This window comes from Trifolium pratense, linkage group LG5 (genome assembly GCF_020283565.1).
Source record: "Trifolium pratense cultivar HEN17-A07 linkage group LG5, ARS_RC_1.1, whole genome shotgun sequence".
Taxonomy (NCBI): Eukaryota; Viridiplantae; Streptophyta; class Magnoliopsida; order Fabales; family Fabaceae; genus Trifolium; species Trifolium pratense.
The window spans coordinates 7,826,849-7,971,027 of NC_060063.1; the positions used below are offsets into that span (position 1 = coordinate 7,826,849).

The following is a 144,179-nucleotide window of genomic DNA, read 5'->3' on the forward strand; positions in this document are numbered from 1 at the left end:
TATGTTCCCAATTTGCTCTACTTATCTTGAGACGGTGGACACCAGTTCCCAACCTGATGTGTTAGGATCTTTCGGGGTGCTTATGTTCGATGATCTGTTGGTTATTGTTTTGATTCTTGATCTGAAATGTGCAAGTCCTTGTTTGTATGTTCACTAGGTTTCATGAAGAAAAACTTTATTGCGTTGTCACTTGTGTCAATAATGTGTTATATTCCATTAAGCCAATTCCCTTGTCTTTGCATCAAGGGTAAAGATCTTGCGATCTCTATGCCTGCAGATGATTACCTTGCTGGACTTCAGAAGTGTAAACATGATCTCCATGGAAGAGTCATATGGCCAAATGGTTTGACTCTTCTAAAAGTGGACACATTGCGTTCCAAGTTATTGATTATGTGGAAGTCCTTGAATAGACGGGACTTAATTTCGTTCGGAAGACATTATTATGAGTTTTCTTTCTCTTCTCTTGAGGATATGAGAATTTTTCGATCAGTGACCTCATGGAATCTCAACCTTGGATTCTTAAATTGTTTGCTTGGACGAATGACTTCAACCCCTAGCTTGCAGCAACAAACGACTTCTCAGGTTTTGATTTGCATCAATGGGTTATCCCAATAATATTGGATGCACAGTACCCATTTTTGCTATTGCTAGTAGTATTTGAACTCCCATATGTCTTAGGCTACTACTAATAAATCTATGTTTGAGTAAGGCCTTTGATTTCTTTGTTAGCATTGACTATGCAAAGATACTCTAATGCCAAGGTATAAGGTGGGGTGAAGAAAATAATTTAAGTGAGAAAATGAATAAAGTGAGTTATATCTAGGGAAGTAAAAGCCAAACCAATCCAAACTAAATAAATTGGTTTGGATTTTCTCATGCATAAATCAAAACCGAACCGAATCGACCTGAACCTAACATGAATGGATCCAATGCAGTTAAACTCTATGTGGTCAGTACATACAGACCGTTCGATCAAAATCAAACAATTCAAATTTTAGTTAATATTTAAAATATAAAATTGAGTTTTAAATTGAACCACCAAATCTTACATTAGATAGATAACTCAAATGTAGCTGAATACAGTGCAGTTAGGAAGAATCGACTGCACTCAATCCCGGTCCAAACCAAATCAATTGTTAGTTGGTCCAGTGGTGATTGGCATAAATCAAAACCGAACCGAATCGACCTGAACCTAACATGAATGGATCCAATGCAGTTAAACTCTATGTGGTCAGTACATACAGACCGTTCGATCAAAATCAAACAATTCAAATTTTAGTTAATATTTAAAATATAAAATTGAGTTTTAAATTGAACCACCCAATCTTACATTAGATAGATAACTCAAATGTAGCTAAATACACTGCAGTTAGGAAGAATCGACTGCACTCAAACCCGGTCCAAACCAAATCAATCGTTAGTTGGTCCAGTGGTGATTGACATAAAACTTTGTAGGGAGGACCACAGTTCGACCCCCGCAACTGCGATCGGAAGAGGTTGAAACCACTTAATGCCAAAACTAACCTTGAACTAATATGTGGTCCAGTATGCCGGATACCGGTGATGAAAAAAATTTAAAGAAATGTGATGGGAGGGTATTTTACATTTATCTATACTATATATATAAAGAGGATACATGAGTTTTTGGGTAGATTTTTCATAAGAGTTTAATTGTTGTGCACTGTCCGTATAAAAATTATTTACACATACATCCAATAATGCATTGCCATATTATTTAATGAACATGACACATCATGTATTTTTAAAGGGTCTTGCTAACGAGTGCCCCCGGGGCACTCTTTAAGCATTCCATTTATAGAAACTTTTTATTCAAAAAGTTAAACATTACAATTTCCAATGCGTTGACTTTACGCATTCCGATAAAAATTCTATAAAAAGCTTACTATTTAAGGGCTTAAAGAGTGCCCCGGGGGCACTATTTAGCATTTGCCATTTTTAAATACCATACATGTTGTGTCAATATATTATTATTGGATAAAATAACTTTATTTATTTATTGCACCACATCGACATGAGTTTCCAAATAAATAAATAAATCCATATAAGACAAGAAACAAATGCAAGTCTTATATAAAACGGTAACCTTGATTCGCCATTGTTCTTTGCCTGCGAATTATAGGCCAAAATTAAATTAAACTAACTAACTCTATTCAAACAAAACCTAACCATCTTCATTTTAATTACATGGATTCATCACATTCATCTTCACGCCATAGCTTCATCATCACCGTGTATGTTTGCATTTATTTTTTTTATTATAATAATTATTATTATTATATTATTATTCATTTCAACAAATCAATCATTTTCGCGCGTTTTTCTGCAATAGGTTATATTTCTGAATCGGAATCGGAATCGGTTCGTGAAACGATGAACTCGCCGTCATCATCATCGTCGTCATCGACGACGGGAAACGATGCGAACAAGTTTGCGATAAGGTCATCGATTGTGGAATCGATAAGAGGATGCGGCATTTCAGGTCAGCGAATCGACAAAGAGGATTTAAAACGGAATCTCACAATGCCTCTATATCTACGGATGGCAATGCGCGATGCAATCCGATTAAAGGATTCCGCCGCCGGCGAGAGTTTCTTCCTTCGTGAAGCTGACGATGATAATGCTGCCGTTGCTCCACTTACGCCAATTGTTGTTTTCATTAATCCCCGTAGTGGCGGCCGTCATGGTCCCGTCCTCATGGAGAGGCTTCAGGATCTCATGAGTGAAGAACAGGTCACCGGTTAATTTCTCTTCTTTACTTTTTCTTAATATAATTAAACATACTGTGATAAAAAATGTTATGTTTGTTATTAATTTTTATGATTCTGTTATTAAGTAAGATATAGTAAATAATGACAATGGATATGATTTGTTGTTATGCATGTGCATCAAATATGAACTATTAGTACCCAAGATCACTTATATGCGATGGCGCAGGTCTCTTCCAGCTTAACCAAGGTCCTGGGTTCGATCCCTGATTTGGACATGCAGCAATGTTAAACCTCTTAGGGAGAGTTTGCCATCCAAATATTTGGGTTCCACAAGGCTCGAGAGATTAGTCTCTGCAGTTACGCACAAAGTATACCTGGTTCATGCAACAACAAAAAAAAAATATGAACTATTAGTTACCGTAACAGTTACTTTATTTTCTAACTCGAATCTTACTTTAGAGGAGATAAATTCAAAAAAATCGTGTGACATTATGTTGTTTAATCTTGAATCTTGACCATTGCTAGTTTGATTTTGATCCTGTTTGGATAAACAACTTATTTGCAGCTTATAGCACAAGCGCTTATCATAATAAGCACTTATGTATAAGATTACATAAGCTATTTCTATAGCAAAATATAAATTAAAATATAATTGTTTTTTATATGCTATAAGTTGTTTTTATAAACTCTCTTGGAGAACTTATGAAAGTAAGCTGGAAAAACATATGAAAAATGTCGTAAGCTGTTTTTATAAGTTCTCCCAAACAGACTCATAAAACTTATGCGAGTAGATAAGCTCAAATAAGCCAATCCAAATAGGCTCCTAATGTATCAATTGCTTTTACTTCATAAGTTTCTATTTTGCTAACTTTGATAGTTGGTTTGTTATTGATATTATTGTTTTTGTTTATTTTATTTTTTTCTTTTTAAATTTTATGTGTATTCATGTTGTGATTGATTTCAAGTTGCTCTGCAGGTTTTTGATTTATTAGATGTGAAGCCTCCTGAATTTATCAAGTATGGGTTAGGTTGCTTGGAGACATTAACCGCTTTTGGCGATATTTGTGCCAAAGAAACACGTGAAAGAATAAGGATAATGGTATGTTTACCATGCTGATAGTGGGGGCAATAAAACATGTTCAAGTAGTTTACATCACATGCAAGTCAAAATATATATTAAGCAAATATATATTAAGCAAATACACTCACAAAGTCGGCAAGAGTTTAGATACATAAGGAGATCCTAAACTTCGAGAGCTCAACCCAAAACCCGACACTCTAATCTAACAATCCACATGATCTACAAACCATTTAAAAAAGAGACAAGGACTAAACTTACATCTTCAACCATTAAGGTGTATGCAGATTATGCAGTAACCTTATTGTAGTCACTGAGAACTTGAATGTGTTTATTATTCTTTCTTTTTTATAATAAATTGTGAAAATAGTTGGATGACAATTGAGCTTGGCAAAATGCTAGATAGAAATAATGTAGATAATGCTATTTTTGATGAATGATAATCGGCTTTATAGGTTGCGGGAGGTGATGGTTCAGTTGGCTGGGTATTAGGATGTCTCACTGAACTTAACACACAAGGCCGGGAACCAGTTCCTCCTGTAGGAATCATACCACTTGGTACTGGCAATGACCTATCTAGGTGTTTTGGTTGGGTAAGAATTCACAACTATGGAAACTGTGTTGAATGAATGTTTGTCTACGATGCTAATTTTTTTTACTGATATTTTATTATAAGGGTGGTTCATTTCCATTTTCATGGAAAGCGGCTATTAAGAGAACTCTCCAAAAGGCTAGTACTGGTCCAATTTGTCGTTTGGATAGGTATATATAGTATAATTTTGCTAATCCAATTGTGGTAGATTTGATGTCTCTGCTGTAGATTTCGAAAATATTATTCGAGTACACTGTCTGTTTGACAAAGGAATGAAGATTGCTATGTGGCTATTGTAAACATAATTTATTTCATGTATCCAGTTTTACACCGTGTTTAATTTTATGATCTTTCATTCTGTTATAGATGTTGAATTAACCTGATTATTATGTTCCTGAATTTAGCGATAAAAGCTAACATTCTTAGTTTCCGTTTACTTCTTCAATAATTTTTTAAAGCCTCCAGCATAGGAAGAATCGATGAATCAATCCTTTTATTGATCAATAGATTTAGAAACTTATGTTCTTAGCTAACTATTGTGTTTTCTAATTGGTGGATAGAGGATTATTAATATATCTCATAATATTCCTATTTGTAATGGTAATTATTATAAATGCAATACAACAATATATACTTCGACAATTCCCCTCGGTTCAAATACATAGCTTACCGGATCTGATGGTAGCAAATTAAACTAGTTTTGAGATTTTTTTTCCTTCAAATTTTGATACTTCATGTCTAGTTTAAATGTTTTCATTTCGTTGGTGGATATATGAAGACAATAATATAAATGAGTTCGGGTTATATATTTTAATTCAGATCTGTTTGCTCTATCTAATGTTGTAACAATAGGTATAAATTTTAGTGCTACTTCTTCATAATTGCAGTATATCCACAATAATTTCCTGCTATTTGTTATAATTTTTTTTATTTGCCACACAATTTTAACCATGACAGCAACCTCAATTCAAAACAATGCTTATAATTAATGCATCAACCAGTTCAGTATAACATTTGTGCTGTAAATGTTTTATGCAGTTGGCGAGTTTCACTTTCAATGCCAGAAGGCACAACTGTGGAACCACCCTATTCTCTAAAGCAGACAGAAGAGTTCAGTCTTGACGAGGTTACGGTCTAATTTTGTATGCCATGTATTATTTTTAGCTAGCTACACTGTTAATTGAATAGGTTTCTTTGTAATTACATCATAAAGGTAATGTTGCCACGAGCATATGACTTTGGCAATGCACACCTAAAGTCAGATGTCATCTTTGTTAGTGAGTAGACCCATAGAATCCTTAGGTGCGATACGTGAAAGAGATTAATCTTCAGCCAACACTTCTTAGATGTGCTTCTTGCAATATTAAATATATATTTATTATAATGTTTTGCAGCTCGGTTTGGTTGTAGAGATTGTGGAACTGTGAAACTAATAGTATTTTTTCATTAATGAGTTATGTTTCTGATAGAAACTGTTATCAAATTGGATTTGTAAGTTGTAACTACAAACAACTGTTTTATTGAATAATTCCCCGGGGAAGAGTTCCCAAATCAGAGATAGTACTTTGATACACACACACACCCCATTGAAATTACATAGAACAATGGCAACGTGATCACGGTTTCACAAGGGGTTTGAGAGCCTTGTGTCTCTCCTTTTCCAAATAACCACACAATAATTCTAGGATAAACCTTCTAACCTGCGGTTTCCTTTTTTATTCACATGTAACTAATTAATAACTGCTACTCTTATAAATATTCTTTATAAGAGGCCTAACAGTTTCCAGTTCTTTAATTGCATTCTGATTTCAGAATTGTGCTGACAAAAATAATCATTGGAATTGGAAACATTCTTAAATAATAGGTGACATAATTGCACAGACTAGAAATATCAATTCTTAACTTCCTATCATGAGTCATCATACTACTTCACTACTATAAAAAGTTGAAATAACCACGAAAATTAGAGACGGTAAAAATAAAGTTGGTCACGATATTTAGCGTCTCTAACAGTTAGTGGCAAACTTATGGACAAACTTTTCCGTCTCTAAATTTTCGTTGCTATTTTAACGTTTTCTTGCAGTGTTTGTATATTATTGATGCAGAATCTTGATGTTTTTGGTATTGATGTTTTTGAGATTCAAGTTTTCTTTATATAATTTTGTAGAATTGTGTAAATATATGAAGTTCCTTATGTTTGCAGGACTTAGAAGTTGAGGGAGAACTGCCTGAGAAAGTTATATGTTATGAAGGCGTGTTCTACAATTACTTTAGCATAGGTACTTCAACTTTCTACATTAGTAGTGTTATATATTGCAACTGCAGTTGAATCTTTACTAATCATTCATGACTATATTGTGTGTCAATTATATAGAACAATACCTCAAAGTTTATGGCAAAATACACCTTGCGGCCCTTTAAGATTTTTAATTATACCGGACTAGTTCTTTAAGTTTTTTTATTAAATCATAAAACATGTAAAGCATTGCCTTTTTCTTAGTTTTCTGCCCAACTCTGTTAAAAAGTGCTTACTTACATGATGGTTTTGATGCTGATGTGGCAAGTCCACTGTCCACACAGGATTATAGATAAAAACTATATTTTATAAATTTTAAACCAAGAAATTTAGATAAAGATGATGGACTTGGCCACCTGTTTTGAATTTGGACTTGTTCACTGTCGTTTTTCACGAAATGGGGTCTTCTTCTGCGGACAGTGACAATTTTGGAAATGCAAGGATGTTCAAATTCAACTTGAACTGGCATCCTTTTTATGAAGATGTTGAAGACCAGGTAAAGACGATGGACTTGGTCACCTGATTTGGATTTGGTTTCTGAGTTTGAACTTGAAGATGATGAACCTTAAATCTAATTTTTGTTATTTTATTTTATTTTGGGGTTTAAAATCTAGAAAATATAGTTTTTTTTTTTACTATCATATGTGGACTTGCCACATCAACATCAAAACAACCACATAATTCTTTTTTAACAGGAGTTGGATGGAAAACTAAAAAAAAGGGTTGTGGTGCATAGGTTTTATGACGTAATTGATTAATTTGGTACTAAAAAAACTGGAAGGACTAATATGGTACAATTGAATAACTTAACGTTAAGTTTGGATGGAGCGTTTTAGAGGAGAAGGGAGCACATACTTTTTCTTTCTTAAATACCCTGAAAGACCGCATATTGTATTTTGCCAAAGTTTAAAGTCAAATTGCATGCTTGTTGTTATTGATTTAAGTTAGGGTAATTTTAAAATATAATTTTGGACTAGTTATCCATGTTTCCTGTATTTTTCATCTCGAAAAATTTCATTTTAAGTTTATAATTGTCTAAAGTAATGGCTTCAAAAACTTAACCATGTTGTGTTTCTGCTATTGGGATCGCTTTCCTTTATGCCTAACATTTCATCATTTTTTCTCTAAATACGTTTACACATAAATGAATCAAAAAGAGGAAATAAACCTTTGCCCTGTCAAATGAAAAAAAATACGTTAAGAAACTACAAATATTATGGATCACACTTAGATTAATGTTAAAAGAATTTAATATTTTGTACATGTTTTCCATCTTCATTAATATTAATGTAGGAGTTGTCCCACATTTTATTTTGCTACCCTGCCTCATCAGTCATCGTAGCTCCTCTAAGATGATATAATACAATTTCTTTTAAAACATAACTTCATTCTTGCCATTGAGATTGCATCATTAAAAATTATAACCTTTTCATCTCAAATTGTCCTTTTTTCTTCTTCTAATTGTGCTCATGTTCATCTATGTGCGTTTAATAAAGATATTGAAAGCGATTATCCTTCCTTTTGTCCTCCTTCCCCGGCTCATTACCATCAATCTAATGATTCACTTGTTTTGTGATCATCCCGCATTTTTTCATCGCATTCCTTCTCATCACTGCTGACGAGACAGATCTAAAGCATGCTAAAGACTAGGAGGGAAATGTAAGCCTCCTATACAAAGGAAAATATTAAATTTTAATTATTCTAAAATTATCCTAAAGTCATTTGACTTGTAATTTTCCTTGCTCTTCTTATTCTCCATGCTTTGTCCTCATCAACTATCTGATCTTGCTGTCCTTGGTTATAGATTTGAGATATGGTTTTGAAGGGCATGTGTTGGATGATGTTATAAAACATAGCTCATAAGAGGGGGTGAAGCGAAAGTTAGAAAAAAAATTAAATTTTTTTTTTATAGAAGAAAGAAAATAGGTGGCAGCAGCTTTGTATAGGTGGCTGCAGGTTCTCTTTTAAGGATGTATCACCTCTTTTCAACAATTTTATGGATTTTTATTTCTATTTGTGTCGGTCTGTATCTGTTTTGTTGGACTGTCCTTGTTGTTTTGCTCATTTGATAGCACAGGATCAGTTTTAGTTGTTAGGAGGTCCTATATTGCTGAGGTATTGGTGTTTGTATTATTGTTTTTTGTGTTCTAGCACTCCTTGTGCTTTGATCACTTCAATGAATGAATTTTTGCTGTTCCAAAAAAAAAAAAAAATATCTGACTAGTAACTAACTACCAACAAACTATTAACTAATTACTAACTTACTGATACCAACAAACTATTAACTAATTACTAACTGATACCAACAAACTATAGAAATCATCTGTTTTAACATAGATGATAAACTGATATTTAATTTATTTTCATCATGCTTCCAAAAAAACTCTTGAATGCTTGACTTAGGTGTTAATTTTTTATGGAAACGTTTTGTGATATCTTTTAAAAAACACCAAGTTATATATTTCAGCATTTTTAGATTTAAATATTTACAGGAATGGATGCCCAAGTGGCTTATGGCTTTCATCATCTGCGTAATGAAAAACCTTACCTTGCTCAAGGACCAATTGCAAATAAGGTATTGACTATTAAACTTGTTGAGTTGTTCAATGCATTTTTACATACTAAGTTCCTTACTATGTGGTTTCTTTTGTTAAAAGATGAGAACAAAGAGACATGCTACAGATTTAATATGCATGGTAGCTTAGGCTTGGTATTCTCAAATTGGTGCTCTTATCCTTTGGCCTATTTGCAAACAACATAGTAGCTTAGGCTTTATCTTACAAAGTTAATGTAATAATTATGAGAATAACAAGTATCCAAATTATTATACCCCAACATTATGTTGGTCTGAGTAAAACTGAATTCAGATTCCTTTAAAATCTCATGTTCATATCTTGTGGAGAATAACATTATGTTGGAAGCCATTTGATAGTTGGAGAGGATGTAGAAATTGGTGTTATTCGCATAAGTCACTTTTCTCACTATGATATGCCAAAAAACACAAAAAGTTGTTCCATGCTAGCCAATCCTTTAGAAAAAAGAAAAAAAAAGAAGTGTTGTTTTATCAAACAGCATAAATGCATACTTTTTTTTCCGACTCAAGCATAAATGCATGCTTAAACCAAGCTAAACTTGAACACAAACTAGATTACAAAGAGGCCACACAAACAATAATAACAATACTACCACTTGCGCGTGACTGTGCTCAGGACTGTTCATGGTTCTTTTCTGCTTAGGACTGTGCTTATTGACACAATATTGTGCTGCACTGTGCAGAGCCATTGAACCTAAGAGATAAATTCAAACAGCTTTGTAACATGCTGTACAGTGTAGCCGCTGGAAAGGACCCAAATCCATCCTGACACATGAAATTGGAAGGGTGGTGTGGGGGGTGAGTGATGGATTACCCAAATATCACATCTTGGATCATTGAGGAAGTTACAATAAAACAAGGCATTGTGTGATCCAAATGAGAAGAGCCTGTTGGTGAGGTTCTCGGCTAGAATATTCACAATATAGAAATAGAATAACAGTATATATTGAAAGGAAAACAATATTAAGTTATTGGAAGAACAACGTAATGGAGATCTACAATCAGAGTTTAAACATTGTTTTCATGGGAAATATGAAAATATCTAAGTAAAGGAGTCCACTAGACATGAATAGATTAAATTTGATTCTCTCTATGCTTCATAGAACAGTAGAAGAAAGAGAAAAGATGCACATGATGAAATTAGTGTTAAAATCACAAAATAAATGCTCCAATAAAGGATTTGTGTAAAAATTACAATAACCACAAATATTTAATGACTTCCATTACAAGATTTGGCTATCTTGTTTGAGAAATATTCATATTTGTTAGTTTTCTTAATGCTTTATTTGTATTCAAACTTTTTTCATTTATGTTTTCATTCAACAAAAACTATATATATTATTTGTGCCACATGATCATGATGTCATAAATTTTAATCCTACCAATAAAATATTTGTGATCAAATTTGCTTTTCATTTTGGTTGCAGATTATATACTCTGGTTATACTTGCACCCAGGGTTGGTTCTTCACACCTTGCTCGAGTGAGCCAGGTTTAAGGTATAAACTATTTCAACTAAAGGAGTTCATCTTTATGGTATAAATTAGTACAAACTAAAAGTTCTTGCATGTTATATTGCCTTTTGATTTTTCTATAAGGTCATGATTCTTGGTTAGTATTTTGTATGAGAAGTATTAATAGAGAGAAATATTCATCATTCTTGATGAAACTGTAACTGAATTTCTATATATGGAAAAGTGATTGCAATGTGCAGACTTCAACTTATATAGATGCTGAATGCTTGACCTGTTATAGAAGGTCACTCCTATCGTTTGCCTGGCAGCTGTCAACTATAACTAACTAAGTGAGTTTGTTATTCCTAATTAGCACGGGGGCAAAAGCAACAAGGCTAACTTTGAGAGCAATTGCAAGGAATATTGAAATACAGAAAACTTTAATGTCTAATAAGTATGTTCATAACTTCACCCGATCATATAATATAACATAACATATGGAGAATGATAATGAACGTGTAGTTTCCACTCCTGGAGAGCAGCAAGTGTCAGCCGACCTCAAAACTGAGAAATTGGGATGACTTCTATTTGAATTATTAAGATATATACCAAATATTTTTATACTAAATATATATAAATAGTTATTTGTAGGCAAAACTATACCATGATTTAAAGTTTAAGTTTCAAGAAGGTCCTTCATATTTTTTCTTGTCATGTTAGTCCTGCATTTAAAAATGTCAACAATGTTAGACCAAACTTCATTTTTCATTTATGCATGTTACCAAATATCATAAGCATAAAAAAAAGTAAATTATATCTTCAATTCATTTCCTCTAGAAATCCTTTTGCTAAACGGGATAATTCTTCTGTTTTCAATAGTAAGTTTCACTGTTACAGGCCTGATAACTGCTAGTCTAATGATCAAGTTTTTGGAAAAAATTTCTGATATTAGGGGACTTAAGAACATTTTGCGGATGCATGTCAAAAAGATCAATTGCTCTGAATGGGAGCTAGTTCCAGTTCCTACAAGGTATATTTCTTATCATATACTTTTTAATGGTGTGTATTAGTAATTGGTATCAAGAGATGTGTGTACCATATTAATGTTTTTGTGTTTCTTCCGTAATCAAAATTCTGTCTTGATTTTTTTACCGACTTCTCTAGTTTACAAGTGTCGTAACAATTCTTCTTGTGCTTCCGTTAATTTTTCTACATTTCAAATGAGGTTGTCAATTGCTTTCAGTGTAAGGGCTGTAGTTGCTCTTAATCTACATAGTTATGGAAGTGGAAGAAATCCATGGGGTAATCTGAAACCAGAATATTTGGATAAGGTATGGGACTCTTGCTTCCTTTAGTAACCCTTCATGATTTTTTTCATGTTTATACCAATCATTATGTTTTTGATGCAGCTTCTCTGAAATTATTTTTTTCAAGTGTAAAATATAACAATTATAACTACTAGTTTTCTTTGATTCAAAACAAAAGAGAAAAACTATTTGTTTTATTATCAACTTAAGCTATTTGATTAATTTATATTTATTACTTGTTTTATAAAAAATCAAGAATCTTTACAAAGAAACACTTTTGAATGTAATTTTAGAGAGGCTTTGTTGAAGCACAAGTTGATGATGGACTTTTAGAAATATTTGGTCTAAAGCAAGGATGGCATGCATCATTTGTGATGGTTGAACTGATCTCTGCAAAGCACATAGCTCAGGTACCACATGTTAATCCGACAGTACTGTTTATTCTTTTTTATTTGTGGTGAGCTTTTTACATCTCAAATCAATTGTCAAATTAATGAGATCAGTATTCCCTTATAGCATCTCCCAATCCCATGGTTATTTATTTTTAATGAAATTCACTTTGAGTTTCATACAGTACTACCCAGTAGGCCTCACAACGCTATGTCATGTCTATGCTGTTAGCAGCCCACACTCGGTGGGATTTAGTCCCACATCGGATAGATAGGATTCTGGAGATGAGTTTATAAAGGTGAGGCAATCCTCACCGGTTTTGTAAGGATGAGTTAGGCCTCGATATTCATGACATGGTATCAGAGCCTATCGGGTCTATCGTTGGGCTTCTACGTCGTTCACGCTCCTGGCCCATTGGGCCGGGCTGAAGCTTGAGGGGGTGTGTTAGCAGCCAACACTCGGTGGGATTTAGTCCCAGATAGATAGGATTCTTGAGAAGAGTTTATAAAGGTGAGACAATTCTCACCTTACAAGCCGGTTTTGTAAGGAGGATAAGTTAGGCCTCGATATTTTGACATATGCAACTCATACATATTGTGTCTCACATTCGATGAGAGATAGTTTGAATATATGTTTATAACTGGAGACAATTCTCACATTACAAGTCAGTTTTCACGCACCATTGGAGATGCATTGTTGTTGATCACTCTTAGTTTCTAGTAGTATCGACTTATAATACCAAACTCTACGAAGGTATAATACTCCCTCCAGTCTTTTATATAAGAGACACTTGACCTTTATAGATTCATTGAGATTATAGACCAAATACATTAATTATTCAATGAATCTAGAAAGGTGAAGTTTCTCTTATATAAAAGACCGGATGGAGTAGCATTTAGTTGATTATTAGGACATTTGTCTCCCTTGATTGGACAATTGAATTTAAAATAAATACTTATTGACATCCAAAAACCATAAAAACGAATACAAACACTAAAATTGCCTAAAAACCATAAAAAACGACTACAAACACTAAAATAGGCCAAAAACCATAAAAACGACTACAAACACTAAAATTGGCAAAAAAAAACACAAAAACGACTATAAACATTAAAATTGGCCAAAAACCCAAATAACTACCCTAAAATAGAACTTCTTGTCCTATTTTGTCACATTGATTCCATAGGTTAACTCCCCGTCCTCGATATCCGATTTTAGGCCCATCTATCTTCTTGGGTGTCTTTATAAGCTTATTGCCAAGGTGTTGGCTAAGCGACTTGCTAAGGTGATTGACTCGATTATAGCTTCAAACCAATCGGCTTTTATTAAAGGTCGTAATTTGGTGGATGGTGTCCTAGTGGTTAATGAGGTGGTGGAATTGGCGAAAAAATCCAAAAAAGAATGTCTTATATTCAAAGTGGATTTTGAGAAGGCGTACGACTCGGTTGATTGGGGGTTTCTTGAATATATGCTTCAAAGATGTGGTTTTTGTGAGAAGTGGATAGGTTGGATCCGAGTGTGTGTCTTTGCCGGAAACTTATCGGTCCTTGTTAATGGCTCCCCTACGGCGGAGATTAATATTCAAAGGGGCCTCAAGCAAGGGGATCCTTTGGCTCCTTTTTTATTCTTGATAGTGGTGGAAGGTTTAAGTGGAGTAATGAGGAAGGCGGTAGAGTTGAATGCTTTCAAAGGTTTTTCTATTGGAGGGGACTCGGTGGCAATATCTCATCTCCAATACGCGGACGACACCTTGTGTATAGGGGAGGCGTCGATTGAAAATCTATGGACCTTAAAAGCTATTCTTAGAGGCTTTGAAATGACTTCCGGGCTTAAAGTCAATTTTTGGAAGAGTGGTCTTAGTGGTGTAAATGTAGAATCGACTTTTTTGGAGATGGCATGTAACTTCCTCAATTGTAGACGTGGTACGGTGCCTTTTAAATACCTTGGGCTCCCGATCGGGGCGAATGCAAAAATCTTGGCTACTTGGGATCCCCTTATTCAACATCTTCGTAAAAAGTTGTTTACGTGGAGAAATAAACATATAAGCCTAGGAGGTAGAATAATTTTGATTAATGCGGTGTTGAATGCGATCCCAATTTTTTATCTCTCTTTTATGAAAATGCCGGTTAAAGTGTGGAAGAAAGTGGTGCGGATTCAAAGGGAGTTTCTTTGGGGGGGGGGGGGGGGGGGTGAAAGGTGGCAATAAGGTTAGTTGGGTGAAATGGGCGATGGTGTGTAAAGAAAAAAGCAAAGGAGGCCTAGGGGTGCGAGATGTTACAATTGTAAATTTAAGTCTTTTAACTAAATGGCGTTGGCGCCTTCTTCTCCCGGGGAGGGCGCTTTGGAAGGATGTTTTAGTGGCGAAGTATGGGAGACACATTCTTACTAATGTGGATTGGAGTGGTGTTAGAATTCCTACCATGGCGTCAAAATTGTGGAGGGATATTTGCTCTTTGGATAAGGTGGTGGAGTCTAAAAATTGGTTATTAGAGTCCATGGTTCGCCGTTTGGGAAATGGTAATTCTACTTACTTTTGGACTTCTATTTGGACCGGTGATGTATCTATTTCGGCGCGTTTTCCCCGTTTGTTTTCTCTCTCTAATCAAAAGGAGAGTATGATAAATGAACTTTGTGAGTATGACGGGGAGCGTTGGAATTGGACTTTCTCATGGCGGAGGGCTTTATTCCTTTAGGAGGAAGAACTTGTAGTGCGTTTGAGAGATCTCTTGGCAACGGTAAATTTATTAATGGAGGATGATGGTTGGAAATGGGTTCCGGATCCGGAAGGGGTGTTTTCGGTAAAATCTACCTATCTTCACCTTGTTGATGAACTTCGGTCCGGGGAGGTGTTGGAAGATGGTAAGGCGATGATTTTTTATCATATTTGGGATAGTCCGGCTCCGTCTAAGGTTATTGCCTTCTCTTGGCAACTTCTTCATGATCGGATTCCAACTAGAAGTAATCTTGCGGTTCGGGGAATTTTAGTTGCGGATGTTCCTTGGGAGTGTGTGGGGTGTGTGGGAAGTGTCGAATCATCCATTCATCTCTTTTTGTTGATTTGGTATGCTACAATTTGGTCCCTTTGGAAGGCGCGGAATGGCTCTATTTTCGCGAACGAATCTTTTGCCCCTAATGATATTGTGGAGGAGATAAAGGTCACAAGCTGGAAATGGAGTTTAGCGAGATTAAAAGTGCCTCCATGTATGTATTATGAATGGACATGGGATCCCGGAGATTGCATACTGCGCTAGTTTTCCTTTTGGTGGTTTTTTGGTGCTGTTTTTTGTTGTTGTGTTGTGCTGCTGCAGCAAGGCTTTTTGGCTTCGGCAGGTGTTGCCTTTGTGTTTTTTAGGCTGCCTGCCCTTTTTGTTTTGTTTAGGGTGTAGTTTTTGTAAGCCTTTATATGTTTGTCCTTTTTGTTGTAGTGGGGGCAGACTTTACCTTGTTGGTTTCAGATCTTGTAATGTTCCTTTTCTTTTGCTGCTTCTAGTACTCCTTGTTCTAGAGTATGCTTTAATAATATTTGCTGATTAAAAAAAAAAAACTGTTATTAGTTAGCATAAGTTGAGATTGCAAAATTAATTTTTTTTCAGGCGACAGCTATCAGGTTGGAAGTAAGAGGAGGGGAGTGGAAAGATGCTTATATGCAAATGGATGGTGAACCTTGGAAACAACCAATGAGTAAGGATTTCTCGACATTCGTGGAAATAAGGAGGGAACCATTCCAGTCACTCATGATTAATGGAGAATGATTCATTTTCCATATATGATATGATATTCATAATGTGTATACCATCCAATCCATATCTTATGTAAATTTCTATATGGGCTTTGATTAATAGAAAAAGAAAATACCATTTTCAAATATCATAGAGGAAAGGATCTAAATTCCTTGTTACTCCAATTTTTTTTTTCTACATTTTTTTTAGGATAAATAGGTTATTGCCCCAAAGTAGACTAGTTTTGGTTTATCCCCTGCAAAAAAAATAATTTTGGATTACCCCCTGTAATGTGAAGATTCTCTAGTTTACCCCCGTCATGGAAAATGTTGACCTAAAATTCCACAAAAATGTTGACGTAGCATGGTCAGTCGAGGGTAAACCAAAACTTGCTAACATCGTAGGGGGCAAAAAGACGGAATCTTAAGTCAACATTTTTCATGAGGGGGTAAACCAGAGAATCTTCACATTACATGGGATAATCCAAAAAATAAAATTTGTAGCAATAAACCAAAACTCGTCTATTTTGCAGTGGAGTAAAAACCTATTTACTCTTTTTTTTTATGCAAATATAAGTGAACCATGTGAGATCCATTATCATCTTTTCATAATACTTCCTCCGTCCCATTTTATAAGACATCGTTTGACTAAATGTACTATTCATATTGTTGTTTTGACTGTATTTTTCTAAAAATATATAAATGTAAATATTATCATATTAGATCTTATGTGATTTGTTTCGATGAATATTTTTAAAATATCAAATTTCTATAATTTTTATCAATAGAAAATTAAAGATATTCGTAATCAAAATTATGCATTGACATATATGCAGTGGTGAATGAACTTTTATATTTTGGGACGGAGAGGGTAAAAAATATGGAAAAGAAGAGGAGATGTGATGATTATGATGAATAATTTAATGAATTTAACTTATAAAATATGAGTCCCCACTCTATTTAAAGAGTTTAATTGATATGCACCGAAGGTGTAAAATAATTTTACACAATCTTTCAATAAATAATCATTATTTCGCCATGTCATGTCAAGAAAGTGAGGTGAAGTGAGATGATGTGGCGGAAAACATGGTTGGTATTGGTTGACAGTGTAAAATTATTTTACACCGTAAGTGCATATCAATTAAATCACTATTTAAAACACCCTCTATAACATTCACTTTGTAATTGGTAAAAAAATATGAGTCCCCCACTTTGCAAATAGGTCCCACATAAAATGATGAAACTCACGTCATTTTCATCCAATTAGAGAGCAAGTGTTAAAAGAGAATGTGTTTCTAACACTTCTCTCAAATAAATTGAATTAATTGACTTATTATTCACACGAATTAATAATAATATATAAGTAAAAGAGATAATAATATTTTTTAAAAGTACTCTTATGATGTATTTGTATAAAAACCTTTAGCAAAAATGTAAAATGAAAGATGTTGAATTGAAAGTGATACAAGTTCTAAGTAAATCGGTTATTGCATCGATGTATTCCATCATTTTGAATGAATGAATGAACATTGTTTATTTAGTAAAAAAAAAGTAAATCGGTTATTTTAAGGCAAAGTAATTTTTAATTCCAAAATGAATAAAGAAAAGGAAATGGTAAAGCAAAAAAAAAAGTTTATTATAATTAAAACTCTAAAAATAAATAAAAATAAGAATTTATGGAAGAAAAAAGGGAAATCTTAGAAAATAAGGGCATCCAGACAGATACAGCGGTATATATAATTGTAATTATTTGTACAAAATCGTGTGTGACTAGTGACTACCTTATCTTGGAATTTGAAATTTGTGCAGTGCATGTTTCAAAAAAAATAAATAATTTGTGCAGTGCAAGAAAACATTACATTTCTTCACTTAGCATAGAGAGAGGGAGGGATGGAGAGAGATATATAAAACATTTCAATAACCATAAACTTGTGTACATTCAAATCTCATCATCAAAGTCTGATTGAGGTAAAACACAATTATATTTGATCTATAAATTTCTAATATTTTTATTTCATCTTCTGTGATATAATCTCGTTAATTCTTCACATGATTTTTTTTTTTTATCGTCAATTTGATAATTGATTCATTGAGTCAGAGTTAAAGGGAGATTACACTTTCTTTTCGGTGAAAATATTTTCTTTTTCAATTGATTCAATGAAAATTGTTATTATTATTATTATTATTATAGATCTGAAACATTGTCTATCCACCATACTTAGGATTGAGATTTACAACTCTCGGTCATCTAATTTATATTGCAGGCTAAGATTATTTTATTGTGTGAAATTAACTGTGTGAGCTTAGATCGTTTGATCTCAAATTAACAACTGAAATTTACTACTTTATTAAATTGTGTGAAATTTTGACCGCAGGTGGTGATCTTGATACCCCTTATTAAAGTTTGATGTCTAGTAAGCGCCTCAAACTTTAATAAGGGGTATCGAGATCACCAACTGCGGTCAAACTTTCACACACATTCATAAAGTAGTAAACCAGTTGTTAATTTGAGATCAAACGGTCTAGCTCACATAGGCAATTTCATACAATTAAATAATCTCAGCCTTCAATATAAATTAGATGACTGGAGTTGTAAATCTTATTACTAATTATGGTGGGTAGACAATGTTTCAGATCTATAATAATAATAATAATAATAATAATAAAATAATAATAATAATAATAATAATAATAATAACAACAACAACAATTTTTAAACCCACTCCGGTGCCAATTTGGGTGGGTTAATTTATCTTCTTCAAAAACAAAAAAAAAATCATTGAATCAATCTTTTTACCGAAAAGAAAGTTTAGTCTCCTTTTAACTCTAACTCGGTTACTCAATTATCAAATTGATGATAAAAAAAACATTTCCATGTGAAGGAATTTATGAGAGTATATCATAGAAGATTGAAATAAAAACTTTAGATTTATAATAGATCAAATATAATTGTGTTTTACCTCGATCGGACTCTGATGACGAGATTTGAACTTACACAAGTTTATGGTTATTGAAATGTTTCCTTTGTTCATCTCGCTTGTTAATTTAAGATCAAATGGTCCAGGTCACAGAGTCAATTTTAAATAATAAAATAATTTGAAAGTCTCACCGCAGATCTGGAAAACGGAACTGAGAGATTGAAGACACTCAAACCCTAATTAAAAAAATAATAATAATAGTCAAATAATAACATGAAAAACCAACTAGAATAGGAATCTAGAATAACAAATATAAAAACCCTATCTTATTGTTATTCTATATAGAGTGAGAGTGTGTAGAAGATGAAAAAGATGAAATATAAAAAAGATAAACCAAAAGTAACACAGTGAAAGAAAACATAAGAGATGGATGAGAATGATACCTTGAGTTGTTCGACAATAGTGGATGGGTTTGAGCCGACGGTGGATGGTGTGGCGATGATGATTTGAGTTCTTCACTCTTACTTTCTCTTTGTGTGGCTGCGCTAGGGTTTCTTTGTGGAAATAGAATGAGTGTGAAATTGTATATAAAAGTGTGAGGAAGTTTTGTAAAACGGCGTCGTATTATTATGCCAACGTAATAGGTAAATAATTAAAAAATAGGCAAGTAACACGGGCCAGTTCGGGTATCCATTAATCAAATTTTATAAATCGGACCCCCTGCCTCTCTCCAAATAAAACCTCTATTTGGACCGGTCAATCTGCAGATCAGCTTAAAACCGACCCTGTTCAATTTTTGGCACTGTTTTTTTTTTTTTTTGCAATTTGAGCCGGGTTTCGGTTCCATGTCCACCCCTATTCTAAATAAGAGTTACACTACTACTGATCATGTTAAGAAAATTCTGAGAAGCTAGCCTATAAAGTGGAGACCCAAAGTGACACCTATTAAAGAAGCTAGAGACTTGAATAACCTAGTGAAGGTGTGAAAACACAAGAAGGGGGGGGTTGAATTGTGTTTTAGCTAAGTTAAGACTTTTTCAAGTTCTTAACTCAGCTACGTTCGCAGCGGATAAATAACACAAATAATAACAAGAGAGAGAGAGAGAAAAACACACAAGCAGTTTATACTGGTTCCTCTCACAAAACGAGAGTAGTCCAGTCCCCTTGCACTTCCAAGGGAGTTCACTATAATCACACAAGATTACACCTGCTCAAGCACACAAGCAAGAGACTTCTCAACAATGCTCAAGCACACAAGCTTAAGACTTCACACTTAAGCACACAAGCTTAAGTTTCACACTTAAGCACACAAGCTTAAGTTTCCTCAAGTAAATAGTAAAGTATATAAAAATATACAAATGCTCTTAGATGAACCTAAAGAGAGCAAATACAAATAGTACAGAGTATTTGGCTAAAGTGCAAAAACACTTGACAGAGGTTCAGAGCTTGTATATCACAGAGTTCAGAGTTTTTTTCAGCGCACGTTCAATTCTTGATAATTGTATATATTGTAGCTGAATCTTCTAGTATATATATACCACTAGAAAATAGTCGTTGCAAAAGAACCGTTGGAGTTGATAACCTTTTGTCTTCAAGCAGTCTGTCTTGATGCAGTTTGGTTGTATCCAAAACTAAGAAAGAGTTTCAGGTACTTTGACTACTGCAGAGTGGACTTTCCTTATTCAGCTAACAAAACTGAAGACCCACGTTCTCAAGTTAGGACAGACAAAACAGAGGTAGCTGAACTGATCAGGCTTGAAGGGTCCTTTTCTTCATTGGTAGAAGAGTTGACTGGTAAAGAGAATCTTCACAGCTTTCAAAGAGATCTTCAGAGGTTGATGAAGCTTGTAGACAGACAAGAAGTTCTGAAGTCTTCATCCTCTGAATGTTGTATCTTCTGAAGACCAACATCTTCTGAGTGCTTGTGAACTTCTGAATTCACATCCTCTGAACTCCACTCAGAGCTTATATGATGCTTATATCTGCGCACTTAAAATAAATTTTTAGTCCTTCCAATTGTTTATTAATACTTTGTTATCATCAAAACCTTTATAGATTTAGGGGCAAACATTTTTAAATCAATTTTGTTCCAACAATCTCCCCCTTTTTGATGATGACAAACATAAGTATTAATTGACAATTGTTGTTAAATTAACTTATCATGTTTCTCTTAGGTTTATGAGGTTTGCAAGCTCCCCCTAAGATTGATACTCCATAAAGTCTGAACTTTATGTTTTATCCATGATATTTTAATTTAGTATAAGAGTAAGATAATTTGAAATAAAACAAGTTTCATATCTTTCTTCAGAGTGAGAGGTTTGCAAGCTCTCCCCCTAAGTCTCATAAGGCTAAGTTAAAATTGCACTCTTAACTTATCCTTACTTATGAAATTTATTTTAGTTTCAACTAACTTAGTCTCCACCTTGAAATACGTAAAACAACTTAAACGTAACAACTTTTAACATAACAGATAAAAGCGAGATAACAGGCGTGGTTTCAGTTTTGGAACTTATCAATATCAATTAATGCGTAACTACTCCCCCTTTTGTCATTATCAAAAAGTAAAAAAAAATTTATATAACCAAGACAGTCAAAGAAGGAAGAGTGGTTGTTACAAAGGTGAATTAATTTTCAAAAACGAAAACCAACGCGCTCAAAGGTTTATAAAAGGTGAGCGAATTAATATGACTTCTTCACGTAAAAACAAGAGTAAACGAGTCAAGCAAGAGAAATCAGGAATAATGAAAAGATTTAGTTTACGCATCGCAGAGTTTAAGAGAAAGAAAGAAGACGAAAAACGCGAAGACGAGGAGAAGAAGAAAGAAGACAACAAGAAACCACAAGATGCTGAGATAATAATCATCTCATCAGATTCTGAAGCTGAGGAGAATGAAGATGATGCTGACTATGTTGAGTTCTTGGCTAGCTATGTTCCAGAAGAGGAACAAGAAGAAGAAGAACAAGAGCAGAACCCAGATCCCATTGAAATTTCATCAGAGGAGGCTGAGGAGAAATCAGAGATTTCTTCTGAGTTTTATCCATCTGATTAGGATTAGGTTGTCTTTTTCTTTTTCTTTTTACCAATGTACTCAACATGGTTAGAGCATTAATAAAAATTTTCGTTTTAAAAAGCATCTTGTTTTCTTATGGTCTTATTTAACAAAAAAATAGCACAAGCAAAACAAACAAAACATAAACCAAACCACATAACAAATAGCTTAAAAAGAAAATTGTTCAGAGGATAAACAGAGAATAAAAAGAAAGCATAAAACATGTGCATAGAATCCTAGGGTTTCTTAAGAAAGGCTAAGAGTTGGTCGAATTTATCATTCAAGGATCCCACATTGGAAACTAAACCATCCACCTTGGTTTCCAATGTCTCTTGAGCAGCTCTTTGACGCTCTAAACCTTCTTGCTGTTCCCTCAGGGCTTCTTGAAATATTTGCAACTGATCCGCCATAACAGGAGCTTGATCTTCAATCACAGGCGCTTGCTCTTCAACCAAAGGTGCCTTTCCTTTATCAGAGGGTTCACCTTCCTCTGGGTAATCAATCATCAGGACATCATCTTGATTCTGAGAAGCCAGCACATCATCCTCTGAGAAGTCTTCGGGTTGCAACTCATTTGCCAACTGGGCAACTCTTGCAGCAGCTTCTTCTAACCTTTCAGACTCAGACCTCTGAGTTTCAAGACTTTGAAACAACTTGGAGTCTATCCAGATGACTTTGAAAGCGTTCAGACGTTGTTCAGCAGCAGCAAGTGCATCCAGCTTAGCACGTTCAGACTTAGCATGATTAAAAATGGTTAACCTTTTCAATTCAGCCCTAGCCAGACTGTCCCTCATGAAGCTTATCACATCCAAGTCTCTTCTTCCAACCACAGCCTTAATTTCCTCAGCAGCACCATCCAAAGCATTGCAAATCCTTGCCTTAATGCTTGAAACTTCCAAATCCACATCAGAAGGACAAACTAGAAACCTGTCCTTTAGCAAAGATAATCTAACCAAGTCATCATGAAATTGAGTGGATAGATTACTAAAAGGGTTGGATGATGAGGGTGAAGGATTGGGAATGGTAGAGAGAGTAGGTGTTTCAGTAGCAGGGTTGTTAATAACCACAACTTCTGCCTCTGAAGGCTTGGGAGCACAAGTGTGAATACGCTCAGGAGAAGCATGTTCAGCACTTGGGTTAGGATGGGGTTCAGGGGTTGGTTCAGATGATGAGATGTCAGAAGTTGATTCAGGGTAAATATGTTCAGGAGATGGTTCAGGAGATTTAGGTTCAGGGATTGATTCAGGAGCAATTTGTTCAGGATTTGGAGATTTTTGTGGAGAAGGTTGTTGTGTGGGAGAGGTTGGTTTAGTGACAGGAATATCTGGTTGAGGTTCAGATGGTGGAATGTCAGGTTGAGGTTGAGGTTGAGGTGATGTAGGTTTAGGAGGTGATGAAGGTTTCTGGGTGAAGGTTTGGTTATTCAGAGGGTCTGGACTCAGATGTTTTTCGAGTTCAGAAAGAGGATTATCAGAGGTTGGAATATCAGAGGTTGGTAAAATAGTTCTGAGAGGTTTGGTGTAACCTATTCCAATCTCATTTTCATTGAAGACATACTTAGTAGATTTACCTTTATCTTTGGAAATAGGAGCAGGTCTTTTCCTCAAACGAACAGCAAGAGTCTCCTCATCAGATTCAGTCTCATCTTCTGACGTAGATCCTTCAGATGAACTGTCTGAACTATCTTCCTCAATAACAATAGGCTCTTTTGAAGCTCCTTCAGCAGCCTTGGTAGCAGATTCTTCATGCTTCCTCTTAGTCCTTTGCTCAACCATAGCTTTTTCTACCTTAATCTTCTTCTGAACCAGAAGATCTGGCTTAGGAAGATCAGCTTGAGCTTCAGCCTTTCTCTTTGGTTTCCTCTTAGGGTTATACAGATTTACAGGAGCAGGAGGAACCATACTCCTATCAACAACAAAACCTTCTTGTCTGAGCACTTCCAAGTAATCCTGAATTACATGCTCAGCATCAGCTTCAGATATAACTGGGTAGCCTGCGACATACAGACGATCCTCAAGCCTAACAGTGAACTCTTGTGGGGGAGCAACAGGCTTAGATGCAATTAAACGCATCTTGGACAGAAAGTTAGCGTTCAGAATTTCTGGATAGAACCTCTTCTCAACCAATTCAGGGTGGAATTTCCTCAAGTTCTGAACAACATGACCTTGATGCAGAAGGTCTGACAACAGCCTAGGATAAACTATAGTAGTTTTCCTCTGAGACTTACTTGCAAAAATTGCTTCACAAATACGTTCAAAAAAGTAATCTCCAAGATTAACCTTCTTTCCAGTCAGAAGGAAATACAGCAGATGACGATGAGTCCAGGAGATTGTATCAGTCCCACCAACCCTTGGACTGATAGCTGCTAGGATGATCTTGAAAAGAACTCTACATTCATCAGTCAAACCCTTTACTTTCCCTTTTAAGGAGAAATCTGTGCAAATGAGATGCAGAAGATCATCCCTGTATCTTGTATCCTTTTCAAACACATCTAACTCTATCCCAGAGTTAGGTAGACCAAGAAGAGCATTGAAATGAATAGGCGAGAGTGCCATGTTCATCCCACAGATATTAGACCTAATCTGTACACCTGTATAATCCAGCAAACCCATTTCCTTCCTAGTTTTACCCTTCAGACTAGGATTCCTTTCTATTGCTGCAAGCTCTTCCTTCTTAGCTTCATGCTTATCAAATACCTTTGCTTTCATCCAAAATTTCTTCAACAAATCTGGATAAATGGGACCATTAAGCATGTCGAAGTACTTATCCCATCCCTGAGTGATAAAGTACTTTTTAACATCAAACCCATTAGCTTGTAGACCATCGAAATCAACCATCTTCTCTGAAAGAAAAGTAAGTTCAGATTCTGGAAACTCCATCTCGTTCCCAACGATCTGAAGATTTTTGAAAATAAACGGTGGAATCCTTTTTGACGAAGAAGATGAAGTACCAGCCATTGTTGGAGATTAGGGTAAGGTTTGGAAAGACTAACGAGAGAGAAAGAAATTGTGTTGGAGGTTTAGAGAGAATATGAAAGTGTAGGTTGTGAAAGTGAATAGTGTGCAAGTGTATTGTGTAAGTTTATTTAAATGCACACAGTTAACACGAAAATAGCAAATTTGGGAAGTTACGCTAATTGACAGAAAGTTGAATACCAAAAATCATCATTAACCACCCACTACCTGACACACGTAGACCACGTGCAAAAGTTTACTCGGTAACTGCTATTTTAATGGACAACTGTTCAGCAGAGAATACTAAACGTTTCCCATTTAAATAGTTCAGAGCCTCTGAGTTATTTAAAATTCTCTATCAGAGTTAAGTACTTCAGAGCTTGTGTTTCAGATGTTCTGAATCATAAGTTCTGATATACATAACCTCTTACACTTTAAATGCCAAAAAAAAATTTTATTCAGAGATTGAAAACATGTTCAGATGTTTCTTTATAAAATCAAATCTTTCAACAGATAAGGCTTTAGTAAATATGTCAGCCCATTGATTTTCAGTATCAACAAACTTAATATCTATAATGCCTCTCTGAACATAATCTCTGATAAAATGGTGTTTAATTTCAATATGTTTGGCTCTAGAGTGTAGAATAGGATTTTTAGATAAATGAATGGCTGCAGTATTATCACAATATAAAGGAATATTGTTACTGCTTACCTGGTAATCTTCTAACTGATATTTTAACCAGAGTAGTTGTGTGCAACACTTAGCTGCTGAAATGTATTCTGCTTCTGCTGTAGACAAAGCTATAGTAGTTTGTCTCTTACTAGCCCAGGAGATAAGGTTTTCACCAACAAATTGACAATTGCCACTTGTGGATTTTCTTTCAATTTTATCTCCAGCATAGTCAGCATCACAGAATCCATTTAGCACATAATCATTGGATTTCTTATAGAGAAGTCCAAGATTAGTTGTTCCTTTCAGATACCTAAAGATTCTCTTTACAGCAGTAAGATGAGATTCTCTAGGGTCTGACTGGAATCTTGCACATAAACAAACACTGAATAAAATATCTGGTCTAGAGGCTGTCAGATAGAGTAAGGAACCAATCATACCTCTGTAGACCTTTTGATCTACTTTTCCTTCATCATCTGACTTGCCCATGTTGGTAGTTGGATGCATAGGAGTATTCATTATCTTGCAGTCATCTAGATTGAATTTCTTCAGAAGTTCTTTAGTGTATTTTGATTGATGAACATAAGTTCCTTCCTTCTTCTGATTGATTTGAATTCCAAGAAAGAACTTCAATTCTCCCATCATGCTCATTTCAAATTCATCCTGCATTATCTTAGAAAAATTCTTGCACAAAGCAGCATTAGTTGAACCAAAAATAATATCATCAACATAAATTTGAATGATTAAGATGTCTTCTTTGGTTGTTTTTCTAAAGAGTGTGCAGTCAACCTTTCCTTTTTCAAAACCTTTTTCAAGAAGGAAATTACTGAGTCTATCATACCAAGCTCTTGGAGCTTGTTTCAGACCATACAGTGATTTCTTCAATTTAAAAACATGTTCTGGGTTTGAGACATCTTCAAAACCAGGAGGTTGCTTAACATACACTTCTTCAGAAATAAAACCATTTAAGAAGGCACTTTTAACATCCATCTGATACAAGGTTATTCCATGATTAACAGCATAAGATAGAAGTAACCTGATTGCTTCAAGTCTAGCAACTGGTGCAAAGGTTTCAGTATAGTCAATCCCCTCTTGTTGACTATAACCTTGTGCAACCAATCTAGCCTTGTTTCTTACCACTTCACCTTGTTCATTCAGCTTGTTTCTGAATACCCATTTTGTTCCAATAATGTTCTTGTGTGAAGGTTTGGGCACTAGAGTCCATACATCATTCCTTTGGAATTGATTCAGCTCTTCTTGCATTGCTACAATCCAAGCATCATCCTTCAGAGCTTCATCAATCTTTGAAGGTTCCATCATTGAGATAAGACCAACTAATGATTCCTCATTTCTCAGTTGAGATCTTGTCTTCCTTGGACTATCCTTGTTGCCTAAAATCAGTTCCTCTGGATGTGATGATTTGTATTTGAAAGTATTTCTTGGGGGCTCATCATCTTCAGACTCATCAACATCAGGTTCAGCAGATGCTTCAGTTCTTGGTTGTTCAGAGTCTGTAGGAACTATTGTGTTCAGAGGTACTTCAGAGAATGGATGTTCTGAGTAGTTTGGAATATCTGAATATTGATCCTCTGATACCTGAAATCTAGACAAACCTTCCACAAGCTCTGACACTTGGTCAGGCTCTTTGTCATCAAATTTGACATGCATACTTTCTTCCACAGTGTGTGTTTCAGAAATATACAGTCTGTATGCTTTTGAGCGTTCAGAGTATCCTATAAAGATACCCTTATAACCTCTAGCATCAAATTTCTTTAGATGGACTTTGTTGTTTAGAATATAACATGTACATCCAAACTGATGAAAATAAGAAATGTCAGGTTTTCTTCCTTTGAACAATTCATAAGCAGTTTTGTTCAACTTAGATCTGATATAGATTCTATTTTGAACATAACATGCTGTGTTTACAGCTTCTGCCCATAAAAACTTTGCTACTTTAGTTTCATGCATCATGGTTCTGGCCATTTCTTGCAGAGTTCTATTCTTCCTTTCTACAACCCCATTTTGTTGAGGAGTTCTAGGAGAAGAGAATTCATGCAAAATGCCATATTTTTCACAAAAGTTTTCAAAAGGTTCATTTTCAAATTCTCCACCATGATCACTTCTAACTTTTAAAATAGTGTAGCCTTTTTCATTTTGAATTTGTTTGCAGAAGATGCTAAACTCATCATAAGCTTCATCTTTTGTTCTTAGGAATTTTACCCAAGTCCATCTACTGTAATCATCAACAATTACTAATCCATACTTCTTTCCATTGATTGAAGCAGTGTTAACTGGCCCAAAAAGATCAATGTGAAGAAGTTCCAATGGTCTTGAGGTAGAGACAATGTTCTTAGGTTTAAAAGATGATTTTGTAATCTTTCCTTTTTGACATGAACCACAAAGTGTGTTTGAGTGATATTTAATTTTAGGTAAACCTCTGACAAGGTCAAGCTTACTAAGCTTAGAGATTAACCTCCAGTTAGCATGGCCTAACCTCTTATGCCAGATCCATTTTTCTTCACTCAAGGTCAAAAGACACATCACTTTTTGTTCATTCAAATCAGAAAGATTAATTTTATAAACATTGTTCTTTCTCAGACCTTTGAATATCATGGTGTTATCAGATTGTTTAGACACAGTACATGATTCCTTATTAAAGACAACTACATAACCATTGTCGCAAAATTGACTTATGCTCAATAGATTATGCTTAAGTCCATCAACTAACCAAACATCATTAATAGATAGGGAGGAATTACCTACTGTACCTGTACCTATTATCTTTCCTTTCTGATTTCCTCCAAAACCAACAGAACCTCCTTCTTTCATAGTCAGCTTAGAAAATAGTTGTTTATCACCAGTCATGTGCCTAGAACACCCACTATCCAGATACCATGAATGATTCATGATACTTCTTTGAGTGACAGGCTGTATGAGAAACAACTTTAATCACTACGGTGGAACTCTTTATCACAGTTAATGATAAGGTCATCCCAATATTCTTCCTCTTCATTTATCAAGTTCTGATTGTTATCTTGAGAACTTGTCAGCCATTGGTCAAGGACATAAGCCCTTCTTCCTTTGCATAGGACTTGTTTCCATACTTTAGGTAGGACATATCCTTTCCTAGTTGGTAAATCTGAATGATACATAATTTCAGCTTTTGGTACCCATCTTCTGGGTCCACGCTTGTTAGTCCAAACATGCTTATATGTTGTCTAGTGTTAGAGAGAGATCTTGGTTTGGAATAATGACCTTTTTGAAATCTTTTCTTTTGAAATTTGTTATTATTCCAGGATTTGGATTGTTTATGATTCCAGGGTTTGTATTTATCATCAATCCCAAGTTCTGATTGATTATATCTACTGACTCTAGAATCATAAATAATCTGAGTCCTGTACTTCATCTGAGATTTGAAGTTAGAATTTTTTCTTTTAAAAACTTCTGATCTTTTAGATTGACTAGCTTCAGGTACTGAAGTTCCTTTGAATCCAGAATTTGAAGTCTCAGATGTTGAGGCTTTCAGAACTTCTGAACTAATGTTCTCAGGTTCTGAACAACTTCTATCTTCTGAACTTTTCTTTCCAGATCCTGAGGAACTAGGTTCCTCTGAGCCATCAGCTTCTAAATCACTCAGATCATCATTGTCATTTTCACACATGCCAGGATTCTTTCCCTCTTCACTTGGTGGAACAACATAATAAACCCAAGATTTTCCAACCTTTTTGGCAAAGGTCTTCAGCTTTGAATATGTTCTACCATATTCATAGCCAAGTCCTTCTCCTCTATGTCTTAAAACATTATAAATTCTATTAGCAGCTTTGCTCTTCCCAAGGTTGAGATGCACAAACTGTTGAAGAGCTATTTCCTGCTCATCAATAGGTTTGTGACAAACAGCACAACCCTTTTCAAAGTCATCTACTCTATTCAGAGTTTCTTGATATAGACCTTGAAAATGTTCTGCTTGCTCAGTCAGAGTGTTAAGCTTTTCTTGTAAAACTTTTTGTTTACTTAACACTCTGAGATGTTTCTCAATGACCTTGTTAAGTGCAATTATAAGTTGAGATTTAGAGCAGTCAGAAAATACCTCATCAGTTACTTCTGAATCTGATTCTGATTCATCGTCTGAGTCTACATCTGAGTCAGCTGAAGCCATCAGGGCTAGATTTGCCTCTTCTTCTTCCTCAACTTCTTCCTCAGATGATAGCTCTTCAAAAGTAGCCATCAGACTCTTTCTCAATTTACTCTTGAATTGTTGCTTCTTTGAGCTGTATCTTTTGCTTTTGTCTTTAGCAGACATTTCTGGACAATCAGCAATAAAGTGTCCTGGCTTCTTACAGTTGAAGCAGTTCTTCTGATCATCCTTTTTGCTGACAAAATTTCTGGAGCTGTTACCTCTGAAATTTCTTTTGTTAAATCTGTTCCATTGCTGAAACTTGGTGAATAAAGCAAACTCATCCTCATTCATCTCATCCTCTTGACCATCAGCAGAAGATTCTTCTTCAATATCAAGAAGCTGAGTCTTAAGAGCCTTAGAAGTAGTCTTAGTTGACTGTAAAGCCACTGACTTAGACTTCTTCTTAGTTTCTGAGTCAGCATCCAGAACCATCTCATGGCTTCTGAGATTGCTTATCAGAGCTTCAAGACTCAGAGTCTTGAGATTTTGAGCTTCCTCTATTGCAGTGACCTTGGGTCTCCAAGCAATAGGAAGACTTCTCAGAATCTTCTGAACATGGTCATAGGTGGAATAACTTCTCTTAAGAGCTTTAAGACCAGATACAAGGATTTGAAACCTTGTAAACATAGTCTCAATGTTTTCATCTTGTTGCATAGTGAATAGTTCATATTGTCTTATCAAAAGACTAGCTTTAGCCTCTTGAACCTTTTCATTACCATCATAGGTAGCACACATGGAATCAAAGATAGATTTAGCAGTAGACTTGTTCTCTATTCTGACATAATCCTCATGTCTAATAGCGCCAACAACAATGTCCTTTACTCTATGATGCTTAGTGTAGGTTTTTAGGTTAGCTGGTGTGAGTAACTTTCTATGCTCAATGGACAACCTTCCATGTTCATTTAGGTTTTCAAAAGTTACTCCCAACTCAACCAAATCCCACAACTCATGATCAATAGCAGTAATATTGCTATACAGTCTCTCTTTCCACCACTCAAATAATGAGGCATCACCATTGAATATAGGGGCTTTTCTGTTGCCACTATGTTCATGTGATTCATTACTTAAGTAGTCAAAACCAAAAGCATTTCTAGGACCACCACCAGCACCACTGGCCTCACCTTCACCAGTAGTTCTAGTACTACTATCATCTCCTCCAGACATAGTGTTCTCACAAGATCTTTACTGTCTCACTGTTAAGTGAAAGTAACAGACCAGGTGCTCTGATGCCAATTGAAGGTGTGAAAACACAAGAAGGGGGGGGTTGAATTGTGTTTTAGCTAAGTTAAGACTTTTTCAAGTTCTTAACTCAGCTACGTTCGCAGCGGATAAATAACACAAATAATAACAAGAGAGAGAGAGAGAAAAACACACAAGCAGTTTATACTGGTTCCTCTCACAAAACGAGAGTAGTCCAGTCCCCTTGCACTTCCAAGGGAGTTCACTATAATCACACAAGATTACACCTGCTCAAGCACACAAGCAAGAGACTTCTCAACAATGCTCAAGCACACAAGCTTAAGACTTCACACTTAAGCACACAAGCTTAAGTTTCACACTTAAGCACACAAGCTTAAGTTTCCTCAAGTAAATAGTAAAGTATATAAAAATATACAAATGCTCTTAGATGAACCTAAAGAGAGCAAATACAAATAGTACAGAGTATTTGGCTAAAGTGCAAAAACACTTGACAGAGGTTCAGAGCTTGTATATCACAGAGTTCAGAGTTTTTTTCAGCGCACGTTCAATTCTTGATAATTGTATATATTGTAGCTGAATCTTCTAGTATATATATACCACTAGAAAATAGTCGTTGCAAAAGAACCGTTGGAGTTGATAACCTTTTGTCTTCAAGCAGTCTGTCTTGATGCAGTTTGGTTGTATCCAAAACTAAGAAAGAGTTTCAGGTACTTTGACTACTGCAGAGTGGACTTTCCTTATTCAGCTAACAAAACTGAAGACCCACGTTCTCAAGTTAGGACAGACAAAACAGAGGTAGCTGAACTGATCAGGCTTGAAGGGTCCTTTTCTTCATTGGTAGAAGAGTTGACTGGTAAAGAGAATCTTCACAGCTTTCAAAGAGATCTTCAGAGGTTGATGAAGCTTGTAGACAGACAAGAAGTTCTGAAGTCTTCATCCTCTGAATGTTGTATCTTCTGAAGACCAACATCTTCTGAGCGCTTGTGAACTTCTGAATTCACATCCTCTGAACTCCACTCAGAGCTTATATGATGCTTATATCTGCGCACTTAAAATAAATTTTTAGTCCTTCCAATTGTTTATTAATACTTTGTTATCATCAAAACCTTTATAGATTTAGGGGCAAACATTTTTAAATCAATTTTGTTCCAACACCTAGAACTTGAGCAACTTATAAACTCTCCACGAGCTAGAAATTTTACCCTTTTATTATTCAGGATACTATTAAAAAATATGCATATTTGCATTCTATCAGGATCCCAAATATCGAAATGAAATAACTCATAGCATTTATTAGCTTTATTTGAACCCAGGGGAAATGTCAATTTTCTTTATCTTGCATAATGACATATATCACACGCAGAGTTTTGACCAAAATTTACAAAAGAGAAATTCTTATGTAAATCTAACAACCTAGTGTTGGATAAATGCCCTAGCCAAAAATTCTTAAGAACTTCTTTAGGAATGAAAGTGGATGAAGTAGCTAGAGATGTGGCTATGGTGACCGGTGCATCTTGTAAGGTTTGGTAAAATAATCCCTCAAGGAACTCTATCAAACCAATCATCTTCAAGGTCTTTCTTTCATGCATCAAATGCTTATCATTCCAATTGAAACATTTGAATGTGACTATATTTGTTATCAAGGAAAAGCGATGTAGGAGGGTTTCTTTAGCATTTTATTATTTCAACTCAATTTTAGTAATTTTCTGTTGTGTTTCAGATTATTATTTTCGGCCCATTAGGGTTTTGTTATTTCCCTATTTAAGCTTAACAGTTGTAGCCTAAGAGGCAACTTTTATTCGTTCAATAATATTTTTAGAGAGTTTTCTCAATTTCTGGTGGATTCTGGAAACCTATTTTCACAAGTTTGTCGCTTGCTAACTTCTAGGTTTAGCGCTTGCTAGACTACACTTCCGACTGCGTCAGTTGGTTTCACAACAGGTTTCCCCTGTTCTTTGCGCAACTTGAACAGCCATGGGAGATAAACCAGCGACCAGGGCAGACCTTGAAAGGTTTACCGCGGGCGTTAGCGCGACCCTAACTGCTTCGAGTGCACAGATAACAATGTTATCAAATTGTTTGAACAACAACAATTACATCAACAACAATAATTTCCAACCACGTCACATAGCTACCTTACCAGAACCTGAACCCAAATCGGAACTCCCAGTCACTAACGAAAAAGAACAACAACACCAAGAGAATACACCTTTACAACAGATTGAATCAGAAACTGATACCAAAGGTAATTTATCACAAGATGTAGTCGCGGTTGAACCCTCACTGAACTAGAACAATGAAATCTCTAACAAGAGAAAATATTTTCACGTGAACAACGAAACTGTTGGTGTAAGCCCTAGAGGCCAATACTTTTGATGCTTGTATCAATCTATTATTAATAAATAAAAGGCATTTCTTTATTATGTTTGTATGTCCAAAATGATAAAGTCGCTAGAATAGTTGAATCCATTTAACTATTCTTAAAGTATCCGTAGTCGAGTTTTATTATGAATTGGGATAATAATAAAACATAGAGACTATTATGAAGATAGACTGATGATCACATCTCATGGATCATAGGATAAGGAGTTATCAAGTCTTGACATAGGTATAAATATTAGGAGTAATATTTATACTGGATTGACCCGCTATGAGAGTACTACATATAATGTTATGCAAGATGTCATAAGTTGCTCTCATGGTGATAGTGGTGTATACCACCCTCCAACCTGAAACCACTATGGACCCTAAATGTAGAGTCAGATACTTTGTTGTTGATCAAACGTTGTCCGTAACAAGATAACCATAAAGACATTTAATGGGTACTTCACAAAGCATGCTGAGGGACATGAGTGACCTAGATGCAATTTGCCCGTCCTCCATAACAGGATAAATGTCTAAGGGCCCAATATTGAATCGAACAAGGGTGACACAGTGTATGCCTTGTGTTCAATATAGACATAGGGGCAAAAGGGTAATTATGCACATAAGCATTATCACGGATAAGGTTTGTCAGATCACAAGACAATTTCGTGACTTGGGTAGCAGTGATGTGTTGCTAGATACCGCTCACTGTTTGTTATAATTAAATGTATAACTGCCAACGTTACGGAAACCTACAAGGGTCACACACATAATGACAGCCTAGTGTGAGATAAGAAACACCGTAAGGTACGGTGTACCTCAGAGGAATATGGAGATGTGATAAGGGTATCACGGTAATTAAATAAGCGGTACACCATATGGTATGGTGAGGGAGCGTCCATGTGTACATGACACATGGGGCAAGCGCCCCTTTGGTTATTTAATGAAAAAGGGCTTTAGTGTAATTTGGGCCCAATGACAAGTGTTTTTGTCTTGGTGCACAAGACAAGGAATTCTATAAATAGAACCCTTGTGATAGTGAGAAAATCACTTGAAGCAAATTCTCTTGCTAAACCCTAAATCCTAATTCCTCCCACCTCTCACTAAAAACCTTCATCCTTGGAGCTAGCACTCTTCTTGAAGGTTGTTGTTCGTGTGGACTAGCTAGAGGCGTTGCCGTTCATCTTCAACGCTCGTGATCAATTTTGATTGTGAATCAAATCTCATCCTTCACAAGAGGTAAAAGTTCTTAACATGAATCATGCTCATTCGTAAGGATCAACAAAGGAAAATTTTAAATTCCGCTGCCCTTTTTAATCACTATTTTCCTTCAGAAACCTCCAACAAGAGAAAAGGTTTCCACATAACCTAATCTCATTCAAAGAAGAAAAAAAAACAGCAAAAGCGATCTCTCCGATTCCGAACGAACTTCCCATTGTTTTTCAAGAGAGGGACATTCTGTTTGTTATAATGTTTGTGGTGAGGCTTTTGGTAGTGAAGAGAGAAGGAATAGGTTTTTGGGTTAGAGGATTCACTTTTTGGAAAAGAGTATTAGGAAACTTTATTTTAATCCTGGTGGTGTTAATACTATTTTTCAAGTTAATGATCTTAGAAATTCTCCTGGTCCTGCTCAAAAGGAGCTTAGGGTTGCTACTAAACTTGCTTTGCAGGTGCTTCAGGACCATGTAAGACTAAAGATGGTGGCTCTCTTGATTCACTTCACTCAATTGGATCCAGGAGGGTGGCCACTTGTTCATTTGAGTTCTTTATCAAGATGAGAACTCGGGCTCGAGTTCTTTTGATGTAGATGAGACTGATGTAGGAGGGTTTCTTTAATATTTTATTATTTCAACTCAATTTTCGTAATTTTCTGTTTTATTGCAGTTTATTATTTTCGGCCCATTAGGGTTTTGTTATTTCCCTATTTAAGCTTAACAATTGTAGCCTAAGAGACAACTTTTATTCATTCAATAATATTTTTAGAGATTTTTCTCAATTTTTGGTGGATTCTGGAACCCTATTTTCACAAGTTTGTCGCTTGCAAACTTGTTTCTTTTCAATCTAGGTTTAGCGCTTGCTAGCCTACGCTTACGACTGCGTCACAAAGTTAAGGCATTGAGGTCAAATTGAAGTCAAGTACAAACAATATATTAGATATGGTCATGCCAGGAGAAAATTGAATTGTGCCAACATATTTTTCTATAGACACATGACCATTAGGCATTCTAACATATATAGGGGTTATGCGGTGACATGAATTGAAGCATTTCAAAGATGAACATATATATGATCACTTGCACCAGAATCCACAATCCATGATTTTAATGTAGAATTGTCTAAAGAATATACTTGTATAGTGATACCTGAGGTAATATGACCGTTGAGGTGATTAGCCACATTAACCTTACTTGACGAAGCACTTTGATTGTCTTTAGTATATTTTCTAAGTTTAATTTAATTTTTATTTTATTTTATTTTCGTTACTTATTTTCTGAATAAACAACAATTTGACACACTCTCGCTCCGCATGTCATAACTTGCGCTACGAGTATCCGATTGAGGCGCAAGAATATGCGTTGGAAATCTAAGACAAAAAGCTATGGGGTTCATGTTGATATCAGAAGCCAATTCGGAGTGCAAAGTATTCAAATAATTACGTTTTCATTCCAGACATAATAATAATAATAAATTAGTTTTATGTCAAACTTATGTTTTTCGGTCCGGTGCTTTAGAGCCCAATTTTCCCTATAGTATTTAAAGCAAAAACACATCCTAGGGTTGAATTATTCATAGTTCACGAAATTACAAAGAAAAGGTTGCTGCTTCTTTTGTCATGGAGAACTTCGTTTATTATTTCATTTATGAATTCTTAAGGTTCAAATTATTTATACTAAATTCATTTATATGTCAATTGCTTTCTTTATCAATTTCGAGTCACATTTTTCATATTTTGTTTAAAATTCGATTCTATTGATGCTTATTCAATCTGTTTCGATTTTGTATCTTTGAGATTATTCGAATTGATTCATCGCTTGTTTAAATTAGTTTGAATATAAATTCATATAGGCTATGGTGCTTAGCAATAGGGTTGATTGAATTCTGTTATGATACTAAATGTGTTCTTAGTGATGCTTGTTAACTGCCCATGGTTAGTTGAACATATTCTGATGCTTAATCCGTAAATGCATGTGTTCTCTTCTTGTTTTGAGTAATGTCAAAAATAGATACAAAGTAACTTGATTGGAAGTAGCTAAAAGTTTTTCTAAAAGGTTTATTGCAAAAGATACATCAAACTTGTTATTTTCTAAAATTTGGTTTTTGAATCGGTGCATGTACAGGTTGAACTGGTGCATGATTTGTAGAAATCATGAACCGGTGCATTCGGGGCATGAACCAGTGCACAAGAAATCTAGAAATTCCAGAGTATTTTGCACCGGTGCATAACCTTGTTGAACTGGTGCACAACCCTTTTGGGAAACTTGAACCAGTGCAACTCTGGCATGAACCAGGGCACAAACTTGACTCAAAAATCCGAAAGAATTTTCAGCCGGTGCAAAAGTATCTTGCACCGGTGCAAAACTGTATGCATCCTAGGAGTTTTGAATCGGTGCATCCACGTGATGAACCGGTGCAAACGGTTAAATGTATTTTTTGTTTGCTTTTTATTGGATGAACTGGTGCATCCTTTTAGTATGAACCGGTGCATTGCGCAATTTAGACTCAATTTTTGCCTACGTGTCACTTCATTTAACTTTTTCTAAAAATAGCACTTTGCAAAATTTAGTGATCAACTTTTTCACAATTTTGTAATCTTGTGAGAGAGAGCTTATTGTATTAATATTCCGAGAGAGTCATTGTGTGTTCTTGAGATAAATACAACAAACCTTCATCACTCTTCTTCTCTAATGTTCATCATCATGGTTGGGTGATTAAAGAGTTGGGGATAACGTTCAAGGAGGTCAATTGCGATTGACGATTGAGTTTGATCAAGGTTTGGGAATTTGTCAAGGGTGAACTAAGTGGAAACTTCAATTTGGTGATTGAAGTGACTGTGGCAAGCGCGGTTCGAGGTAATCGTTCAAGATCCGGGTTGGTGATAGATTCTTGCGGGCAATTGGTACGTACTCACAACAAGAGATTGTTGAAGATAGAAGAATGCGGTTGTGATTGATCTTGGTGAAAATCAAGGTTATGTTGAATTCTCATTGGCTGAGGTTATGTTATACAGAGAACGTGATTGTCCTTCCATTGAGTAGTTATCTCATGCTTGGTAACATGTATTGGAGCTTTTACGCCTTTGGGCCTTAAGTGTATTGAGCTTTAGCCAAGTCTGAAACACATCTCATTTGTGTGGTGAGCGGTGGCAATCTTAATATTCCTTGTTATCAAGGTTTTGGCGAAATTGAGTGGTTGCGTCAACATGACGGAGATTTTGATGGTTTCTCGCAAGGATCAAAATCTCCAAGATTATGCCATGCAAATCATTCCAATTGAAAATGGTCGCCAAGTTGTTATGCCTCTCTAGTTATGTGGTGGTCGTCGTTGGAAGTGGTTGTTGATTGTTCTCAACACGAAAAAAACATGTTGGTTCTACTCATCAATCATCTCTCATTGTTTCTGCACTCTTAAATTTTGGTATTGGGCCTAACTCAACCCTGCAAAACCGGCTTGTAAAGTGAGGATGTTCAGGTCATCTCGCAACTGATGTGAGACTGCTTAACACACCTCATCGCGCCCAGCGCTATTGGGCTTGGGGCGCGGATATAACTAGTGGATGGCCCGATCAGAACTTGATAGAAGGCGGCCCAGTGGATCGTTCAGAGGCTCTGATATCATGTTAAGAAAAGAGGAATACAATGAGAGGAGACAAAAGGAGGCTACAAGGATTTCATTAGAGTACAATGACTTAACTTGCTAAAATAATGGTTACAAGAGAATATATAGAAAACTTTAATGGGCTGGACTATACTAACTTGAAAAGCTCAATAACATAAGCCTAATAATTTAACACGCACCAAAATGATCAAGGATTCATGATGACGATGATGGATCCTCCAACATGAAGAGTTGATGATCATCAATGGACGACTGGAGAGAGAACTGGTGATGGTGTTTGGGTCATTCTGTCCAACGCTTGTTGAGGAGAACGAACAATTGTGCCCGTCATTTTCTTCTTTGGAGTCGTGGTGTGCTTTTATTCGAAAATCTCAAATCGACTACAAGCATTTGTCGGTTAAAATTATAAGAACAATTTCCCACGGACGACGTCAATGATCCACGAACCCTATTTAGTCTCACAATTAACAACCACTACTCCACATTGTACCATGTCATTAGTGGATTCTTTGGGAATACAAATTGACTTATTGAAACTACGTGGGTATTAATTCACGCGGCGGTAAAAAGAGAATAGAATTTCTTTACAAAAAGCTTGTCCAATTGAATTTTGTTGATTCCTTTTGTGCTCAAGTTGTATTATTCTTTCCCTTCATTCTTATCATACACAAATACATATTCTTTTTTACTTGGTTCTAAATTTGTCTTCCTTATTCTATATAAGTGGTTCATTACACAAAGTTTTCTTCATAGATTGTGTTAAGGTAAAGCACACGAAAAAAGAGGAGCTGATCAGAAGGATAAAAGCTGCTTTTAATTTTAATTTGCAGATTTGTTGAAAATGCCTTTCAAAAAGCCTCATCAAACAGCAGACCAGGCTAGTATTGTTAAGAAGGTAAGTATACATATTCTTTTATGGATAGAATTATTTTTCTTGCAAAAATAAAAAGCATATGTTTATGAAAAGTATGTCCCAACTAAAAGGAAAGTTGTGATTTATTGCGCATCCCTAGGAAGAATTTTTCTGCAAAATCTGAAGTTCCATTTTTTTTATGGAAGAAATTATTGATCAGATTTTACACGCAGTCTAACTTTAGATTACCGGGAGCCCCTTCTTCTAATAACCAAAGAGTTAATAAAAAAAACAAATATAGAGTTTTATTACTCTAAAATATATCCTTTTTTTTTACCATATCGCACAAGTTAAGAAATGTAATTAATGTTATATGAAAATACGAAATTATGAGGTAGTTTACAAAATTTTATTTCATTAATGGTATGAGAAAAATAAATTGAAGAATTAAAATAAAAGATAAAGTAATAAATATTTAAGTGTATAACGACTTATAATTTAGTACAATTTTTTTTTCAAAACGACTTATAATTTGGTACGGAAGGAGCACGTATTTATGCAACTTATATACACATTTTGCTTCGATGGTAAAATAATAAGATACCTTATATAAATGACGATATGATACTTAGAGCATCTCCAATGGTGATATCACTTTGGGTATCGTACATTAGTAACAAATGGTCCCTACAATGTCATGTAATACTTACGCAGCTGATACATATTTTGCTACAATGGTGATATCATTTTGGGTATCATACATTATTAATAAGTGATCTCTATTATATTTATTTTTTTAACTTAAATTGATGTTATTAAATTGATGATACAGTATCTTATCTTATTTAAGGTATTGTATCATCAATTTTGATACCTCTATGTCACGTCATACAACTCCAATAATAAAAATAATTAAGGTACGAATTATTAATCTATGAAACTCTCTATTGGAGATGCTCTTATTATGCAATCTAACATTAATGATGATATTGTACTTTATTTAAGTTATTTTTACTATTGCTATGCAATCCAATTTGCCATGTAAGATTCCGCTAATAGAAAGAAAAAATAAGAAATGGGTTTATCCTTCTATAAAATTTTCTTAAATACTTTTATTGAAGATGCTCTTATATATCTCTTTTTGTTTTTAAATTATTATAAGTCAGAGATTTTTAAATCGAGATTTTTCTTTACTTTTATCTTTATTTCTCTAAATTAAAGAAATTAATATTTAATTTTTATCATTTTAAAAAATTATATAGTTTTGTAAAGAAATATATTTTATAATAATAATATGAACTAGGCTTCATCCATCCGGAGATCGATCAGAAACTTTCTCAAGTATTGTTAGTTACTACCACTTTTGGCTTTCACCGCCAGTTGAATATAATCTGGTTTGGGGGTCAGTTTTGGTATCAAGTGGTTTCAGCACCTTCCAATCACAGTTGCAGGGAATCGAACCGCGGTCCTCCCTACTAAGTTCAGCGTCAATCACAACTAAATCAACTAACTATCGCTTAATTACTACCACTTTTGAATCACATGCAACTCTATTTTGTCATAACTCCGCCACATAGTCGCTACAAACTCCGTGTGATCCTCTCAGAAATATTTAGTAATATTTTAGGGAACAAAAAATTTATTTGACCCTTCTTTATATAATTAATTAACAACTACAATACATATATGCAGAATGATGGGTCGTTCGAGATAAAGCCAAAAGGACTCAACATTATCTGGGGAAATGATCTTCGCTACTGGAAAACTATAACTGAGTGAGTTGGTTGCATTCTAGCTTATTTTGTTTTTTATTTTTTTATAACTCAAAGTTAATAATTAGTTATTATATTAGTTTTTTTTTTTACAGAGTTTACTTTGGACCTCAATCTTTTTTAACTTTTTGGTGTGTTTGATTTGTTAAAAAATAAGGGAAAAAAAATAAGAAATTGGATAGAATAACTTTAGTTGCACTGTGTTTGATTGGACAAACTGCGGCCAAGGACTAGACAAAAACTAACATTGTTGTCCTTGTCCCCAGGGAATCACTGAACAATTCTTTGTCCTCTACACAAGTTGTCTAAAATGTCAAATAACATTTTTTCTACTAAATATCGTACGAGATAAAATTTGATAAATACCTTGAACTTTGTCTTATGTTGTTCTGTATTTTGTAGATTAAATGGACCCTTTAACTCATTTAACTCAAATAAATTGAATTAAGTTTATTTTGTTTAATTTAAGAATGAAAATGATAACTTATAATTTTGATTAGTTATAGTTAATTAATGTTTATATATATATATTAATAAATTATTTCAGCAACGGCGCGGAGCTGATACAAGTTTCATGGTTGGAGGTATCTGGTAAAGTAGGACCTGTAAAAGTGGGTGAAACATATGTTGTGAAATTTGATATTGAAGTTAAGGATACTGGTTTTGGTTGGGGAAACACAGAAGTACTTATTATGGCTAAAATTGGTAAAAAAGGATCATATAAATATAAGCCAGTTAAACTTGCTTGTGGTGACAATGGATACATTCCAAAAGCAAATGAAGAACAGCTTGAAATTACTGTTACTGTGGGTGAAAAGGATCTTGACCTTCATTTTGGATTGTATGAAGTTTGGAGTGGAAAATGGAAGGGTGGATTGATAATCAAGAAAGCTGAGGTTACTAAGAAGTCTTAAAATTAATTACTACTTTTTTATTATTATATATATATATATATATATATATATATTGTTATTGTTACTTGTTCAGTTTTTATTGAAAATAATAGCTAGCATAATATATGCTGCGACTATATATGATATGGTATTGTATGATATGAGTGAATGAGTTCCTCTGAAAAGGGAACAAAATAAATGGGGTTTATGACATTATTGCTATTTGTAATAAGTTAAAGGTCTTGTGTTGTATGTTTATTGTGTAAAAAAAAAAAATTATTGTATGTTTATGTTTTATTTGTAAAACTGTGTAATTATGTCCTCGTTAGATAAGTTTGCTTGAATTTCAACTAACCAGATGGTAGAAGGAAGCTCCAATTTTGCTTGAATTTCAACTCCAATTTTTAATAGAAAGAAGTTCTGATAATTCTGAGTTCAATAAAATATAAGTTAAATCTAATCAAAAATTTGAACTTAAATTCTTTCAAATAATTTATTCTTGATAAAATTCATGAATTTTTTGAGTTTACTCACGTGTTTTACAAGATACATTCTAAAAATATAGACAAACATTGAAAAAAATAAATAAAAAATAAAAATAAAAAAAAGCATAAAGCATAACCATAATCACATAAACATGTGGTATTAGATAAAGTAGTGGTCGACTTAAGCCATGCTTTACTTTGCAAAAAAAAAAAAAAAGTTGGCCCTACCAATTATCATAGTGTATTTAATATTTCCTCAAGTCCTTTTTATAAGGAACAATTTATTTTTTAAAATTTATTTAATAATTGATATATTTAATCTATATTATCCATCAAATAACTTAATTATTCAATAAAATTAAAAAATCAATTGTCTTTTATAAGAGAGACCAGATGTACTAATATAAAAAGATGAGACAAACACAAATCCCTTTGCATGTTTTTGAATTTTGGGTTGGGATGTAACTCAAATTTACAAAATTGACCTGTAAAATGAGAATTGCACTCACTTATAAAGTTATATTCAGGCAATTTCTCATCTAATGTTGGACTTTTAACACACTCACGCTCGACAGTATTGAGTTTAGGGCGTGAATATAAATGGTGCATTAAGTTAAAAACTTAAGGACTTATTTTTTACCTAAAAAACTTAAAGGATCTAATCGTCACAAACGTGAAACTTAAAAGACTTTTTGAATGCATTTAGCCTATTTTATAAGAGAACTCATTTTGCCACCCTACTGATTCTGGCGTGCACCATACAAAATTACCAAAATACCCATGTCCGCTACTTAGGTGATGCATACGCATACATTACCCCATAAAAAATGACGTATATACCCAACAAACAATAAAAATAAACCATGTGAGTAGATTTGTATGTTGTTAACACAAACTAACATTTAGTTTACTTAGAAATTTGGTTATATGGGTATTTCCATTGGTTGTGCGGTATAAACTATTCACTATTCTTTCAAGGTATTCTAGAAAAAAGAAAAAGAAAAAACCTTTAAATATGGTCTAAAAGTAAACTCTTGTTATTTCTAGTAAAAAAAAAATTATAATAAGAAAATAATAAGAAAACTCTCACTATACCCCTTGCTTGAAGCTTACACTTTCTCAAATGTTTTGGTTGAAATTGGGTCTTAGTCTAAGTTTACTCATGTCAAATTCTATCCTTTCGCTCTCAAAAAACTAAACCTTATTAGAAAGCCTCTCATGTGTTGAAGAAAGCCTCTTCCTTAGCTTACAGGCACAACATGATTACATGATCTTCTTCCAAGCCTATCACACAGGCAAGTTCAATATTACCGGTTTTGTTTTAATTTGATTTACCACACGAATAACCGTTGAAGATGGAGTAATCTTTACCAAAACCAATCCTTTTACTAAGTGAGAGGGGTACCATCTAATTTAACCGCATCTATCTCACAAGGGATGAAGATGCTGCCCAGATCACCGAATTTTATAGGTAAGTAGGTAAAATTACAAAGGCTTTCAGATGACTGTCTCATTGCCTCGAATCACTTCATTTTTGTCATATTTACCTCAATAACAAAAGCAAAAACAAAGTACTAAATCTGCTCATAGCCTGTTAAAGTGTAAAAATACAACAATGAGAAGAAAAAAATAGCTGGGACAATTTTCAGAACCTCATTTGTTTGCTAAACTCAACAGTTGACAGCAGTATTTCCAAATGAAAACGACAGCCTTGCCTTATCAGTTGAACCAAAGTTATACTTTATGACTCCATCGTCATTATGAACTATATTGCTTGTGGATGGAAAGGAAAATACTACTGCTGGATTCGACTTTTTAATACCAAAACTGTATGACAATTGAGTAGGTATTTCTTGTGGTTGGTGCTTATTACCAGTAGAGACTAATAATGGCATGATGGATGGTGTTGGCGGTTCAGAGAATACAGAAGACGGTGCTGTAACAGGAAAGGTAAATCCCGAGGTGTTATCAGATGCTAAAGTCCAGTTTGATTCAGGCTTCTTGACGGAAATAGGAGCTAAAACTGGTTTACTAGCGGCATTATTGGCCGCAGTCTTCTTTTCTTGATTTACTAATGAAGGATACCGACCGCCACTTGACAGAGCCATCAGACCATCCTGCACAGTCAGTAGTACATCAGAAACATTCCGTTCATGAAATAGCAGGCCAATAATAATAATAATAAGTAATAAAATTCATTGCTACAAAGCAATCTGTGTAATATATATAAACTTCTGTTTGTTTTGGTAATTTTTAATATATTTTAGTCCTTGCAAATTTATTTTTCGTTTCAATCCTAGTCATATTTGGTTTATGTTCAAAAAAGTCGACTCAAACTAAAAGAAGGGTAGATTAGAGATTAAAACCAAAAAAGTGCATTACATGTATTTAATACAAAAAAGGCTTAATTGCATATTTAGTCCTTTATGTTTATTTTAGGTTTCAATTTGGTCCTTATGTTTAAAAAGTTTCAAGGTGGTCCCTTATGTTTAAAAAGTTTCAAGTTGGTTCCTTATGTTATTGATCTCAACATAAGTTGGTCCTTTTCGTTAAATTTTGAGTTAATTTTTTTTAACTTTTTGTTAAATTTTGAATTAATTTCTTCTAAAACTTTCATATAGTACTCGTACGCAAATTCATTAGACAAGTCGACGATTTAAACAAAAATTTGACGAAAAAGACCAAATTGAAACTCTTTAAACATAAGGGACCAAATTGAAACCTAAAATAAACATAAGGGACCAAATATGCAATTAAGCCAACAAAAAAATATGAAAAAAATAAATTATAGGGATAACTTCATAGCAAAATTTTAAAGATATTGAAGTTAAAATTTGATATTTTACAAGGACCAAAAATATTTAAATCTATAAAAAAAAATTAGTAAATTGACTACTAGAAAATATCTTTGCCGCCTTGCCTATGCAGCCTGATATTATTGAGATAGAGACAACGTAATTTGGCCCCTTACAATAAAGATAGAAACTACGAGCTATCTATGAGGGTCTGCCAAGCCCAAGCCCAACCCCAAAACTTTTATTTTTGCATACCTTCCAACTACCTTTCCCACCATATTGCCATTCTCTCCATGTAGGCAAGGATGTTACAACTCAATTCCTTCTTCTGCAATCGGTAATCTAAACTATCCGATTTTGGCTACTTCCTTGTGATACAAATTTATGACAAAACTACATGTAAAAACTTTAATGGCCATAAAATAAACAGAGTACCTCGTAAGTCGACTTCATTGGAAACATTTGAGAACTACCAAAATTTTGTGTAGTCCCGTCAATGGTGAGTCTGGGGATGCTGTTGTGAACATTCAGGTCAGATGCCAAAGTCCCTTCTTTTGTGATGTCAATAGATTTATCAGCACTCTCCCTAGGTTGAATATCAACATTGCGGCTCCCTTCATTTTCATTTCTTAGAGTAGAATTCATTCCACCAAGCTCGTCATATTTACAAGGACTAACGTCTTTTAGTTTAACCAAGCCATTATATTCATTTGAAAAGATAGTACTTGTATTAACAGAAGATTCAGGATTCTTCCATTTAGTTGCTAGCTTCAGCTCAGCAGATTTCTCCTTAGGAGTGGGAACGCTTCTATCAATATGCTCTAATATCTTCTTAGCCATCAAACTAGTATGCATGTGTACTGTTGGAACACTGTGCTCAAAGCCCAGTGGCTTACGAGTACTGCTCATCCTACCAGGACCCGTGCTTGTAGCAACAGTAGAATTTGAATATTCAATAAAACTGGAATTTTGTCTTTGTGAAGAATTCATAGATGAATATGCTGGTCTCTGTGGAGTAGATGAATATGCTGGTCTCTGTGGAGTCGATCGTAGAGCAACCTTATGCCTAGTTCGACGAATAGGTCCAACAGATCCATATCCACTTTCTGATGCACCAACTTCAGATTTGTCCTTTGTTTATTACAATCATGTTAGTAACCAATTACCAGCAGAAGGGAAGTTATCAACTAATTTAAAGAGTAAAATAAAACATTGAAACTAAAGGAATAAACCAAATTCAAATACAGGATAGTTAAATAAATAAAAAATCTCAGATGATCATAATGACAAAAAAAGTCAAGATAATCTTGGTTAAAAAAGTTCAATTATTTTGACAAAACTTGCCTGAATAAGAAAAAAGCACAGCTGATAAAAAAAAAGGCACAGAATCCTTTACTTGAGATGTGAAATAGTTTCAATTTTCAGTATCAGAATATATCTTAAAATCCTTTAATTTAAAGCTCTTAGGCAAAAACCAAATAATTACTGAAGAACCCATGGTCTTTAGAAAGTGTCTCCATTTTCCCACACAACTCTAAATGTTAAAGTCAAAGCATGAAATTTTAGATATTTGACTCGTTCAATCAAAAGTTCAGTAGTAAGTTATGATGTGATCAGCAATTTACAGGTTTTTAAAGGAATCAAGTCAATCAACATACAATATGCCAAATACAATCACATAAGAACAGAACATTAAAAGATACCTTCAGATACAGACTTGTCTGTGATTGACGGAGGGGAGTTGATGAAATGTGGCTGTAATTTCCTTGAGGGGGATGGATCAACTGGAGAAAAAGAAAACAAATAACAATACGATTTTAGATACAACTTGAGAATAGGAGTACAAGATATGCTACCTAAAAAAACAAACCTTGGACTTGGACTTCATTAATAGAGTTCTGGAATAAGGAGTCCGTGCATGATTAAGAAGTCCATATTTGCTTCCCTGAGTTTGTGGTGTTGTGTAAGCATCGTGCACAACAGCACCTGGCCAGCATGTTGGTGACTTTTTTGATGGTGATGGATCACATAATTTCATTGCAGCTTCACCATTACAGAGCATTGTGCTTTCGACAGTTTGAATCATGTTCTTAGAACTGGGACCTGCTTCAGATGCTCGAGAATCCATATATGCTCTAGCAATCTCTACTGGTGAAGCACCAAATTCATCTCGACCCTGGAGAGTTGTTAATTTGACTATTACACAACAAAGTTAACGCTAAAATGACCGCATGTTTTCAAAGAAGCCATAAATAGGGTTCAATATTAAGCTCTTTGTACCATATTGGAATTTAGATAGAAACTGAACAATTTAATTTTGAATTTTCATTAATCTGGAAAACGAAATCTAACTACAACAGAATTCTTCATAGCTATATATAGCAGTGCGATAATTGTGACAGTGATCAGAATGATGACATTAACTAACTGATGGAATTCAATTAGTTACTGTTACAGAACTTCTAGAGCTCATTTAACTACATAACCGAGTAATTATAATCTAATAGTACCCAAAGTACATAACCAGTGTGTTTGCACCTTTAATTTTGAAGTACCAATGCCACACAGATTAACGTAGTAAATTAAACACAATAGAGTATTAATATTAACTAGGATTCAGATCATTTTCTATCATCTCTCCATTCTCTTATTCAACCCTACATATATATCTAATAGATTCTAGGCATGATTGATCCCTAAGCAGATAATACATATTGGCAAAGAATTTATCGTAACTATTAGTAAATGTGAATAGTTCAAACAAGTACATGCAAAGCTCACACACTTTTGACACGCAAGGTGTTGAGCTTTCCCGTATGACGCCATTTGATTCTTCATGCCTTCGTTCATTGAAAACCTTTGGAAGCTTGTCTGCCACTACAAGCCCCCCATCATCTTGCCTAGAAGTCAAATTTGTATTTTCCTTTCTTTGTTCACCATTAGAAACGTCGATTGCTCTTGAATTCAAAAGCCCCACTATATGATCGAATTCATCTCTACATAAGAAGATTAAAAATATTTAGATATGGTTTAACTGTAGAAAGATAACAAATGGTTTTCTTCATGAGATTACTTTTGAAAGGGAGAATAGTTTTTTCATTTTTAAGCAAATATTCTCCTATTTGGATTTTTTTTTAAATGAAAGATTGACATTAAGTGTAACCCTCCAATTGACCCTCATTTATTTTTATACACTTTAATAACAATCAGAAATTAAAAAATTAATCCTTATTACCCTCTATCCAAAGCCCTCCGCCTAAACATACCCTAAAGAAAACAGTAAATGGTAAGAGGTTTTCTAACATCATGAGCACAGCTTCAGCAAGGGACAGAACTTCACCGACCCATATCTTGTTCCTGCTCACAGCTTGATTCATTAAATCTTTAAGAAACAAGAATTTTGGCTTCATAGTTAAATGTGCCAAGATGGACATGTGTGACTGCTAGTGCATGAGTGTTGGTGAGTAATGTTTGTAATTAATATGTAATATATATATATATATATATATATATATATATATATATATATATATATATATATATATATATAGGGGAGCTTTCAAGTGAGAGGAGTTTTAAAATAAGAGGGTGAGAGCATTAAATAATAACCATTTGATCACAATTAACGATTTAGATCTTATTTTCATTAAGGTGCACATTCAGCCATTTGTACTTTTCATAGGGTCTTTGCACCTATTCATCTTCTCTCCCCCACACGACCACTGATTCTATCCCTTTCTTCTTTGCACCTATGAAGGTTTAGAAAAGATAAGTTTTTTCCTCACCTTTAAACTGAAAGTAGATTAATTTTGGGTTCATTATCTATGGATAAATCATACTAATTCATCGCCACAACTCCTTTTCAAGTTTTACTTTCTTGTGAATCCAGGTCTCAAATTGGATTTGACGATTCATGTTTAATTGATTTATAGCTAAAAAATGAAAATTATCCCAACTATTCTTTCATGTGTGATCTTATTTCATTTTAAATTGGACTCGATGCATCAAAAATTGCCTCGCCCAAGATCTGAAAAAAAATATTATCTTTCAAAGAAAAGAAGACAAGTGAGACGGGACGGCAAGAAGAGAGAACACAGGGATCGAAATGAATATGTACTAATTTCTTCAATATGTTTCTTTGTCATAAAGGATTTCAATGTTTTTTTTTTTAAATCCAGAAAGTCTTTTCTTTTTGGGTAGAGATGCAGAGAAAGCGGGGTAGAAGACAAGATGCAGGGACGAGGCAGAGAGAGAAGGGAATGAAAAAATTACGCACAGATTGAAAAATGAAAAGTCACCATAAAGATTAATCTAATGGCTAAAATTAAACCCTCTCACCCTCTCATCCTAAAATATCTCTCATTTGAAAGTTCCCCTATATATATATTATTACCCTTTTGATTTTAAAAAAAAAAAAAATATATATATATATATATACCCTTTTGATTTTAAAAATAAAATCATAAACTTTTTTTTGGTAAATTAAAAATCATTAACTTGTGATACATATATCTATAAACAAAAATTAGTTACAAATTTCAAACTCAGATCACTGGGACTCAAAGGCTCAATATTAGTTTTTATTTTATTAAAGCCAAACCCAGCTAGGTGTGGCCCAAATATTTCAATCATCAAATAAGAGACATGCTTGAAAATATCATAAACTATGCAAGTAATATCCAAATGAGACGTTTTTGTGCTCAAAGACATCCAAATCCACATGAGGAGAAAAAGAAGACTGACAATGATAAAAAAAAACTTTTGAGTTAGAACCCAATGCAACCAACGTTGGCAAGAAACATAAGGATAACAAACAGGGTTAATCTCAATTAAACTTGGATTTCAAATTACAGGACTCTTGGTAAGCTCTAACCTTAGGGATGAATAATCTGATCTACAAAATGACCAACTTAAATAACAAATTAGCAACTGAGTCACTCAACAAGGTGGACAAAAAAAACTACTACAGTTAATTAACATACCTAGTGAATTTTTTCCCTTTCAACAGTTGCTCAATATCTGAAAACTTATTATTCTCATGTTGCTCTTCTTTTTGAACGTGGCTGGGCATATCAAAGTCAAAACTGTTGTTTAGCTTACTGCTACCACCATCACCAGTATTTGCCATTTTAGATAATTCAGATGGCAGGATCTACAAAGAAATAAGCATATATTCAATGATAGGAAAATAATCAAATTCAACACCAAGAATTGAGACATGTTATACAGAAAGTGTGAGATAGATTTTTTTTTTTAAAAAAAAGTTATTCATTGTAATAGGAAGATATTCAAACAAACAAATAAAAACTTTAGGATGAAGTAATAGAGCAACACAGCTGAAAGACTAGTCGAATGACATTAATGGATAAAGCCATAATATCACAAAAGTGAAAATGGAGAGTTAAATAAGTAACTGTTTAGAAGAATAATTTATGAATATAATTATTCGTATGTTGTATAAAAAAAATTACTTGTATGTGTACTGAGCCAATTAACATTGAATAGAATAGTTATTATTATTAATCCTGAATAGCAGCACCAGTGGCCAACCATAAAAATGCTGTTAGAAATAACATGAATAGGGTAATTCTAGGCTGATTCTATGCTGTAAGTAATCACAACTGCAGCATATTAAGCCCTAAAACTATACATTAATACAGAAGAAGAAAAAACATCTCTTACATGTAAATTGCTTTTTAGCAGATTATCTTCATTGTGCTGTTCACCAGTTCTCCATTTACCTGCTTCTGTTCAATAAAATAAATGGGAATATGAGTGGGAATGAGTGTATCGCCAGTTTCAATATTAATCAGTAAAGTATGTTATACAGAGGTAACAAGTATAGATAATGAGCTACATGTTTAATTCCACGATTAAAAGACTCATTGTGTCTATAATCTGAAAGCACAAGAAGCACAAATAAATATCCGTATCAAGCACCAGATGGTTTTACACTGACTGCATGATAACAGACAAATTTAGACATAATACAGGACGAAATGTAAATGGGAGAATACTGTCTCTTTTAAGATACATATCACTTATTGAAAGCTTCTGTGATACAAAAGATGTCGGTGCATTGAAACTTGAAGAAAGCCACAAACTTCATACCACCTTATCATTACACCCATTTTTAAAACATTGGTCAAAGAGCAGTCATACCTAAAACTATTACTAGTAGTTCACATTGGCTAATATGATTGTCATTAAGTTTGCCCATCTATTAAACATTAATTAGCAAAATGCAGGCCTCTTTTTGGTATTAACCCTATGGACTATGGTTCCCATCAGAATGGGACCGTGGTAATCCAGAGTTCGGCCGCGAGGTAAGTAAAGTTTGGCCAAGAATTCCCATCAGTAATCGAACATTTTAATTATCCCATTAAATACATAGTTAAAATCAAATACCAATTTTACAAGTACTTTAAGTAGGCTTCATATATACGTCAAAAATAAATAAAGTACTGCTTCATATACTTTTTTATTACAATCTATGAAGCACGTGCACGGACACTCGTCAGATTAAGCATATCCGAGTGTCGGACGTGCATAGGTGTCAGACACCGACACTTGTGATTATATTAATTATGTCATTTTCTCTAATCATTATCGATGTCCACATGTAAGTGGTGTCCGGTGTTGTGTCTTCATAGATAGATTACAATTTATATAAAATAATTGTATATTTTGTACAAGGTCTCTACAAAACAAAGTTTCAAGTTTCAACTACATAACTCTCTACTTCACATAAGCTACACATGTTAGGAAACCTAATTATGTCATTAATTTGAAGTTTGATCACTCACTCATTCACATTATTTAATTATTTTGTCTAATCACTATAATAAGCATGAACAAACCACGCTCACAATCGCAACAATGAAAATTCATTGATCTAGGTTATTAGACAGTTACAATCTTCACCATAAATTCATAATCAAGAAAACTAACCTTGAACTTCTTCGTTGGAAGAGGAAGGATTAACAGGAGTAGAAGCGGAATCGGAAGTGGAGAAAAACGAAGGAAGAAAACGAGTGGCTCCACCAGCGATGATGCGATAGGCAGGATCGACGAGCTTTGAAATCCATCGGCGGTTAGTTGTTGTTGATGATGATGAAGGACGAGCGTAAGGACTAGCAGGTGGTTTTCTCGGCGGTGGTTTTCTAAGTTTACCGCCGGCGCCTCTTTCTGTTGACGGATACGGTGTGATTTGATCGGTGTTGTCCATGAATCGGAATCGGAGTTGAGAGTAAAGTTATTAACTGATCGGAAAAGTTAAAAAAGAAAAAATAAATAAATAAGGTAAAGACGAAAACGATGGAACTAGCGGCGGCACTGACCCACTTCCTTCCAAGGTCGAGTAGCCGCGGATTTTTTTTATTTTTTTTTGGTAAGGAGAAATCACGGATGTTATATATAGTGGCCGAATAGGTGTGATGAATCGGTCTAGTTTAAGTTTAGGCACTCTTTGGTAAGTTCAATAAGCTAGCTTATAGTTTATTAGACTAGCTTATAAGCTTGTTTGATAAAAATGTGAAGTGTTTGGTAACAAGCTTCTCTAACTAGCTGATAGCTTTTTTTGAGATGTTATTTCAAGTAGCGTATGAGCTTATAGTTTTTTCATTTTATTTCATATTTACCTTTATTAGTTTTATAGTTTTATTTATTTATTTAACTAGCTTATAGCTTATAGCCTTTTTTTTTATGTCATCTTCTTAAGGGGAAACTGAGAGATGAACTCAGACCCTCTACATGCTCAACCAAAAGCCACACCGCTGCGCCAACGAGCGCCTATTAATATAAAAACAGCTTAAGTAATGTATTAAAACAATCTTATCGTCATCAACCTCGTGCTCACCAAAACCTCAAAGATTGATTTTTTCATTCTTGCACCAAATTGGACATGTAAATATACCATTTTGCTCAGAATTTCATGAGAATTATGAATATACACTTAAATTTTATTAATTCTTACTCAAACATTCGAATTTTCAGATTAAAGTAAGAACCCTGGAAAAAAAGGGTTGGACCGAGCCCGGGCACGTGCCCAGGCATGCTGGGCGGCAATTTCGCCCCTGATGATATGAAATAAGTTTGTTTTGTTAAAAAAAATGCATTTAGGAGTTTTTTAAGTTCTGTGTTGAAATTAGTTAGGTTATAAGTTTTTCAGTAACATATATAGGTCATTTAAGTTGCTAAGATGCTGCAATGTTACCCTTCCAATATCCTACGTTTACAAAAATACTTACATGACCGTTAATTCTGATGTTGATCATGATGAATTTGAGGTTCAATCTGATGTGTACCACAAGGCTTAGACAGTTGAGGCCTAACTGGAAGGAATGATAACTGGAAGAAGGGTAACGGTGCAACAAGTTAGAAACTTAAAGAACTTCTAGATGCATTTGGCATATATATATATATATATATATATATATATATATATATATATATATATATATATATATATATATATATATATATATATATATATATATATATATATATATATACGTGCACGAGTTAATTTTTTATTTTATTTATTTGTAATATAATAAATGGTTTGATACAAGGACATGTGTAAAGGGTTTGAAACTTGTCATTAAACCAGATTTTCTAAGCTGGTTAAAGCCCAATATATTAAAGGTCCAACATAGCAGATTAAGCAAGGGAAACTTAAGACCGAAGATTCAAATTCAAATCTAAAACTCACACTTAAACCAGATCAAATTGACAGGGAAAAACAAGGAAGAACATAATGCTAAAATTACACATTTTTAAAAAGCAGGTAATTAATTGCTTTTAAGGCTAACCTCTGAGTCCTTACATTAGATATTACATTATTTAAGCCTAACTACTCCTGATCAAGGGATACTATACTGTATATTATCATATGTAAAATCCATCCAATACCACATTAGTTGAAACATGAAAAGCACGCCGTACTTGCAGAGCCCAGGTAGAAGGGAAGTTAACATCCTTCGGACACCGAACCAAATACCGGTCGGCCAGCATCATACTCGAAAAAGTGTATGCCATTGTCATCCAGGCTTCACACCTTTGTTCCAAGAATCCAGTGCTACTCTATTTGCACACTTGTTGCATTGGCAACCCACTGCTTTCTCTCATAAGCGCCATTTGTGCGAGTTAGCTGTAGGAATTAGAAAATGTGAGAGAATAATAAATTAGAAAATGACACCTTTATGGACGAACCTCAGTAACGAAACATACGAGATTTGTACAGCCACGTTCGTAGCATGCATGGTTAATGAAAAAATCTCTTGCGACATCTAGCAGAACCCAGCTCCTCATACTCAGCTTTGGTCACACACATTGCATCAAAATCTGGACTCGATGCCAGGAGTGAACCTCCACGCCAAACACCTAGTAGGGGACTATAAAATAACAATTATTAATTCTTGTAAAGAAATTACAAGCTTACAAGAAACTAAACAGTCTAAGAAAGGTGTTTACTCTTCTTGTGTAGTTATCTTCACATGATAGTCATCCGGAACTAGAGGCCGAAGCTCCTTCTCTCTACAAAATTCAGAATCAATTAGATAAATTTGTGAACCACTCTATACAGCCCACAAAAAACATAGGACACCAAAGTGGCAAAAAAAAAAAAGGATTCTGCCGAGAAGGCAATATAGCCAAACTAAACTTGAAAATGAAGTAAATCACAGTTAAAATAACCAAACTATACAAATTAATAAATCAAATCTGTTTGTTTATTATTCAGTTTTGGATTTCCTAAGTAATCCAAAACATTTTTACTCTCAAATTTCAAATCCCGAAATTGTGATCTAGAAATGTTATCTCTCAAATCATGGACTACGTTACACCAGCCTGGCTCAAGTTCCGAAACCAGTAGTCTAGTAAATCTCATTTCCCTCCCCTATGTCTTGTTTGGTTTCAAAATATATCCATGTAAAGAAAAAAGAATAATTCCATTATTAATTTCTCGAATAGTTAGTTTTCCGATTTTTCCTTTGATAATGAAAAGCTTCTAGGCTCAACTATGTAACAAGGCGCATTAAGATGTCACAGTGGAACAAAGATCTGTAGTATCGGTAATTGTTTGGGGAGCTTACTACAGATTCCAAATCAATCGATAAACAAGTTTTCTCACCGAGGTGATGTGATGGGAGCTTGTATTTGGAGCGGTGAGCTTTCACAGTGGGGATACCAGTGGCGTAGATAAAGGAGGAACCGATATCCAATAGGGAGTTGTGTGAAGTAGCACGTCAGAAAAGGACGGTGGTGATGGCCTCTCTCAAGGTGAGGCTTGATTCGCTTGGGAAAACTTCAGTGATCATTGTGTGAGGTTCAAAATAAGTTATGAAACCGATTCTATACTAAAACAAGTTTAAAATCGGTTCACCATAAACCAAATCAGTTTGACAAGTTTAAAAGCTTATCCATAAACATAGGTACGTACAATATATTTGGTTTGGTTTAAAAAAAAAAAAAAAGAAACAATCTATGCCCACCACAACCAAAACAAAATTATTGAACTATCACACTACTTTGGTACCAAGTGTCGTAGTCCAAACAAAAAACTTACAGTCGCTCAGCGAAGTGAGGAAACAAGGTGCTTCCACCAGTCAAAATGATGCTGCCAGAAAACATAAACAGAACATCGAAAGACGAGAGTGAGAAGTAAGAAAAGGCAACAATCTACAAACAGGATCATGAAAATCAAATGCTTGGAAATCAAATAGAAGTTACCTTTCATAGAGTACGGGGTGAAGATGTGGATGGCAGGCATTAACAGCTCGTACTATACATTCTGGTAACCCAGCTTGGTTCATTCCTGCAAATCATTTTGTCCAGCATTTTGCAGATAAGAAAAACCTAATATTATGGGGTAAATAATGAAATTAAACTAAGACCCTCATTTGCAGTCACTAAAGAAACTCATCAACCAAAGATTTAACTAAATTCCAAAGTTTTATACCGCATTCTACAAATATGATTGCAACTATAATGTTAAGGTTTTTTAGGTACTTTCTGATCCTCTCCGGACCTAAGGTCTGGATGGTATGGCTATTATGGGTCGTTGATTTTGGACCATTGGTGGTTGAACCCGGTCCACTCAAGTAGGTGTGGATCGGATGACCATTTCAGTTCACGAATGGGCCTAGCCCAGTTTGGAACACTTTCCATATATACATCACAACCCTACACATTTTCCCCGTTTGAATACAAATTTTTGCAATTTAAAAAAAAAAAAAAAAATTACAAAACCTTGTTGAAATCATGTTGTGCATCTAATCTAATTTATTTGAAAATAGCACTACAATGAAACTACTATTATGGGGTAAATAATGAAACTAAACTAAGACCCTCATTTGCAGTCACTAAAGAAACTCATCAACCAAAGAATTAACTAAGTTCCAAAGTTCTATACCGCATTCTACAAATATGATTGCAACTATAATGTAAACGTTTTTTAGGTCTTTCTGATCCTATCCGGACATGAGATTTGGATGGTAATGTTGTTATGGGTCGTTGATTCCATACAGTTGGTGGTTGAACCCAGTCCACTCAGTCCAGTTCCCTGGCCCAGTCTGGAACACTTTCCATATATACATCACAATCGCTACACATTTCCCCATTTGAATACAAATTTTTGCAATTTCAAGAATAAAAAAAAGACAAAACCTTGTTGAAATCATGTTGTGCATCTAATCTAATTTGAAAATAGAACTACAATGAAACTACTAAAGAACATACCCAAATCAGCTGGACGGAAGATCATCTCGGGGACAAGAAACCGTTCATTCGTCAAATCAAATTCCTACAAAACACAAAGCAAGACAAAGTTAATAACATTGATAGACACAAATGAATTTAAACTTAAAAACATCAAAATTCGAACAAAACAAAACAAAACAAATACATTTTTTGTCAAATCAACTAGTTTCTGTCTGTTCTCCTGAGGTTGTTGTTGAGCAATCATTTCACGATCACCACCACCATCATCACCATCAACAAGATACCTAGTTGCTTGTTCCGGATATTTAACAAAACCCTTTGTATAATTAACACCATCAGGAAGCACATATGTACACTTCAAAACATTCTCATTTCCAATCTTTCTAGCAACATTAAGATGGCGAGCAACATCAACCGAAACGAAGCATAAATTCTCCTTAACATCATCAATAATAAAAGTTTCATCCATAACATTAACAGAACGAAAAGAAATAAGTTCCTTAAGATAATTAGTTAAAGCTTTACCACCTAAATCGATTCGCTTAACACCGTAATTAAGAGTAAAGTTTTGAAAAACAGGCGAAGCATGTGTGAATGAGAAACCAGAATCAACAACGAGACTACATTGGGCTTTAGATAGAAGCCCATCGGGCCTACGGCTAGTTTCGTAGAGATGAACAAGGGAAGGTGAATCAGCGATGTAGAGAGAAGTGAAATTGAAATCTTCGAAGACGATTTCGTCGATTGAGTGTTGAATTGATGGGAGAGTGAAGAGAGGTTCAGTGAGAAGAAGAGAGGATTGGGAAGGGTTTATGTGAAGGATTGAAGTGAAGAGATGAGACCAGATATCACGTTGGAGGTCGGGGTTGATTAGGTAGCCGCGATCGATTGGACGGCGGACTGAGGCGGAGGTGAGGTCTTGTTCGGTGGTGGTTGTGGTGTTTAGAGGATTTGGATGGAGCCATTTTTTGGAGGTGAGAGGTTTGTAGAGACAATTTGGGAGAATGACGGATGGGTCACGTTCGCCGCCGAAACCTGCTTTGATTAGACCTCCGCCGTTGTCGAGAACAACTACGGTGGTGGTTGACATGAAGTTTGTTGTGAATGAATGTGAGAAGAAGAATGAAGTGTTGTTGCTTGGAATGGGTTTTGTGTTCAGTTTCAAAACCCTGCTGTATTTTTTTTTTTTTGACAAAACTATTTAAAATGACTTGGTTTAAGCCACTAGGTCAATATAGTGTTGGCGTTCGATTCACAGCTCCATTGAAAAAATAGAAAAAAGATAAAATGATTTGGTTCAAGAGAGAAATAGATTTTATATTGTAGTTTTTAACATAGTTTTTATGCTCACAATTGTCTGATCTAAATTGTATGGTTGATATTGTTTTAAGTAATTTTATAATAAAATTAATATGAACCATCTGATCTATAATTAATGGCTCATATTTAAAATAGTGTGAAAATGAACCGTAGCAAATCATGCTCCGTTTAAGAGTGGTGTTAATATTACTGTTCATTCGGTTAAGAATAGTGGTAGTATCATGTTAAGAGTGATCCTAGTTCAGTCATATTTGAGAGTGTATATTAGAATGAATTCTACAATGCAGTAGAACTTCGATACGTTTTTATACCAAAAAAAAAAAATCGGATATGTATGTAGTTGAATTGTTTTATCCTAAAAATGTCATGATTGATAGTCTGCTTGCACATTTGTTAAACAATGTTGCAAAATATCTTAAAAAAATGACTTAGTCTGCAAAATATCTTTAAAAAATGACTTAGTCTGCAATTTTGTAAACAATGTTCCAAATATCTCTTAAATAAGGTGAATAAATATGATGTCCAGTATTTGAACCCCCGACTAAACAAACTCAAATGGACAAATCTTCATATTCCTTACCTCCAAGTTAAGTATGATTAACTTTCATCATTTTCATGTAGTTGGTACCCCATTTCATTTAGACTTAGTTATAATCATTTCATTTGGTTACCCATTTCTCTATTTTCTTCACCATCCATAAGGTGAAGTCTTCCATTGTAACCCCGAAGATGAATAATCAATCCCATTTGGTATCCAAAATTTCCATCTTTTTGCATATTGCATTCACATCATCTATCTTGTCAAGTTTACGAGTGGGAAAAAGAAGAAAAAAAAAAAACGTAAGTGTAAACGTAGAAAACTACTTAAACAATTACTTATCTCTATCTCTTTTCTACTTTAAATATATACTACTATATACTAAAAAAAAACACTTGACAAACAAAATTTTGTTGTAAGAATCTCATTTCTAATAATGCATATCCCTCCCTCTTGCAAAAATGAAGTAAAAACAATACTAGTAATGATTCATACATTCTCTACACCAAAAAGACCTTTTTCAGTAATAACAAACTGAGAAGAGGATAGTGGCAAATGAGGAGCAAAAACAAGGCTACTAAATCTTGTAATTTTAATTCCAGTTTGATCCTTGGATAAGAAGATTCTAGAATTAACACAATTAGCCCAGGAAATACCCAATGCAGGACAAACCCTTCTACCAGAAGAACACAATTCACTAAAATTCCCAATTCTAACACTTTCATTCCCTTCAATAAAATCAACAACCTGATTCGTAACAACCACAACCAAACCAAATCTCTCCGCCAACGATTTCAATCCACCAGAAATCTTGAAAAACAAGGAAGATCTACGCTTAAGATCAAAACAACAATTCCCAAATTCAGATCTAAATAAAGCAGCAATAGAATCAACAACTATTACTCTAATAGGTAACAATCGTGATTTCCAGTAACGTAAACAAAGCTCAATATCAGGCAATAATTCAACGAAATTCTCAGCGGAAGAAATTCCGCGGAGAATGATACGAGAGAGAGGATCAGAGCTACTGAGGAGGAGGTGATTTGGATGAGATGAAAGGAGAGAGAGGGAGAGTTGTTTTAAACGGCGGATAGGGAAAGGATATTCGGTGTATATGTAAAGAGATGAGCCGTTGAGACCGCCGTGAGAGGGTGGTAGTTGAGCGGACAGGACCAGTTGGAGACAGATTTGAGTTTTTCCGCTTCCGCTTTCGCCGACGACTTCGGTTATTGATTTTGTTGGTATTCCGCCGTTCAGGTTGCGATCTAGTATGGGACAACCCACGGTGCATTTCTCACTTTTTTCATCCACCTTCTGCAGTAGATTCTGCGCCTCTCTCTTCATTTCGCTCTTTGCTTACTCATTGTAAAAATCATTCATATAAATAACCCTAATAGTCTGTCCATAGAAATGTCAAAATTGCTAGTTTTGGATATCAGGACCGGGGTTCGAACCCTGATCACTTCACTTTATGTGTGTGAATTTTAAATGGCTTTGCATTTCGTCTATCAACCAAAACCCTACTAATCAACCTGGGACAATTTTTATGTTATAGAAGTATTATTTATTTGTTTATTTTTAGTTATTAAATGGAAAATTTTGCTGGAAAAACTTATAAATATGAAATCACCTAAAAAAGATACATTTTATTAATATTTAATTTTTTACCATCTAAGTAAAATATTTCGAAGACCACCTGCTAAGATAGTAAATTGAATGAAGTGATTAGATAAAGTATGGGATCCACCGATGAAGAGTTGATTCAAGAACGAACAAGAGGCCAAAGGGAACCAAAAGTGTTGCAGGAGAGGAACAAATGCTGAGTCGATTCGACCGCTCCATAACCAGATACACAATAGTGAGCCTACGGTGATAAGATGCCTCGAGAGACCAGGTTTGCTTTTGTAGGTAACCTGTCTCACAAGAGTCGTTACACAAAAATGAAAACCTTCAAGGAAACCTGAGTGTGCCAAATAAGACCCTCTGCGGCGTCCAAAGTAACTGAATCATGTGTCGTCAAGAGCTGATATGCACCTCGAACAAAGTAGCCTTTATCAGGGTCATGCTGCCACGCTGCCACTGCCCACGATCAGAATATTGTGCCTGCATGGAGAAATTAAGAAGTAACGTCTGACACGCCCCCAACATCTCCTCCTCCCACGCCCTCAACTGCCTCCTCCACACCCACGCCTCCCCACCGGCCCCCAATCTTAAGGACAACATCTAAGCCACAGAAACTGAGGGAGCTTTGAAGAAGGGAAGAGCATAGACAAACAGAGAGGTCAAAACGGACTTGAGTAGAATCAGACGACCACCAAAAGTAAGGAAGCGACTCTTCCACCCAGCTAATTGATTCTTCAAACCAGTGTTTTAAAAATTGGGCCGGTCATCGAACCGACAAGGGTACTAGGTCACTGGTTCATTGGTCGAATCACTGGGTCACTAGTCGAACAGTATGACAAACCAGATAAAACCGGTGGGATGAACCGGTCTTTATGATAAGACTATATAGTTATTAAACTGGTTGAATCAGATAACTCAGTCTTTAAAAAAGTATAAAAAATATGAAAATTTGAAAATTTCATAAAAAGAATGTCATAAAATTCTATAAAACAAGGACATATACCACTAATAATAATAAATAATTTTTTATATAAAGAATGTCATATACAAATAAATTATGTTTTCCTTCAAAAAAATAAAAAGAGAATAAGAGGCTTTGGATATCAAGTGAAATTTGTTTTGTTTCAAAACAATTTCATCCCTCTGCATATGTTGTTTACCGTAACATGATGAAGAAATAAAGAGAATAAGAGGTTGTTTGTTACCGATTAAAAAAATAGTGATTTTGATGTAAAATAATTTAGAGATTAGTTTTTAGAGATTTTTAAAAAAGTTGAATTTATTTGTGTTTGTTTATTATAATAAAAATCACTTTTTCTAAATAAAATAATCAGTTTGTTTGGATAGAACTTATAAAAGTGATTTTTTTAATTATAAATAACTTTCTTCTTTTAACATTTATTTTCTCTCTCCTCTAAAAAAAATTTATTATTTTATAAGCTACTCTTAGTAGCTTCTTATTTTTAGCTGTTTTCTGATTATTTTTAGCTTCTAATTATTTTTAAAATCTGTAACAAACATATGTAAAATAATTAAAAGTGATTATTTTTATAAAAAAAGTGTTTTTTTCTAAAATAAGCTATAACAAACGACCTCTAAAAAAAAGAAAAAAAAGCTAAGCGTAAAAAAATTTAAAAAAAGCGTAAAAAAAAAAACTGCCTGCAAATAAACCGATCGGTTCAAAAAACTGCCGGTTCGCCAGTTTTTTTGGTTCATTCTGGTTTCCACCGTTTCATTAGCATGTCCGGTCCAACAACTAAACCAGACCGGTTTACATCCGGTTCTCGGTTCAACCGGTTCGACCGGCCGGTCCGGTTTTTAAAACACTGCTTTAAACAAGCCAACATTGGTTCCCAAAAACTCAGACGGTATGTTTAAGTTTTTTATTTAGGCTTAAATGCAGTTTTGACCCCAAATTTTATAATTGTGCGATTTTGGCCCCCACATTTCAATTACTTGATTTTAACCCCCTAAGTTTCACAATTGCTCGATTTTAGCTCCTCAAGTTTCAATTGCTCGATTTTGGCCCCCAAGTTTACCCCATTTTGCATTTGCTAGCCCCCATTGACTTTTTGGGCTAAAAATTGGTTATGTGGCATTTTAAAATTAAATAATAAAAATGTTTTTAAATTTTTTAAAAAAATCACAAATTGTTTTTTAAAAATAAATTATAAAATCAAATATTATTATTTTAAAATTACAAATTTTATGAACTATTTTTAAAAAATTTTGTAAACTTTTTTTTAAATAAAAAATCATTAAATCTTTTATTAAAAAACAATTTTTAATACATTTTTATAAAAGCAAATATTATTATTATATAATTTTTTTTTAATTAAAACATATTTTTTAATTTTTTTAAAATTTCAGATCAAATCATAATTGATTTGCATGGAAATAGGAAAATTTCAGATTTTTTATTTGCAACATGGAAACAGGAAAACAAAAAAAAGACAGATGAGAGTCATATTGGTGTTCAAAAGAAAAGTCACCTCATAGGTTAGAGTTTTTACTGAGCCATATACAAGGAACAATAAAAATACAATAGCTTGACTATCCATTTTGGAATTTTGTCAAAAAAAAAACACCATACTATATAATATAATGACCAACCTGAGTTTAGATAAATACACTAGTAATCTTGTGAAATTCACAACGTATGCTTTATAGTACGAAGGAAATACCAATAGTTGTTCAGCATGTGATCGTGTGGTCTCACTTCATCCCACTTTCCTGTACAAAATATAGCATATGCATCTGCCGCATACCTGATTAAAAGAGATAACAACTATCAACCAAATATAAAGAAAAAAGAATAAAATTTAAGATTTTTTATTTTTAGCAATTTAATCAATTCAAATTGTGAATTTTGTTAACAGATTATGAGAATTTGAGGGTTTTAAACAAATGAAAAGATATGAAGGGACTTGTTTGAAATTATTAAAAAGTCAAGGGACTTAAGTGAAGAATTCACAATAAAGATGTTTATAAAAGACCACATACCTGCCGACACCATGCAGTTCAGTCACATGGGTCCATGTCTCGGCTAAGTACTCACGAGAAAGGCGTTGCAAACTTTTTGACCTATTCGCATGAAGACCTAATGACCTTATTATCTCTTGTATTTCCTCTCTTGGGACTTGAATACAAGTTTCTGCATCTGGACATAACTCGAAAAAGTTGGCTAGAATTTTTTTTGCCTGCATTTTGCAAAGTAAGCTATCTCAAAATAGGATATAGATATAGATATACAAAAGCATAGCACACACAAAAAAGATATTTAAACAAAATCAAAATTCAACACTTGCCAATGACACGAAGGTCTTGGGATAAGTTAACATATGTTACGTGCCAGAACTCAACAACACGGTAATAACAGTAAATGAGATAAAATAAGGGAATATGAGAGTTTTATTGATTATGAAAATGGAGTGATTAGAGAAAGGGGAATATCTATCCCTAGATTCTGACCAGAGCTGAGCTTAGAGCTGCTTATTCTAACGTTCTAACAATAATCCAAGTTAAGTCTCGATCTTAACCCTCTCCCCCTTAACCTCTTATATCGTGTAAGTATTTGTGTGCCCTCCTCATTTCTGTCCACATCACCTTCACAACTAATTAGCCACTATTTACCTTCTTGCCACTTCTAGTATATACCTTCCATATTTTGGATCCACTTGACTAATTGTGCATTAGTTCCTCATGTGATTTGTTATTTTGAGTCCTATCAACAAATTCTCAAATAATGCATCCACCTGGTTTGACATTACTCGAATCATGTCATAAATGAAACAACAGTTTAGCACAAAATTAAAAATTAAATTTTCCTAAGCAAGACCTTAAGAGAATAAATTTTAAAGATGGCATTATAGCAATGCTTTCCGAAACAGTTTAGAAAGCCAAAAATAATTAACAATAGCAGTCAGCCTTCTAAAGAAAATCATTAATAAACCCAAGCTACATCTGTGAGCTGTCTTTAATAATACAGCTATCTCTTTTATCTATTTATTCTATAATTTGTGTCTCACTCTCGGTTATATATTATCTTAGCTTATTGATCATACGATAAAACAAACTAGCTCCTCCCTTTTCCAGCCTTTGCTTTTACTTTTGCCTTTAGATTTCTGGGTTAGTGGCTTAAATTTCTTTAGACGTATGTGATGAATAACATTGCAATCCATGGATTCAATTAGAGTCAATTCAATACTTATGTCAAATATTAGATGCCTATCCAGTAATGGTTATCACATTTGTCACTTATTTGTGCTAGTATATGATTGTTATAATAAATAAAAGTGCAGTCCTATGTGAAGGCGTCTAATCTAATAAAACTGAACTTTTCTGAATATGTTAGACATTGTTTGGTAACAGCATATCAAGAGCACGGGCTGGTGGGTGGTGAGGCTATTTTGTGGGGCAAGTGCATTGGAGAGGTTATAGACGAGAAGGAAGTGCATAACAGATGCGAAAGGTTTACATTTCTTTCAATATGTACTCATCAACAAGAAGAGAAGGAAGTGCATAATAAATAGTTTAGAAAACCAAAACAAGTCAACGGTCTTCATTAAAATAGAAAAGTACAATAGCATAATAAGTCCAGGGTCAACAGTAATAAAACATCGGCATAAAAAAAATAAGGGATTCCGTAAAGCAAAACATAGAGAAATACTTCGATGAATGTACCTGATTACCAGTAGTGACGTTTAGTAGCATACAAATAACTAGCACCCTCCATGGATCATGGAAATGATCCTCTTGAATGAGATTCCAGTGAGAACGTGGAGGCAGCCAATTATTATCCGGAGTTTTTCTTTTGTAAGCCTCCTTAAATCTCTCAGCCTTTGTTAAAGGTTTAGTTTTTTTACCACTATTTTTGGATTTCCTTTTACGCTTTTCAACTATAAGTCTCGTTTGAGAGTATTTGGAATCATCTGCTTTCAAACTTTCAGTTATGCTAGAATTCTTTTGAAAATAAGGAGACAACTTCTTCGGTTTAGACTCTTCAACTTTCGGAAAATAAGGAGACAACTTCTTTGGTTTAGACTCTTCAACTTTCGGAAAATAAGGAGACAACTTCTTCGGTTTAGACTCTTCAACTTTCGGAAAATAAGGAGACAACTTCTTTGGTTTAGACTCTTCAACTTTCGGAAAATAAGGAGACAACTTCTTTGGTTTAGACTCTTCAACTTTCGGAAAATAAGGAGACAACTTCTTCGGTTTAGACTCTTCAACTTTATGAAAATAAGGAGACACCTTCATTGGTCTAGACTCTACAACTTTCCGAAAATAAGGAGACACCTTCCTAGAACAACAATAATCGTTCAAATGTTCAGTTCTTTCAAATGTTCGGAGTCGACATTTGTTTTGAAAATAAGGAGACACCCTTCTAGGATGCTCCTCCATCAATTCATTTTTCTTATATGCAAATTCACTGAAGGGATTATCCACATACTTAATTTCCATTTTTCCCTAATTAAGTTACAAAATAAATTACCAAAAAAAAAAAAAAGAAAAAATGAAACATATATCAGAATAAAGTAATAACAACAGAAAAAACAACATGAAGCTTTGTTAAGAATACAGTGTGAAAGAACAAAGAAGTGTGAAACCTGAGCTTTGTTAAGAAGAGGCTTCAATCACAACAAGAGAGCTTCAAGAAATTCCGCGGAGAATGATACGAGAGAGAGGATCAGAGCTACTGAGGAGGAGGTGATTTGGATGAGATGAAAGGAGAGAGAGGGAGAGTTGTTTTAAACGGCGGACAGGACCAGTTGGAGACAGATTTGAGTTTTTCCGCTTCCGCTTTCGCCGACGACTTCCGCCGTTCAGGTTCGCTCTTTATTAAAACCTTGGGAGATAAAAAATTAGGCTAAAATTATGATGCATTGTTGAAAATATTTATGTGTAATAAATCAGGAAATCTTCAACATCAGAATATCAGATCCCAATAATTTTATGATAAATATATTGACTAATAAGATTTAATAGACAAGTAAATAGAATATACAATATTTTTTAATAATTATTATCTATAATTTGTTTAGCAACTATAATAATGAAAATACACATTTTCTTATTAAAAAAAGACACAATTTTTGTTAGTCAAAAAAAAAAAGACACAATTTTTGTTCTTTGAGGTAGCGCTGTTAAAATGGATTAACTCGTTCGGCTTGCTCGCCAAATCCGAATATGTAGAGTTTGAACCCTAAAATATTAGTCTGATTCTTTTTTATGGCTTTTAGCCCGATCCGAAAATTCAGTTTAAAATACGGGCTAGCCCCCAGGGGATACGGGTAGCCCGTTATCCGTATAAGGCAAAATAAATCCCCAAAAAGTTAAAATAAAAACTAAACTAATTACCATACAATGACATATGATTGTATTTGATTATTAAAATATAATATCTAATTGTTTCATAATTCTTGATGGAACTTCACAATTTCTAGTACTACGCTACTTCCCAACCAACTATATGGAAGTTATGGACTACAATGTCATCAAACAGTAAGTGTAGCTATTTGAGTATTTTTAATCCAACTCACAAATGCTAAGAAGTCAAACCCACATATTTGACTTTGTTATTCCTCATCATTCTTCACAAATTTAGCTTTTCCCATCAAGAAAGGGGAAATGCTACTATAGGCACAAATATAAATGTCATGGTGTTAGAGACACTCACACAAAAAAATTTAAAAATTAAATGAAAATGAATTAAAATAATATGATTGATGTAACTATATTATTTTTCATTTAATGTGTTGATTTTTTACGTGTGTGTGCCTAAATACATTTTATTTAGGTTTGTGCCTATGTAAAACTTACTCGAAAGAACAAACTATGAATGGTTTCAAAGAACTCTTGCCATGTTCTAAATTCCATGGCACATTTGAACCAAAAATGAAAGAATGTTTTGCAAGGATTTTCTTTTCAAAAAGAAATGCCCGAGGGTCTAATTTAAGATATCCACAATGAATGGCTGAGACTAAGTTATCACAATAATTTCTACCCATTACCCATTAGTAAAATAAAGACTAATTTTTGCAAGGATTGTCATATGCTTTGACTTGATTTAGGTCACAAAAATAAAAGAAATATAGTTAACATCACTTTAGTCTTGATAGGATAGCATAGTGACAGGATAAGATATAAAACAGGATAAGGATAGGATATGATAACAGCAGGATAACAATTATACTCAGTTATCATATCCTGTGTTTGGTGCACACAGGATAACAAACATGATAACTATTATATTTTGTTTTTAATAGCTCATAATAATATGATAAGATATATAACATATTTAAATGATAATGACAAAATTACTATTGTAAAACAATTGTTATTTTTTTAAAATTATTTTGTAATACTTTTAATTTTATAAATAAAAAATATGAATAGGTAATCAAATAACTTTATATAATTTCAAATAAAAATTATGAGAAAATAATCAAGTTTAATTTTTTATATGAATCATGATCAAATAAATAACTCAATAATATATACATGTTAGATAAGCCAAATAAATATATGATATATCTCATACGTAAATAATCAAACTACTATTGCAAAAGAATTATATTTAATTTTTTATAAAATTTAAATTAATATTCCTATTTGTCAATTTTTTAATAATCATTTTACTTTAAAATATTGTAATTTTAGTAAAATTTTGATTTTTTAGAATATATAAATTACAAAATTACCCCTGTGAGAAAATCACATATATATTTAAAAATTAATTGTTTTATTATTTATATTTTATTAATTTTATTTTATGTATTTTAAAATATATTTTATAAAATAAATCAGTGTTTTTTTTTTCTTATCCTATCCTGCTGGTAACCCAGCTCAAATTCAGGATAAGAATTATAACTAGAGAGACAGGATAGGATAAGCTTCAGGATTAACTTATCATATCCTGTTGTATCACCAAACACTGGATTGCGGCAGGATATGATACAGTTATCCTATCCTGTCTCTTATCCTGTGCACCAAACGGGCCCTTAAGTTAGTAGTTATCTCAAATAATATTAGAAGGGCCACAAGCAAATTAAGATATTCAACCCAATTACCCAACAAAGTACACAGTACACTAAAAAGAAAGGGCCTAACAAAAGAAAAAGAGAAATTAATTTGGTTAGAAACAATTTTTTATTTACTTAAAAGACAAATTATACAAGATGTAATTACAAGGAGTTAAGTGCATAATATTGCATGATATATATAGCAGGGAGCACCACATGAAATCCTAATACAATGAAACTAAAGAAAGACAAATCCCACAAATAGGAAAAACCAAAGGATGCAAAAGATCAAAACATAACAGCCATGGACAAAACAAAAACAAAGATTTCAATATCCTAATACCTAGGGAAACCAAGATGATAGAGACCAAGTCCAGTGAAAGTTACACAAGGGACACCACAAAGTGGGCTAAGGAATCTGGTAGCATTTCTCCATAAGCCTAAGAATCCCATAACCATTTGGAAACTTCCGCTTATAATCATGGCACCTTGTATTCCCCTAATTGTTTGAGTAAACCTCTAATAAAATCAACCATATGGACCAAATCAGCAATAAAATAAACAGGGAAATGAACATTAACAAAAGAAGAATCATTGACCTCATAAGATCTGTATATGAATTGTATATGCTGGCTTGAACAACTGACATAATAGGTATTATGTTAGTGTATGAACCAACAACTACAGTCGGCAATCGCTTTCCGAACAAACCTTGAGAAAGCCAGATTTGGATCTTCATAGAGCTTCTTTAAAGCTTGTAAGCGCTCAAACTAACAACAACGCCAAAAAAATTACTAAAATCAATGCAAATAAAATTTTAATGAATGAATACCTACCACATTTGAGTTACCAAGGAAAAAATGATTATAAACTAATAATGTCCATAAAAAGCAAAATCAATTAAACATTCCCGAATTTCACACACAAAATAGTACTTGAAATCAAAATCAAATAAAAATAAGTGAATAATTGAGATTTGAAATAGGAAGTGAATAAGAGATACCTTCACCTGAGGTTGGAGTGTAAGAATCCACATTAGAGCTGATGGAAATCAAACAGAGAAACAAAGAGTCTAAATCTGCAAAGGAAATTGTTAGGGTTAGGGTTCCAGCTGCAATATCCTCTGCTTCAGCAGTAGACAGAGATAAACTATTTTGTTTCTTGCTAAACCATGAAATTAAATTATTTCCAATGAAGAAACAACCTCCAGAAGTGTTTTTTCTATCATAAGCACAACCTGCCCAATCAGCATCACAATAGTCCACTAACATAGAGTCTTCACCATGAGAGTACATCATACCATAATCACAAGTTCCACTTATATACTTGAGAATCCTCTTCACTTGAGTCAGATGACTCATCTTTGGAGCAGCATAATCATGGTGAAGAAGTTGAAAATACAAACGTGTCGTCAGTCAACTCAAGAACAATTATCTTGGTGACCTTCCCATCCTTGAGGTATTCCCGATTAGTAGACAAACCAATGAGAAGGCCAATGACATGTGATTTTGAAGGAATTAAAATATTAAAACATTAACAACAATAATAGAAAACAGTAGACAAAAAACATTTCAAAAAAAGCATAATTTGAAACATACCAACCAAATATTCATAGGCAACATAGTGAACACAAACCTCGCCAATAGTACTCAAAGATAAACCACAATGAGAAATATCCAGATTCACAGATGGTTGCATCCTGATTTTCATCCGAAAAAGTAGCCTACAAGAATGAATAGAGGTGTGGTAAGAACCAATATTTAAAATAATTTTGAAATGTTACATGTTATAGACACCCCATCGTTCAATATAGAGCAATTGCTTCCTCATAGTAGCATGTATTTTGCCACCCTAGTACCAACCAATAGGTTGAGCGCAAATGAACAACAAAACATACAATATGAAGCATAAAACATAATAACCGCAACTACTACCTTATAAACTGTTTACTCATAAACAATCTTAATAAACTTATAATAATAAATAAATTTATAATAATAAATAAAAATTTATTTATTTACGTTGCACGCGAAAATAAATTATTCCAAACGAGCCGGATTGAAAATGAAAACTTAAATTTAGGCGGAATATTTGACTTTGACTTGGAGTCGTTGACATTTATCTACTCTCTCAAGTTAGTTAGTTATGATGATTGCAAACTTGTGATCATCTTCGATTCAACTTCACTTTAACCTCGATCGACTCACCATAACTGCTTCACCTGAATTTACCAAAAAAATATCGTTCATGCTCGCCTCGGACTCCACCGTCGTGCTCCGAATACCCGTCCGTAACCCGACCCGTTCACACTTCAACACTTTCAGCTTCGATTCAGGAGGAACAACAACTCGATCCAGACCCAGCTTCTTCCTATGTCCTTCTCTTTCTTTCAATTCTATCAAAATGCAATTGCTCCGCCCAACCGGTTGCTACAGTAACCGTTGCCTTAAGGTTCACGCTCAAATTGGCGGCCAAGATTTCTTCAACGCCGCCGTCAGGGATAAACGTGTTCCTCGTCACCTTGTTATTATGGTTAATGGTATAACTGGGAGGTAATCATGTTTTAAATGCATTTTAGGGTTGGAATTAGGATTAACTATAGTTGTATGTTTTATTACTTTATATACTTGGATCATTTTTAAGACTCCAATTTCGATTTTAGTTCGAGAATTGGTATGTACTAGTTAGTTGTTAAATAAAAAACTGTGTTGACAAGTAATTGAGCTCAAATAGTTAATGAGTTTATCTAGGACAATTTGTTCGGGAGAACTGAGTTCCATTCCTGATGGGAACAATTAATTTTTGGCTAAACTTTAATTACCTTGCGACTGAACTCTGAATTATCAGCCCTCATTCCCTTGGAAACCAAAGGCTAAACAAGAAAAAACTGTGTTATTAATTAAAAAATAGTTCCATAAGTGCTGCTTAGTTAATAGCTGTAGAGAAGCTGAAATGCAGTGGCTTGGGTTCGAACCCAACAGACCCCATTTAAATGTGAGTTTAGTCATTAGGCTACTAGACCAATTTTTTTCTTCCATATTTTGTGTAAATGCTCAAGAATTTTGAAAAGAGCAATGCTATTTAGTAAGAATAATTTAAATGAGAAAGAGTGGAATTCACAAAAATAGGAGATTTGACCTATTAGATTTTGGCTTACCATACATGGCGTAGTGAGTGATTATTATTGGAAGAGTTACATGATGCCACATAAGATTGTTGTGTTTCTTGTAAACAATCTATCGTAACAATAAGCATTTTCCTTATGAAAATTACTAATTGATTGATTTCTGATACATCGATTAGTTATTTATAGATGGGTTTAGAAATGATAGAAATAGAAATAGAACTACCCAGACTGTACCAGCTTAACTAACAGAAACAAATTTTCTGCTTGCATGGCACATTTATTGATCTCGACCGTGACCGTCCGATTTAAATTTCTAAATTGATGGTCGAGAACCTTTAATATTGGTTTAGTGAATGTGTAATCTAAGCTGTTCAATCTCAAATCGTTGGTTGAGACTGATTATAGCGTATAACTGTGTGGTGTTATTACTGCAGCGAATCCAGGTCCATTGACTAACATAGCGAGTTAGGTTAGCCGTCAGCTTTAGACACACATATCTTTGATATACCACTACAAAAAACCAAATGGAAGTTATTATTATTATTTTGATAGGCAAATGTTAGTAGTTAGAACATATTGTTAGAGAGGAGGGGGAAATGTTAGTAGTAGCCAGGGATCGAACCCTGGACCTCCTTCTTAACTCCTTCAACGTTCCAACCCTTTACCGGGACAGCAAATGGAAGTTATGATTGTGGGAGAGTGTGATAAGATGGTTTGAGTTGAGGAACGTAAGAGAGATAAGGGGTTGTGGGTTCAATTCTTCTCACTAACATTTCTTACAATTAATTACTAACTTTTGATCATTAAAAAAGATTATGATTATTTGGGGGGGGGGGGGGGTCTGAGTTTTTGTACCAGAGTTCCATTATTCTATGATTATGTTAGCTGGATAATTTAATTGTAAATGCTTGTCCAACATTTTCTCATTTATCTTTTGTGCAATGAAGTTCGTTAGATATTTCGAAATAGACTATGTGTGCGGGGCTATGGTTACAGTGAAATGTGCTTGGTTTTTCAGTGCTTCTGATTGGAGATATGCGGCAGAGCAGTTGGTAAAGAGGCTTCCAGATAAAGTTATTGTGCACCGTAAGCATTCACACTTTCTTCATAAATATAGCTGCTACATTTCCTGTGCATCAGAGTATTGTTGATAACTTAGTAGAATTTGAAATGCACCATATCACTGCAATGTAAGTTCTTTTGTTGGGTTTCTGATCTACGTGTCAGTTGTCGGACAACACATGGACAGTTTCAAGGTTCTAATTTAGTTTGTTGTTTTGCTGAACTCTCTCCATCTTTATGTGTCATGTAGATGATATAAAACATCTTTCTCAGACATAAATGTGACTGATCACCAAAATTTATTAATTTTTTTTTTATATTTTTCAAAATATTAAATCTTCCTGCTCTGATATTCATCTGTGTCTTGCCCTGAAATTTCCAAGTCTGCCAATGTTTAACTTATATTTATCGTTTGCACTGTTTATTAAGAAAACCATCAGTTGCATTCTACTTGATAATTTATGGACAGGCAGTGAATGCAATTCTTCAAGATTGACGTTTGATGGTGTTGACACAATGGGTGAGAGGCTAGCTGAAGAGGTATTTTGGTAATAATAATATGACCTTGTTTTTGTTCATCTTAATTTTTCATACTTACTTAAAATTTCATTTATAATGTTGGTTTTTCCATTACGCATTTGCATCTAAACCTTCAGTTTTACTTCGTATTTGACCAGGTACTATCGGTGGTTAGGCGATGGCCAGAGGTGCAGAAGATATCCTTTGTCGCACATTCTTTAGGAGGCTTGGTGGCAAGATATGCAATTGGGAGACTTTATGATAATTCTTCAAAATTGGAACGTGTTGGTACCAGCAGAAACTGTTTCAGTGAAGAGACGACTGAATATTCAAAGCAATGCCTTAAACAGATTTATGAAGCCAAAATTGCTGGATTAGAGCCAATGAATTTTATAACGTTTGCAACACCTCATCTCGGTTCAAGAGGAAATAATCAGGTACTTTTCTATGAGCCGCAACTCAAAATTTTGGTTGAGGCAGTCACTTAATTACTTAAAGTTGTTGGACAAATAAATCTTGCAATTCAATTTTTTTAGAAGTAATGTGCATGGATTGCATTTAAGTCTAACTTCATATGTCCTCTTAAGTAGCAATAGTCCACGTATCTGAAGTTTTACTAGTACTCCAAAAATTAACGTCTTGTTTCTACTCTTTGATTGAGATCTTAAATGACTATATTTGCATAATTTTTTATTTTTTTGTAGATTTTCAAACACAAATGTTAGAATTTTCTCTAAATACTTAAAATTATACTAGTCATTGTTAACTTGTAGATTAACATTTCATTGTTATCTCCGAGGGTTAGTTTCTATATTTTTTAGTTATTGAAATTCCGGCACGCAGTGGACACAATGCTACAGATGATGCTACAGCATGTGGTGTAGCATCACAAACGCTGAATAAAATAAAGCGATAAATAGCAGAATAATAAATAACACATAAACCGCCTTCAGATACTTGTGGGACAAGGCACGTCTTGGCTTGTTGGATAAGCACGAAAATTATACCTGAAACAAATCTTCCAAAGATGTGATATAAAAATTCTGCGTAAAACAGAGCATCATAATGCTGTACGCGATGCTACAGCATCCTATGTAGCATTATGGCTATAACTTGTTTTTGCAAAATGTAGCCAACATAAAAACCTCAACAATCTCCCCCTTTGGCAAATTTTGGCTAAAACAATCTTTGACAGATAATCATCTTGGTCTTCTATCTTCAATGTGCAACTCTTGCCTTTGATCTTCAGATTAGACATACATGTTGTGCATTCATAATTAAGCATGTAGAAGTTACCTATATTTCTATGACTGTAACTAACTAAGTCACCCATATTGCTATGACTGTGACCCAAATCACCCATATTTCTATGATTGTAATCCTAAGCATAAAAGGCATCCATATTTCTATGATTATGACTAAGCACGATGAATCATCCATATTTCTATGGTTATAAGATTATGATCATGCCCTATGCTACAAGTTTAAATGCTTTTTGAAGTTCTTGCATGCACATCACCCAGAGCAGAAAGTAAATTTTTCCCCCCTCAAAACATGCACATCACCATTCACACATACAGATGCTATACTAGATGCTATAGCATTCTTCATCACATCATGCACATCAGAAATATTACTCCCCCTTTTTAGCCATAAATTCTGACAAATAAAGTCAGTACCACAGAATACATAGTACCACGGGTATCAAAGAATAGAAAACCACAGAGTGCATATTACAGACCAGGTGCACACGCAGGTACAATGAATATCAGGGCATAGCCCACACAAATAACCAGAGAACAAAAGCTCGAAAAAGGTAACAAGTGAGCTGTTATCCACAGTACCAAAAAATAACAGAGGCATGCAGCAGCGGAATTAAACACATCTAGCCTCACAGAGCTTACCAAAACTGAGAGAAATAAACTCTCAAAGTGGATTCAAGATAGGAGAAATAAACTCCTTCAGTCAGCATAAACAGTCTTCAGAAAAACATCCGAGAAAAAATAAATTCTCACTTCATACATCCCCAAACACCAAGCACATAAACTAGCACACTACTTAATCATAGCATAAGTTGCAAGATCACCAACACGCTAGCTATATTCTGCTACTCCCCCTCAATAGCATATCAGAGAACAATTACTCTCCTTGAGTACATCAACTCATGCATATCAGAATGAACACAACCATCAGAGAATACTTACTCCCCTTGAAACATGCATATATAAGAACACAAGTATACAAGCAACACCTTCTTCTTCCGTATATCCCTCTTCCTTGTCCATAATGCCAGAAAGTATCTTCCCTGGAGCTCACCCAGATACAGAACAGGATGTCTGCTCTGATACCAATTGAAATTCCGGCACGCAGTGGATACAATGCTACAGATGATGCTACAGCATGTGGTGTAGCATCACAAACGCTGAATAAAATAAAGCGATAAATAGCAGAATAATAAATAACACATAAACCGCCTTCAGATACTTGTGGGACAAGGCACGTCTTGGCTTGTTGGATAAGCACGAAAATTATATCTGAAACAAATCTTCCAAAGATGTGATATAAAAATTCTGCGTAAAACAGAGCATCATAATGCTGTACGCGATGCTACAGCATCCGATGTAGCATTATGGCTATAACTTGTTTTTGCAAAATGTAGCCAACATAAAAACCTCAACAGTTATTATTATGATTTGTTTCCTTATTTCACTTAATATTTTTGATTAGGGGTTGTCTACATCAATACATAGGGATTAGTGTTTATTCTTTTGTATGTTTGTCTGGATTTTGCACATCCTTGTGGTCTGTTTCTTTCTTATCTCAAGCCAAATGACTGTATGTTTGTCTCGCTGCCAGATCCAAGTTGTTGGTTGGTCATATGTCATATATCATATGTCCAAGCCATTCTTATCTTAGTGTGGTTTCTTTGTTGTCTTAAGTTGCTTTCTAATGGCATATACTATCTAGTCATTGATCTTAGCAAACATTCAATAGTCTCTGGATGTCCTTTCGCACAAGAAACGTCAAGGTGAGTCGTCGGAACTGGTCACAAATACTTGTCCCACTTAAGTTGTTTATTTTGGTAGTTTCGTTGTCCGACCATCACCATGGCTGTGCTGCTGGCAGCAATCACAGAACTATCCATGACATGTTCCAAACACAAGTTGGTTGCTTTAGGAAAAGGACAATGTCTAAGCCCAATACCATCATAGTTTATTTTTCCTCCAGTTCGTGATAAAAGGGGATATTTGTAACAAGCCTGAAGCTTTAGCTTGAGCGGAGTGTTGGAATATTAGAAATATCTTATATGCTTATATTATGTTAGAGTATCTTAGTTTATATAGTAGTATCAATTTATAATCGTAGAGTATCCTAGATTATCTCCTAGTTCTAGTTTCTATATTACTTATTATTATGATTTTGCTTAGACCATCTCCCATTGGAAACTCTTTTATATCAAGCTTCTGTTAAGTTAGTATCCACTTATTAAAAATAATATTTAAATTTCTATTTCTCTCATCTTTCTATCTAAAATTCATAAAATCTACAAAAAAGAAATATATTAGATAGTAAAGGGTTTTCATGTAACTGAATTTTTATAAGTGGTGTGATATTAGTTGTTATATACTTTGGTGCTCAATTTGGGTTTGAAACCCAAAGTCTTGATAAAAAACAGAATTCAGGAAGAAGCAACTCCAATAATGTAGTACGCGTGAACTAGGAAAGAAGAAAAAGAAAAGGAGCACAGATGATAAGGGTTTTCAATGAAGAATCCTCCTCCCAAGAGCCAACACTCTCCCCATTGATAGAGTACAAATGTGAACACCAAAATGAGTTTGGGTTTCACTAGAAATTATAAAAGGTCTTAAAGATAGAAAACAACTAAAATCCACTCTTTGTTAAACATAACCAAGTACATATTGAGAATAGCCATCAATAGTATCTATACCCCATCCAATGCATATTGCATACACAATATGCTGACATTGAAATAAGGCTTAATTAGTTAAATGGTCCCTTAAAGACATTTTAGGTTTCATTATGGTCCCTTAAAGAAAAAAAAGTCTGAATTGGTCCCTTATTGATATCACGTTTGCCACATTGGTCCCTTCCGTTAATTTATTAACACCAAATATATTAGGTGGACCAACATTACATGTGGTCCACCATAGATCTTAATAAATCATTTAATCTTAACCTTTGATTCTTTTGTCAAAATAGTAACCATTTGATTTTGTATGTCTACCACATCTAGCAATACACCATCAACAACTATTTTTTCTCTCCATTTCTTCATCTTCTTCAATGGACTCACCATGAACACACCATTGACCTTCAATGGAGCTTTCACAAAAAAACTCAAATCGGCTTCAAAAATCATAAAAGAATACACAAATTCGCTTGATTTTTAGCACTGGTCATGAATCTATGCTTAGATTTCATAGTGGAGGCTTATATTTTGAAAATCGAAACAACTTAAGAACATAAAAATGACCAAAACATGATTCAAGCAAACTCACGCAAAATTAACGATTGGAAAAGCTTCAGAACGTGATATTGAACATAAATCAACCAATACTTGCTTGGTTTAAGCTTTAGAAGGAAATTGAAGAGACAAATTGAGGAAGAAGGTGATGTTGGAAAATTGGGGAAAAAGATGAATTTTAGGGTTTGTTTGAAGGTTGATTGAAGATTTGAGTATATTTTTTATGATGTTTATGAAAAAGATGAAGAAGAATGGAGGCAGAAGATGAAGAAGGGAGGAGGAAGAAGATGAACAGTGTTTTTTTGCACCATTTAACGCTTTTTGTCAAAAACTAACGGAAAGGACCAAAATGACTAGCGGAGATGTCCTTAAGGGACCAATCCGGACCTTTTTTTCTTTAAGGGACCATTGTGAAACCTAAAATGTCTTTAAGGGATCATTTGACTAATTAAGCCTTGAAATAAACTAATGTAAATTGAGATAAAGCACAGTAAGTTGGTGGGGTCCATTGGAGACAACACTAGTGGTGATGGGTTAGGCTTGACAAGGCGCTTCATATCCAGTAGTAGTTGCCGGTTGGGAAGGCGGCTGATGATAGCAGTGAATCGTGAACCAAAAATGAGGTTTAAGTTCTGAGAAAGGTATCCACAGCAAGGAGGCTGGAAACCAAAGGTGAAACACAATTTTTCAGCAAAATACAATATACTTGTAGGCCGTAGTAGTATTGTGTTCTCACGGATTAGGATTGTTTCATGTTTAGGCTTTAGATACCATGTTAAGAGAAAATGAATAGAGAAAAACGAGGTATATGAGTGAACCAACCAAAGTGTCTCAGCTACTTAGTAGGCTATATAAACTTACAACGATAAATACAACGATTTGCAGTTATCGTAATCACTGTTAGTTACATAGTATTATAAAACTTATAACTAAACTATTTATATTATAACAGATACACAAGCACATATATTGGAATCGCAGTAAAATATCTCATTGTTTTTCTCCATTGGTTGTTTGTTATAGCTTCCTTTACTTGGCGGTCTTCCTTTCCTTGAAAGAAGAGCATCCCAAACTGCACACTTAGTTGCCGGGAGATCTGGGAAGCATCTCTTCCTCATGGACAGTGATGGTGGAAAACCTCCTCTTCTCCTGCGGATGGTTGATGACTCTGACGATCTAAAATTTATGTTAGTACTCATGTATCAGTTAATTTCAACAGATCATAATACCCCTTTCTGTTTTATTGCCAATCTAATTGTTTGTGATGGTGTAGGTCAGCTTTACATGCATTCAAGCGTCGGGTAGCATATGCAAATGCGAATTATGATCGTATCCTCTTTTTAATTTAGATATTGAATAATAATTCGTTTTTGATGTTTATTAAATTTCCAATATTAAAAAAGCTCAAGACTTAAGAATCTATAGTCGACCATATATGTCAAATTTAGAAGCGGCAGTTTTATGTGCATTGTAAAAAGTTTATAGACAGCTAGAAACCATGTCAACTTGGCAAATAATAAGTTGGTAATTTTCCAATTATAAATTGGCACAAAGGTGCTAATAGAACTTTCAATAAGGAAATACTTTTTACACACTGATGATTCTTGACATAGCTTGAAGAGATGGTCGGATGGCGTACCTCGTCAATTCGCCGTCAACATGAACTTCCTAAGGTATTGAATTTCTAATAATATTCTAGCTTAATGCTTCACCTTGCTTTCAGAGACTAAATTCTGTTTTCTTTTGTGCTAGTCCAATCTTATTGTAAGTGATGCGAAATACCCACACATCGTTTATGTTGAAGGAGAGAACACCAAAGAATTTTACAATAAAGCGTCTTCAAATGTTGGAGGCCAAACGGTTGACTTAGAAGGTTCTTCCCTTATTTCAAAACGCAAGTTAATTTTGTAATATAATGAAAATGTTCTAATCTTCGAAAATAATGTTAACAGTAGCTCATCCTCATTCAGGAATTGCCTCACTAATATGTAATGAATTGTCATGAACGAACTATTTAGTAGCTGATTCTTTTGATTCTTAGACTGCTTGATAGCTCCTATTTTTATGATGCTTTTATTCTTCCTTAATGTAGAGAAGATGATAAGGGGTCTCACTCAGGTGCCTTGGGAACGAGTGGATGTTAGCTTTGAGACAAGTAAACAGCGCTACGTTGCTCACAGTACAATTCAGGTACGGCTTTGTATCTTAAATCTTCACTACAAAATTTGTGTGATATCCTTTTGATGCAGTCTTTTAAAAATACTTTCTTCACGTTTTGTATGTAACTTGATATTCTGCTTTAGCATTTGGGGCACCATTCTATTTCTGCTTTTATAGGAAATCATGTTATGTCCAATGATTTTTCCCAAAAGTTAAATTAGGTTTATGAGATAAAGTATTATATTCTGTGTGACAAGGAAATAGATCTAGGTGAGTTGACTCATACAAAAATAAATTATTGGGGTTTTAGAATGTTCTAGTGAAATTTAAACGAGGCTTCGCTTGTGAGTTTGGTTCACACACTACCTTGAAGATAGTAATCTCATAAAATAAACTTGTAACAGTGATGATGATTATTCTTGAAATAAGAGCATTATGTCAAATACTAACTATAGAAATTTTTACATCTTACAATGATTTCAAATTTTTTCAAACTTTATCAATTAGGAATGCTTAGGAAAACATACAATATAAGATATGAATTATGAATTTAACTAAGGCTCAAATACATCTTAGTGCTATAAACAGGACCTGCAGATAACCAGGTCTCAAGACTAAACCTGATGATCTTATACAATTTTGGCTTCGTAAAGCCTATGAAGTACTGCAATCTAGTCCAATCCCCAATAAAAAAAACAATACTCTATATAGCACTTGGAAATTTCAGCTAATGCTCTTATAATTTCATTGCGGTGTGTGTGACGGGATTGAGCACTCTATTATTGTCTGTTGCTTCTGCCTCCTGTTACCATTCCAAGAATTTGTCACTTCCTGGGCATTGACACATCAAACTGAAGTTTTTGATATATATTTGAGATTTAGAATTTTTTTCTTGATAGAAGTTAAACCAGTTTTTGGCTTTGCATATTAGATTTTGAATTTTACTCGCTCCGAATCTTCTCTCACATTTTCATTTGGAGAGGAAGCAATTAAACTTGCAAGCTTTGAAAAATTATGTAGCAAGTAGGCTCTTTTTACGAAGATACTGCTTTAGATTGATGTTCTTTGTTTTGGGTGGTTGCTCTCGATCAGGTGAAAACCTACTGGTTGAATTCAGATGGCGCTGATGTGGTATATCATATGATAGACAACTTCCATCTTTAGTCTTTTTGTAAAGTTTGATGTCAACAAATCAATGTTGCTTGAATGTTTTGCATCGTCATCCTTCACGGATGAAGGAAGTGTTGTACATTTTATTGTGGCATGGACTGTTGATTTAATGCATCTTTATGTATATGAGACCTGCTATTTAGTGGTTCCTTCATAAATTAATGTTATTGAAAAAGCTGCTATATTTTGTTGTGTATATATTTTTGTATGCTGTACAAGTCCTATAGCACACTTGGATTTGGCAACTTCAATCTGATTCCTAATAATTGTTCATTTATTTCTGCATTGATCTTTTGTTGTTGTCGTCGTCTTCGTCGTCATCATATAGCTAGTGTTATACTGTTCTTGCATATTTAATAAAATGTGCACACAAATTTTAACTATATGACTAGCACTTAAAAAGATTTTTGCAAAGATCTTTTAGTAAGACACATTCTCTTATTTTGTAGTAATTGTACGGTGTGAAAGAAAATTTTACAAATATTTGATGTGTGGTGCGAATAAAATTGTGGATATAGAATTTATTTTAAAGACATGTTAGTATTTGTCATTTTTGTTAGTGGGAGAGTTTAACCGGTAACCTTTTCATTTGTTAAATACAGTTATTTAGTGAACCGAAAAATAAATTTTTACTTAGCGGAGGGAGTATATTCAACCCAATGAGGTGTCAAATGTGACAGTTAGGTTTTCGTTGAATATAAAGTTTAGTGCAAAGTCATTCTTTGTAGAAACTTAACATCCCAATTAAGTTGACACTCTGAGCACCACCAATTATATGCAACACCAAACAAATTTATTGATATAACAAAACTGAAATTTGGAGGGATGGACTCAAACTCGAGAAAAACAATCAACTGAATTTATAAGAAGGCAAAACCATCTTATTGCAAATAAAATCCCGAGCAATAAAGCTAGAGACATTTTCCCACCAATAAGATTTAAACTAAAACCTGCTAACTTATCACCAGAACAATTTCCCGAGAACTGTTCATATGAGAGCCAATCTAATCTTTCAAGGAATAATATGATTATCAAGGTTGTCAGAACCGGACCGGTCATCGAACCGGCGAGTTCACCGGTTCAAGGTTTAATTGGTCGGACCGGGTTCAATCGGGGTCGAACCGTTTTTAATTATATATATATTTTAATTAATATATAAATAAATATATATATGAATAATTGCTCAATATTTCATAATTTCACATATTAAAAAGATAAAATATCACAAGTCAAAATAAAATAAAATTTATAATTCAAACCAAATGAAAAATAGATGAAAAACAAAATTCTTTCCTATTCTTACGACGTCGTTGTTTTGTTTCAGATTTTTAAAAAAAAAAAAATTAAAACGACGTCGTTTTGCCCTTTTTTATTTTTTATTTTTTAAAAAAACTGCAAAACCGCTTGACCCGCTCGGCCGGTTCGCCAGTTCGACCCGGTCCAACCCCGGTTCACGCGTTTTTTTGCCGGTCGGTTTCCTATCCGTTTTTTGCTCAAAATCGAACCGTTTTCATGACCGGTTCACGGTCCGACCGGTCCGACCGGCCGGTTCGGTCCGGTTTTGATAACCTTGATGATTATTATTAAAGGCATCAACCATTAGCTTGCATTCACACAAGCCAAGACTTATGCTAATTATCTGACTTTTTCAAATATGTAAGTCTCCCAATTCACTTAGCAACAATATTTAGGAACTGACAATGATTAATTATGTTTGAAACATGAAATAGTAAAAGAATATGATTAAATAAGTATTAATATCTATGTATGCAGTTTGGTTCAGTTTGATCTAATTTTATAAAAGGAATCCAAAATTCGATCCTAGCAATTTTCACAAAAACACATTCAAACATGTTCAATAACATTCTATTTTATCCAGTTTTCAATATTTTTGAATCGGTTTACCATTTTAAAATAATGCCTTTGTAGAAATAAGCTGGAGAGATTTCAACATCCAAATCACTTAAATTTTATAATTGGAATAGTAAACAAAAAAAATATTTAAAATTGGAATTCCTATACTCAGTGACTGCACACATTCACGCAACCACCGACTACACAACTGCTCGATGTCTAAATCTCAAGCTCAGTAATTTTAATTCTTACCGATCAAAATTTGTTAAGATGTATGGAATTTTGAACATATAATCATAAATAATTCATCCAAATTCAATATATAACAATTATAGTAAGATTTCTACTGGTGATAAAAAATGTAATGAACAAGAAAAATAGTTGTTGGTGCCTTCATTGTCTGTTTAAAAGTCAGTCCTGTAGTCCTCAGGTTTGTACCATAATGAGAAATCAATTCCCTTACTTTTTAGTTCTTCTGTTGCAGGTCCAATTCTCTCCAGCAGCTGTGAAATACACATAAATGTGATAATATATTCAATAACATATATTTATTATTTTTCATTTTCAGTAAACTGCAAAGTGCAAACCACTCCGTAGTATATAAACTGATTTACTTTATTATTAGTAGAAATTAGAACTAGAGATCCAGTAGAAAACTATAATAAACAATATAAAATCCAATAATTTAGCCTATGATGTGGCTATATGTTAAAGGATACTGCTATAGGAAATTAAGTATATTTTAATAGTTAATTTTTTTTTTTGATAGATAGACGAAATGGCAAACCATTAAAAACTTACACACAAAGTGGAGGGACTGGGGTTTGAACCTCAGTCATGGCGTCTGACCTAACAATTTCGGCATTTCTACTAGCTGAGTTAAGATTTGTTCACATTTAATTTAATAGTTTATTTTAATTTTAAATAATAGTTTACTTGATGTCATTTTATCCTTTTAGCCTTGATGATTGTATTATTTAAAGACATTGTGCTTCATTTGGCAATCAAACATTTAAACAAATATCTTCTCATTTGTAGCAAAAGAAAATATATCCTTCTCTCAAAAACTCATTATCTTCTCACTTGTACCAGCTTCTATTCTAATTCGTTATAATCCCTACTTTGAGACTTTGAATTTTATCGATTTGTCCATAGAATTCATTTTCCCGTTTCAAATACATAATAATGTCTTATGAATAGTTTCAATTCTAGACAGTGCCTAACCCCAAGTCAGTATTAGCCAGTAAACACCTAAAAACCGTGGTTAATGAAGTTCAAAATCATGATTAATTGTGATCAATGGATAGTTAATAAGTTGCGATAACCATCCAGTTAGCATAATGTATTTGAACTTTGTCAACCATTCAATAAAGTAGTCGGTATCAAATAAAGTGCAATGTAAACATCTCCCAACAGCGAAATCAGAGACTAACCTTTTCATGGAGCACACCGTTTGAAACCAAAACAGATCTATCAAAAACACTAAACTTTCCTCCGTCCATCAGAGAAACTGTGCCACCAGCTTCCTCTACAATCTATAAGTTAATGGAAAAAACTGTAAGCAAAATTATCGCAAGTAAATGATTCAATAAATGTTGAAAGGTTTTCATATACATTATAATGCTCATAAGCCATGCTTCCGAATATAGGGCATGTTTTTGTTAACTCTACATGAAGCACGGCTGCCGCACAGCGCAGGAAGTTGACTAGCAGGGCTCAGATAGATAAAGAGGAACAGGGAAGACACTTTTTTGTTATCGCAGATAGCTTCGGCTCATTGATTTGATCCCAAAATTCAGGGATCTTGAGTCTGTTTTCACTTGTATATATATTTGTTGAAATACACGAAAATAATGGCAGATTTCAGTCCTTTGTATCACTAAATACGAGTAGTTGTTACTTGCTTTCCCTTTGAAAATGCGAGCGTTCTAACAGATTTCATGTTATATGTTGATAATGTAGAACTTACCAAAACACCAGCAGCCATATCCCATGGCTTTAGACGATATTCCCAATAAGCTTCTACAATTCCCAAAGCCACATGACACATGTCCACGGCAGCTGCACCAAGCCGTCTTACACCCTAAGCATCAAAGTCATGAAAGATAATTAGTGAATCGCCAAAAATGAGGAACATATTTTGTATATATTAGATGCATACCCTGCTGACATCCGTAAATTCTTTGAACAGTTCTATATTAGTAGCCCAGGCTTCATCGTGTTCATAACCAAAACCTGTCACTAGAAGAGATCGTTCCACCTGAAAGAAACGAAGCTTACTCAGATTTTTCCAACAAAAAAAAACTGAAATAATGATATGATCAAGGATTGAGCAGTTCCCTTTCTGTACTCTAAGGCATTATTTAATCATTACCTGATCAGTTGCACTCACTTGGATCCTCTGGCCGTTGCAGAATGCTCCACCACCTACAAGGTAAGAGAGATAAAACTAATCACTAGAAAGAGAAAACAAGTTTACTAAATAATTTTTATTTTCGTTGATAAAAGTTGGAATAGAATTTTATTTCACCAGAGGTTGCAGTGAAAATGCGAGTATTCCAGCACATAGGACCGCCAACAAACTCAACCTGAAATTAATAAATTTCTTATTAGCTTATCCTGTTTTTCCCCAGCTATATTTTCTCCTTAAACAATTTTAAGTATTCCTTCAACAATTTTATGTTTTGATTATGTAATTGATGTATGAAGTGCGTTATACATATGTTGATACATGATAAAATGGCTGAGTTGTTTCTGGTATGCATGATCTGTCTAGAATATATTAGGATTGGTTTAGATAAGTTTTGGAAGATAAAATATTCTAGTCGTGGCCATCTCGCCACATGCTATTCCTCTATCCCAATTTCAGGGTCAGCTGCTCTGTGCCGCTATCTGGGATAGACAACTATGCGATTTCCCATTTGCTTTTGGAAGCCCCGATATGAAGTCCAACGAGATGTCACTACACAGCTGTGTCAAGATGGATAGTGGTTTCCAGAGACCTAAGGGATATAAAGATTACAGTATTTGTTTCTTCAGCAAATCTAGTATTCTGCCATGGAATTTTTAATATCCTTCCTCATACAACTCCAATAGAAAATCGCTGCTTTTCTACATGGAAATTTAGTGGTGTGTATAGAGATTCTACTGGGATATATATGAGGCATGCAGATTCTGGATCGTATATGCAAAAAACAAAATGTGGTTGTTTGATCATGCATTGAAGTTAAATGTCAAGTTACGGCACAAGAATGAGTTATTACCAATGAAGGTTGCGTTAAACAACATGAAATAGAAGTTAAAGATAAGAAAAAATCACCACTGTAGCAGCAGTAGGCTTTCCTCGATATAGAACCCCAACAGAAACAGCAAAACTGGGATAGCCATGTGCAAAGTTTGTTGTCCCATCTACAAAATTATAAAAGATTTGTAATCCAACTATCTAAGTGATACAGGATACAACAAATGCATGAGGAAGATGCAGTCAGAAATAACGTATTTCCATATAGTGGGAATAATAGTATTTTATGTTATAATTAGTCTTAGAATTTGGGGACTCTTACCAATTATAAATACTTTGTCTAATATAAAATAGGCTTAATTACACTTTTGGTCTCTTATCTTTATTTTAGGTTTCAAGTTGGTCCCTTATCTTTTAAAAGTTTCATGTTGGCCCCTTATCTTTTCTTTCGTTGCATTAGTTAGTCCTCCCGTCAAATTTTAGGTTTCAAGTTGGTCCCCTATGTTTATTTTAGGTTTCAAGTTGGTCCCTTGTGTTTTAATTTTGTCTTTTTTAATTAAAAGAAAATGACATGGAACATGACTGGGACCAAACTTAAAGGACCAACTTGAAACTTAAAGAAAGATAAGGGACCAACTTGAAACCTAAAATAAAGATAAGGGACTAAAAGTATAATTAAGCCTATAAAATACATATATTGTATATAGTCTAACATACAAAGAACACCAGCAAATTGGAATTTCACTTGAAAAAAATTGTTGGCCCGAAAAATTCCAAATCATTCATCAAATGAAATAATACATAAATCGGAGTCCCGGTGATATTCTGGTGATAAAATAAAATATCTTTATATCTTGATTTAGGGAATCCACTACACTACACACAAGACAACCAAAACTTATTGCAATTCCTGAAATACACAAGCGAATTATAGGTTTAAATAGGATCTATGTAGCATTAACGCTTCACATTAAAGGTGTGTCCGGTGTCAAACACTGACGCATGTAGTCACATTCAATTTTTCATCAAATTATTACTAGTGTCAACATGTCAGTGTCATGTTCGTGCCTATGCATGTAGTCACATTCAATTTTTCATCAAACTGACGCATACTACGATTGAGAGGAAGAACATAATCAAGGAAGTCAAATTGATGTCTTTCTTTCAAAGAAACTCCAGATTCAAACAGGGCATGTGTGAAGAAATATATTTGAATACCAGAATCTAGCTTTTAAGTTCACTTGTATGCTTAAAACTACAGTTATTTCTTAAAATCATGGAGCAAAAGGAAGCATTGAATGAAATCACAAACCTAAGGGATCAATGCACCAAAGATAATCGGAAGCTACTTCTCCTATAACACCTCCTTCTTCCCCAAGAATAAGATGATCTTCAAAATTCTTCTTCACCACTTCTAATATGGCTGCTTCACTCATTTTATCCGTCCTGTTAATTTACAAATGACTCTTATTTAGTTAAAGAGACAAACAAAACATGTACGATCAACAACAAGACGAGCTATCAGTAAAAAAAACAACAAAAAGGAGCTTTGAGTTTAAACTTAATACTTATCAAAAGCATAATATTTGCAGCATACAACAGAGCTTGAACAAAATAAAAACACCGTGCAAGTTAAAGACTGTACAACTATTTATATTATCTAACTAAATGAGAACATGAAGAAAGGCCATAGAGGAGACCTTACTCAGTCACCAAGTCAGTTAATCCTTTATACGTAATATTCCGTGGCTTATTAACAGCATCCATCACAACCTGAATATAACAAAGTCGTGGAATTCATATGAAGATAATTGGATATCAAAAGTTGACTTAACTAGGAAAAAATAAGGTATAATTAGCAATAATATACAGTGGAAATTAAACTGAACCAGCCAAATATGTAAGCTTTTGGTATTAGACCCAGTTACCTGGTGGCTTAGTCATATAACTTGACAAGTAAATTTACCTCAATGTATACTTCCCTATGAGTCTCCCCTAGAGTGATATACACAATTATAGGTATGGCATCTACTCTATTTAAGAGTGTCAAGACGATATTGTTAATGTCCTAAAACTTAAGAAACAGATGCTAATCAATAATTAGACTTTGTTTGCAAGCCTTCCCCTTACTGAACCCAAAATATTCATAATTATATGTAAAAAGCTTTTAGTAGCTTCCGGAATCAGGATTGTTTGGTGACATCGAGGAGTGAGAAGCAAAATGTAGTTGCAAAATCAAGTGCAAAGACGGAATTTATAGCAATGGCTCAAAGGGGTTGTATAGCATTTATGTACCTTAGTCTCTATAGTATACCTTTGCTTTTGTTCAGAATTAAAAGTGAAATAATATTCAGTTTTCGTTACCCATATTTCTACGTGCTCTAATGAGCATTATAGTATAACTGTTCCATATTTCTACTTGTTCTAATGAGCATTATAGTATAACTGCTCTCTCAACTCCATGATTAAAGAAACTGACTCAAATGCTATTCTTCTATGTTTGCTCCCATTTAATCTAGCATACACCATACAATCTGGAACTTTACTGATAATACTCTCTCAAAAGTTTCACCTTATCCTCCTGGATGGAGGCAAAGGGGTCCCAGATATCCTCAAAACCTACCAAAACTGGTCACGGATGAGCACCTCCGAATTACCGAAGTGTTGAGCCAAGCCGATGGTTTAAGACCAGAACCAGTTGAGAGCCTGTAATTCCTATTCTTCAGACAGCATGAAGAGAAATGGTTGGCAAAAGACTCAAATCTGTAGGATTGCATCTTAATATAGCTCAATCACTTTCTTGATGTTGGACATCCCTCCTACGTTTATTGGCTCGGGTTTAGATTAGATCTAAGCCTAAAGCAAATTAGACTTTATCAACTCGTCGAATGTAAAACCACTTTCAGCTGCCATTCTATTGATATTGCATCAAAATTCAGCTCAAACCACACCCTTTAATGCCACTGCTCTTATTTATGTTAGTTAAATAGCATAGCTAAGACTTGTGTTTACTAGTTTAGTTTGATCTTCTAGTTGTGCATGATAAGCTGAACAAAACTTAGGGCTGTTTGGATTTACTTATTTGGGAGGTTATAAAATAGCTTATGTAAATAGATAAGTTAAATAGTTTATGCAAATAGATAAGTTTTTATGTTAATTCATAAGCTCTCACTAACGAAAATTATATATTCATAAACGATTTTTTCATAAACTACCTTGACAAACTTATGAGTAATAAATAAAGGGTCCGTTTGGATTGACTTATTTCTGAGCTTATGCAAAACAGCTTATGCAAAGAAATAAGTTTTAATGTAATATTCATAAGCTTGTCAAGGCAGTTTTCGAAAAAAACAGCTTATGAAGATACAATTTTCGTTAGTGAAAACTTATGAATTATAATAAAATCTTATTTATTTGCATAAATTATTTTTCATAAGCTAAAAAATAAGTAAATCCAAACGGGTCCAAAAGTTTTTTTTGTTGTTGGTCAAGTAGTCTATTGGCTAGAATTTCACTATCTAAGGTGAATAAGTGGGAGTATCATGTTCGAACCCCGGTCCCTGCATAAGCTATGCTCACGGAAACGTTCCAAAAACTTATTTATTTGCATAAACTATTTTGTATAATCTAAAAAATAATCCAATCCAAACGGGCACTTACACTTCATTCCAACAATATAAAACAACTCAGTCCTTGAATAAGCACATTTCATTGATCAGTTGGTCTACCATACCATAACTAATAATTGCTCTATCGATTCCATTAAACTCGAATCGAATAATGCAAGAAGGAAAGAAAGAAAAAAAAAAAAAAACCTGAGCACCAGTCTGAGCAGCAATTGTAGCAACTTGAATGAGGTGAGCAGGTTGAATAGGACCAGTCGACAGTGCACCAACCTTTGAAAACTTATCATTCGTATAAATTTCAGATTTCAAAGAATTGCTACATAACAGTTGCGTCCTCGATTTCAAGCTCCAATTTCGAAGAATTGGACGATGATGGCACGGTGATATTTTACTGTAAGTAGGAAATAACGGACACAGTTTTGTAGCTGCTGCTGCTGCAGAGAATAATACAATTGACATTATGATTAAATCAATTAATTGTTATCTTCTGATTCTGAAACTTTGAGTGATGTGAGATTGTGACTCTAAGTCTAAGGAAGAGAAGAAAAGATTGTGTTTGAGAAGAAGGTGAAATCAATCTGTGTATGAAAAAAACTCCTCCACTAGTTTGACCAAATTAATTGAACCGGAGAACTGAATCAAATTGAACCATTTTAAATCGAACCGGTTCATAAAAAAATGAGAACCAAACTAAAAATATTAATGTATTTCGATAATTGATACAATACATCAAATAGAAATACAAATTCAATATAGCTAAAAACTAAAAATTATGAATTTGTGAACAAACTCACAACAACCAAGTTAATAGTATACGATGGCAAACTGTCTATCACATGGTACCCTCCTAATTTGTCCGCATGTGCAAATCTATTAGCCACGTAGACGATTTAAACAAAAATTTGACTAAAATGAGCAACTTAAAACTTTTTAAACGTAAGAGATCAAATTGAAACCTAAAATAAACATAAGGACCAAATATACAATTAAATCTTTATTATATTATTGTAAAATAATAAAGTTTATAGAATAGTAAATTTTGTTAATGGTATATTAAGTATGACCTGATCTTGAGACTCATATTCTTAAAGATTTAATATGAATTCGGATAATGTTACATGGAAGAGACTATTATGTATGTAGAATGATGATCACATCGCATGAGTCATGAATATGGAGATATTAAATCTATACATAGGTATAAATATTAAGGTTAATATTTATACTAGATTGACCCGCCATAAGAATACTGCATAGTATATTATGAAAAATATCATAACTTATTCTCATAGTGATAACATTGTATATCATCCTTAGACCTGAATCAACTATGATCCATAGATGTGGAGCCAATTACCTTATTGTTATTTAAATGTTCTTTGTGATAAGATGACTATATAAAATTTGTTAATAGGTACTTCACGAATCATGATGAGGGACATGAGTGATCTAAATGAGACTCCTCCTCCTAAATAACGGGAGAAATATCCATAGTTATTGGGTTGAAGCTATATTGAAAGCGGTTCAGGGGAAAGATGACCCTGAGAGTTTGAGGGTCCTGGGAAGGATTAACCCTGATAGATTAAGGAGTTGTTGGGTTGAAGCTCTATTGGAGGTGGGTCCTGAGAAGGACGACCCTAAAAGATTGATGAGTTGTTTGGTTGAAGTTCTATTGAAGGTGTAACACCCAAACCCCTTAACGCGAATTTATTGAATATAAATAAATAAAAAACTTAAGAAATTTAGGCGTCACGATTATAATACAAAACCACAGCAGAATTAAATCATGCTAGCACAGCGGAAATTAAAAAACAAATATAGTTCATAGTGTATATCATACAATAACTATATTGTTCACACAATATCCCTAGGCTCTAGGCCATATCAACAACAAGGATATTATGCTTACAACAAAAGTAAGGATTAACAAGGTCAAATATGCCATCACGGGCTTAAGTACAATTCAAGCGAATAACCCGACACGGTAGACACCTAATCAGAGCAATTCTATACAACCCATAAAAAAGATATACAAGTATATCTAAAGGAGTAGTCTAAGCTAAACTCCTCACCAAAAAGTGTGCTACACTAAGCACAAGCAACACCTCTAACTCTGAGCCGGATCCTCAACCTGAGAATCTGAACCCCCAACGGTCTAGCACATAACACAAAGCATGAGAGTTAGATCACATAATCAAAATATAAGTGTAAGTAAAACGGTACTTAAACACTCCTTCATAATACATGCATAAATCACAATTATACATATACATCAACATATATCATTCCATTATAAGTTATTAATTAGCCAAACATGTGTCACATATCACTTATCACATAAATGTACACATAACCTAATGCAACTCTAATGCTTCAACTTCATGAATGGCACCCTAGACATTTCTAATGCATGTGGTACCATCTTCTTTATTAGAGTATCTCACCTCTAATATCCTTCTTTATCGGATAAATATAATCCGATATACTTCTTTATTAGAATATCCAATATCCTATTTAATTCATGAATGCATGTATATGTCTTTCATGAATTCACTCAAAATTATTTAGCATAAAGCTCTTCCTTTACTATGTGGAACACTATCCAACATGCTTCATCATTAAGATTAACAAAACCTTAATATTCTTCATTTATAACTTCATACATGATTAAGAATCATTAACGATTAGCAATGAGCATTATAAGCATCAACAAACATCAACAATCATGTAAGAATACTATTAAACCATGTTACAAGTGTCTAATTACACTTACAAACATCAACAAAAGTTGCAGTCTCAGTACTGTTCGCTAAGCAAACCGTAGCGAACGACATCAGGAAGTCACTGACTCATGGCGAGCAGTGGCGAGCTGTTCGTTGAGCGAAGGCTTGGCGAGCCATAGCGAACCACACCAGTGGGAAACCTGCTCGTGGCGAGCTGTTTGCCACCAGTTCGCTGAGCGAAGGCCTAGCGAAGGCCTCCTGTCAGGAAAGCTCAAAACTTGCGTTTTCCACTCCAAATCACCTAAAAATCCCATTTTTCAAGTTATAAATCCCAAATGAGTTTGTATTCAAGTATAACAAACATGGATAAACACAAAAGGACAGTTCATTTCATAGATCCACATCATAAACATCGAAAAAGTAAGGATTGAATACTTTTTCTCAAAACTCTCAAGAACACAAAGTTCTTGAGTTTAATCATTCATAAACTTCGTTTTTAATCATTAAATTCGTCCATACATCATGTTAAAAGCATATTAAGCATGTTATGAACCTTAGAATCGATTTTCATTAAGAAAAATTCATTCAAACTAAAACGAAAATGGGGTGGAGGAAGTTCGGGTGAGGAGAAATCGACATTCTCCCCTTCTTCGAGTCACCCACGATTATGAAACCTACTCTCATACCTGGATTCGAAGAAAACATGAAGGTTGATCTTGAATCTCTACACTTTCGTTGCCCTAGCTTCTCTTGAGCTCTCCCTTCTCTCTAGAATTTCACAAGAACATGAGAAAATGAATTTTCTCACTAAGCCAAGCCCCTAATGGGCGCCCCTCACCACTCACAAGGCCCATTGGGCCTCAAGCCCAATTGATTGGCCCAATAACGCGTTAAATCTCACTACTCGCTTAATATCTAAAGTATTCGATAAATAACTAAAGTTATTAACTTAATTAAAATGCCACGTCAATAAAATATTTTAACACACAAAAACTAATAAAATGAAAATTGGGTCGTTACAGAAGGCGGCTCCTAGGAAGGACGACCCTAGGAGTTTGAGGAGTTGTTGGGTTGAAGCTCTATTGAAGGTGGCTCCTGGGAAGGACGACCCTGAGAATTTGAGGAGTTGTTCGGTTGAAGCTCTATTGAATATCCCTACTTCAGATTTGTTTTTATTCCTTATCTTTCTACATAAACATTCATCCTTTGCATCTGCATCATCTGCACTTCATGCATCATTAACATTGATAAATTAAGAATTTCACCCATGTTTAGAAGGACTTATCATTCCGGAAGAATTTAAAAAAGTAAACACTATTTACCCCTAGGGCATTGTTTAAGGAATATAAAGTAAATGGGTCCATTAGTTTTGTTTTGATTGAGGAGAAAGATCAATTTATTAATTCAAATTAAAATATAAAATGGTTAAAAATTAATAGGCTTGCCTCTATCTATGAAGCACTGATACGTGACACGATACTGATACAATACGATACCGATACGAGAAAATTTTCAAAATTCCCGTTACGATACGTCCGGGATACATTATTTAAAAACTAAATTTAAAATTAAATATATAAATGCACAATATATAAACATAACTAAAATTGATAATGATAAAAATTAACATTCAAATTACTCAAAATAAGAAAACAAGTTACAATTACATATATTAAGTTAAGTACTACCCAAAAGGGGGTGAGATGGGTAGCTTAACTGGTTAAGCTAGTTGAGCTAAGGGTTAAGGAGTTGGAGGTCCAGAGTTCAAGTCATGACAAGGAGAAAAACTAATAAAGACATAGTAGTTGGTAACATTCAATATTTAAGAGAAAATAAGAATTGTATTAGTCTTCTCTCCTACGTTTCTATCATCAAAGAACATTAATTGCCCAATACTTTTTCGATCGATACGCGAATCAGAGAAGTATCCGACAAATATTGATTATATTTTATTTTAAAAAATAATATTAATTGTCGATACTTCTCTGATACGTGTATCAGAAAGTATTGGATGAGTATCTGTATCGAGTACGTATCGGACACGATACTTTGCCATTTTTGGAGTATCGGGGCTTCACAGGTCTCTATGCTTCCATTTACTTGCTACTTTTTCTCTCTCATACTAGCATCAACGAGAAAGATGAAGCGTTCGATCCTTCTCCAACAACTTATTTATTTCTCCATTTTTCGGTCACCACTCTCCGACGCGGCGGTTCTACCCTTTCCCGGTGATTGGTTTGTTCTTTTTGCAGATAAACACGACTGGATCTCATTTTTTAGAAACTCAGATTGATACACTGTTTGTACGAATTTCCGGCGACCTGCATCATCGGCCAGAATAGTGAAGTTGGTTCTGCATTCCCCTTTATAATTTAATCTCTTCTCTCTGACCAATCCTCGCCGACCCAACATTCCTTTTCGTTGGAACTTCTTGACCTTCTTGTTGGCGATATCTCCGCCGTGCAATCTCCTTTGTCACCGGAAAAGGAAAAAATTCGGAGTAAAGTGTTAAGAGATCTGAGGTTGCATCTCATTCGCAAAGAAAAAACATTGTGGTGAATAATTTTTTTTCTTTTGTAGTCTATCAAGGTAAAATAAGTGGGACCGATCTAATTTACTACTTCTTATTTTATTTGTTTTTTAACTTAAGGACAAAATAAATAAAAAATTAAATTAAGGACAAAATTATTATTGATTTTTGACAGAAAAAAACAGTAAAACAAGAGGAGTGGCGTTGATTCTGAGAAAAAAAATTTAACGACTATAATTTATGAGGAATATTAGGGACACTTTTTTGTTGTCAACATCCTCTTTAACATTCACTTTTTAACGGCTTGAAAATAACGTGGGTCCTTCACTTTGGAAATATGTTCACATAAATTGGGTCCAAATTAAGTGGTTGTGATTTTTAATGGTTTGACGATTTTTGACCAAAAATTGTCCGAAATCGTTCGAAACCAACCGCAGCCAAGAAATACTCAACCTTAATGAAACCCACATGAGTTTCATCAAATTAGAGATTGAGTGTTCAAATATTGCTAGAACTTCTCTTAAATTAACCGACTTAATTTTTTTTAATGTAATTAACCGACTTAATTGACTTATTCACACAAATGAAAGAGAGACATAATAGTACCTTTTTTTTGACACAGATAATAATAGTACTTTTTTTTTTTTAACTACTCTCAATCATGTATTTGTATATTCACCATTAGTAATATAACACTCCATCAGATCCTTATTATAAGAAAAAATTTATTCTTTAGATTAATAGAATATTAGATGTATATGATCCATATTATAAACTAAATACATCAAATATTCTATGAATATAAAAAGTAAATTTCTTCTTATATAAAGGATCAGTGGGAGTATTTATAATTAAAATGAGTCAGTTATTTTGGGAAAAATATTTATTTTTTTGCAAATAAGTCGATTAAGTCAGAGAAAGTATTAAAATCCATATAATGAATAAAGAAAAGTCATCGTTTTTTAATTAATTAAGAAAATAATGATAAAGGAAAAATATATATTATAAAGAAATCATAATTTTTTTTTTTTTTTGACAAAAGAAATCATAAAGTATTTAAAAACAAGAATATAGGGAAAGCAAGGGCATCATATTGTCTAGATAGAGACAGTAGTATATGAAATTGTAACTAGAAGTGTTTGTGACTGAACTATCACTACAAAAAATTGCAATTTAGCTTTAAAGATATTAGCATCAAACCATTTATGATGCAAATAATGTCTATTTAGTGTCCACAAATTCTAATACAATGGTTTTTTTTGTAATTTATTTTATTACAAAACTTTGCATTAGTAGTACGGACTCTATTTTGGACGCTAATTAGAGCTTTTTTTGACGAAAATTATAGCTTTTTAAATTTAAATTTAATTTTTTAAATAGCATCTATATATTTGGACACTAAATTTTTTTAATATTTTAAATAGAGTCTATTAATTATATAGCTAAAAAACTTTTGCCCAATTTATTTATTTCCACTTTTATTTTCATATTTCCCTCACTCTTTTTTTCCCACTTTTATTAATTTTTTTTTGTCTCACTCACACATTTCTCTCGCAATGGTCCCTCGTGAACAAAACCCTAATCGTTCCCCCTTTTACTCGTAATGCTCACTTATATTCATCTTACAAAGAGAAACCGTAAATCATTTTCCCCATTGTTCTCTGTTAACTTCGTATCTTCAATTCATCTTGGAATTTTATATTTGCACAACGCGAGCGGGTGAGCACTAAGCATCATATTCTTCCTCTAGAAGAGACAAACGAGGAGGTAAACGTAAACTTGCGTATCTTCAATTCTCATCATCTAAGCCTAATTGACGAGGTAAAACACAATTCTCATCATATTCTAATATTTTTATTTCATCTTGAAATGCCAATTTTTTATCTTCAAATTGATAATTGAATCTTTGGGTTAGAGTAAAGTAGATTACATTTTTTTTCAATGATTTTTTTTCATGTCGATTCCATTTCTTTGCTTATCTTTATGTCCCATTCTTGTCCTTTTGACCGATAATCAAGGTTTAAAGTGTTTTTTTTTAATTATTAATATTATAGATCTGAACATCATAGATCTGAAACATTATTTATTGAAGAATGAAATTATTTTACCGTGTAAAATTGACTGTGTAAGCTAGATCATTTGATCTCAAATTAATAACAATGATTTACAGCTTTGTGAAATTTGGACCTCATGTGATCTTGATCCTTGTTAATAGATCCTTGGGTGGTGGTGGGGGGGGGGGGGGGGGGGGGGGGGGGGGGGGGGGGGGGGGGGGGGGGTTATTCGGCTGAAAAATCTTTTTTCAACTTAAACCTTATTACTTAAACATCAATCTTTTTTCAAGATTTATTCTTATAGTTCTCAAGAAAACATAATGACTTCAAGAGCTTTTGTTGATAAAACATATCCATTATTTTATGATAAATATTAAAAAATAAAAATAAAAATTATTGTCTAACAATGTTGGTTTATGTCAAAGCAAAACAAATTTGATTCCTATCTTTAAGAAGTTGCTCTCAAGAAAATTGAGTAAATTGAAAGACATAATTGTTACTATCATGAAATTAATTAATTATAGACTATTCATGATTGGTTGTAAAGATGACTAACTATTTTTTCACATAAGAAAGAATTAAATTCTAATTGTATAGTCCAAATTAATCTTCCGCCACACTATCTTTCATGTAGCCAAAAGTAATTTTTTTTACTTCTCCCCACCATATATAGGAGGAGAGCCTAGGTACGTAGGTACCCGTGCCCAACACATGACAGACTCCCATGATATCTGAGAGGATCCACAATAGAGATATTCACTTTTAAGTACTTAATTGGGTCTCACGAGTACACACCATTCATTTATAATTTTTTAATAATAGTATCTAATAAGTACTCAATCCCTCCATCCCAACATTTCTTAAAAAAATTCTAAATAGTCCCCCCCAATACATCATTATAAATGAGACCCACAAAAATAAAATAGGTACTAGTGTTACCAGTACCTAATAGGTACTCATTTATGTTTTGCTCCAATGAGGATATTTATTATATACTTATACTTAAAAAATAAGTATCCACCATCGGAGATTGTCCGAAAAATCCTCATGAGCCTCCTACACATGTTCTGGCTAAAGAACCTTTGATTTGAACAAATTACTTTCCTATCCACTCACCGCACCATAGGTGTCTAGTAACAACAATTAAGTGACCAGCCTCTGTGAATCTAGCTTTTTTATGTAAGTGGAGATGAAGGGTGTTGTTAGGTGGCAGGGGATTTGAAGAGATATTATCTTCGCTAGATATGGTCTCATGTATCCACCGCATGTTTTTGGAGGTTGTCCATATGGCTTTAGGGGTCTTCCCTCTAGTGGAAAAATGTTTCTCTTCTAGAGACTTCTGCTGAGGTAGTCTATGATTGGTTCTCAGAGGGTGTGATTAAAATGGTGTGCAATGGGACTTTCATCATCTTTCTGGTTTGACCCTTGGGTGTAGGGGTGTATGCGGGTTGGGTTGGGCCGGATTCGGCCTAATCCGTTACCCAACCCATTTAATATTCAATGGGTTGGGTTTATCATCAAATCCGCACTTACACTATTAAATCTGAACCGAATCAACCCGGTTATTAAAGTGTTGAGTTCGTGGGTTACTCATCATATTAAAAAAAAAATTGATAGAAAAAAAATACATTTATAAAAATCTTCTAAAAAATTTATAATACAATTTAACACAATTGTGACACATTTCTAACACTTAAATTTAATAAAACAACCTCATTTAAGTTTAAATAAAAATTCACCCTTAATCATAACACTTAATAAACTAAACAAGAGTAGCAAATTTTCAAAAAACACATCATTTCCATGACCAGGTTGGGTACACGTGTAGACGGGTTCAAAAACTCAAATCCAATACCCGAACCGATTGCTTGTGGGTATGGTGGGTTGAGCCGGATTCTACCCGCAAATAAACAGGTTCGGGTAAATAATAGGTGAGTTTGATTGGGTCGACGGGTTCGCGGATTGACCCTCATCCATGAACACCCCTACGGGGGAGTGTGTATTAAAAAACCACTATCAAAGATTGCTTCAAGTGTTTGAGCAACAATTTAATTTGGTAGGAGACATGGGAAACTGGTTGGATGAAGAGTGGCATTCAGATTTTAGATGGAGGAAGGAGCTCTCAGTGTGAGAGATTGAACTGCTTTAGTCTCTTAGCGGCCACCAATTCCTGGTCTTGGAGACATGATTCTTCCGGGATCTTTTCGGTTAAGTCAACATACTTGATGCTCACTACAAGAAAACAAGCATTTACTGGCGGCCTAAAATCCTCTCAAAGTACCTAAAACCGCCAGAAAATGCTTATTTATTGGTGTGATCATTAATGATTTAAATTTTCTCTTGGCAATTACTTCAGGATAGGCTGCCAACCAGACAAAACCTTCTTAGGCATTGGGTGATTAGGGATCCTGGTGATGCTTTATGTGTGCCTTCTATAGGGCTTTGATGGAAGCAATAGATCACATGCTCATTACTTGTGATTCTATATCTCTAGTTTGATATTCCCTCTTTAGGTGGTTGGACTTCTAGTTTGTGTCTCCCATGAGTATTAGTACTATTTTCCAAGGTTTTCTAGGTCTTGGATTGGGCAGGAAGAATATTTTAGGGTGATTGTTAATTTGACATGCTATTACTTGGATAATCTGGAACTTTCTGAATAATGTCATATTTACGAGTGAAATTGTTTTTGTCGAATATTTGGTGGATAAGGTGAAACTATCATTGTGGAAGTGGTATATGACTAAAATTCCTGATAACCCCTGCTCCTTTTATGAGTAGCGGGTGCTCCCGATCTTATGTTGGAGTTGATAATGGTAGGCGAACTGCTGTTTGTGAGTCTCATTGCTTCTTGGTGGTGGCAATAATTCGTATATTGATGAAAATTGAGATGGAAAATAAAACTAAGTTGCGTATAAAATTTACTACATAATGAAGACTTAAGAAAGATTGTTATAGATATAAAATCTTCTGGGTTAATAATGCGACTTAATGGTTTTAGAGACATAAATGAAGAGATATAAATTCTAATCTTTTGAAACAATTATTAAATTTATATTATGACGTATATGTATTTAAGGAAGTGTTTGAGAGCTTGTAAATCTAAGTTGTAACATGTTCATGTTCGTACAATTTTCTCCTTATTTTGGAAGCTCAATCCCCAATAAATTAACAACTTAATTACAAGTCTCATTTCAATGCCTAATCACATCCATCACAAAATTTTATCTCATGGAATAGAATGCATGAATTAATGTCTAATTTATTTTAGTGTTGTGCATGCATGTTGAGACAGTTTAATGCAGTAATTAATTCTGGTCGTTGATTTAAGATCAGTGAGTTCAGATTTCAACGCAATTTTATAAAGTGAACTAATCTCAGTCACGCATTTTGATTAGACGGCTGACAACTGTAAATGCATTTTTAGCGGGGAATTTGATTCGCATGCATGTCCTAACATAAATACTTTATCAAGTTTGAAGTACTTATTATTATGACCAATGCTTTACTTTTTTCTACAGTTGCATACTTTAAAAGGGTTTTGTTTCTTTTTTTTTTTTTTTTTTTTTTTTTTTTTTTTTTTTTGGTAGAGAAAAAGGGTTTTGTTTCTAACAATCAATTATTCTATATTTCAGATGTCTACAAAACAGAAAACAACATCTCCAACAAATCATAAGATCTGGAATGGGTACCTTCAGATGAACAATGCTTTACTTTTTTCTACAGTTGCATACTTTAAAAGGTAATTGATTCATCTACTTTTGAACTTAGTTTGCATGTGTAACTTTTACTCCTTTTTTTTTTTTTTTTATAAAAATATACGTAGGAATTCATACTACCAAAGTTTTTTTTTTGACTAAATACTACTAAAGTTGTTTGAGTGTTTTTCTCTGAAGACATATAAATAGAGTAACTTGTAAAAACAGTAGTAACCCCCCATTCCAAAGACTTACGTTCAAAATCAAGACTTAGAGAAAGCTATCACAATCAAAGTGTAGAATCTGTTGAATATGTAGTTTGTGTTGTTGGAGTTTGTTTAAAGTCTCACATTGCTTAGGTTCCCGGGATGTGAAGTGTATAAATATGTGAGGGCAACCTCACCCTTTGAGCTAGCTTTTGGGGATGAGATCCAAGCATATTTAACAAGTTAATACCATGTTAGAATCAGAGATACACAAATAGTAGGAAAATAGAAAGACGGCTAGGGTTTTAATAAAATACCAATAGCTTAACATTACAAAAAGGTTACTGGAGAATATATAATAAAACCTAATGGACTCTAAACTAACAGGCCCAATAACATAGACTATTATTTTATTATTTAACACCTACTCTTAAACTCATGATGCATCAACAAGAAGCATTATGAGTTTGTCAAACAAAATACGAAAATAAAATAAACTACCAAATAAAATAAACTTCTAACATCACCCCTCAAGCTAAAGCTTACTAAGCTTTAAGCTTGTTACAAATTAGCCCTGACAATAAATTAACCCAATTAAGATCATGATCAACCGAGAGCAGTCATTCGCAGTTAATACATAAACCATCAAAGAAGGGAGAAACAAATCAAATTAATCCAACATCCAATCCAGTCCGGTCCAAAGTCAACCAATCCAAATCGTACCAAATCAAACTAAACCGGACCAAACAGAAGAATCAGCCAATAGAGAGATGCAATCAAACAGTGCAATCAATCAAAAGAAATGCAATAGGGAGAAGTGCAATGCAATCAGAAGAGAAGTGCAATAGGGGGAGAAGTGCAATACAATCAGAAGAAGTGCAATAGGGAGAAGTACAATACAATTAGAAGTGCAATGCAATCAGAAGAAGTGCAATAGGGAGAAGTGCAATACAATCAGAAGAAATGCAATAGGGAGAAGTGCAATACAATCAGAAGTGCAATAGGGAGAAGTTCAATGCAATTAGAAGAAGTGCAATAGAGGAGAAGTGCAATACAATCAGAAGAAATGCAATAGGGAGAAGTGCAATGCAATCAGAAGAAGTGCAATAGGGGAGAAGTGCAATGCAATCAGAAGAGAAGTGCAATGCAATCAGAGAGAAGTGCAATTGGGGGAGAAGTGCAATAAGACAAAATTATGCCAAATAATCCCCAAACTACCATCAAGCCAAACTGCGCCAAAAACAACCACATAATACCAAATCAAATATTTCACCTTCATTCATCTCTTAGCAATTTGAACCACTTTATCATTACTCATTGTAATTAACCACTGTGAGAGAACTAACCAAAATCAAATGTTGTAACAAGTTGCTACTAACAAAAATAATAATAGCTTAACATTACAAAAAGGTTACTGAAGAATATATAATAAAACCTAATGGACTCTAAACTAACAGACCCAATAACATAGACTATTATTTTATTATCTAACACCTACTCTCAAACTCATGATGCATCAACAAGAATCATTATGAGTTTGTCAAACAAAATACGAAAATAAAATAAACTACCAAATAAAATAAACTTCTAACAGAATCATCTTCTACCAAATACACCTCCGATATTCCTTGGAACAAAATCAATTACATCTCTAATAAAATATCATGATAAATTTGATGCTTATAAGATGGATAACACTTCTCACAAAAGAAACACAAAAGAAAATCTTGTGTTATTCCAAGTTCACCATCTAAGTCCTTAATCCACAATTTAGACACAAAAGATACAAAGTCTAGACACAATTATCATATATTAGATATACAAAAGCTTTTTTCTTTAAATTGCCAAGATATAATATATATTGAAAATGGAATGAAGTATAAGTAAATCCAACATTGGAGCAAACTACAAATGGTAATAAGACCACTACAAAATGATCCCACTAAAAAACACTTCTTCTAGCCATTCATAAAAAAGATAAGGAGTTTCCATTTTTCTAGCCAAAAACCATATTATTTCTATTTATCAAAGTATCTCTCCATTTTTTTTTTCAAATTGTAGACAGAATTATCATAGTTTAACATTTGAAAACTCGTTTTCACCATGAAGTCATCAAACCCTTCTATTCCATTGATTAAAAAAAATCTCTTTAGGGAGTTTTTTTTTTTTTTTTTGAAATAGCAAATATTATTAATAATCTCAACCATAAGCACAAGTGCAAAATGGGGGCAATAGAAATACAACTCAAGCACTGGCAACTCAATCACACGCTGCTTTGTTTGTTTGTTTGTTTGTTCTGTTTCTGCAAAGTCTTCCCTGCAATACTAAAGCTTTTGTGCCTCAATTGAAACTAATTCATCATGTTTTTTTTTCAACATCCTCCGGTTTCTACGACATTTCATTTGTATTAATATGGAAATAACAGAGTTAAGAAAGAAAAGTAAGCATGAGAGCAATCAACTGTGAACATACCAAAAAGGGGACTAAACTGCAACCTCAAACCAATTTTTGTTGCCTACCATGCAAGTCATATTATAGACCCTAAAGAGATTTAAATTAAGGTTGCAATCGTACGTAGATCCAGCTGCAGTCATTCCGATTGTTGCAGCATGAAATGTAACAAATTGTACTAAGTGGAACCACCGTGCTACTACACTTTTTCTGAAGAACCATGCTACTATATATGAAACATTTTGGGAATTGAGATTCTGAAATGTTATTTGTTAGTAAAAAAATATAAACAAATATGTCTAAAATCGTCTGATATAATTTTTAATGTGATTACGTATTGGTCATGCATGTCATTAAAAATCCACACAGCAAGCATTTTTTAAGAGTGATGCAATTGTTAAACATAAGAAAATGTAAATTATGTATGACTCTTATAATTTTAATTATAATATTTTAATTAATATTTGTTGCCCCCCTTCAATTGTTTTAACTTTAAATGTCTCCTTAATCCTTATTCAATTGTGTAGTGGTGAAAAGATGCCTGATGTCAAATGGCCTCAAGTTGTTCATCTGACATGGAGTGTCAAATTACATGATTTTCAAAAATACATTCAAGATCTTACTCGCTCACCCAATAGAGGATTGATGGTAATAACTTTCTTTTATTTTATTTATTCATTTGTTCATCTGAATTTGAACTAGGGGTGTACATGGATTGAGCAAATCCGGTCGACCCGGTCAAACCCACCCAATCTAAAAAAGTGGGTCGGGTCGGGCTAGTGGGTGAATATAGATTTCAAAAATGGAAAACCCATAAAGAAAATCGGGTTTCGGGTAAAATCGGACCCAACCCAAAAAAATCCGCCGACCCACTAGTGCTATGTATTTTGAAATAATTTTTATGAAAATACTAAAAATTTTGCCATCTGATTATTAAATATTTTTATATTGAAAATAAGTTATACTATTTTTTATGAAAATAAAAAGATTGAATAATTTTTATAAATAAATATGATAATTAATCGCACTATTCATCGTTTAGTCATTTGATATTAAAAAATGTAAAAAAAAACCATTTGGATAACACACTATTCAATCCGTAAATTAGTGAATTTACACGGATCTGGATTTGGTGCTGTCCAAAAAGCACACAGTTTCACGTTGTACTGCATCCTGACCGTCTGATCACAATCCAACGGATCAGATCTATAGTGGTTACTTTTTATTGTATTTAATTTAAGTTGTTTGATCGTGATCGGACGGTCAGGATACAGTACAGTGTGAAACTGCATGCTTTTTGAACAACACCAAATCCAGATCCGATTTGCACAAAAAATGTGATTATTTTTTATAGTGAAAAAAAGTTACACTATTTTTTAAGAAAATAGAATGGTTGAGTTACTTTTATGGAAAAAATATAATGATTCGACATTTAGATATTTAATATAAAAAATAGAAAAATAATTTGGGTAACCCACTACCCAACCCGGACCAACGTAATAACGGGTGGTTATTTTACTAGACCCAAACCGAAACACCCTATATGGTTCGGATTTTGATTCTGGTCAAACTCAACTCAATCCGGCCCACGTAAATATCTAATTTGAACGGTCAGCGCCTGCCCGTCATTATTCAACTCAAATAATCACATTCATAATTGTTTGATGATGTTGCAGAAAATTACATTTATTTATTGAAGCTAATTAGTGGATCATAATATATAAATATAGTTTAACCAACATGCTCTTATCAACTAGCACTATTAGATTTTTTTAAGGCCAAGTAATTTCTTGGTCACTAGAATATGTAAATTTACAATGCCTATAGTATCTCATTTTGTTTCTATAATAATTTGTTTTGCATGGTGGGATTGTCCTTCTTTCCTCTGTTGTAAAAATATCCTTGTAATTTGCACCATCAATATTACTTTATTGAAGTTGTGATTAAAATCAATTTAAATTACTCTCAATGATGTAGCAATTAATTTCAGGTAGTCTCCTTGTATTGGAAAAAAGGAATTTCAGAAGTTGCACTGGAAGGCATCAAAAAGGTAAATATATATGGATGATCTAAAGTTAATTTAGACTAATTTGATAGATATTTAAGTGAGTAAATATCCAAATTAGTACTTAACATTATAGTAGTTTAATTTGAATAAACCTAGTTCAAATAATATTATCATTAAATTTTGCTATTTCAAATATTAACAATTTAAGTATTCATTGGTATTTAAATAAGTCATGAATTCTTCTTTAAGGACATGTTTGTTTTAGATTTAAAAAAAATGATTTTTTTTTTGAAAAAAATCATTTTCAAGAAAATCATTTTTTGTAGAGATTTTGAAAAAAATCTAAAGCTATTTGCCGTTTGTTTACAATCATTAAAATCTATTTTTTTAAGATGGTGAGGGATGATGAATGATAAAAAAAATGAATTTTGATAAAAACTATTGAAAATAGATTCTCATCTTGATGAAAAAAAAGATTTTCTTTACTAAAATGATTTTTGAAAAAATCTGAAATAAATACAAGTAAGATAAAAAAATAGATTTTTTTTTGGGAAAATTGATTTTTTTGGTGAAGTTATTAATCTGAAGTTATTAATCTTCCCATGCATAGTTTTAACAATTTCGCACCATGATTAAACAGGTTACAAAAAAATATGTAGAAGATGGAAGGGTTGGGCTTGCAAAATTGAAAGCTGGATTTGATCTTTATGTGTGTCCTCACGATGACACAATACTCACCATACTTGCAAAAAATGGATTATTTAATGGCAAAACAGCCATTGAAGAGAACAAACATTCTCTCATTGGTTGTGTAGTATGGCGAAAAAACCAAATAAATAATCGTAATTCTGATCACCAGAAATTATCAGAAAAAAATAATCCTATTCAAAAAGTGTCTCCTATTCAAAAAGTGTCTCCTATTCGCTTGCCTTTAGAATCATCAGGAAAAACTGATCCTATTCAAAAAATGTCTCTGATTCGCTTACCTTCAGAATATCCTAGTGCCTCATCTTCGCTTTCTAAGTCATGGAGCATTGATCATATTCCTGAGGAGTTGTTATCTCCAATTCGCCATCCGATTATTTTGCCTTTAGAATCATCTAGAGAAACTGATCCTAGTGACTCATCTTCGATTCACATGCATTCCAAGTCTATGGAGAAAAATTGATCAAATTTTCGAGATGTTTTCTCCAATTCGCTATCGGATTCTCTTGTCTTCTATGATAATGGCCTACATTTACAGTGCATAATCCTTTGAGGACCTTTTCTCCTAGTTTAATTTTGCATCAACAATTTGATATTGTCTTATAGCATGTAATTGACAATATGCATTGCCAATTTGTCTTGTTATTGCCGTTTGATCAAAGAGTTCATTATGTGTATTGCTAAAAAGATGGGTGTATGAATGCACAAATTACTATTCCTATAACTTCATGTATGGTATGCATTTTCTAGTCAGGTTGGTGTTGGTGTTGGTGTTAGTTAATGATAGAGTTGAAACTACCGTTACTAGAATTTTTTTGTCGGTGTTGGTGTATGGTATGCATTTTCCTAAAACTAAACAATTAGCAAGAAATTGTTCCGAGTGACAGAATTCGCAGGAAAATTCTTAGAAATATCTGTGGAATTTTCTGAAATAGAAAAATTCGTATGAAATTTCTCTGAGTGGCAAAATCTGCTGGACAAGCTTTGGAAATATCTGCGGATTATTTTGCGCAGGAAATAAGCAAATTTTTAGAAGTGTACACATAGCTTTTGTTAGGAGGCAAGTCAATAGAGTCGCTCACAATCTTGCTAGAGTGTCTTTATTTCAGTCTAGTCCCAGTGTTCATCATTTTTATCAACTTAGTTGTATCTTTTCTATTATATTGAATAAAATACAATGAGTTCATTATGCTTAAAAAAAAAAATAGTATACACTAGTGAAAACATAAAACAAATTAAAGACAAGTAAAATATTTGATTTCATTCCTTTCTTATATAATATCCATGGGCCTATAAAGCCACAAAACTCCATTAAACAACCCAATAAAATAAAAGTTCAACTAATAACATAAATAAAATATCTGACTAATATCTAAATCATTTAATTAAGTACCACCAATTAATTATTTAATTAACTACTACTTAATCTTTTATCAGGACTCCAAGGGAATGCTTGGTTAAGAAACAAGGAGGGTAGATGTTGTAACACCCAAACCCATCATTTAAGTAATTATACCTTTATAAAAAAAAAATTTCTCAAAGTACGCAACGAAAAATTACATTTCAATTATAAGATGTTGGTTCAAGGTATTACACTCTTCACTACAAAAATAATACTAATGTATTTAGTAAAACTGTGTTTATACAAAATAAATCTTCTTTATGAAAAGATACATTTTTCCAAATAAATACAATAAGTCCTAAAGACTCTAAATACTAAGTACACTATTTTCTCGTGTCACAATCAGAGCGGAGCTTCACCGACGACTCGACATCGATAAACACATAACCTGTGAAATATGGTCCCAAACCAGTCAAATACACAAAACAGAGAGTTAGGAAACATAATCCAAATAATTACATGTGCAAGGAGCATACTTAACATATGCCAACATTTTGTATCTAACTCACGCACACACATGCTTAGTTCATAGCTCAACTCTAAGATTACACAATAATCAAGTATTAGAGCAACATTTAGAATCACACATATCTAAACACTTCAACACATTCCAAATAATACATCGACAACCATTCCAACAAAGTACCATCACACACATCAATAAAATAGTCAGTTAGTCGACAACAATGTCACATATCAAATATCACATAATATGTACACATATCCTCACATAGTAATTCAAGCACAATTATGTCATTCCAGTGCCAATTATCAATTATCAATTATTAATTAGAGATACACATAGACCCTAATACAACTAATGTCAATCACTCATGTCACCCTAGACATCCCTTATGCACGCAATACCATTTATTCATTCATTTTCGGATACATAATCCATATAATTTTAAGTCATTTAGGACACTACTCGTGTTTAGATTTAAGTCATGACAGACTCTGCATTGTTCAGATTTAAGTCATGACGGACTCTGCTCATTTATTAAGACACATCAACAGATAGATTTAGCACTAAGCTCGTCAATTATAAATATGGAACACTATCCAATAGGGATGGCAACGGGCGCCCATGGGTGCGGGTTTGAGTGATACCAAACCCACACCCGAAATCAACACCCAAACCCAAACCCAAAGGTTGTTCGGGTGGCAAAACAAAACGCACGCCCACACCCATTGGGTTCGGGTTTTTCCACCCAAACCCAAACTCACAACGCATTTTGTACTACTTTGCAAATTTAAGCAAAACAAGGTAAATTTAAGCAAAAACAATGGAATTTAAACATATTGTCAATCACTTAGCAAAAACATAGTTTTAAAATTACAAGGGAATTTAAAATTACAAAATAGACTTTCAAGAAATTAAATTACAACTAAACTAAAATTACGTTCTTCCAACTTCCAAGCAAAATTCAAACACAAGCATTCCATCTTCAAGCTCTCTCAAATAGACACACCTGCTTGTTTTGTTCACATTAAGGTCATTAGTAATGTTATTTAAAGCAATATTAAAACAAGTAGTGTTAGTGTTAAAGTTAATCAAAGCTAACCACAATACTCACCATGTTAAAGCATAGAAACAACAACTTCTAATCCTCAAAATGGTAACCGAAACTGCTTTCCATCAATTCAGCTGTATTAAGAAGTAAATTAAAGTTAAATAAAACATCAAAGCCTAAAACTTTTACACCAAATGAAGTACAAAATACATTCATCGTCATACTCCATTTCATTCAACATAGTAGCACATTCTTGTGCAACTTTAGAAGTTCCTATACGTATATATCAAATGTAGAACAACAAAGAGTAATTAGTTGACAATATGTAAAAACTATTTGACATACATTACTTTATATTGAATTAATAGTTGAAAATTTTACCATCATTCTCAGCAGCCCATAGCCAACTCCTAGCACACATCAAAGCCTCTACGATAGTCCAGTTAAGTCGACTACAATGAGGACTCAATATTCGACCACTAGTACTGAAGGCTGATTCAGAAGCTACTGTAGAGATAGGAATAGCTAACACATCTCTTGCAATTGCTTGAAGTGTTGGATACATAGCTCCATTTACCTTCCACCAATTCAAAATGTCAAAATCTGGAGTTTTTTTTTATAACTTTCTCATTCAAATAATGATCCAATTCATATTTAACACTTGAACTTGTGTTTTCTGCAATCGTCGCAACGTATGCATAAAATTCATCTTCATCGTTAGCAACAACAGCAGTTGTACCAATGGATGGAGTGGTAGGTTGTGCATCTCTATGTCTCATCTGCTGATAATCATAAAGCAAACTATAACACATCTCTTTGATTCTACTAGCTTGTTCACCTGATTCTTGGCCATATAACTTAGGAAACTAGAAATCAAGTACAACCATCTTCTTTGTAGGATCCAAAACTGCAGCAACTCCCATCATATCATGAACACCACTCCAATAAATTTGAAACTTTTCCATCATTTTTGTGGCCATCATCTCATTAACTGAATTGGAGGACTTCTTACATTCCTCTATTGCCAACTTAATCTTACAAATCTTAGGAAAGTATAAGTTGGCAGTTGGATATTTTGTACCAGAAATCAACTCAGTTACTTCATTAAACAATTTCAAGCACCCACAAACATCCTTAGCAAACTGCCACTGTGAATTAGTTGGCAAACACGTATATAAAGGGTCACATCGCTTAAAGTTCAACCGAATAAATACATCCTTGTACTCTATGGCAATATCAAGCATCTTATATGTGCTATTCCATCTTGTTGGACAATCTAGAGCTAACTTTCTAGTGCAAGCAATTTTCAATTGTCTAGCGGTATTTTCAAATTTTTCATACCTTTTTCCTGTGGCACTCCAAAATCCTACACTATCCCGGATTTTTTCTGCCCCATCCTTAATCACTTGTAGCCCATCCTGAACAATTAAATTTAGGATGTGCGTACAGCAACGCATATGTAACAAAGACCCATCGCTTATCAATGATTCCAACAGCAACTTATTCTTAATTTTCTTAATCATGGAGTCATTTGTGCTACAATTATCTACAGTAATTGTACAAAACTTTGAATCAATTTTCCATTGCAATAATGTTTCAACAAGTGCATCACCAAGTCTTTCACTAGTGTGAGGGGCTGGAACATAAATGAACCTAACATAATAATATTTACACTCATTAAGAACACAAAAAATAAAGATACAATTAAGTTATAAAATATAGACTTTGTTACCTCAAGATTCGACTTTATAAAGTCCAAGAGCCATCAATATAGTGAGCCGTAACCGCCATATACCCTTTTTTTTGGTTGCTAGCAGTCCACATATCTATGGTAATCGCCACTCTTCCTTGATGGCTATCTAACATCTTCATAGCACATTTTTTCTCAAAATCATAAACTTTCAATACCTCCTTCTTGATTGTGTTTCGAGTAGGAACTTTAAACAATTGTTGGAGAGCAACAAAGACTCTTTTAAGACCAACGTGATCCACAATTGATAGTGGATAATCGTGCATAATAATAGCTTCAGCAATCAACTTCTTCACATTTTCTGGATTATAATTTCCAATTCCCAACTCTTCCCTTCCCTCTGAGATAGTAGGCATGATGAATGGTTGTCCTTTGTCATGCTTTCTTGTCTTGATAATTTTTTGAACACAACCCTTCAGATGTCCATGCAAGTGAGTTGTTCCATTCGTTGAAGTGGCACTAAGTCGTTTCTTACACCAGTTGCATTCAGCCTTATCTAGCCCCTTCACTTTAACCTTTGTAAATTTTGCCCACACACTACTTCTTAGCTTCTTTGATGCAGGTTCTAAGCTTGCATCAGATTCTTCTTGTTGCCCAACATCAGGTGGTGTCGGATTAGAAGATACCTCATGAGTTGGCTGACTTGTACTGCCTTGTGTAGGATTAGATGTGGTTTCCGGGGTTGTGTTCACTATATCCATTTGACCTATTACCAAAAACAGCACACCAAGAAGAGGTGGATATTAGTATAACAAGTCATTAGATGCAGTTGTTATTATAAGCATACAATAAGTATCTAACCTAACTAACTAGGAACAATTGTTATTATAAGCATACATATAATTTAGGAAAAATAAATTTAACTAATAAAAATCATGAAACACAATTACAATATCTAACCTAACTAACTAGGAACAATTGTTATTATAAGCATACATATAATTTAGGGAAAATAAATTTAACTAATAAAAATCATGAAACACAATTACAGTATCTAACCTAACTAACTAGAAACAATTGTTATTATAAGCATACATATAATTTAGGGAAAATAAATTTAACTAATAAAAATTATGAAACACAATTACATGAAACAATTTAACACGGGAACAAATTAGGAACAAGTTAACATATCTAACTAGGAATAGTTGTTACATGAAACAAATTTTTTTTTTTGAATAACAAAATTTATTAACCAAGAGAGGGGAAGCACAACAAGAATAACAAGTTACAGAGTGTTGGGTTTTTGTATATTGGCTACATTTTGCAAAAACATATTTTAGCCAAGTGTTGAGACAAGTGTGCTGACCCCAAGTGTTGTGACAAATGTTGTTACACTTTGGAACAACACCTGACTCTGTTCCTGCGCGCGCCAGCTAAGGTGTTATTATTTTCTACGCAATCTTTTGAAGATCTGTTTGAAGAATTTGTTCAAGGTATCTTGCAGAAGAAGGCGCACGTGTTTAATGTGTTTCATGAGGCAGCCAAACCCTAGTTTTATTTTCCAAAGGAATTATATTTTTGGAAAATATATTTTTGCGGTTTCAAAAATATAACTATTATTTTCAGAAATATATCACTACTGCCGCAATTCTAGAAGCCCTAATTTTGTCTTGAAGCCCAAGTCATTCTACTACTATAAATACGAAGGCAAGCATATGGATTCAATCATCTAAAATCGTGTTCTTACAAAGCGTGTGTTTTAGGGATTTTAGAGTGTTAATTGTGAGCCTATCTTGTGTCTCATTGATGCAAGCTTAGGACCTGAGTGTTATTGAGTTGTAAGTGTGAACTTCTCCTAAGCTTTGAAGTACGGAGATTGTTCTATTGTGTTGTGTGGTTTACTCGCAAGCTTTTAAGCAAGAGTGAATCCTAGTTTCTTAGGAGTGTGTCTCCACCTGTTGTGATTGTGGAATTGAATAGCAGCGCTGTCTGTGTTGCTAAGGTGGGAATTGGGACGGGGTCTCATATCTAGGAGTTCCTAGGTAGAAGGGTCATTGGGTAGTGATTAAGTGAGAAGTTGTAAACGGGTGAGTTTAGCTTCGAAGTAATACTGCTGATAGTGGACTTCATTCCTGGATTGGTATCCCCCAGAGTAGGCTTTAGGCTGAACTGGGTTAACAACTCTCGTGTGTTATTTACTTTACTGTTTGTATTGTTTTATGTTATTTGCTCTGTTTATAGACAAGTGTTGGCGCACCAGTGACAACATCTGTCTACAACAGACAAGTGTTGCTACACCTTGAGCAACACCTGTCCACTGTGTGCCAGGAATTTCAATTGGCATCAGAGCAGGCACCCTGTTCTGAATTTTAGGGTGAGCTCCAGGGAAATCGTTTCTGGCAAGGATGGACAAAGAAGGAGGTTTTGTTACCAGACCACCTCTCTTGGTTGGCGCTTCAAACTATGACTATTGGAAGTCCCGCATGATGGCCTTCCTAAAACAAATTGATAGCAAGACATGGAAGGCAATTCTGAGAGGATGGACTCCACCTGTGAAGATGGACAAAGATGGTAAACCAACTCTTGAGTTGAAATCTGCTGAAGAATGGTCCAAAGAAGAAGATGAGCTTGCTCTTGCAAACTCAAAAGCATTATATACGCTATATAATGGTGTTGACAAGCACATATTCAGACTCATCAAAAAGTGTGTCTGTGCTAAGGAAGCTTGGACAATTCTTGAGACTGTTCATGAAGGTACTTCTAAAGTGAAGATATCGAAGCTACAACTCCTAACAACTAAGTTTGAGAATCTAAGAATGAATGATGATGAAACCATTCAGGATTTTCACATGACCATACTTGATTTTGACAATCAATTTGATGCCTTGGGTGAAAAGATACCTGAAGAAAAGCTGGTAAGAAAAATGCTCAGGTCTCTACCTAAGAAGTTTGACATGAAAGTCACAGCTATAGAAGAAGCAAAGGATATCACAGATATGAAGCTATATGAACTGGTTGGTTCACTACAAACCTATGAGGTAGCCACAAATGAAAAGATGGATAAGAAAAACAAAAGTATTGCTTTTGTTTCAAATGCTGAGGAAGAAGATCAACTGAGTGACACAGAATCTGAACAAAGCATCTCTGATGCAATGGTTCTTTTGGGAAAACAATTTAATAAGGTGCTAAAGAGAATGGACAAACGCTCTAAGACAGGTGCAGCTGACATTGGTCGCAACACTTACAGGAATTTCAGAAAACCTGTAACAGATGAGAAATCAGCTCCAAATAAAGGTGTTCAATGCCATGAATGTGAGGGGTTTGGTCACATCAGAAGTGAATGTGGAACCTTTCTGAAGAAACAAAAGAAGGGGTTAACTGTAACTTGGTCAGATGAAGATTCTGAAGGAGAAGCCGATACTGCAAAAGCTATACATGTATTGACAAGTGTTTGCACATCTGACACTGAATCATGTGAAGAAGAACTAACCTTTGATGAGCTTGCTGAATCATATAAAAAGCTGTGTCTGAAGAGTGCAGAAGTCTGCAGAGTCTCTGAAGAGCAAAAAGAGACAATCACTAAGTTGCAAACTGAGAAAGCTGCTAATTTGTCAAGAATCTCTGAATTTGGTACTAAATGGGAAGATAGTTTAAAGATCATTGAGCAACAGAAGGCAACTATCATTAACTTAGAAGCTGACAAGATCAAACAACTGACTGAGATAGCCCATCTGAATGAAGAGGTAACTGAACTAAACTCTCATCTTGAGAATTTAAAGAAGCATGTTCTTAGGCTATTCAAAGGAAGTGATCTAGATGAAATCCTGGAAACTCTGCCTGCTCCTAGTAGATCCAAAACAGGCATTGGGTATGAATACAAAAATGTTAATAGGATTATGGATTACAACAAAGAAGGGAAATATATGCCTGAGACAAGTAAACAACCTTCTCCAAAAATGCATGACAGGATGTCGCCACACCTGGCTCCTAGACAGCAGAGACAAGTGTCACCACATGTGGCACCACATCAGCAAAGATGGGAGAGACCTAGATTTATACCTAGACCTAGAAGCAGGTACCACTCATGGAGATGTCACCACTGTGGAAGAAAGGGACACATAAGGCCTTACTGCTACAAATTGTATGGTTATCCAAGTGAAGTTCCTTAAGAGTCTGATCCATCCATTACTAAAACAAGGATGGAATGGAAGCAAAAAGATGATGCAATCAATACCAAGGAGTATACAGCTGAAAGCAGTGGGAAAAGTTTGATTGCCCATACGTCTCTCAGAGCCTCATCAAAAGAAGATTGGTACTTTGATAGTGGTTGTTCTAGACACATGACTGGTGTTGAAAAATATTTAAAGGAAGTAAAATCCTATGCCACAAGTTTTGTGACATTTGGAGATGGAGCAAAGGGAGAAATCAAAGGTATTGGAAGACTGATTGACCATGGTCTACCAAAACTTGAAAATGTTCTCCTTGTAAAAGGACTAACTGCCAATCTAATCAGTATAAGCCAACTATGTGATCAAGGCATGAAAGTCAACTTTACAAAAAATGAATGTCTGGTCAGCAATAATGAAGGAGACATCCTTATGAGGGGTGTTAGATCAAAAGACAACTGCTACTTGTGGATCCCTCTTGAAGAAGGTAATATATCTACATGTCTCTTAACTAAAAATGAAGAGGTTAAGCTGTGGCATCAAAAATTAGGACACCTTAACCTGAAGAGCATGAAGAGAGTCATATCAGAAGAAGCTGTCAGAGGACTACCAATCTTACAGATACAGGAAGGCAATATCTGTGGTGAATGTCAGATTGGGAAGCAAACCAAAGTGTCGCACCAAAAGTTGCAACACTTGTCCACCTCTAGAGTTCTTGAGTTACTACATATGGATCTGATGGGTCCCATACAAGTTGAGAGTCTTGGAGGTAAGAAATATGTTCTTGTTATTGTTGATGACTTCTCTAGGTATACTTGGGTGAATTTCATTAGGGAAAAATCTGAGACTTTTGAAGAATTCAAAAATCTTTGTGTACAACTTCAAAAAGAGAAAGACTGTGGTATTGTAAGAATCAGAAGTGACCATGGTAAGGAATTTGAAAACTCTAAATTTGCTGATTTTTGTGCTGCTGAAGGAATAATTCATGAATTCTCTTCACCAATTACACCTCAACAAAATGGTGTGGTTGAAAGAAAGAATAGAACCTTACAGGAATCTGCTAGAGTAATGTTGCATGCCAAAAATGTTCCTTACAAGTTCTGGGCTGAAGCCATGAATACAGCATGTTACATTCACAATAGAGCAACATTAAGGAAAGGTACTGCTACAACATTGTATGAACTATGGAAGAATAGGAAGCCTACTGTGAAGTACTTCCATGTGTTTGGGTCAAAATGTTATATTTTAGCAGATAGAGAACCTAGGAGAAAATTGGATCCCAAAAGTGATGAGGGGATATTTTTAGGTTACTCAACCAACAGCAAAGCGTACAGGGTTTTTAACTCCAGAACAAGAACTATGATGGAATCAATTAATGTTGTTGTTGATGACAGTGATACAACAAGTGCAGATCCAGCTGAAGAGACAGATGTCATAACACCTGTCCCAACACCTGATGATGATCAAACTGAACCTGAACCTGATCAACATTCTGAGTCTACTACAGAGGTTCCTAGACCGAACAAGGGACCATCTACTAGAACACAGAAGAATCATCCTCTGGAACTTGTCATTGGAAATCCAAATCAAGGAATTGCAACAAGAAGATCAAAAGAAGCAATTTCCAATTCATGTTTCATATCAAAGATTGAACCAAAGAATGTTAAAGAAGCTTTGACTGATGAATACTGGATCAATGCTATGCAGGAGGAACTAACTCAGTTCAAAAGAAGTGAGGTATGGGATCTAGTACCTAGACCAGATGGTATAAATGTTATTGGTACAAAGTGGGTGTACAAGAACAAAACTGATGAAAATGGTGATATTACTAGAAATAAAGCCAGACTTGTAGCACAAGGATACACCCAGATAGAAGGAGTAGATTTTGATGAGACTTTTGCTCCAGTTGCTCGCTTGGAGTCCATAAGATTACTTTTGGCTGTGGCATGCATTTTAAAATTCAAGCTATATCAAATGGATGTAAAAAGTGCATTCCTAAATGGCTATCTAAACGAAGAGGTATATGTTGAGCAACCAAAAGGGTTTGTAGATCCAAGCTTTCCTAACCATGTTTACAAACTAAAGAAAGCACTCTATGGATTGAAACAAGCACCTAGAGCATTGTATGAAAGACTGACTGAATTCCTTGTCAGCCATGGATACAAGAAGGGTGGTAATGATAAAACCCTGTTTGTAAGAGAAGAGAAAGGGAAGCTAATGATAGCTCAGATATATGTGGATGATATTGTATTTGGTGGAATGTCGCGACAAATGGTGGAACATTTTGTGCATCAAATGCAATCTGAATTTGAAATGAGTCTTGTAGGTGAGCTAACTTATTTTTTAGGTCTTCAGGTCAAACAAATGGAAGACACCATATTTATTTCTCAAGAAAAATATGCAAGAAACATTGTGAAGAAATTTGGTATGGAAGGTGGTAGTCACAAAAGGACACCTGCACCTACACACTTGAAGCTTACCAAAGATGAGAAAGGGGTTGATGTGGATCAAAGTCTCTATAGAAGTATGATTGGGAGCTTACTATATCTCACAGCTAGCAGGCCTGATATCATGTTTGCAGTTGGAGTTTGTGCTAGATACCAATCTGAACCCAAGATGAGTCATCTGACTCAAGTGAAGAGGATCTTCAAATATGTCAATGGCACATGTGGCTATGGAATTCTATACTCTCATGGTAATGATTCTACCTTAATTGGATATTGTGATGCAGATTGGGCTGGAAGTGCTGATGATAGAAAGAGCACCTCTGGTGCATGTTTCTTCTTGGGAAACAATCTAGTATCTTGGTTTAGTAAGAAGCAAAATAGCGTGTCTCTATCAACAGCTGAGGCAGAATATATAGCAGCTGGGAGTAGTTGCTCTCAATTGTTATGGATGAGACAAATGTTGAAAGAGTATAGTATGGAGCAAGATGTCATGACACTCTACTGTGACAATCTGAGTGCTATAAACATTTCTAAAAATCCTATTCAACATAGTAGGACTAAGCACATTGATATACGTCATCATTTTATAAGAGAGCTGGTAGAAGAAAAAATTGTTACACTTGAGCACATTGCATCGGAAGAACAATTAGCAGACATTTTTACTAAAGCGTTGGATGCAAGTCAATTTGAAAATTTAAGAGGCAAACTTGGAATTTGCCTTTTTGAAGACAAATAGCAGTTACAGCATGCAATGCGTGTAACTACCTCTCATCACTTTAAGTTACACGCTAATCAAGGAAGTTCTCATTCAACTTCCCACAACCTCCATCAACCACAATCATTACTTTTCATCTATTCTCTCTCTCACGCTCAAAAACTCTCTATCTTCCTCATCAACATTTCTCTGACTTCTCCTCTTCTCAGAAAACTTCAAATCCAAATCATGTCTAACTCCGCCAAATCTTCACCAACAAAGTCAGATGCTACTCCATCACTACAAAAGGTGGTAATCGATGCTGTTCCTCTCACCACCATACCTTCCATAGGTCCAACTATGAGGAGAAAATCAGTTGCGAAGAAGGAAAAATCATCACGAACGAGCATAAATCCTTCATCTCCCTCCTCTTCAATTAAGAAAACGAAGCTTTGAATCCTGCAAAAGACCATTTCTAAAAATATGAATTTGGGTTAGTTCATCAAATCCATGATTAGGGCATTTACGCAGCATTGCTTTGTATCGATCCCATGCTTCACATAAAGTCTCATTGGAGCCTTGAGAAAACACCGCGATTGATGTCTTTGACTCCATGAATTTATGATGTGGAAAGAACCGATCAAGAAACTTCTCTTCCAAGGTATTCCAATTTGTCATAACTTGAGCTGGTAAATCAAGGTACCAATCTTTGGCCTTTCCTATCAATGAATGTGGAAACATTCTCATGAACACCGCTTCCTCCTCCGCTTCAGGAGCACCAAGTGAACCGGCAATTTCATAGAATTTGACCAAATGGTTGTACGGATCTTCATGTGACAAACCTGTAAAAGGGTTAGCATATAACAATTGCAAGAGTCCGGTTTTCATCTCCGTTTGTCTTGCACCTCTGGGAGGCCTTGCAAGATGAGCAAGTCTCCGTGGACTGTTGTGACATGGCCTTATACCGGCACCTTCGTTACGTGGCGGATCGTCAGCCATCTCTTCGGAGATTGAGGATGTTGAAGAAATAGAAGTTGAAGTTCCTTCTTGCAGCTTCTTTTGTTTGGCTAGTTGTTTTCTTTTCTTTCTTTGACTATTGTTTCTCCTTGCTGTTCTTTCGATTTCTGGATCAAAAAGTAAATTCTCTGCAGAAATCTTTCCTCGCATAAACAGGACAACAATCTAACCAGACAAGTTAGCGTGCACAAAGGATAATAAATAATAAAAAAGTACAAAATTGCTTAAAACGACAGAAACCATAATCAAACTTATCAATATCAAACGCCAGTCCCTGGCAACGGCGCCATTTGATGAAATACAAAAGCAAGTATTTTCGTTATATCGTATCCACAGAGACTAGTGTGATATCAAACGTTGATTTGCAATTTCCATGATTTTAAGTGCGGGTTTTTGTAAGATTTGTTTCGAAAACATAAAAGTGCAATTGGATAAAAGGATTTTTAAACTTTCGGATGATAAAAAGTTGTCGGAACTAGATTCATTATCTCGTTAGCATGTATCAATTAACCTCACTATATATATTTCATTTACCAATCATTATTATCACATATCACACATCGAACGTATCCGTGTTCGGAATACGCCGTGAAATCTATTATCTCTATCAACGTTCGATGTCTCGAATCATTAATCGACATAATAGCATTAAGATCTGATATTTGACGTGATTACTAAACTCGACATCTATGTCTAAACATTGAAGTTTAATAAGTGATTATCTTTTACTCTTGATTCAAACAATATATGTCTATGTTGTTCAAATCTTTTAGAAATAGACAATTAAAACAAGATAACACTTATAATGATTGATAAAGAAAACACATATATTAAGATTAAATTGACTACATGTTCACAAAATAACTACATCTAATCCCAACAACAAAGGAATTTAGCTAGACATGATAAAAGTAAACTTACAAGAAAAAGGGATGAAGAACATCTCTTGATTTCTCAAGTACAATGATGAATCCACCTTCAAGAACTCTTAAAACTAATGTTACTAATATTTCTGAGCTATTACAAAACTCTATGTCTAAGAAAATGGCTTCTGAGCTCTATTTATAGATTTTCAGGACAGAGGAGTTCGCTAAGCGAAATGACGTTCGCTGAGCGAACTAGTTACTTAAGCAAGGGGTTTCTTGACACGTAGCAAAAGGCTTGACTCATCACTTTGTTCGCCGATGCTCGCTATCTCTCGCTAACAGACCCTTCCTCCCGGGTTGTGCTCGCCATCTCTCGCTATCTTTCGCTGAGCGAACGTTTATTTTGCTATCCTGCTCGCTGAATCTCGCTGAAGCTTGCCATGGACCCTTAATCCACTGATTTAGTTCGCTGTAGCTCGCTATGGCTTCGCTGAGCGAAGGCTTCAAAACCTGCTTTTCTAGCCATTCCTAACAAAAAATGCCTTGGGATCAATTCCTCTATTATATTTACACCAAAAGGGGTTTTAATCAAGATTTCTTTATAAAAGTATTGGTAAGTGCTCATAATTATCAAACATTATAACTAAAATTGGGCACTTATCAAATACAACATAGACATATATTGTTTGAATCAAGAGTAAAAGATAATCACTTATTAAACTTCAATGTTTAGACATAGATGTTGAGTTTAGTAATCACGTCAAATATCAGATCTTAATGCTATTATGTCGATTAATGATTCGAGACATCGAACGTTGATAGAGATAATAGATTTCACGGCGTATTCCGAACACGGATACGTTCGATGTGTGATATGTGACAATAAAGAAAAACAATGACTTAACCCTTGTCTTAGGATGATTGAGCATTGAATTTAAGTAGGGTTGAAAACAAGTTGGGGAGAAAGAGGTTATTTGTTTGTTTGAAAAAAGAAAAAAAAAAGAAGTAGTTGAAAATGGTGATTGTGAAAAAGAAAAAGAATTTTGAAAAAGATGTTACAATCAAAAGAAGTCATTCAAATTGAAAAGAAAAAAAAAATATATTGTAGCATACAAAAAGAATCACCAAAAGTAAAGAATGAGGAAAGTGAAAGAGGGTGAATAGCTTATGTGATGAAATTCTCAAGAATTATGCTCTCTTATCCTTAAGGCTTTTTGAATCCAAAGAAAAACAATGATTTCTTGTAGCCTAGCCCCATTACAAGCTTAAGAAAGACCTTAGTGATCCATGATTGATAACATGTCTTGTGATTATGTTGAGATGTATGTTTGAATTGAGTTGTTGTGAACACATTGCTTGGATTGAGAGAAACACTACACCCTTGAGTTGAAATACTTGTGAGAATTGTGATTCTAGTTGATTATCTTGTTGTTTTGGAAAGTTTGAAATCTTACTTGAATTTTGAAACTATTTCACATGCATGCTTTGACTCTTTGATGATTATGAAGGTTTGATTTTGAACTTGCAATACATTGAATCATGCAAACTTGAAATGATTGAGATCCAAAGTTTTTGACTGATCATAAATCTTGATTGAATCATGCACAAATGAGGTTTGAACCATTTTGAGAGTTTATTTTGGACTTTTGTTTGAGGACAAACAAAGTTCTAAGTTGGGGAGAGTTGATAAGTGCTAAATTTCAGTTATTTTACTTATACATTTTAAGCACTTATTGACTTATTTTATAAGTCATTTGATGTAAAACCTCCAACTATTTGTAAATATTAGTCTTTACTAGCAAATTAGTATTTTAGCTATTTTCACTTATTAACTTAAATATATTGATATATCTCCTGATGTATAATAGATACTATATTTTATTATATTAGTTATATTTATATAACAGGTTTTAAAAAGAAAAAGAAAGAAGACACAAGTGGCTTAGCTAGAGACCAAGAGCAAGAGGCGGTTAACTAAGTCAAGTGGCACAAATTCTTCATGACAAAGAAAGTAAGAAAAGAAAATGGGTAACAACATAGCAGTCAAGTGGCAGCATAGCAGTCAAGTGGCACCACTTTATGAACCTTATGTTTCTTAAACCAAGTGACAAGGCACGATACTATACTTAAGTGTGAAGTTTTGAAAGCTTATAAAAGGGCAACACATCGGCCATTCACAATTCCATTCTTACACGCCCAAACTAAAGAAACAGGGAGGACTGAAGCACGGAAGAAACAAGAGCAAGGCAAAGGTGGGATGCACGCCAACCGTTCGAGAAATCGACACCGGTGTTGTTATTTCATTTCTTTTCTTCTCACTTGTGTAAAGCTATCATGGTAATGAGTAGCTAAAGACACTTTTGTTGGGATTAGGTGTAAATTACTCTATTAGTATATGTTTCTATTGATCATGGTTTTATATATGGTTTTAGTTGTCTCTCAATATTGATGTTATCTTTGTTTTTGTTGTTTTAATCTTTGATTTGAATTGTTATAGACATATACCTTTTGAATCTAAGAACTAGGATAATATCTATTGAACTCTAAATTCTAGACATAGATTTAGATTTAATATTCACTTAGAGTATCGAATCTTAATGCTATTGTATTGATTGACGATCCGAGACATCGGAGGTTAATAGATGCAATAGATATCTCGGCGTTATCTGGACACGGAAATGTTCGACGAGCGATACGTGATAATATTGATAGATGACTAGAACCTGTGTAACTGATTAGGGGAATATGTATGAATGAGTGATTGAAATCTAATCCCAGCAATTTAATCTCTCTGTCAAATTAATCATCTTTACTACTTTCATATTTTCTCGAACTTTCACAAACAATCATCTTCAAAACCATTCACTTGAAATTATATTAATTGTTGAACGGCATCGATATCGCATCAGTCCCTGTGGAGACGATAAAAACATACTTACTTTTGTACTTTCAACAAAATGTTTGAATATTATCATGTATCGCTCGTCAAACGTTTCCGTGTCCAGATAACGCCGAGATATCTATTGCATCTATTAACCTCCGATGTCTCGGATCGTCAATCAATACAATAGCATTAAGATTCGATACTCTAAGTGAATATTAAATCTAAATCTATGTCTAGAATTTAGAGTTCAATAGATATTATCCTAGTTCTTAGATTCAAAAGGTATATGTCTATAACAATTCAAATCAAAGATTAAAACAACAAAAACAAAGATAACATCAATATTGAGAGACAACTAAAACCATATATAAAACCATGATCAATAGAAACATATACTAATAGAGTAATTTACAACTAATCCCAACAAAAGTGAGAATTAGTTATACATAATAACCTTACAATACATAGCAAAAGTCCTTTAGTTTTCCCATGTCTCATTATGGGATTGTGCTCGGCCAACAGATTACATCTTCCTCAGATTGGGAACGAGGAAATTCCCACTATCAATGATGATTATGTTGACCGCTACTGCAAGCCGAAGAGGAGAAGGGCACGACAACCACCACCACCACCACCTCAGCCACCTACTCAACCAGCCACCTCCGGATTCTCTGATCAAAATTTTTACAATTTCTTTACTCATTTATATGATCAAAATGATGCAGGGTATAGAGCCATGAGTGCAATGCAGCAGTCCTTCTATAATCAGCACACCGGGCAGTCGGTGATGACACCGCAAGATTTCCAAACCTATGTTGCATGGCCTGAGGTCAGGCCTACTTTCATTGGGGGAGGGATGGCACCAGATGCTGGTAACAATGAGGAAGCTGGTATGGAGGATGATGATGAAGAAGATGATGGTGAGGGTGATGCAAGCATGGCAGAAGAAGATGAAGAAGAAGCAGATTCAGATGATGACTGAAAGCTCACAAAAATTAGTGAAAATTTACAAGCTTTCAGTCATTTATTTCTTTTACTTTATTTAGTTGTTTGTCGGGAACAAGTTAAATTCATGTTTTATGTGGTTGTGTTAAGTTTTTGTATTTTGAACATGTGTTGTGGTACTTAACAATGTTTGATGACAATGTTTTTTAATGTTTTAAATGTTAATGTTTGATATTTGGTGACAAGTTTTTAAGTAGTGTGAATATTGTGAATAGCTTTTTGCAAACAAGCTCACATGATTAGGAAAAATCTGAAGTTAGGTTTGTGGTAAATCAATGATCAAGCATGTTGAATATGTTTTGTGAAACTTCATGTCAAAACTTCTTGATTAGTCCTTGAAATAGGCTTAGGAACCTAACATGGTTTTGAATTGTGTTGATTGTTCTAAGATAATTTTCAATGTTTTTGTTGAACATGATTGAAGCTTGTGTTATCAACCTAGCCGGGTGAGAATGTGTGAACTTTCCATTGTTTACATAAATTTTTGAGAGCCAGCAATGATGTGTGCTCATTTGATTTTAACTTAATCTTGCTGTCACTAATGTGTTTGATATTGTGGATATGATCAAGGCCCTGTTTCTTTTTTGAGTGATAACTACTTGGCCAAACTTAACCTACCTTGTGAGATAGTGATCTTTTGTGTCCCCTGTTGAGCCTTAAAATTTTGAAAATTGTTTGTTTTATAAACCCTGAAACCAAAAGAATGGAAAAACAACTACTCTACCCTTGTCTTAGGATAGGAGAGCAATTGTATTTCAATTAGGGTCATGTTAAGATTCAAGTTGGGGAGAAGTAGGTTACAAATGTCATAAAAATGATTTGGAAAAGTAGTGGATTGGGTGATTGAAAAGAAAAAAAAAAAAAATGTTGAAAATAAAAGATTGACACAAAAAGAAAGAAAAAGAAAAATTTTGTGAAGAAAGTGTCATTGTAAAGAAAGAAAAGAATCACCAATGAAATAGGGGAGAAAGAAAAGAAAGGGAGTAAATGAATGTGAAATTTTAGATGAATTTGAAATTCTGTAAGTTTTGTATTGCTCTCTTATCCTTGAGGCCTTTTGAAATCCAAAGAAAAACAATGATTTTTGTAGCCCAGCCCCGTTACAAGCTTAATAAAGTCCTTAGTGATCCACGATTGACGACATGTTTTGTGACATTGCTCTGATGAATGTTTGAATTGAATTGTTGCATACACTTTGTTTGGATTGAGTGAAACACTTACCTTTGAGTGATATATTGGTGAGAAATTTTTGATAACACTTGAGTCTTGATTGTTTGATAAAAATATGGAGAATTTTGCTTAGACATAGCAATCAATTCATGATCATGCTTTGTTCTCACTAGTACAAATATAACATATTACACAGCATGTTTACATCTGACGAGCATATGTCAGATGTAAAAGGCTATGTGGAGTAACCTTTTCATCTGACTTCAATATCCACAGATGTAAAAAATAAATAGACAAGACTTTTTACATCTGACTTCAATGTACCAGAGGCATAACTAAACGCGGTGGCAATCTTGTAATTATGGTGAAAATTATCTAAAATATGTATGTATCTGGCCATATTTAGGCACAGATGTAAAATGTCAGGTTAAATACAAAAAAAAAAAAATATTTTTGGAACAAAGGTAAAGAGTGTATCTGTCTCTCTCCCAAAAGAACTAAACCCTCACCTTCAAATCGCGTCCTCACCTTCAAATCGCAGCGCCGTCCTCACCTTCAAATCCACAGCGCCGTCCTCACCTTCAAATCGCAGCAACCCACAGCGCCGTCCTCACCTTCAATTCGTAGCAACCCAGCAACACCCACCCTCTTCATCTTCACGAACGAAGCAAAACCCGTCTCACCTTCACGAACGAACGAAGAAGCAAAACCGTCCTCACCTTCGATTCGCACCCAAAACGCATCAACCCAGCGCCGTCCTCACCTTCGCAAGAACCAGCGCCGTCCTCTCTCTCAACTCACCACCAGCGCCGTCCTCTCTCTCACGAACCCTAACTCCAAATCGATTCAGGTACTCTTCTTTCTATTTTAATCCTTTTTAAATATTTTCCTTTTTAATTTGAAGGAAGCATTGTTGAGAGCAATCAATGATATTGATGCGAAGTTTTCTGAGGTAAGTTTGACTTTTTGTTCACTTTTACAAATTTTTTTTATTTGATACATTTTTGTGTGTGTTCTTGTATTAACATCTTTCAATTGAACTATGAAGGAAGCCTCTAGAAATAACCTTCATTCAGGATCTACAGCAACAATTGTATTGGTTGCAGATGATAAAATTTTGGTTGCCAATATTGGAGACTCTAAGGCTTTCATTTGCTCTGAAAATTTTCAGTCTCCTAAGGAGGCTAAAGGTGAGAAAGATTATGAAATATAACCAAACTTTCATTGTTAAAGATATAAGTTTATCATGGCATTATTAGGATATGTATATTATCCGATTGCTCCTTTCTTTTGTCTGAATATATAAATATTATATTATGTAGGGTTATTATAAGGTGGCCAGCATACTCTTTATTTAAAGGAAACATAACTATAAGGTTGTTAATTTTAATATTTTGTTTGTAGCCTCTTTATTAAAGCTGTATAGGCAGACAGAGCGTGATGGTTCTGTTTCTGTGTGGAATCGTGAAAAGTACAGATTAGCATCTTCCAATGGGTTCACTCATTTTGCAGTGAAGGAATTGACTAGCGATCATCATCCAGACAGAGAGGATGAAAAAACTCGGGTGGAAGCTGCTGGTGGTCAAGTTCTAAATTGGGGTGGTGTACCTCGCGTAAATGGTCAGTTAGCTATTACACGGGCTATTGGTGATGTGTTCTTTAAAAGGTAGGTTCGATGGAAATTATTTTCCTAAACTCCAAGCTTATATCAACTTATCAAGTGTACCTGCAGCCTTCTGTCACGTGCAAGGCACTTCATTTTGACATGTAAATTTAAACCAACTCCCACACTTGTCTTAAAATTAAATTGCAAAAAGGTAGGGAAGGGAATGTCAGGCTTCAAAATCGAAGCACTAACGCGTGTGGGGCTAACAATTTAAAATATCAGGCTGACTGGTTTTTCTTTACACTATGTGTTGAAATTGTAACACATTTCTTATAATAATGAACTTTCAACAGTTATGGAGTTATATCTGTACCAGAAGTGACTGATTGGCAACCTCTAACTGCAAATGATAGCTACTTGGTGGCTGCATCTGATGGAGTCTTTGAGAAGTTGAGTGTGCAAGATGTCTGTGATTTGTTGTGGGAAGTACACCGTTTTAGTGACATGAGATCAGAGTGCACCTCTTCATCTTCCTATTCATTAGCGGATTTTATTATTAATACTGCCTTAAAAAAGGGCAGTATGGACAATATGGCAGCAGTTGTTGTTCCTCTGGAATCTGCTAAATCTTCTGCGAACTCACTTAGAAGAAGCTATACTGAAAATGAGGATGCAGGCTTCCCATCATTTGGGCTGCAGGAATCAGCTTACAGAAGCTCAGGTATGTTTCATGGGTTTAAACAATGAACTTCATATCTAGAGTTCCAGACTCTGCGTAAAGATTTCCTCCCTATGATGGTTGTTAATATTAGCATATCAGTTTATACATAATGAATTGAATGTATATGGTAATATCAACAAGGTTAGGTCCATTTTTTTGGTCATTTAACAGGAAATTAATGCAGATACGACGACCCTGATCTCTGAGTGACATGCAATAGCAAGGAGATATATTATATATAATAGGCATGCTATATGTGCTCATTCTACTTATAGACAGTTTTACAAAGTTTATCTTTTCTAGATGATACATTTGCCATGCATTTGTGTGTAACAATTCCTTATCTGATGTTTAATTTCGATGAAAAAAAAACAAATTTTCAAAGGTATATATGCTCTGCCAGAAACTTAAATGATTACCAAAGTTATTTAATTTGGTTGTTCCCTTTTTAGGCTCATGTTTTTCCTATTGATTCCTACCAACTAACTTATTATCTGGAACTTACTCAGCTAATGATATCACCTCTGATCTATTGCACCTGGAGCACCCTCATTTGCTAGATACCAAGTTTAAGCGAATATTGGTATGGCTGTAAGCCATTAGATTTATTATTACTGTTTTCTTCCTTATTTTGTTTATCTCATAAATTTAATATTCCGATGAAGTTAAGGAATGCATTGATAATGAGCAGACTAATTGTATTCTGTCAATTTTAGCATAAAACTTGTATTATGACAGCATTTTGTTTGGTGGTGGGGTGCATGTATTGTGGGCAAAAAAGTTGTATTATTATTTGAGACTAGACAACTAAGTTTTTCTATGCACATAATTTGATTACTAATTTCTCAGTTTTTCACATTCCATGTGATGAGATGTATTTTTTGGCTGATTTATTAGCATTTTTGGTTGAAATAAGTTACATCTATTATCATAAAGCAGTTGTTTTCTTTTGAAGTTTCCTTGCACTGAGATACAGGTGTTAATTTTCAAATTTTGGGAATTTGGTATCTTTATGTGTGTCCGCAAAAATAAATTTTCATCCTTCACTATACACTCTTTTGATATCATAAAGTAATTCATTGGACTTTGAAACAGGCATCCCTCTGGTCAAAATTAACGAATAAATCCTTTTTGGTTTCCTTTTATGATAGGTTGAAGTGAAACATGGTGATTTTGGATGTTTTTATTTATCTGAAAATCTTGATGATTCAGTGGATTCTAAGTGGCCTCCCAAAAAAGATGACCGGGAAGACTATTTGTATGAACTACCCCAGCCTCTACCAGATGCCCTTCACCAACAAGCTGGTAAGCAAAGATGCGATGCTATCTCATTATGTAATCTTTATGGAGTTTTTAGGTTTTTCTTGATTTACTGTGCTTATCTTACATTTGTTTTTGGTTGAATTTAAGTTATCTCTTGACAATCGTATATACTTTGGTTGATTCCTTTTTTAGCAGTAGATGGCCCTGTAATTTTGTACAATGACCAAAACTTTTGCTTTCACCTGAGTTCAACTATCAATCAAGCCAAAGACCAATGCATAAACCCTGAAGGCTTTGCCAGTTTTATTGGTCTTCTTGAATCAATTCCTTTAATTGATGCTGGTTCAGATAATGAGTCTTCTGATTATTCGATGCCTGATTCAAGGTAAATTTATCTGCTTTGAATTCCTATGCAAATAGTACTGCCGAGAAAGAAAGACTTGAGCAAGTGAGGTGTTCGATGATCCCACGTCATTAACCGAGGAGGAGATGTATGAATTGCGAAACAACTGGGCTACTTGTTTTCTTGACCTGTACAATCCCGAGGTAGATTATGTTGTTTCCGATGATGAGGTTTAGGAGCTAGCTAGTTACAATAGATTGACATTAACTAGGATGTTTTGAATTGTAATGACTTGTATTTTGCTTGAATGTTATAACATTTTGGATTGTTTTGGTATTTTGCTTGACTTGTAAGACTTGGTATTTTATTTGAATTGTAATGACTTTGGTACGTAATTGTATTTTGGTTGAATGTTGAATTTTAATGACTTGGTTGAATGTAATTGTATTTTGGTTGAATGTTGAATTGTAATGCTATTTTGGTTTTTTTTAATTACAAAATAGGATTTAAAAATATAAAAAAAAAAAAAAAAACGCAGGATTTTGAAAAAAAAAAAAAATTAAATATAGTTACTATTTCACATCTGGTGACTTGGTCAGATGTAAAAGGTCCAATTTAATTAAAAAAAAAAATTGGTCAGCTGAAACTTGAGAACAGAGGTAAAAGGGGATACTTTTACATCTGGCGAATGTCAGATGTAAAAAGCATAAACTTACTACTTCTCGTACGTCTACCTCTGACTTGGGCCAGATGTAAAAGGGGGTTTTGGCCAGATGTAAAAAGTGTTTTCTGTACTAGTGTCTTTTGAATGTTTTAAGGAATAGTCTTGAGTAGGCATTGTTTTACTCATGCTTAGGAAAAGAAATTTCAAAAACTTTGATTGATTACAAACCTTTCCTGAGATTTAAAATTTTGAGCTTGTTGAAATATTACCTTTTGTTTGAGGACAAACAAAGTCCTAAGTTGGGGAGATTTGATAAGTGCCCAATTTTAGTTATAATGTTTGATAATTATGAGCACTTACCAATACTTTTATAAAGAAATCTTGATTAAAACCCCTTTTGGTGTAAATATAATAGAGGAATTGATCCGAAGGCATTTTTTGTTAGGAATGGCTAGAAAAGCAGGTTTTGAAGCCTTCGCTCAGCGAAGCCATAGCGAGCTACAGCGAACTAAATCAGTGGATTAAGGGTCCATGGCGAGCTTCAGCGAGATTCAGCGAGCAGGATAGCAAAATAAACGTTCGCTCAGCGAGAGATAGCGAGAGATGGCGAGCACAACCCGGGAGGAAGGGTCTGTTAGCGAGAGATAGCGAGCATCGGCGAACAAAGTGATGAGTCAAGCCTTTTGCTACGTGTCAAGAAACCCCTTGCTTAAGTAACTAGTTCGCTCAGCGAACGTCATTTCGCTTAGCGAACTCCTCTGTCCTGAAAATCTATAAATAGAGCTCAGAAGCCATTTTCTTAGACATAGAGTTTTGTAATAGTTCAGAAATATTAGTAACATTAGTTTTAAGAGTTCTTGAAGGTGGATTCATCATTGTACTTGAGAAATCAAGAGATGTTCTTCATCCCTTTTTCTTGTAAGTTTACTTTTATCATGTCTAGCTAAATTCCTTTGTTATTGGGATTAGATGTAGTTATTTTGTGAACATGTAGTCAATTTAATCTTAATATATGTGTTTTCTTTATCAATCATTATAAGTGTTATCTTGTTTTAATTGTCTATTTCTAAAAGATTTGAACAACATAGACATATATTGTTTGAATCAAGAGTAAAAGATAATCACTTATTAAACTTCAATGTTTAGACATAGATGTCGAGTTTAGTAATCACGTCAAATATCAGATCTTAATGCTATTATGTCGATTAATGATTCGAGACATCGAACGTTGATAGAGATAATAGATTTCACGGCGTATTCCGAACACGGATACGTTCGATGTGTGATATGTGATAATAATGATTGGTAAATGAAATATATATAGTGAGGTTAATTGATACATGCTAACGAGATAATGAATCTAGTTCCGACAACTTTTTATCATCCGAAAGTTTAAAAATCCTTTTATCCAATTGCACTTGAATGTTTTCGAAACAAATCTTACAAAAACCCGCACTTAAAATCATGGAAATTGCAAATCAACGTTTGATATCACACTAGTCTCTGTGGATACGATATAACGAAAATACTTGCTTTTGTATTTCATCAAATGGTTGTACGGATCTTCATGTGACAAACCTGTAAAAGGGTTAGCATATAACAATTGCAAGAGTCCGGTTTTCATCTCCGTTTGTCTTGCACCTCTGGGAGGCCTTGCAAGATGAGCAAGTCTCCGTGGACTGTTGTGACATGGCCTTATACCGGCACCTTCGTTACGTGGCGGATCGTCAGCCATCTCTTCGGAGATTGAGGATGTTGAAGAAATAGAAGTTGAAGTTCCTTCTTGCAGCTTCTTTTGTTTGGCTAGTTGTTTTCTTTTCTTTCTTTGACTATTGTTTCTCCTTGCTGTTCTTTCGATTTCTGGATCAAAAAGTAAATTCTCTGCAGAAATCTTTCCTCGCATAAACAGGACAACAATCTAACCAGGCAAGTTAGCGTGCACAAAGGATAATAAATAATAAAAAAGTACAAAATTGCTTAAAACGACAGAAACCATAATCAAACTTATCAATATCAAACGCCAGTCCCCGGCAACGGCGCCATTTGATGAAATACAAAAGCAAGTATTTTCGTTATATCGTATCCACAGAGACTAGTGTGATATCAAACGTTGATTTGCAATTTCCATGATTTTAAGTGCGGGTTTTTGTAAGATTTGTTTCGAAAACATAAAAGTGCAATTGGATAAAAGGATTTTTAAACTTTCGGATGATAAAAAGTTGTCGGAACTAGATTCATTATCTCGTTAGCATGTATCAATTAACCTCACTATATATATTTCATTTACCAATCATTATTATCACATATCACACATCGAACGTATCCGTGTTCGGAATACGCCGTGAAATCTATTATCTCTATCAACGTTCGATGTCTCGAATCATTAATCGACATAATAGCATTAAGATCTGATATTTGACGTGATTACTAAACTCGACATCTATGTCTAAACATTGAAGTTTAATAAGTGATTATCTTTTACTCTTGATTCAAACAATATATGTCTATGTTGTTCAAATCTTTTAGAAATAGACAATTAAAACAAGATAACACTTATAATGATTGATAAAGAAAACACATATATTAAGATTAAATTGACTACATGTTCACAAAATAACTACATCTAATCCCAACAACAAAGGAATTTAGCTAGACATGATAAAAGTAAACTTACAAGAAAAAGGGATGAAGAACATCTCTTGATTTCTCAAGTACAATGATGAATCCACCTTCAAAAACTCTTAAAACTAATGTTACTAATATTTCTGAACTATTACAAAACTCTATGTCTAAGAAAATGGCTTCTGAGCTCTATTTATAGATTTTCAGGACAGAGGAGTTCGCTAAGCGAAATGACGTTCGCTGAGCGAACTAGTTACTTAAGCAAGGGGTTTCTTGACACGTAGCAAAAGGCTTGACTCATCACTTTGTTCGCCGATGCTCGCTATCTCTCGCTAACAGACCCTTCCTCCCGGGTTGTGCTCGCCATCTCTCGCTATCTTTCGCTGAGCGAACGTTTATTTTGCTATCCTGCTCGCTGAATCTCGCTGAAGCTCGCCATGGACCCTTAATCCACTGATTTAGTTCACTGTAGCTCGCTATGGCTTCGCTGAGCGAAGGCTTCAAAACCTGCTTTTCTAGCCATTCCTAACAAAAAATGCCTTGGGATCAATTCCTCTATTATATTTACACCAAAAGGGGTTTTAATCAAGATTTCTTTATAAAAGTATTGGTAAGTGCTCATAATTATCAAACATTATAACTAAAATTGGGCACTTATCAAATCTCCCCAACTTAGGACTTTGTTTGTCCTCAAACAAAAGGTAATATTTCAACAAGCTCAAAATTTTAAATCTCAGGAAAGGTTTGTAATCAATCAAAGTTTTTGAAATTTCTTTTCCTAAGCATGAGTAAAACAATGCCTACTCAAGACTATTCCTTAAAACATTCAAAAAAAAAAATGAAAGAGGTGGTGCGAAAGGAGGTAGTGAAGTTGCTTGAAGAAAATGGAGGCCATTATAATGGAGAGAGAACAGCAGCAAAAATTTTGCAGTCAGGATTCTTTTGGCCAAGTTTGTTCAAAGACACTTATGAACATGCTCGGAGATGTGATAACTGTCAAAGAATAGGTGGAATTTCAAGGCGCAATGAAATGCCACTTCAAAACATGCATGTTGTTGAAGTATTTGATTGCTGGGGCATTGATTTCATGGGCCCTTTTCCATCATCATTTTCAAATGAATACATTCTTGTGGCAGTAGACTATGTGTCCAAGTGGGTAGAGGCAATTGCGTCACCAAAAGCTGATGGCAAAACGGTGATAAAATTTCTAAAAAGAAACATTTTCACCCGCTTTGGAACACCTCGTGTGCTTATCAGTGATGGAGGGTCACATTTTTGCAATTCTCCACTAGCAAAAGCACTTGAGCATTATGGAGTCAAGCACAAAGTAGCATCACCATACCATCCTCAGACCAACGGCCAAGCAGAAGTTTCGAATCGTGAAATAAAGAAAATTCTTGTAAACTGAAGGTCCGCAGTTCGATCCTGCGTGAGGGCACCAATCACTTTTTTTTAATTTTATATTTTCTTATTTTATATAACATTTATACTTTTTTTTTCTTTTTTTTTTTATATTTATTTATTTTTTTTGATAAAGAAAACACATATATTAAGATTAAATTGACTACATGTTCACAAAATAACTACATCTAATCCCAACAACAAAGGAATTTAGCTAGACATGATAAAAGTAAACTTACAAGAAACAGGGATGAAGAACATCTCTTGATTTCTCAAGTACAATGATGAATCCACCTTCAAGAACTCTTAAAACTAATGTTACTAATATTTCTGAGCTATTACAAAACTCTATGTCTAAGAAAATGGCTTCTGAGCTCTATTTATAGATTTTCAGGACAGAGGAGTTCGCTAAGCGAAATGACGTTCGCTGAGCGAACTAGTTACTTAAGCAAGGGGTTTCTTGACACGTAGCAAAAGGCTTGACTCATCACTTTGTTCGCCGATGCTCGCTATCTCTCGCTAACAGACCCTTCCTCCCGGGTTGTGCTCGCCATCTCTCGCTATCTTTCGCTGAGCGAACGTTTATTTTGCTATCCTGCTCGCTGAATCTCGCTGAAGCTCGCCATGGACCCTTAATCCACTGATTTAGTTCGCTGTAGCTCGCTATGGCTTCGCTGAGCGAAGGCTTCAAAACCTGCTTTTCTAGCCATTCCTAACAAAAAATGCCTTGGGATCAATTCCTCTATTATATTTACACCAAAAGGGGTTTTAATCAAGATTTCTTTATAAAAGTATTGGTAAGTGCTCATAATTATCAAACATTATAACTAAAATTGTGCACTTATCAAATCTCCCCAACTTAGGACTTTGTTTGTCCTCAAACAAAAGGTAATATTTCAACAAGCTCAAAATTTTAAATCTCAGGAAAGGTTTGTAATCAATCAAAGTTTTTGAAATTTCTTTTCCTAAGCATGAGTAAAACAATGCCTACTCAAGACTATTCCTTAAAACATTCAAAAGAACAAAGCATGATCATGAATTGATTGCTATGTCTAAGCAAAATTCTCCATATTTTTATCAAACAATCAAGACTCAAGTGTTATCAAAAATTTCTCACCAATATATCACTCAAAGGTAAGTGTTTCACTCAATCCAAACAAAGTGTATGCAACAATTCAATTCAAACATTCATCAGAGCAATGTCACAAAACATGTCATCAATCATGGATCACTAAGGTCTTTCTTAAGCTTGTAATGGGGCTAGGCTACAAAAAATCATTGTTTTTCTTTGGATTCAAAAAGCCTCAAGGATAAGAGAGCACAAAATCTTCAAAAATTCATCTTATGATTCATTTACTCCCTTTCACTTTCCCCATATTTCCATTTGTGGTGATTCTTTTATTTTGACAATTTTTTTCAAAGAATTTCTTTCTTTTCTCATTTCTTTTGAATTTCATTTGTGTCATGCAATTCTTTTATTCATTTTTTTTTTCACATATTTTTCTTTTCTTTTTCAATCACCACAACACTACTTTTTAAACCATTATTTATCTTTCAACCTACTTCTCCCCAACTTGAATCTTGACATAACCTTATTTGCTCTCCTATCCTAAGACAAGGGTAGAGTAGTTGTTTCGAATCGTGAAATAAAGAAAATTCTTGTAAACTGAATCAACCTGTGAAATGAGAGGATAAGATGGAGGAGAATGTTGTTTTAGGGTTTGGAATGTTTTGAAAACCGTGTTTGTGGTAGTGGGTGGTGAGGTGGAAGCATTTTGGGCCAGCTGTCCATTTAAAATTGAAGTGCAGGATTCGCAGCCTTTGCTGAGCGAATACAATGTTCGCTGAGCGAACCATACCAGAAAAAAAAATTCTGCTGAATCCTTTGGCACAGCTTACACCAAACATGTTCCTACCATCAAAATTATATTATGCATGCTAAAACATTAAATTACTTACAAAATTGGGTTGCCTCCCAACAAGCGCTTGTTTAACGTCATTAGCTTGACGTTCTTTTTGGAGCTTCAAGGATCGGAAAGTGGGATTTTGGTAGTGACACGATCAAATTCACCACCAAAATAGAGCTTCAATCTTTGACCATTCACAGTCCATGTGTCATTGGTAGCTGGATCTTCCAACACAACTGCACCATATGGTTTCACTTCACGGATTTTGAAAGGACCGGACCATTTGGATTTAAGCTTTCCCGGAAATAACTTCAATCTTGAGTTGAAAAGCAAAACCATTTGGCCTGGCCTAAATTCTTTGTTGACAAGCCGTTTATCATGATAGCTTTTGACCTTCTCTTTGTATAGCTTAGAAGATTCATAAGCTTGGCATCTCAATTCATCCAACTGTTGTAGCTGAACTTTTCTTTTCTCTCCGGCTTGGCTTTCATCAAAATTCAAAAATTTCAAAGCCCAATAGGCTTTATGCTCAAGTTCCACCGGAAGATGACATGCCTTACCATATACCATCTGAAAAGGTGTAAGGCCTATTGGTGCTTTGAAAGCTGTCCGATATGCCCATAATGCCGCGTCTAACTTCAATGACCAATCTTTTCTTGATGCGGACACAGTTTTTTCAAGAATTTTCTTTATTTCACGATTCGAAACTTCTGCTTGGCCGTTGGTCTGAGGATGGTATGGTGATGCTACTTTGTGCTTGACTCCATAATGCTCAAGTGCTTTTGCTAGTGGAGAATTGCAAAAATGTGACCCTCCATCACTGATAAGCACACGAGGTGTTCCAAAGCGGGTGAAAATGTTTCTTTTTAGAAATTTTATCACCGTTTTGCCATCAGCTTTTGGTGACGCAATTGCCTCTACCCACTTGGACACATAGTCTACTGCCACAAGAATGTATTCATTTGAAAATGATGATGGAAAAGGGCCCATGAAATCAATGCCCCAGCAATCAAATACTTCAACAACATGCATGTTTTGAAGTGGCATTTCATTGCGCCTTGAAATTCCACCTATTCTTTGACAGTTATCACATCTCCGAGCATGTTCATAAGTGTCTTTGAACAAACTTGGCCAAAAGAATCCTGACTGCAAAATTTTTGCTGCTGTTCTCTCTCCATTATAATGGCCTCCATATGGTGAGTTATGACAATGCCACATGATGCTTGTGGCTTCCTCTTTGGTAACACATCTCCTCAACAAGTTGTCTGCTCCAATTTTAAACAAATAAGGATCATCCCAAACATATTGATTTGCTTCACGGAGGAACTTTTTCTTTTGGTGCCAATTGAGATCATCCGGTATTAATCCGGATACTTTGAAATTAGCCATATCAGCAAACCATGGCCTTTCTTGCACCATAAGCAGTTTTTCATCGGGGAATTCTTCAAGAACCTCACGTTCATGTTTGGTTACCTCAGTGTTTACAAGTCTTGATAAGTGATCAGCTACCAAGTTTTCTGTTCCCTTTTTATCTTTTATCTCAAGATCAAACTCTTGTAGTAAGAGCATCCACCGAATGAGTCTCGGCTTAGAATCAGCTTTTGTAATTAAATACTTGATAGCTGCATGGTCAGTATACACAACAATCTTTGAACCAATCAAATAAGAACGAAATTTCTCAAGTGCATACACTATAGCAAGCAATTCTTTCTCGGTTGTTGCATAGTTAACTTGAGCATCATTTAATACTTTGCTTGCATAGTGTATAGCATGAAAAATTTTGTTCTTTCTTTGTCCAAGGACTGCACCAACTGCATAATCACTAGCATCACACATCAATTCAAATTCAAGTGTCCAATCGGGTGCTATGATTATGGGTGCAGTCACCAATCTTTCTTTCAATTCATTAAAAGCAAGTAAACATTCATCATCAATTTTAAAAGACGTACCTTTGTTAAGCAGATTGCTTAATGGTTTGGCAATTTTGGAAAAATCTTTGATGAATCTTCGGTAGAAACCGGCATGACCTAGAAAACTTCTGATTCCTTTGACATTTACCGGAGGAGGGAGCTTTTCAATGACCTCCACCTTTGCTTTATCCACTTCAATACCCTTGGAAGAGATCTTGTGACCAAGAACAATATGATCGGTTTAAAGCTCTGGAAAAGAGAAAAATTTTGAGTGAAAGGATCTTTGAAATCTTTGAGCATGGAGATTATGAGAGGTTTGCAAGAATTGTGCAACTCCGGGGTTGGGAAAAGATTGTCCACCCACCAACCACCTACAACCCCGTCATAGTGAGAGAATTTTATGCTAATGCTCTCCCAGAAGGTGATGAACCTTTCTCCTACACCACCATGGTTCGTGGTCGCACCATCCGATTCGACCGCGATGCCTTCAATGCATACCTTGGCAACCCTTTCACATTGCCACACAATGAAACACTGTGTGCGTACCAAAAACAACGGAATCGGGGAACTTGGGATGTTGCGTCCATGAGGAGTAAGCTGCTTCGACCAAACACCGATTTTGTCTTCAATGCGACCCAAACACCTTTGAGGGCAATGAGAGAGGACATGAAAACTTTCACTGTGCTGCTATTTAATCTGGTCTTGTACAACATCCAACCTAATTCCCACCCTTCAGATGCCACCATGAACATCCTAGGCCTCATCCATTACATTAATGAGGATTTGGAAATAGATGTGGCAGGAATAATTTCTAGGTGGATGAAAGAAGTTGTTCTAAGTGGTCACTCGGATAGGGCACTTAAGTCTAGCAAGGTTAAAAGCAAAAGTCCTTTAGTTTTCCCATGTCTCATTATGGGATTGTGCTCGGCCAACAGATTACATCTTCCTCAGATTGGGAACGAGGAAATTCCCACTATCAATGATGATTATGTTGACCGCTACTGCAAGCCGAAGAGGAGAAGGGCACGACAACCACCACCACCACCACCTCAGCCACCTACTCAACCAGCCACCTCCGGATTCTCTGATCAAAATTTTTACAATTTCTTTACTCATTTATATGATCAAAATGATGCAGGGTATAGAGCCATGAGTGCAATGCAGCAGTCCTTCTATAATCAGCACACCGGGCAGTCGGTGATGACACCGCAAGATTTCCAAACCTATGTTGCATGGCCTGAGGTCAGGCCTACTTTCATTGGGGGAGGGATGGCACCAGATGCTGGTAACAATGAGGAAGCTGGTATGGAGGATGATGATGAAGAAGATGATGGTGAGGGTGATGCAAGCATGGCAGGAGAAGATGAAGAAGAAGCAGATTCAGATGATGACTGAAAGCTCACAAAAATTAGTGAAAATTTACAAGCTTTCAGTCATTTATTTCTTTTACTTTATTTAGTTGTTTGTCGGGAACAAGTTAAATTCATGTTTTATGTGGTTGTGTTAAGTTTTTGTATTTTGAACATGTGTTGTGGTACTTAACAATGTTTGATGACAATGTTTTTTAATGTTTTAAATGTTAATGTTTGATATTTGGTGACAAGTTTTTAAGTAGTGTGAATATTGTGAATAGCTTTTTGCAAACAAGCTCACATGATTAGGAAAAATCTGAAGTTAGGTTTGTGGTAAATCAATGATCAAGCATGTTGAATATGTTTTGTGAAACTTCATGTCAAAACTTCTTGATTAGTCCTTGAAATAGGCTTAGGAACCTAACATGGTTTTGAATTGTGTTGATTGTTCTAAGATAATTTTCAATGTTTTTGTTGAACATGATTGAAGCTTGTGTTATCAACCTAGCCGGGTGAGAATGTGTGAACTTTCCATTGTTTACATAAATTTTTGAGAGCCAGCAATGATGTGTGCTCATTTGATTTTAACTTAATCTTGCTGTCACTAATGTGTTTGATATTGTGGATATGATCAAGGCCCTGTTTCTTTTTTGAGTGATAACTACTTGGCCAAACTTAACCTACCTTGTGAGATAGTGATCTTTTGTGTCCCCTGTTGAGCCTTAAAATTTTGAAAATTGTTTGTTTTATAAACCCTGAAACCAAAAGAATGGAAAAACAACTACTCTACCCTTGTCTTAGGATAGGAGAGCAATTGTATTTCAATTAGGGTCATGTTAAGATTCAAGTTGGGGAGAAGTAGGTTACAAATGTCATAAAAATGATTTGGAAAAGTAGTGGATTGGGTGATTGAAAAGAAAAAAAAAAATGTTGAAAATAAAAGATTGACACAAAAAGAAAGAAAAAGAAAAATTTTGTGAAGAAAGTGTCATTGTAAAGAAAGAAAAGAATCACCAATGAAATAGGGGAGAAAGAAAAGAAAGGGAGTAAATGAATGTGAAATTTTAGATGAATTTGAAATTCTGTAAGTTTTGTATTGCTCTCTTATCCTTGAGGCCTTTTGAAATCCAAAGAAAAACAATGATTTTTGTAGCCCAGCCCCGTTACAAGCTTAATAAAGTCCTTAGTGATCCACGATTGACGACATGTTTTGTGACATTGCTCTGATGAATGTTTGAATTGAATTGTTGCATACACTTTGTTTGGATTGAGTGAAACACTTACCTTTGAGTGATATATTGGTGAGAAATTTTTGATAACACTTGAGTCTTGATTGTTTGATAAAAATATGGAGAATTTTGCTTAGACATAGCAATCAATTCATGATCATGCTTTGTTCTTTTGAATGTTTTAAGGAATAGTCTTGAGTAGGCATTGTTTTACTCATGCTTAGGAAAAGAAATTTCAAAAACTTTGATTGATTACAAACCTTTCCTGAGATTTAAAATTTTGAGCTTGTTGAAATATTACCTTTTGTTTGAGGACAAACAAAGTCCTAAGTTGGGGAGATTTGATAAGTGCCCAATTTTAGTTATAATGTTTGATAATTATGAGCACTTACCAATACTTTTATAAAGAAATCTTGATTAAAACCCCTTTTGGTGTAAATATAATAGAGGAATTGATCCCAAGGCATTTTTTGTTAGGAATGGCTAGAAAAGCAGGTTTTGAAGCCTTCGCTCAGCGAAGCCATAGCGAGCTACAGCGAACTAAATCAGTGGATTAAGGGTCCATGGCGAGCTTCAGCAAGATTCAGCGAGCAGGATAGCAAAATAAACGTTCGCTCAGCGAAAGATAGCGAGAGATGGCGAGCACAACCCGGGAGGAAGGGTCTGTTAGCGAGAGATAGAGAGCATCGGCGAACAAAGTGATGAGTCAAGCCTTTTGCTACGTGTCAAGAAACCCCTTGCTTAAGTAACTAGTTCGCTCAGCGAACGTCATTTCGCTTAGCGAACTCCTCTGTCCTGAAAATCTATAAATAGAGCTCAGAAGCCATTTTCTTAGACATAGAGTTTTGTAATAGTTCAGAAATATTAGTAACATTAGTTTTAAGAGTTCTTGAAGGTGGATTCATCATTGTACTTGAGAAATCAAGAGATGTTCTTCATCCCTTTTTCTTGTAAGTTTACTTTTATCATGTCTAGCTAAATTCCTTTGTTGTTGGGATTAGATGTAGTTATTTTGTGAACATGTAGTCAATTTAATCTTAATATATGTGTTTTCTTTATCAATCATTATAAGTGTTATCTTGTTTTAATTGTCTATTTCTAAAAGATTTGAACAACATAGACATATATTGTTTGAATCAAGAGTAAAAGATAATCACTTATTAAACTTCAATGTTTAGACATAGATGTCGAGTTTAGTAATCACGTCAAATATCAGATCTTAATGCTATTATGTCGATTAATGATTCGAGACATCGAACGTTGATAGAGATAATAGATTTCACGGCGTATTCCGAACACGGATACGTTCGATGTGTGATATGTGATAATAATGATTGGTAAATGAAATATATATAGTGAGGTTAATTGATACATGCTAACGAGATAATGAATCTAGTTCCGACAACTTTTTATCATCCGAAAGTTTAAAAATCCTTTTATCCAATTGCACTTTTATGTTTTCGAAACAAATCTTACAAAAACCCGCACTTAAAATCATGGAAATTGCAAATCAACGTTTGATATCACACTAGTCTCTGTGGATACGATATAACGAAAATACTTGCTTTTGTATTTCATCAAATGAGTTTGGTTCAAGAGCAAAAGTAAGTATGTTTTTATCGTCTCCACAGGGACTGATGCGATATCGATGCCGTTCAACAATTAATATAATTTCAAGTGAATGGTTTTGAAGATGATTGTTTGTGAAAGTTCGAGAAAATATGAAAGTAGTAAAGATGATTAATTTGACAGAGAGATTAAATTGCTGGGATTAGATTTCAATCACTCATTCATACATATTCCCCTAATCAGTTACACAGGTTCTAGTCATCTATCAATATTATCACGTATCGCTCGTCGAACATTTCCGTGTCCAGATAACGCCGAGATATCTATTGCATCTATTAACCTCCGATGTCTCGGATCGTCAATCAATACAATAGCATTAAGATTCGATACTCTAAGTGAATATTAAATCTAAATCTATGTCTAGAATTTAGAGTTCAATAGATATTATCCTAGTTTTTAGATTCAAAAGGTATATGTCTATAACAATTCAAATCAAAGATTAAAACAACAAAAACAAAGATAACATCAATATTGAGAGACAACTAAAACCATATATAAAACCATGATCAATAGAAACATATACTAATAGAGTAATTTACACCTAATCCCAACAAAAGTGTCTTTAGCTACTCATTACCATGATAGCTTTACACAAGTGAGAAGAAAAGAAATGAAATAACAACACCGGTGTCGATTTCTCGAACGGTTGGCGTGCATCCCACCTTTGCCTTGCTCTTGTTTCTTCCGTGCTTCAGTCCTCCCTGTTTCTTTAGTTTGGGCGTGTAAGAATGGAATTGTGAATGGCCGATGTGTTGCCCTTTTATAAGCTTTCAAAACTTCACACTTAAGTATAGTATCGTGCCTTGTCACTTGGTTTAAGAAACATAAGGTTCATAAAGTGGTGCCACTTGACTGCTATGCTGCCACTTGACTGCTATGTTGTTACCCATTTTCTTTTCTTACTTTCTTTGTCATGAAGAATTTGTGCCACTTGACTTAGTTAACCGCCTCTTGCTCTTGGTCTCTAGCTAAGCCACTTGTGTCTTCTTTCTTTTTCTTTTTAAAACCTGTTATATAAATATAACTAATATAATAAAATATAGTATCTATTATACATCAGGAGATATATCAATATATTTAAGTTAATAAGTGAAAATAGCTAAAATACTAATTTGCTAGTAAAGACTAATATTTACAAATAGTTGGAGGTTTTACATCAAATGACTTATAAAATAAGTCAATAAGTGCTTAAAATGTATAAGTAAAATAACTGAAATTTAGCACTTATCAACTGCACTTATCAGTACTCCACGAATCATGTTGAGGGACATGAGTGACCTAGATGAAATTTGTCCCTCCTACATAATAGGAGAAATGTCTATGGGCCCAATATTGAACTAGACAAGGGTGACATGTTATGCCTTGTGTTCAATATAGACATGAGGAAAAAAGGGTAATTATACACACAATCATTATCACAGAAAGGTTTCGTCAGATCACATGACATTCTCGTCACTTGGGTAGCAGACAGTGTTGCTAGATACCGCTCACTGTTTATAATGTTAAATATGTGATTTAATATTATTGCCAATGTTACGAGAACCTATAGGGTCACACACAAAGGACAAATAGATGAGAGAAATAAATAAGTAAGACTTATTAGTAATTAAATAATTAAGTATGACTTATTATTTAATTTATGAAAATAGAGAAATGCGGTCCACTGTTAGGTACGGTTTATTTAAGTGCTTGGCTTGATGACCACACAAGTGATTCTATAAATAGAACCCTTGTGGTGAAGTTTAAAAAGCTTAACCTAATTCACAAAGTTAAAAACTTAGCCGCCGCTCTCTAAACCCTATTCTCTCTGAATCTCCGTTGGAATTGGCTAGCACCGGTCATCGGAGAAGTTCTGTTCGTGTGGACTGAGTAGAGACATCGCTATTTTGCTTTGTTCGTGATCAGAAACTATTTCTGCTTCAAAGGATCTGCCCTTCGAGAGGTAAACACATGAATCCTTAAAGTGTTTAAGTTTGTGTTTGATTTGTGATTAATGATTTAATCAAGATCCGTTCATCGGGATTGTTCCGCTAAGAGGATTAATTTTTTTGAAAAACCCCTCTTAAATCCCAACACATAGTTATCATGCTTCACATAATCAACACTGTTGGGTTTTTGTATGTTGGCTACATTTTGCAAAAATATCTTTTAGCCAAGTGTTGAGACATATGTGCCTACATCATGTGTTGAGACAGATGTACGTACACATTTGAACAACACCTGCGTGTCTGACTGTGCGCCAGCTGGTTTTATTATTTTACATTCAATCTTTCGAAGATTTGATTGAAGAATTATTTTGTGGATTTCTTACACAACAAGGCGCACGTGGTCTATTGTTTCTGAAGGCAGCTGAACCCTAGTTCTATTTTCTAAAGGAATAAAATAACTTTTAGAAAATATAATATTTGTTTCAAAAATATATCTTGTGAAGATTGCTGCAGAAAATATAAAAGATTTATTTCAAATAAATCTTTGTGCTTCAAGAAGATTAGAAGATTTAATTTTAAAATATATTTACAAGAAATATATTTATGGGAGGAATATTTGATGCAAAGAAAGATTTGGTAAAAATATATATTTTGCATCTAGAAGATTTCTTGGAGCTGAAGCATTGTGAAAAGCTCACGAGGCTCTGCTATTTAAAGGGTGCTGCTAACCCTGTTTTATGGACCGAAACTTGAAGCAAAAATAGAATATCAAAGATGTAG

The 144,179-nt window shown here is 34.4% G+C and overlaps 9 protein-coding genes, 2 long non-coding RNA genes and 1 other non-coding gene across 13 annotated transcripts; 5 read left to right on the plus strand and 7 right to left on the minus strand.

The window, feature by feature from the left end:
- Positions 1–2,109: 2,109 nt before the first annotated feature.
- On the plus strand, positions 2,110–16,326 carry LOC123887151 (diacylglycerol kinase 7-like). Its single transcript, XM_045936441.1, has 13 exons — positions 2,110–2,252; positions 2,351–2,751; positions 3,706–3,828; positions 4,263–4,400; positions 4,484–4,569; positions 5,438–5,525; positions 6,603–6,678; positions 9,188–9,270; positions 10,716–10,786; positions 11,694–11,771; positions 11,985–12,072; positions 12,342–12,458; positions 16,032–16,326. The coding sequence occupies exons 2-13, from the start codon at positions 2,392–2,394 to the stop codon at positions 16,188–16,190; spliced, it is 1,467 nt and encodes a 488-aa protein (XP_045792397.1). The 5' UTR covers positions 2,110–2,252; positions 2,351–2,391; the 3' UTR covers positions 16,191–16,326.
- LOC123887152 lies at positions 10,827–19,625 on the minus strand. Its single transcript, XR_006801371.1, has 3 exons — positions 19,518–19,625; positions 19,266–19,310; positions 10,827–11,463 (listed from the first exon to the last, which is right to left on the minus strand). It is a non-coding gene; the product is annotated as an uncharacterized LOC123887152 (long non-coding RNA).
- A 19,436-nt stretch (positions 19,626–39,061) lies between these two features.
- LOC123885483 (protein PHLOEM PROTEIN 2-LIKE A9-like) lies at positions 39,062–42,149 on the plus strand. Its single transcript, XM_045934768.1, has 3 exons — positions 39,062–39,220; positions 40,871–40,953; positions 41,498–42,149. Exons 1-3 carry the CDS (start codon positions 39,167–39,169, stop codon positions 41,862–41,864), a joined length of 504 nt encoding a protein of 167 aa, XP_045790724.1. The 5' UTR covers positions 39,062–39,166; the 3' UTR covers positions 41,865–42,149.
- Positions 42,150–43,779: 1,630 nt separating this feature from the next.
- LOC123884578 (nuclear pore complex protein NUP1) lies at positions 43,780–52,588 on the minus strand. Its single transcript, XM_045933702.1, has 8 exons — positions 52,075–52,588; positions 50,806–50,870; positions 50,106–50,275; positions 47,909–48,119; positions 46,994–47,299; positions 46,827–46,907; positions 45,559–46,254; positions 43,780–44,445 (listed from the first exon to the last, which is right to left on the minus strand). Exons 1-8 carry the CDS (start codon positions 52,349–52,351, stop codon positions 43,999–44,001), a joined length of 2,253 nt encoding a protein of 750 aa, XP_045789658.1. The 5' UTR covers positions 52,352–52,588; the 3' UTR covers positions 43,780–43,998.
- A 1,309-nt stretch (positions 52,589–53,897) lies between these two features.
- On the minus strand, positions 53,898–58,706 carry LOC123884951 (actin-related protein 6). The gene is made up of 7 exons (XM_045934182.1): positions 57,029–58,706; positions 56,863–56,926; positions 55,855–55,939; positions 55,691–55,741; positions 54,598–54,660; positions 54,355–54,518; positions 53,898–54,274 (listed from the first exon to the last, which is right to left on the minus strand). The coding sequence occupies exons 1-6, from the start codon at positions 57,932–57,934 to the stop codon at positions 54,389–54,391; spliced, it is 1,299 nt and encodes a 432-aa protein (XP_045790138.1). The 5' UTR covers positions 57,935–58,706; the 3' UTR covers positions 53,898–54,274; positions 54,355–54,388.
- Positions 58,707–59,191: 485 nt separating this feature from the next.
- Positions 59,192–60,056, minus strand: LOC123884954 (DNA repair protein XRCC3 homolog). Its single transcript, XM_045934186.1, has one exon. The coding sequence runs from the start codon at positions 60,044–60,046 to the stop codon at positions 59,192–59,194; it is 855 nt and encodes a 284-aa protein (XP_045790142.1). The 5' UTR covers positions 60,047–60,056.
- A 2,667-nt stretch (positions 60,057–62,723) lies between these two features.
- LOC123884953 (methyl-CpG-binding domain protein 4-like protein) lies at positions 62,724–66,226 on the minus strand. The gene is made up of 4 exons (XM_045934185.1): positions 65,935–66,226; positions 65,009–65,794; positions 63,329–63,525; positions 62,724–63,093 (listed from the first exon to the last, which is right to left on the minus strand). Exons 2-4 carry the CDS (start codon positions 65,786–65,788, stop codon positions 62,976–62,978), a joined length of 1,095 nt encoding a protein of 364 aa, XP_045790141.1. The 5' UTR covers positions 65,789–65,794; positions 65,935–66,226; the 3' UTR covers positions 62,724–62,975.
- A 2,231-nt stretch (positions 66,227–68,457) lies between these two features.
- LOC123884955 lies at positions 68,458–69,459 on the minus strand. Its single transcript, XR_006801036.1, has 3 exons — positions 69,353–69,459; positions 68,949–69,119; positions 68,458–68,868 (listed from the first exon to the last, which is right to left on the minus strand). It is a non-coding gene; the product is annotated as an uncharacterized LOC123884955 (long non-coding RNA).
- A 931-nt stretch (positions 69,460–70,390) lies between these two features.
- On the plus strand, positions 70,391–81,069 carry LOC123884952 (lipid droplet phospholipase 1-like). 2 transcript variants are annotated; one of them, XM_045934184.1, is made up of 10 exons: positions 70,391–70,901; positions 72,495–72,562; positions 73,008–73,078; positions 73,216–73,494; positions 78,567–78,730; positions 78,817–78,872; positions 79,164–79,216; positions 79,296–79,416; positions 79,636–79,733; positions 80,796–81,069. In XM_045934184.1, the coding sequence occupies exons 1-10, from the start codon at positions 70,597–70,599 to the stop codon at positions 80,865–80,867; spliced, it is 1,287 nt and encodes a 428-aa protein (XP_045790140.1). In that variant the 5' UTR covers positions 70,391–70,596; the 3' UTR covers positions 80,868–81,069. The 2 variants fall into 2 exon arrangements, with proteins under 2 accessions (XP_045790140.1, XP_045790139.1); XM_045934183.1 differs by having other exon boundaries at positions 70,417–70,901; positions 79,641–79,733.
- Positions 81,070–82,953: 1,884 nt separating this feature from the next.
- LOC123884956 (phosphatase IMPL1, chloroplastic) lies at positions 82,954–90,216 on the minus strand. Its single transcript, XM_045934187.1, has 10 exons — positions 89,784–90,216; positions 87,674–87,741; positions 87,281–87,414; positions 86,047–86,135; positions 85,258–85,315; positions 85,102–85,154; positions 84,889–84,987; positions 84,697–84,810; positions 84,161–84,262; positions 82,954–83,230 (listed from the first exon to the last, which is right to left on the minus strand). Exons 1-10 carry the CDS (start codon positions 90,051–90,053, stop codon positions 83,132–83,134), a joined length of 1,086 nt encoding a protein of 361 aa, XP_045790143.1. The 5' UTR covers positions 90,054–90,216; the 3' UTR covers positions 82,954–83,131.
- A 28,171-nt stretch (positions 90,217–118,387) lies between these two features.
- On the plus strand, positions 118,388–118,493 carry LOC123887808. Its single transcript, XR_006801802.1, has one exon. It is a non-coding gene; the product is annotated as a small nucleolar RNA R71 (small nucleolar RNA).
- Positions 118,494–125,021: 6,528 nt separating this feature from the next.
- LOC123885970 (putative protein phosphatase 2C 50) lies at positions 125,022–129,152 on the plus strand. The gene is made up of 8 exons (XM_045935308.1): positions 125,022–125,051; positions 125,729–125,776; positions 125,873–126,014; positions 126,229–126,490; positions 126,784–127,151; positions 127,661–127,734; positions 128,303–128,456; positions 128,607–129,152. Exons 1-8 carry the CDS (start codon positions 125,022–125,024, stop codon positions 128,801–128,803), a joined length of 1,275 nt encoding a protein of 424 aa, XP_045791264.1. The 3' UTR covers positions 128,804–129,152.
- The last annotated feature ends 15,027 nt before the right edge of the window (positions 129,153–144,179 follow it).

Coding starts and splice junctions, on each gene's coding strand:
- LOC123887151 (XM_045936441.1), top strand. CDS start 2,392: ATGAACTCGCCGTCATCATCATCGTCGTCATCGACGACGGGAAACGAT. Junction 5,526..6,602: donor AAGAGTTCAGTCTTGACGAG/GTTACGGTCTAA, acceptor TTATGTTTGCAG/GACTTAGAAGTTGAGGGAGA. Junction 11,772..11,984: donor CTAGTTCCAGTTCCTACAAG/GTATATTTCTTA, acceptor AATTGCTTTCAG/TGTAAGGGCTGTAGTTGCTC.
- LOC123885483 (XM_045934768.1), top strand. CDS start 39,167: ATGCCTTTCAAAAAGCCTCATCAAACAGCAGACCAGGCTAGTATTGTT. Junction 39,221..40,870: donor AGGCTAGTATTGTTAAGAAG/GTAAGTATACAT, acceptor ACATATATGCAG/AATGATGGGTCGTTCGAGAT. Junction 40,954..41,497: donor TACTGGAAAACTATAACTGA/GTGAGTTGGTTG, acceptor AAATTATTTCAG/CAACGGCGCGGAGCTGATAC.
- LOC123884578 (XM_045933702.1), bottom strand. CDS start 52,351: ATGGACAACACCGATCAAATCACACCGTATCCGTCAACAGAAAGAGGC. Junction 48,120..50,105: donor AAAGGGAAAAAATTCACTAG/GTATGTTAATTA, acceptor CTTCTTATGTAG/AGATGAATTCGATCATATAG. Junction 46,255..46,826: donor AGACAAGTCTGTATCTGAAG/GTATCTTTTAAT, acceptor TAATAAACAAAG/GACAAATCTGAAGTTGGTGC.
- LOC123884951 (XM_045934182.1), bottom strand. CDS start 57,934: ATGTCAACCACCACCGTAGTTGTTCTCGACAACGGCGGAGGTCTAATC. Junction 55,742..55,854: donor CACCCCGTACTCTATGAAAG/GTAACTTCTATT, acceptor GTTTTCTGGCAG/CATCATTTTGACTGGTGGAA. Junction 54,519..54,597: donor AAGATAACTACACAAGAAGA/GTAAACACCTTT, acceptor GTTATTTTATAG/TCCCCTACTAGGTGTTTGGC.
- LOC123884954 (XM_045934186.1), bottom strand. CDS start 60,046: ATGAAGAGAGAGGCGCAGAATCTACTGCAGAAGGTGGATGAAAAAAGT.
- LOC123884953 (XM_045934185.1), bottom strand. CDS start 65,788: ATGGAAATTAAGTATGTGGATAATCCCTTCAGTGAATTTGCATATAAG. Junction 63,526..65,008: donor ACGTCACTACTGGTAATCAG/GTACATTCATCG, acceptor TGCAAAATGCAG/GCAAAAAAAATTCTAGCCAA. Junction 63,094..63,328: donor GAACTGCATGGTGTCGGCAG/GTATGTGGTCTT, acceptor TCTTTTAATCAG/GTATGCGGCAGATGCATATG.
- LOC123884952 (XM_045934184.1), top strand. CDS start 70,597: ATGCTCGCCTCGGACTCCACCGTCGTGCTCCGAATACCCGTCCGTAAC. Junction 78,873..79,163: donor TGCAAATGCGAATTATGATC/GTATCCTCTTTT, acceptor CATAGCTTGAAG/AGATGGTCGGATGGCGTACC. Junction 79,217..79,295: donor GTCAACATGAACTTCCTAAG/GTATTGAATTTC, acceptor CTTTTGTGCTAG/TCCAATCTTATTGTAAGTGA.
- LOC123884956 (XM_045934187.1), bottom strand. CDS start 90,053: ATGTCAATTGTATTATTCTCTGCAGCAGCAGCAGCTACAAAACTGTGT. Junction 84,811..84,888: donor AATTTACGGATGTCAGCAGG/GTATGCATCTAA, acceptor TTTGATGCTTAG/GGTGTAAGACGGCTTGGTGC. Junction 84,263..84,696: donor ATATGGCTGCTGGTGTTTTG/GTAAGTTCTACA, acceptor ATTAACTTATAG/ATTGTAGAGGAAGCTGGTGG.
- LOC123885970 (XM_045935308.1), top strand. CDS start 125,022: ATGTTTACATCTGACGAGCATATGTCAGAT. Junction 127,735..128,302: donor CCAAGTTTAAGCGAATATTG/GTATGGCTGTAA, acceptor CTTTTATGATAG/GTTGAAGTGAAACATGGTGA. Junction 128,457..128,606: donor TGCCCTTCACCAACAAGCTG/GTAAGCAAAGAT, acceptor TTCCTTTTTTAG/CAGTAGATGGCCCTGTAATT.